The 144,179-nt window shown below is 39.7% G+C and overlaps 2 protein-coding genes across 3 annotated transcripts; both read left to right on the top strand.

The window, feature by feature from the left end:
* The first annotated feature begins 51,989 nt into the window (after positions 1 to 51,989).
* Positions 51,990 to 102,657, top strand: SEMA3F (semaphorin 3F). 2 transcript variants are annotated; one of them, XM_053468883.1, is made up of 19 exons: positions 51,990 to 52,117; positions 64,778 to 64,915; positions 82,529 to 82,689; positions 84,031 to 84,093; positions 84,601 to 84,720; positions 86,430 to 86,519; positions 88,056 to 88,149; positions 89,087 to 89,206; positions 89,329 to 89,468; positions 90,204 to 90,318; positions 90,426 to 90,495; positions 90,592 to 90,736; positions 91,004 to 91,226; positions 91,503 to 91,591; positions 95,453 to 95,494; positions 98,398 to 98,555; positions 98,648 to 98,715; positions 99,617 to 99,750; positions 100,117 to 102,657. In XM_053468883.1, the coding sequence occupies exons 2-19, from the start codon at positions 64,807 to 64,809 to the stop codon at positions 100,516 to 100,518; spliced, it is 2,343 nt and encodes a 780-aa protein (XP_053324858.1). In that variant the 5' UTR covers positions 51,990 to 52,117; positions 64,778 to 64,806; the 3' UTR covers positions 100,519 to 102,657. The 2 variants fall into 2 exon arrangements, with proteins under 2 accessions (XP_053324858.1, XP_053324859.1); XM_053468884.1 differs by lacking the exon at positions 86,430 to 86,519.
* Positions 102,658 to 126,325: 23,668 nt separating this feature from the next.
* Positions 126,326 to 141,438, top strand: GNAT1 (G protein subunit alpha transducin 1). Its single transcript, XM_053469728.1, has 9 exons — positions 126,326 to 126,813; positions 129,995 to 130,037; positions 130,308 to 130,449; positions 134,054 to 134,211; positions 135,881 to 136,009; positions 136,542 to 136,671; positions 137,047 to 137,200; positions 137,897 to 138,091; positions 140,338 to 141,438. The coding sequence occupies exons 1-8, from the start codon at positions 126,708 to 126,710 to the stop codon at positions 138,085 to 138,087; spliced, it is 1,053 nt and encodes a 350-aa protein (XP_053325703.1). The 5' UTR covers positions 126,326 to 126,707; the 3' UTR covers positions 138,088 to 138,091; positions 140,338 to 141,438.
* The last annotated feature ends 2,741 nt before the right edge of the window (positions 141,439 to 144,179 follow it).

The raw sequence follows: 144,179 nt of genomic DNA, 5'->3' as shown, positions 1-144,179 counted from the left end.
TGTCAAAAGTCCTAGGCTTTTTTTTTTTTAAGCTTTTGTGGATGAGTAAAAGATTTTTTTGAAAAAAAGTCAGAAAAGGTGGTGGGGGGTTTACATTTTTCACTATATTTATTTTTATATATACGAAATTGGATGATATGATCAAAACAATGGTATCTAAAGTAATCCCTTTAGATGTCCTGAAAAAAAGCAATATATATCTGTATAATGTGTGGGGGCAGTCCTGTCATGAACAGGTTGATATGTATGCTTTTTTGATGATGCTGCATTGGGAGCATCACTTTAATCTAAGAAAAAACGGTTCACACTTTCCCTTTACAAGGGAAAATCTGGTCAACCTTGTCTGAATGCAGAAATTGTGTATGTGACTTTTTATGTGACTGTCAACTACTTATAGCTACTTAAGCAATTGGGTAAGTCAAACAGAAAATAATGTGTTTCAGTTCTACACATCTTTGTGAACTTCAGGAGTGTAAAACACTCATACACACCAAACGGTTGTCAACATTAAGAAAGGGGGAACATGTGGGAAGTAGATCTATATAAACTACCTAAAATCCCCACTTTTGACCTGTTTCTAGCACCTTTACTCCTATGGACAGATTTTATGTTTTATAATCACTGCTTTTATGTCCTCACACTAGACCAAAACACTAGGGCAAGTATATTTTTCCTTCCTTAAGATAACTATGGAAAATATTCTGCAGGGTTGCTTCATGTCACTGCCACCTTCAATGCCACCTTAAATATAAGTTAAATTGTTTTAAGGGATGACAAATCAAAGTCTTTAGAATTCTTGTAATGCTTCACATTATCAGCCTGCTTACCCCACATCACACCATCTTATAAAAAGCACTTAGACCGACCCATTAACATAGCTCATAATAATCCTTCGTTCATCAAACTTTATACTCCATGTAATGTTTCAGAATACCTCCTGGTACAGTGAAGAGGTTAATGCATTGTCCAAGTGCAGGTCCTATTACTAGCCTGACACTTTCGAGCTCTTGACTGTATACTGCAATAATAGGAAGTATGGCTCATTAACCCCTTAATGACAAAGCCCGTACATGTACGGGCTCAAAATGCATTGTTTTCAATGGGTTTAAGGACCGCCCATTGTCCTTAAGGGGTTAAAACTTAAGCTAGGAGCGTTGTGTGGATGCATTACTTTCGGAAGACTAAAATGTGTCGCCAGTTTGCAAGCTCTCTTGGGCCTGTACAGTTTTAATTGAATTGAGTCTAATTCAATTCATTAAATGAGCAGTTGCAAAGGAAGCATGATTAATACTCCCAGGGCTCCTTGTAATAGGATAATGTGGACAGCAGAGGAATCCGCTCACCTCCTCTACTGAAACACATCTACCTGACCTACACTGCAGCCTCACGCTGTGTGTGAATTTCTCTTGCGTCAACATTAACTTCATTTCCATTTCCTATGTTTAAAGTTCATTTCCTAAAAAAAGATGATGATGTAGGTAACGGGACAGGCATATAACCCTGAAGATAAAACAGCTTCATGTGTTCTTTTTAATTGTGAAGGACTCTTGGCTGTACTATGGAGTATTCTTATAACAGACCTGCACACCATTTTGTAATTATTAATAAAAAGAATTGTAAATACAAGAATGTTTACCTTCTGATTCTTTGTTTAACCCTCTCACCATTAACAACATATGCTATATTTGTTTGGCAAAGTGGATCCAGAATGCCAATAAAGCATCTCATACGTGGTGTTAGTCTATTGCTCTCTATATTTGTGGAAATATGTACTGTATCTCTCGATGTTGCTTCTTGAGTATAATTATGGCATTTAACCCATTTTTATGTTGGCCTTCCCTTAATGTTAATGTTACCTACATGGACTTTGTGTGCAATTTCTATATGCACAACAGCATAATTTACATACATTTACTAAGGGACATTCAAGAAAAACACTTAACTTTAAAACATATCAAAAAAGGGTTTAAAATGCATAGCTGACTTTTTGATTTTAGTGATATTGTTAACAGCATCCTTACAGCTGTCCTTGGGTGGGAGGTGTGGAATGATGAGATTCTCTGATGCTCCACTGCTAATAGGTCATTTAGAACAGAGATCTATAATTTCCCCAACTGTCCCATTTAAACTACTGAGGACTGTGCCTAGCTGGCACGTCTCCACAGCATGCTGTACCTGGCACCACATGTGTTTAAGAGACAGAGCTCCAGGATATGGTGCCATGACTTGGCGCTCAACGTAAGGACGGTGGCTATAGATAGGGCACCTGGGGCAAGTCTAGAGCATCTCCCAACATGAATAAGGTTTCATGGCTTTTTAGCATTTTAACAGAAAGAGCTGCAAAAGCAGTATTGTTTCTCAATGTTTGAACACACAATGCCATGTCATGTCCAAATCCCAGGGGTCCCAAACAGGTGATACAAAATAATGTGAGATTTTCAGTTTAAATAAGTAACCTAGGCTAGAGAGGAACACTTGTCACAACTACGTTCCTATAACACAACCTTTCCCAGTATTGGTTACCAAATCTTTTGACTATTTCTTCTGTTTGTTAGGGTATATTTTTTACTTATAATCTTCACCTATTTTTACTTTTGTTCTTAGCTAAGTGATTGCTATTGTAACTCTTCAAACTGTTGCTATAATGACTTCCATATGTTCATGCTATTAATGTCCCGGTAATGGCAAGCCCACTCAGAGATTTACTGCGGCAACATGTTACAGGCCCATTGTTGTGGCAATAAAGCACTCATGAGTTAGATTATCACTATACAATGTTATAGTGTGTCTTTTTCAACAGGAGACACTCAGGCGTTGGCTACTGCTGCTGAAAGATAGTGGCATACTGAAATAATCCACTTTGCAGATGGGCATGTGACGCCTGACATACAAACATGTTGCTGTCCCCCTGGCAGTAGAGAGGTTAAGTAACTCCTTTGCTTAAAAAACATTGCTTTAATTGCGTCTCAGTTTATTTCAGAATTCTCATCTGTATGGAATAAGTTTTGTGGGAAACCTCTCTGTATAAAACTTCTATTCAAGCTTTTAAAGCCAGTCCCACTCACTGCCATTATACCCCAGCATGGGGGATTAGAACCAGCCAATGAGATCATAACGCACTCTCTGTGCTGGGGGCTCGTGGGAGCACAACTTTCTAACCCCCCTATTATCTAACATCCATTCATAAAAAGTTCCTGGCTCTGTCACTCCATCCCCCACACACAGAGCACAAGGGGTTATGCATCTTGTGCAGAGACCTTATTTCCGACCCACCTCCCCAAAACCAGAAACACAGACGAATACATTTTATTAATGGAAATGAAAGGAGGGATTTATTTTTTTTAAAGAAAAAAAGGGAAATACAAAGTGAACAAGGAAAAGCTTGCATTTTTCAGATGAATGTAACAAATATATATTGATCTTAATTATAAGAAGATAACAGGATGTCTGTAAATTTATAGGCTGAAAGGGGGCTGGGGCACTTAGTAATTGGGGGGGAAGCATTGGGCAAAACTAAAATGATGCCATATGTCACCTTGGGGCGGCTTTTTAACTGGAATACTTCTGCCAGATTTATAGAACACTGTTAAGAGAAGTGATTTAACCCTGCTGAGATTAAGAGAGTGAAATACATACATGAAAGGTAGAAGAGTAATACAACGCCGTAGCTAAAAAGGAACATGCGATGGTGAACGGCAATGCGCATTGTCAGATATAATAATGGAAGATGCTCTTGATATGAAAACAACATGAATAGGGTTGCCCAGCATGTGCCAGCTCGCTCTTGTCTCTATGAATTAGTGGAAGCAATAGAGATAGGTCACCCTAAAGGGTCAGACGTGGGTGTGCAGGGCACTCTATAAACTTGAGTGTGAGGGTACCTTGTTTTTCCTGGGAGCAGACACAGGTCATAACCCTGAGGATCAGAGGTCATATCATGATAATAGAGAGTGAGCTTGGCATTCCAAATATTCCCTGACACTGCAATGAGAACTGTGCAGGCAGGAGGAGGAAAACACACACATCAGCTATAGCCATAGAAGCTTTGACTCAGGGTCACATTGTGTCCTCTTGAATAATACGGGCAAGCAAAGTACTAAGGTGCCGCCCCATTGTTAGTGTACCAAACTTAACCTTTTCCCTTTCAAATGAAAGTTAAAAAAATGGCAGTGGTCTTCAAACCTTTCATGCTCTTAGGCATATCACGTAAGACCTCATTATTAATCACTCATTATTGGTAATAGCGATGAGATCAGTGAGCTTTGGGGTTCAAAGAAAAAGTCCTTTTTAGGCTTTTCAAGGCAAGAGAGGACGTGTGGCTATGTGTATGCCCCATTCGGGTTTTGTTCATGTCTCTGCCCCACCTCTAAAGGAGTTTGTCCTCAATCTCTCTTTGTTTTTGTTGTTTCTCTGTGTGGGGGAATAATGTTAAAGTTAAGGATGTGTTACTGCAGTTTTTTTTCCATTTTACTATATTCTGCTTGCAGGCCTAGGTTGGCTTTTCTCTGAGAAAAAACATCCTGTGGTTAACATATAACATTTTTGCTGCAATATAAGACAATGTTTTTTAAGAAATCTGAAATAGCAACCTTGCATTTAATCAGACCTCATAGAGTCTAGCTGGGAAAAACGCAGTCCAACTAGAGGGTGAGGACTACTGAAACTGGATAGAGTCTGCCACAAGGCTCTGCAAAGCCAGAGTTTCATTCTGTTGATAAAATAACTATTTGGACTGCATTTTAGTTGACTGTGAAAGTAAGCCAGTGACATAACTAAATACTCTCATAACCATTCTCTGCGATCTTTCCATAATGTGTCTCTTGTCTGCCTGCTTCAGTTCTTCCCGCTTCCATCTCAAAGAGTCTACCTGTTTGCTTCATACCCTCATCTTGCATTCTGAACAAAACCATCTGACCTTCCAAACAACCTTCACTATAATCAAATCATCATTACCCAAGCAGTCTTTCTGTCCTATACGCTCTCAACCTCCTGACAGATTGTAAGCTCACAAGGGCCATATACTCCTTTTGTATAATTATGTATTTGCTTGTGTTACTGTCAATTTTGTATATTGTCAATCTCAATAAGCTTTTTAATTTACTTTTGAAACACCACTATAGAATCTACCGGCGCTCTTTAAATAAATGTCACAGCCACATACTTACCGTAAGAGCGACAGGAGGGGAAATTAAAGTGTCTTCTACTGATAAATGCAGTCAAGGGTGATGGCAGCCAAAAGTATTGATATAGCCCAGGGGTTACAACATGTACCATGGTGTTTTAGGGGTCTTTTGATGGTTCTTGGTTGCCAGGATTTAAAAATGAGCTTCAATGATGAACTGTTGGTTATTTTGCAGTAATTTCACCCATATGGTTTAATGGTTACACCATTGTGTTTCTGCTTATTAATGCAATTCAAATTTGAATAACGGTCATACCTGGGAACTCTCCGGGTTTGCCCGGAGATTCCCGCGTGAAACACCGCTTCTCCGGTTCAAGAACCGAATCCTCGGGGCTGCTGGAGCAGGGTCTTGACACGACCCGCTCCCCGCCCACTTTTCCTTTAAATGGGGGTGTTTCCCGCAGCTGTCATGTGGGCAGTCCTGGCCACATCCCGCAAGGGAAGGCTCCGAGTAGCCAGGGCCCAGAAGTTCCCAGGTATGGTAATGGTGTCCCAAATATTTTGTTATATTACATGGTTAATGTTTAACAAAGTGCATGATTCCATTCTATATTCCATTCTATAGCTTCAAAACACAATGTTATATATGATGAATATATTTTAGCAGCTGTTTGGTAGTTTGTCACAGCAGGGAACATGATGCTATCACACACCTTTTTTTGTTTTATTTTTTAACAATATACTCCAGAACAATGAAAACACAGACGATGTAAGATGTCATATTTATACGCACATAAATATATTTTATAATATTTGAATATTTTGCAAGGAATGGTTAAAGCCTTGGCAGAGATTCAGGTATGAATTAGTTAAGGCTAGTGTAAATGTATCTTTTTCCTTATGGTTGTCTTATATTTGGGGCTTTTTTCAGTCATTAAGATGCAATGTTTAGGATGAGTTGCCTTATAATCTGGACCACCTTGTATTTCAGCAAATATGATAATCGATGCATGACATTTTTCAGGTCACCACAACTGACACTATTTAGTGAATACACGCCATGCAGAACTGAGTTGATAATTGATATATTTTTCTCTGTGGCAATTATCAACTCTTGAGTGTGAGCACAACTGTGTTTCATGAATGGACTCCATTATGTCTAGCTGACAGCTTTTCATATAGGTGTCACATGCTGTTATTTCTCTATCTCTGCACTTACCACATTCAGTCTGTTTCTCATTCTTTCATACTTGTTCATACTATGTTTTCACTCCATCTGTTTTGTTTGAACATATCCTGACCACTGTGTCACCTTTCTCATAATATCACTCCCTGTCACTTTCTATCACATTGTTCTCTTTCTTGCTCTTTTTTTCTTGGCAGCGTGTATATTCATTTGACGCAATCATATTCCCTCCCTTTCATCATTATTTCACTACTGTCAAGCTATATTAATACAATGTCTTATTAAGAGCCATTCTAATTGACCTTTCAATATTGTCTTATCCTGGCTCCTCTTCCCAATACTCTAACCCCCACCTGCCTCTTACACATTTAGCCTATATCTCTTATCCCTATATATCTTTTCATTGCAGTGTCCACTATCATGCTTCACTCCTGACCCTCAATCACTCCTCAGACTCTAAAACTGCTCTCACTCTTTTACTGCCCCATCTCCCTTTCACTCTTTCTAACTGGCTAAGGCTTCTCAAGCACTCTTTTCCCTTGTTGTAGGAAGCCCAGACTCCATTTCTTCCCCCACCCTTCCCTACACTATGATTAGGTCATATGCTGCCACCCTCCCTTTCTCCACAATAACATAAAGAACACTATTCTGCTCCAGATGTGAGGGGGATCAGCCAGCCAAAGAGGGAAAGGGAAAAATTTAGAATCAACTCTTGCCACCTTCCTTCTTCTTTACTACTTACGCATAAAGAAACATAAAATACAGCCAAAGAACCCCCTGTCTAGCATTAATGTATATACTTTTTTAGATGTGTTTCTTTGCCACTCCATTTTCCTCTTTCTCTCCCTCCTTTCCATCCCCACCCCCTCTTTTCCACTCTCTTCAGTCTTTGAGGATTCTCTGCGATACATATTGATGCAGGACACATCAAACAAACTCATGCAGCATCTGATCTGGTTTAAAGTCTCTTTCATTTCCAGCTCCCACTTACTGCGCATAATTCAGGTCAGATTGACTGAAGCAAATCTATGGTTCCTCGTTTCGAGGATTGTTACACCTTTTGATTTGTGAATCCCTGAACCTTGCTCTGGCTCCAGCTCAATGGTTTTCATCACTTGCTATCTGCCACCAATTGCACTTACTGTTCTATATGTTCATGCTTTTTGCTCTTTCCCACGATTCCCTGTACCTGTGAAAGGCAGCCTTTCCTTTAAACCTGACCCTTGAAAGCCCAATACATTAACCTATTCCAGAGTCTATTTTGGTGAATAGTTATGTTGTCAACAGTAACTTTTAATTACAAAAAAAGAGAGCACAAGGGAACGATAATTAGCCTAGGAGGGAATGGGGTAGTGACAGGGAGCAAAGTAATTAGCAATTATCTTCTTTTGAGGATAACTTTAATGATTTTCTTCCAAAGGATCAGGAACAATTAAAGGTTTCTGTCCTCAGATAAAGAAAAGTAGGGTACGGCTTTGATATAAAAGTGACGGATGTATAGCTGCACTGGAGTAGTCCAAATCCTAGTAGCCAGGGAGCCATGGCTCCTAAAAAGGTTTCAACTGGTTCTAGGTGGAATTTTATTGGTGCATCCCTTGCTGAGTATTAAAGAATGTTACTTTTAGTGCCTATCTTGATCTATCTTAAAAGAAATCATAACTACAGACCTAAATTTACCACATGATTGCAGTGTCAGTAACAATACACATGCTTTAAAGGGTTTCCTATAGTTTGAAGCCTGCTTTAAAGCAGCAGAACTATACATTCCTCTAGGTGCACATAGGACTGGTGTACACCAGTCTACATGAGCTTTCAGACTACAAGACTACATGAGCTTTCAGGAATGAGAGCCATAATACATTGAAGGCAACCATTCAAGTACACAAGTGCAAGGAAATAATCGTCTGAAAGAGAGATGAGGCCCTTATATCTGAGTGGTAATGTAAGGGTTATATATATAGTACTTTAAATGAAAAATGATTGGCTACAGTTGACATTTAGTAGTTAATAATGGAATGTTTAAGCTAGACAACGTTTTTTTAGTAAAAAGGGCTGATCCAAGTGTTTCTCATAATAATAATTTATTTATATACAGATTAATAGACAGGACATACAGGTAGTAATAAAGGTAGCTAAACAGATATATAAATAGCAAACTAATTCAATATATGTATGTCGACCCGCTGTGTAGGACAGGATAATCACAGAGACTACTAAAACATTTTCTCTCCCCAGGGGGTGTTTATACAAAATAAACCTTCTCCTGTCAGCAACCCCTTCTCTGGACCAGACACAATGCTGATTAATTAAAACAGATTGCCAGCTGATTGATTGAGGAACTGGATGTTTCACATGACAGACCAAAAACAAATCACTGCCTCCCCCTATCATTCCCCCGACAAAGACTCTTTCACAGGACTCAGGTTTCTAGGAACATGGCTCATCACAGCTCCATGCAGACTGTGCAGTGGGGAGTAGCATGCCAGTCTATCCTGGCTCTCTCCAAAGAGAAGGACAGATAATTCTCTGTATCTCAGGTGAATAGGCCAGTGACGAACAGCATATATATATGTACGTGTCCAGCAATAGCTTGACTATAACTTCCATTCAGCCAGTGAGATGTACATTATAACCCAACAACAGCACTGTTACCCACTTCTCCTTCTTTCTTGGGTCACAGAGTAATCCATACTTGCGCCCCTTATATGTCATTCATTATATGTCCATTCTCCAAACCAGCAGAAAACCAGCAGATAATGGTTGAAATTATAATTCATCCATGTTGACATACTGCTGAGTGCTTGCTACTTCATTGCACACACAACTTAGGTTCTGATATTTGTGTACATTGAAAACATAGTAACGACACATCAGGCTGATAGACAGATCACTTGCTTGGTAATACTTTGTTGATCAGAGCTGTGTTAGTCCACTGAGCAGGTATGAGAAATGTGAAAGGCACACTGACCTAATTAACTTACACTCACTGGTCACTTTATTAGGTACACCTGTTCAATTGCTTGTTAACACGAATAGCTAATCAGCCAATCACATGGCAGCAGCTCAATGCATTTAGGCATGTAGACGTAGTCAAGACAACTTGCTGAAGTTCAAACCGAGCATCAGAATGGGGAGGAAAGGGGAATATCCAGTGAGTGGCAGTTGTGTGGATGAAAATGCCTTGTTGATGTCAGAGGAGAATGGGCAGACTGGTCGAGATGACAGAAAGGCAACAGTAACTCAAAAAAACACTCGTTACAACCAAGGTATGCAGAATACCATCTCTGAACACACAACACGTCGAACCTTGAAGCAGATGGGCTACAGCAGCAGAAGACCACACCGGGTCTTTAGGATTCCTGGCTACAACTATGTAAGATTTCCTAAATGTATTAACAGCCCAGTGTCATAACATTTCTGCTGCTAAGAACAGGAACCTGAGGCTACAATTCACACAGGCTCAGCAACACTGGACAATTGAACACTGGAAGAACATTGCCTGGTCTGATGAGTCTCGAGTCCAGCTGCAACATTCAGTTGGCAGGGTTAGACTTTACCCTAAACAACATGAAAGCATGGATCCATCCTGCCTTGTATCAACGGTTCAGGCTGCTGCTGGTGGTGTAATGGTGTGGGGGACATTTTCTTGGCACACTTGAGTATTGTTGCACAGTGTACCCATCTTCTGGATAATGCACCATGTCACAAAGCTCACATCATCTCCACCTGGTTCCTTGAACATGACAAATTGTTCACTCTATTCCAATGGCCGCCAGTCACCAGATCTCAATCCAACAGAGCACCTTTGGGATGTGGTGGAACAGCAGATTCACAGCAAGGATCGGCAGCAACTGCGTGATGCCATCATATCCATATGGACCAAAAGTTCTGAGGAATATTTCCAGCACCTTGTAGAACGTATGCCACGAAGAATGAAGACAGTTCTGAAGGCAAACGCTGTATTAGCAAGGTGTACCTAATAAAGTGGACAGTGAGTGTATTTTCAGCTTACACTTTTGTCATCTATACCTTATCAGTCTGGTTTTCTTGATCCATACACTGCCATAAATACCTGAAGTTCTTTGTTTAGTAATGCTTTTGACGAGGAAGGTAGATTATCTCAAATCTGTCCTAAAAAATCAAAATGTTAGTACAAATTGTTGCTCCAATTGTGTGTGGTAGAACATAATCAAATGGGAAAATGTATAATGTATGCTTTAAAATTACCAATTTTAATTAAAATGCACGGATCATTCATTTAAAATATTTCACTGTGTACACATCTAATCATGTCATCGCAGCCAGTAGGAAGTTCTTGGTCACTGTCCTACAGAGCCAAAAAGAAATCAACCGCCTCAGCACGAGACTCCAGAGAGGTTAAAGCCTGATATACTATATGGACACAAGTATTGGAACAACTGACCATTACACCAATAGGGACTTTTATGACATTGCATTCTAAATACATAGACATTAATATGTAGTTGACCCCCCCCCTCTTGCAGCTATAACAGCTTCCACTATTCTGGGAAGGCTTTTCACAGTGTTACTGTGGGATTCTTTACCCATTCATCAAGTACAGCATTTGTAAGGTCAGACACTGATGTTGGATAAGAAGGCCTGGCTCACAATCTCCATTCCAGTTCATCCCTGGAATGCTAGGGCCAGACAAGTTCTTCCACCACTAACTCATCCAGCCACGCCTTTATGGACCTTGCTTTGCGGACTGGGGCACAGTCATGCTAGAATAGAAAACGGCCTTTCTCAAACTATTCCCTACAAAGTTGGAAGCATTGCATTGGACAATGCTATGATCATATAATGGCCAGGTGTCCCAATACTTTTGTCCATTTAGTGTATGTCTAACTAAGCATTTTCCCCCACTAGACTGCATGCTTGTATATCAGCCTGGAATATGTGTTTATTCTTTTGTTTTGAGTCCTGTACTATCCTCAGATTCTGTGAGATGTGTCGCTGCATATGCTTACTGCTCAAGCGATCTTACAACCACATTATAATTAATCATTCCAGGGTGGGCTCCTTGAACTAAAGATTGCTGCTTAAAGGTTTACATAAAGGAAGCATACCATGACAGGGAACCTGATGGTTCAATTCCCCTTGTATCCCATCAGCTGGTTTCTATTAGATGTCAAATTCTAATACCAATGTTCCTGTCATCTAGGTATGATTAGCTAAAGTGTTTTCCCTTCACTAATATACAGACGTGTGAAAAAGAAAGCACACCCTCTCAGGATATCAGGACATAATAACAATTATCTGACCCTAGCAGGTCTAAAAATTAGGTAAATACAAACTCAGATAAACAACATGACGTATTGCACTGTGTCATGATTTATTCACCCAAAATAAAGCCAAATTGGAGAAGCCCTGTGTGAAAAACTAAGTACACCTATGATTCAATAGCTTTTACAACTACCTTTAGCAGCAATACAAGTAATCATTATGTATGACTTTAAAAGTCTCTCACAACATTGAGGAATCTTAGCCCACTCTTCTTTACAACATTGCTTCAGTTCATTGAGGTTTGTGGGTATTGTTTATGCACAGCTCTTTTAAGGTGCCACCACAGCATTTCAATCAGGTTGAGCTCTGGAGGCCGACTGGGCCATTGAAACACCTTGATTCTTTTCTTTTTCGACTTGACTGAGCTTGGGATTATTGTCCTCTTGTCCACTCAATTTGACAAGCTTTAGATGTGGAATGAATGGCTTTACACTTGACTCTAGAGGTTGTATTTACCTAATTTTTAGACCTGCTAAGGAACAGATGTTTGTTATTATGCCCTGATATGCAAAACCATAGAATTTAAAGACTGTGTACTTTCTCTTTCACACGGCTATAGAAATATCCTGGGTTAATTTAGAGACTCTGTCCGTCGAATTGTGCAAAAAAACTAAACTCTAGGGTTTTAACATCATTGGGATAAAATTATTACCTAAGAATTCAAGATTTTTTTAAAACACCCACTATGTCTCCTTATAGTATATGTGATTATACAAAAATATTTAAACAAAATTATTAAAATTACAGTAAGAAAATGAAACCTATATGCGTTCCTATTTTTTATGAGAGAAATCAGTGACTGTGGTAATGGTGACATTCAGATGACAGGAAGTGAGGTTCGTCCCTCTCTTATCATTTGGCAGGAGCAAGGCCAGAGTTACTGGCACCTGGATAGAGGATTATTTTGCACCCCTCCCCCTGACAAGTAGCACACACACTTACACACAAACTAAAACATACTAACACGCAAACACACTCTAACAGAAACACACTAACACCATACATTAACACACAAACTCACTCTAACATCATAAACTTGTAATATACACAAACACAAAACCGCTCAAACTGATGCGTTATGTGAACACTCCCACACGCACACATACACTCTAACACAATATGCTAACATACACTCACTCTAGCTCACCCTATACACACTATTGACACCACACATTTACTCTTATCTTGCACACAGTTTATCACTCTCTGTGGAAGCTACAAAGCTAAACATGCAGGGTCACATAGTGTTGTGTTACATGAGGCAGCTGAGCACCTCCGTTATAAGGGTTCCTGGGTTTAGTAGGAAAATTCACACATTAGTAACAGTGTAAGCATCACTGTCTGGAAAAAAGAGACAGGTCACTGTAATGTAAGGTGGCGATACATTCATTAGGTCCATGTGAGAAGAATGTGTTGAGGAAAGAAGGCAAGGTGAGGGTGCCCAATAAATAGCTTAATCAAGAAAGCATTAAAAAAGGAAATATGTAATTTTACAAACCAAGGCAGGAGAAATGTTATGACACTGGGCTGTTAATAAATTTAGGAAATCTTATATAGTTGTAGCCAGGAATCCTAAATCAATATCTAACCTATTTTCTGTTTAAAAAAGGCTATGCTACTCAACTAACACGGCTATCCTCGGCGACACAATTATTTTCTATATACTATACATATGACCCACATCATACTCAACAGCCATGGCCTTGCAAGTAAATTAATGACCAAAAGTAATAAAAAGTCAGTACATTTTATATATGCAGGAAAAATATATACGTGTTAAATATTTTTTTAATGTACTTAGAAGCTCGAACTGGCCATCTGGCACACCGGGCACATGGATGCATAGCTCTGATCTGCGCCAACCTCCATATTATCTTTCCTTTCACCAAGTCACATGCTCCAACTATCATATAATGTCCCCTTCTACCATATAACCACCCTCTATATTATCTCTCTTCCAACAGATCACAGTAACCTCTGTATTGTCCTCACCAGCTCTGTCTTGATCGCTCAAGCATCTGTAATGTTCCCACCAGCCTCTGCCATGTCCAACCAGGCCCTGCCATGTCCCCATCAGCACATGCATTGTTCCCCCCAGCCCCTGCCATGTCCCCACTAGTCTCCTGCCATGTCGTCCCATCCACTGCCATTTTCCCCAGCCCCTCCTGGTCCACATCAACCCCTGTTTTGTCCCCCAACACACACCGACTTGTCTTCCTATTTCATAGGAGTGGTGCCGTTCCCTTGTAGTGTGGTGTAGAAGCCCCGGCAGACCCCATGTGACATTAATCAAGCGCTTCTAATACAGCTGTGCAGGACTTGCTGTTGCCTCACAGATTTCTATTTCTGCAACCTGGGCAGTGACTGGATTGTGCCCTTGGTAAGTGAGCCCCTGGGTGGTGACTATCTGCTGCACCTACCTTAGCCTAAACAAAACCTAGGACAGAACTCTGTTTGTATTTAATTTATGAAGTTTTATGTAGTTACAGTGTGCATTTACTGCATCTTGGGCATGAAGTGATTCTGAAATCAACTGGTCGACTTATGAAACCCTGCAGTGCAAAATGCTAAAAAAAAATCGAAGGCTACCTGGTAAAACTACTCATTCCCTGAGATTCACATTTTCCAAGTTAGAGATATTAAAGATTCTACTTCTTCCAAGCAAGAAATAATATCATTCGTATATCTCAAAAGTCTACAAACAAATAGGTAGCGCATTCCATGTCTCTCCCAGGAAAGAGAGATGGCAAAGCCTGGGCTTCTCTCAGGTAAGTGACAACTGTACCGCTGTGGGCTTCTGGTATTCCTGTCACACTCCTGTAACTGTCACTCAACTATCCCAAGGGGACATCACATAGCATAGCAACTATGTAACATACCTCAGTATCTCAAAATCCTGGACCAGTTGTCATGGAAACAGAAACGAGCATCGTGTTGCTATGGAAACTGGGAAAACTTTCAAGTTTTAAAGTGAAATATAGATGTATATATGTCTGCATGTATTGCTATTATATTGTATATATCATCTGAAATCGGTGCTTGTTAAATCATTTTAGTCAAATTTAGTCACTTTAAAGACCCAAGAAATGTGGTTCAGATACGCTGCTTACGTTAGGGTTAGCCAACATATGCCCTAACTGCAGCCCACATCAATGTCTGTTAGCCAGGTTATCAGCCTGAGTGTTTAAAGAAGAGAAAGACAAAATAAATGATGGGGTCATAGTAGCCACAAGACCTTTCTGGACTATTCTGAATATAACCAAAAAACCCAAGCACATTCCACAGCATTAAAACATGGACAGACAAGAGGGGCCAAATGCTGCTGTCAAATTCTGTGTTTCAAATTCAATGTTCCTATTATTAATACTTAGGTGGACACACCTAATTCAACATCAGATATTTGTACATCCATCCTATATCCAAAATACACACTGTGTACATCATGTAATAAAACATATCATCACAAAATTCACAATAAAATCAACTAAACAGAGAAAAGGTTTACTTTCTCATACATCTGATGTCATTTAATTATACGTATTTATAGGGAAGGAGCTGGAAAACCTTCATATAACTTTTTTTTTAAAGTTACAAGCTATTTTCTCTTGGAATAATCCTGAAGAAAAGTGATAGGGAATAATGTTGACAGCTTTACACACTGTTTTTTTTTTTTGCTAACTCAATCAGAGTCTAACATCTAAGCTGAACCAGTTGCAAACTGCCAGCAGGTATCTCGGCTAAAAATGAAAACACTAATACAGTTTTGATACTTTGCCTCTTTCACCTTCAGAAGAAAGCACTACCCAAGAGATAAGGAGGTCTGTTTTCTCTGGCAATGGAACTTTCACAGTCATTTCACCATGAAGTTACCCCTTACTTATCTCAATACACTAAGAAAGATGCAGACAGAAGAAGGAGTAGCACATAAGTTAGGGTACCTCTGATGGAAAGTGCTAAATATGGAACAGTCAGTAGATTATTGACTGATTTCCGTGGCAACAGCTCCACATTTTGAGATCGATATCGCATATCAAACATTGTGTCCGTGCTTTCTTTTTTTAAATATATGCCAATGAATGAATATAAAGAAAAAATCTTGCTGTTTTAGCAGACAGGTCATTACACAACTAACAATGAGAGAACATATGCAGGAGGCTGACTTACACGAGGGCCCTGGAAGCCTCAGGTGGCCGATGGGATTCCATATGAGGAGCGCTGTTCTTTTAATGCCATGTAGGAATAATATTACTCTGCATTATTTCTACAACTCTAGAAAAGGCTGTATGGATGTATGTCCTTCCTGCTCCTATATGAACCATACTTGCTCTTGGTTTCTTCAAAGGCTTACTTGGCCCATCCCAGGTAGCACAGCATGTCACACAGATACTACACACAGACCATTTTATTAAGCTGTATAGTTTAATCCTCTGCCTCAGGAGTGAACCCAAGGCATTGATTTGGGTGTAAAAACCGAAGCAGGTGCCTGGGAGTCCAGCTATTTTCATTTAGCCACAGAAACTGGCACCACATTAAAAAGTAGCCTTTAATGTTTAACGGGTGTCTAAATGTGTCCAAGTATTGGACCACAGAAGGTACTCAAACGTAGTTTAACCTTTCTTTGTGCTGTATGGTGATGTGTACACATGTATAGATACATTCACTGGTTTTCACAATACTGAGATGAAGAGGTCTGCTGTTTTCCATTAGTTTTCCTAGTGATGTGAATTTTATCTCTAAATGATAACACAGACTTTGGCAATATAAGTGTTAACTAGATATACACTGGGGCACAGACAAAGCTTTCTTTCACATGGTGACCTCACACACCAATTAGCAAGAGCAAGACGCTGGGCACTCCAAAGGCTAGAGCACAGTTCAGTGAGCACAGACAGTGGCTACCAATCACGCAGACTATCTCCATAGGAATTGCAGGTCATTAGCTTCTGCAACCACATATGTGCCTCATGTCTAAATTCCTGTAAGTGCCTACACCAAACATAACTTAATCTCAATACCCAGAAGGCATTTATGAATTTTCTTCCATACATGCATGCATTATATCTATATGCAAAGACAATAATGAGTGAAGTGTTGCACCAAGATGCATGGATAATACTTCAACCATAATTTCACAAACTGCAGATTGTTTGAAATACGTAGGCATTAAATACTGCAACCAACATACACCTGTTAAGGAATGTACCTACCATAGTGGCAGGTGCTGGCTTATCTGCCACACATTGGGTCCAGCGCTCTTGCATCTCCTGTCTGAAGTGACAAGTGTGTCCCATTCTGGCTCACTCCTCCATGAGAATGTCCTGATCAAGCATGACCGCAGTCTTCTAAAAGGCTTCATTCCTAGTGAGAATATGCTGTGATGTTTTGGACACTATTTAACCTATGAATCCTTTTTGAGAATGCTCAGTTGTTTATGTTGGTCTGAACTTACTAGGCATTATAGTATATTCCATTGTGCCCCATTGACTTGCACCAGTCGCCGCTTCTGCTCATTTCCTACCCTTCTCATCAAGACCATACTTCCTCTTCAGATTGATCCCCATTTCATGCTTGTCTTCTCCCTTGTTGGACTGGATCTCTGTATTGTACCCTGGCATGGCTAGACATCCTTTTTGCTTGCTCCTTAAGTACATTCTCCCAGAAAACCCTTACTTACTCTTTAAAGAATTCTCGACTGCCCTTTCTCAAAGTTCCAGCTCCCTCAGCTACCTTTTCTCCAACGTATCTGTCTGTACCTATCACTGGGTACTCTGGCATATCATCCTCAGCCCAAAGCTCCTCTCTGGCAGCTTGTACTTCTCCATCTAGTTTGTGAGGCAGTATGTCCTGTACTTGTCTGTCTTCTCCTATGGTCTGAGTCCTGCTTCTCCATCTTCACATGGAATCTACATTTTTCTTAAGCTCCCCATCTGCCTTCTATACTGGTTCAGTTTTAGTGTTCCTACCCAGTCTGTTGTTGCCTTGACTTCATTGAAGGCTGCATAGAGCCTCAGCCTTCATCTTATACCCCAGACTAGGTAAATCTTTAATAACACCACTCAAATCCGAACACACATATACATTATATACATATATATATTATATATGGACCACAACTACTCTACTGTTCACACTGAACACATGCAAAAATAAAATGTTTTTGCTGAGAGTCACTCTTTACTGTGAAGAATGACTGCATAAGAAAAAATGTTTCTCTGATAGACAATGTGGTTTTTCATCTCCTATTGTCATTAAAAAAAAACCAAAGAAATCTACTGTCCCGAAATCATATTAACTACAGAATGATCCTTCAGACTCACCATCGTGGTGGGGGGTTTAAAATCAGTATCTATGTATGTGGACCCGGCAAGGACTGGGTCCAGCTTTACTGATCTGTTGTGGCCTGTAACCTCCTACATAGGACTGAGGCCCCCTGGGCTTTGGGGCCCATATGGCTCTTTTTCTGGAGGCACCACTGTTAATATGGAGCAGAGTGGCAGCAATAGCATGGTGAGGCAGTGGGAGTAGGACTGGGTGGGATGGGGTAGCTCAGTGATCCTTTACTGCTCATACAGTGAAGATTGCTTGTTTCAAGTTACTAACAGCCCCTTCTGTCGAGTGACCAGATCACTGTCTGCGAGCAGTTGGTACTGATCACCTAGAGAAAAGAGCTTGTAACTTGGAAGGAACAATATGTCCTGTCATTTGTTAAAACTTTTGGCTTTTAAAGTTTGCTGGCACAGCGCCACTTGCTGTTAAATGGCCAGATGTCCCCATTATCAGAAGATTATGGTGGAAATTCACCCCCATTCCAAACCCTCTCTAGTCTAAACATAAAATATATTTCAAAAGCAACATATTTTTTGCCTTAATTATGGTCAAATTTATTTATGATAGTAAATCATAATAAATCCCCAACAGCCAAATATATTTTATTACAAATAACACTGTTGATCAGTAATGTATCCAAGCCTAGGCCAACTAGGTCTAGACCCAGGGCCACAGCACATGGATTTTATTTTAAATTCCATACATCCATGAAATCTCTTATGTAACAAAGTATTTTGACTTTTTTTTTACCAACCTTGTATGGTAAGTATATAATTAAAATGTAATAAATTATTTTAAGTGCTTTTAAAGGTGCTGTTCCACTTACTGTTTAGGTAATTGTACTCAGCACTTGTATGAATGTTTAATGAAAGTACCCTTGTTTTAAAAGACACTGTTGTTTATCTGTAATCATTTTCTATAGGGGATCTGCAGTGAAACCAATCTGCTATACTCTGCTCTGTTGAGGCCGTTATTTCTGATTTCACAGACATGTACTTGTCATTGGTTTCAGCAAAGCTCCTTCATGCTACGTACAGGGCAGGACTCCCTTTCTAAGCAATGCCGGTAAGTTAATTTACTTTCTATTGCTGCTTTTACAGGACAATGATTGTGGATTTAAAAAAGGAGATAGCATTTCTATTTATTTTCCTTCACTCTACATGATGCCACATTTACCTCGTGATGTTATCAGGCAAGTTATGTGAAAAAGCACCTTCAAATATTTTATTAAGAAAAAGAATACTCTAATATAGTACTTAATACATGGATACTCGCCTATGCATACTCATCTGGCACTCCTGCGCCTATTCCTTCATGGCGTTGCCGGCTACGTAGTATGAAATGTCTACATAAGTGCAGAGGCTGGCAAGGTGGATCTGACGTAAAAGGAGGATAAGAAAAACAGGAGCTCCCCATGAAATAATTAATCCCCAGAGTTGTAGGAAAATTATTTGTTCTATGTGTATAAAATAGTTGGTAATTTGATAAATGCACAGTGGCACGAATAGGCCATAAATACACAGATGCCATATTGTATTATCCCTAAATCCTCACACAATTAGGGATCCTTCTATTACTCTGCGGCTGAAAGAACATTTATATATTAACTATCACTGGCAAATACCATGAAATGAGCAACATAACAATAGCAGTTGGGGGCCCAGGCGAGAGTTTTCTATTAAAGAATTTGCAAGCGCGATCATTTGTTCAGACACAGATTCATGTATGGTAGACAGAGAGTTATCAACACTTGCACTTAGCATCAGGTAAAGGGGAAAAACAAACATATGAAGGAATAAGAGCAGCCTCCTGCTTGGGTCCACATACAGCTATAGGTTTGCCATTCTGTTGATGTTGATCACTGATGTGTCGTATCTGGAGCTCCTGTACTATTCTCAAATGGTTTTCATATTATCTGCACGTAAATGCTGTCTCTGAGCATGCGATAGTAAGAATGGCGCGGCCAATCCATTTTATTGCAATACTTAACAGGTGGACAGACCATAAGCAAATACATTGTATTTAGTAAAATAAGGTACAGAAAGTTTATTGCTGCTATGACAACAGCGTAATAATAAGATTACCCGTAATATACTAATCTGCATATATAAAACACGTCTGCACAGGTCTCACATTATCCTGCAAATCCCGACACACAAACCTATGATTGTTACGTCTTTTAATTTAATTTTCAGTGACATTCCAATGTTGCATTACAAATGATAAAGAGCACATTCTGCAATCAATAAATGGAGTAGAATAACCACCTTTAATAAAGAGATGTTCCATATAAAATACACTTGTGATGAACAAAAGATAAAAAAAAAATGAGGATGAGTTTTAATCCGGGAAAAATAAGAAACTTGACAGAGGGAGACACACATTATAAACAAATCAAAGCAAACGGGTGGAAGGGGACAGTAGAAGACCAGAGTTTAGGAGACAAAAAGGGATCTATTACCCTGATTAAATTATGGCTATATTGGCTACATACACATAAATGGGGCATGTCTGAACCACAGAAACCACATATGGGGATTGTTTCAGACATTTAAACACACATATAACTGGATCAGGATCTACATCCTGGATAATATGCAAGCCATTAACACAATTTAAATGAAAAGGGCCATCATACATTAAACCCACATGCCGCCGTGTAGCTGGACTATCTGTAAGACACTTTACCCGCGGTCATTATGTTGTTACTATGCATGCATTATAAATGAACATCGTAAATCCCAAAACAAATACGATGTTTTGCAGCCCTCACTAGATCAAGTTTAATTTAACATCCTCATATACGTCACATCTCTACTATGACATCGATCACGCACCGAGGCTCTTCACATGCATCTGTAGATATGCTGCAAAGTTTCACATTAACGTCCTGCACAAACACATGTCTGACCATTGCAACAAACCCCTTCAAGTTGTTGCTCACATAAAGCTACACATTCATTAGATCCAGTGATTCAAAACAAATACCAACACACATGAACCACCTGTAGGAAGGGCAGAAGTAACACACAGCCACCACAAAGAGTTTATATACGTAATACTATCATACAACTTCCAATAAAACAACCTAAAGCACAAATGTTAGTTCACACACAAAGCTGATACTGGAATATCAACATAGATGCAAAATACACTGATACTTGCCCTGCATAAAAATACTTTTAAGATGTCATTTTGCACTAGCAGGGATTTACAGAAATTGATAAAGAGCTCACAGCTCAAAGCTCTCCCAACAAATAGTTAAATCTAATGATTGATCTGAAATTCCACAGCAGCAACTCATCCATTGTTAATACAGACCTAGACCTACAGGGATTAGGCCTAGCATCCACCTTCAGGCCACATTTAAGAATATATGCTATCTCCACCACGGAACAGGCCGTTCAGTTAAATGGACAGTAAGCAAACTGTACCTAAACTAGATGACAAGTGCATATTGGTACTGTTGTACTTGAACCAACAGAATAAGTACTGGGACATCTGAGCACCATGTTTTTGGGGGAAGGCTATATGGAACAGAATAGGGAGTTTTTGTTCATGTAACATGGGTTGCCACCATCTCCAAAAAGTCTCGAGAAGGTGACAGTCAAATGTCTTTTGACCAAAAAGAAGCCTAGAGGATTCTCCACGATAATAATATTTGCAAATCTCCCCTTTGATGATAGGGAAGAATACGATTTGGATCATGAAAAGATGCCAGTCTCTTGTTTCAAGATGTCCACATATCGACACATTAATGTTTCTAGTTATCACAAGTGATGAATTTACATGAAATTACCATTTGCTCTGGACTGCAAAAAGTCTGACAGAATCACTATTTCCCCAATTGTACACGTAAGAAGATAAAGTGTACTGAAGCACTGATGGTTTGTGTTAGTTTTTCTTTATAAGCCTTATTATCTACTCTAGGCAGTTTGAACCAGAAGGACAGCTCTAAGCCAGGAAGATAACATCCAGCAAAGGAATCCTGATGCACCAGAACTTTGATGTGTGATGTTATCACAAACAATAGGAAGCCCCTGACATGATGTCATCCAGGATAATCACGTCACAAGCCTCAGGCTGCAGAGCTATACCTCTTTAATTAGATTTCTTCCAAAGGTCAGAAAAGCTTTGAGTCATTTAAAAAAAATGTTTAAAGCTTAAAGTCAGTGTTCATCTATAACATAAAACTGGACTTTGGCAATATACTAATAAAAGAACGCACAAGAAACATTTCATGTCATTCTCTTTTTAACCTGTCTCTTTGAATCCAACTGACCTGTTTTGTAATGTTCTTTTCTCCAGGATCAGTGAAGCAAATAGCTTTTATCTCACTCGCGCCCTTTACTGAATTACATGAGTGGAGTTTCACCAGGGTTGCCCATCTCCTGGCAGAGCATTACCAGCACATGTTCAAGCGTTGGTAGCCGGTGTTTGCATATAATCACTTCATTCTCTCTTAGTGGCAAGGTGTAAGACTGCTGGCACCCATATACAACAATGGCCGCCTCCCGAACAGACTTACTTACCATCAAGCAAACAGTGATGGCCAACTGTTTCTCTGTGAAGGAGGCTGAGGTTAGGCTGGACGGACAACAGCGTGAAAATGGAGCAGTCATGTACATCCTTCTTACTGTTTCATTAGGAGTGATCCTGTAATTTTAGCTTTTCTGTATTACATACGTCCTAAAATGGTATTTATCATTGTTGCAATGTCATCTAAAACTTCAAGGGGATCAATCTGATGTTATACCAAAAGCACTGATAAAACTGTTTTTATCAGTGCAGCAAATATTTGACATAAGTGCAATGCACCTGGATGTGTAGCAAGTGATAAGCAATCAGCTCAAGCATCCAGTTGTTAAAAAAATCACAAAGAAACCTATAAGCATATAATTGTTTTGGGATTATTCCCGTCAGAGAGACACTTATCTCCACATTCCCATTCACTGTAATTATTGAATATACCATTATAAGCTTCCATAAACAAACAGGAGTCAAAAGGTCATTTACGGTTGCCTAAACATTATTTAAAAAAAAAAAAAAAAAAAAGGTTTACCTGCAGAATTGAGTGTTTCTGGGCGGAGAAGTTATTGTTACAAACAACAACTGCCTGATTATATTTTAATTTGAATGCACTCACTTTAAAGGCCCTGACACCCGCAACTGAAAAGAATACATAGCATTCTACGATAACTTTAACATACATTCTTCAGAAACAGCCAATCAGTGGCAGGAAAGCGCTCCCTTTGAAATAAATGGGAACATTTAGGCAAATAGACCTCTGTCCGCAGCGCTAAAGCTCAGTAGAGGTCAAATAATCCCCTGCACAGTGGAGAAACACCCCATGTATTTTAGGGGGACTTTACATATACATTGTTTTCTTGCTATAGTCATTTAAAAAAAAAATATTATAGATAAAACGGGCCCTGCTCGCAATCTTCTAATCTATATACATTAGAGTACATTAACCCGTTTTGCAGGGGTGTGATGTGCAGCAGCTATATTTATAATTCATAAAGTATCCCTCACCTTCAACAACTTTATTATGGAAACTGTTGAGGCATTAATTTGATAGCAAACTTGCTATGCGTTTATCACAAATTAAGCGAAGCTATATATATATTTAATTATTTCATTAACTCTTATTGTTACTAATAATTCTGTTTACATGCCCCAACCAAAACTCATATACTGTATGTAATGAAGCTGAACAATAAACATTTGAACACCTATAATATATGAATTATATTCCGTCATATTATATTTGATTTATAGGGTTCCAGCAGATTTTGCAGAAAAAATACTTGCAAGTTTCAAATCTATTACACACAGATCATACCTAAATCTCAAATTTGTATTTAGTTTCCTACAGTCACCGTTATATTACACCAGAAGATTAAGTCTAATACCAAATACCAACACATGCAAATTAAACTTGCAGCCAGACATCCCCAGATTGTGTTTGAAGAGTTGTTCCAACACACAGATAAGATCTGAGACCCCAACATATAAAAGTAATTGAAATCCTTAAATACAAAGGCACTCGGACACATACAGCCACCTGTCCCTCTGTATGCGCACCTACAGCACATGTTATCAATTGCAAAAATATGAATAAGCTACGTCTGGACACTTACAAAGGCTGTTACGGAAAACATCCACATATGGATTGTGACGGTGCTCTTGTACCAGCACACATGGCTTGTATCAAAAGCTTTTTACCAAAATATAGGAATAACATGCTTGCCAAGAAACCAATATACATCTTGTAACCAGACATCCCGTAATAAAGGCCTGGTATTTGCATTGATCTCTAAGCTGGTCAAGAGATGAAAACTTTTTTTAAGAGGAAAGCCTGCTCGCTCCTTAACATGAAAGGTTGTTTACTGGAAGCAGCACAACACAAACATCTGTAATTCCTTTATTACAAATACAGCAGACTAAGGCTTTGGACCTTGCCATCACTGAGCACCCTTGCCTTTATCTTAGGATACCAGTGAGGATTGTTATGTACCAGTATCTGGTATAATGCCCAAAGCTTCTAAGACTAGACTTAGACATCAATAACATTACAGAATGTTTTCTCTGAAAAAGAAAGATAATTTACACAGCATTTTCATCTGACAGTGTGTTACCAATTGTGAGTCCTTCCTAATGAAATCCTTTAAAAACAGCCCGTTGGTTAATGTCATACGCCACAAAATTGTAATCCCCACAGCTATCATACAATCTCTCAGTATTTCTGGTAATAATTTATACATGTAATTGTCTGATGGACAATGGTTTCTCCTAGAACCCCTCTGGGATTTTCTATAGCGCCCAGCTTGTCCAAAATACCAAACTTCACAGTTCATCTGATGCTACCCTCATTTTGTAATGTAAAGCTGAGAAGTCATTACAAAATGTTGACACACAATCACTTCCTTAGAAAAAATGCACAGGGATAAAGTTTCCCATGAGTTTTGTTCTAAAGAAAATAGCTACATCTCTGCTTCCATGCCATTAATCTGCCAATGTTTGTCACAATTAGGAAGCATGACTACGGAAAAAGAGACAATAATAATGGGAGCCATTATTCTATAGAAATACTGAAATAATTAGAAAATTCACAAATTGCTGGATACACTTAACTTCCAGAGGATGGCAATTACTTTTCAGAATGTTAGGAAGAACTTCTATGCTCCTAGAAGAAATTCCTAATTGTTCCTATATTTTTCCAGACTGGTGCATGCTGTTCCTTGTGGTGGATGGTGCCAGGAAATGGGTAGAAAGCACCACAGTGGACCAAACAAACGGATTGAAGTAGTTCCTGCTTCTTATTGAAGATGGTGATTTATAAGGTTTGTGCAAGGATGAAGGAATTGTAGCTGCAGTCATAGGCCGAGGTGAATGAAGACGTCTGAAAACAATTACCTCCAATGCAACTTGTCTAGCAATCTAGTTAATTTGTGAGTCATGATGACACCGCTGTGGAAACCCAGGGAGAATTCTATACAAAGGACATTTAGAAAGCATCAAAAGAAAAACGTTTTTTTTTTTTACAGCCCTGGTATATGATCCCAAGAAGGCCATTTTGTATGGTAATGATACACACTTTAAGTATAGTGATTGAACAAGGTGGTCATGGGAAACTTTCATCGAAGTGAGTGGGATACAAAACACTTTGGCCTGCAAGCTAAAATAAAAGGTCCCCTGCTACTCAGAAGTCAATGAAGCTGGTAAAGTATAGCGTCCACACATCCACACAGGGAAATATCAGAACTAAACAGCACAAGTCTTGGCCACCACTGCATCTTACCTCCAGAAATCTGGAAGTACTCCAAGCCGTATTGCAGGTCTCCTCTTTCAAGCGTGTGTGTGCAGTGTGCACGAGAACAGGGCACGCACAAAACGCCAATAGCACTAATGGATGACACTGTAAAAGGGCATCAAGTGAACACTGACCATTCCAGTGCTCCACTAGAAGTACCTAGCCATTCACTGGGTCCCTTTACCCACCTCTAACACCTCCTTCAGTTTCCACTTGCTTGGCTACTGTTTGCTGGCTTTTAGTAAGGTTTTTGCTGCCTGTACCGACCCGTGTTTGCTGTTGATGAACCTGAAGCCTGCCTTGATCTCTGGTATGTCTAATCATTCTCTTGTCTCATGCCTGTTACAGCGCATCTGATTCCTGACAACCATTCCTCTACTGCTGCTCGACTGCACTTCAGACTACCCAGGATAGTGGTGCTCACAAAGAGAGGTAATTTCTGCTTCAGTGAGTGGACAGTCTTCCTATAACTTCCTGTTGACCATTGATCCACATAACCACTCAGGTTTATCTATGATAGCAAATAGACTGCTTGACCTTAGCTTGGCTTTGACTGTTACCACCTGGCTTGGCTCTATAACCTCCCACAGCTACACCCCCCCCCACCACCACCACCATCTAGTAGGCAATGACGTCCATGAAGTACTAGCTGAAAGGGAAAGGCTTCTGTTGTAGGTGAAAACACTAACAGTGACGGTGAAAGTGCCTACACTAGAGGTAATTTCGAGACAGTCATGTGAAATCAGCCACGATGTGTGCAGATGCTTGTGATTCAAAAAGAAAGGGTAAGAAAGCAGAGAGCTCAAGGAACCAAGGATGAAAAAGATAGTGCTACTCGGCCAGTCCCAGGACCGGTGATGAGATAAGGGAGTGCGGAAGAGGGAATGGGTAAATGAATGAGTAAGTGAGTAAGTTAATGACTGTATACGTGTTTAGGGGCAGATATAGCACAGGCAGATTGTTGAGGGGACAGAGATGGCACAAGCAGGCAGCTTAAGGGGCAAAGGTGGAACAGGCAGTTTGAGGGGCAGAGTTAGCTCTGGAAGGCTATTTCAGGGCAGAAATGGGACAGGCAGGCTGTTTAGGAGGCACATGTGGCATGGGCAGGCTGTTTAGGGTGTAGAGATAGCGGGGACATAGATGGCACAGATAGACTGCCTAAGGGGCAGTGGTGGCACACACAGGCTGGTTGGGGGCAGAGATGGCAGAAGCACAGATGGCACAGGCAGGCTGCTTGGGGCAAAGATGGCACAGACAAGCTGTTTGGTTACAAATGTGGCACTGTGGGACATGTTGCTTGGGAAGTTGGGGTGCCTGAGGCTCTGTGGTTTCTACTTATACCCCTGGTGTGGCGAATGGGCCCAGCCCAAAAAGTATATATGGGGCTGGTGCAGAAATGTTTCCAGGTCTGCTTTTTATTCCCAGCCCAGACATGATACAGGTTACATGCAGTTACAGGAAGTTTTAATTAGTGAAATAGATAATGTTAAATGTGTAGGTGGCAGATCTTATGGGGAGTTTCTGCCAATAGACTGAAGGTCATGATTTTGTTCAACATAAAGGTTTGACTCCTGGACATAACATATTCTCTCTGCCCTGCCTGAAGTGGGTATAACAAGTACAATTTATAAAAGGTTCTGCTACATGTAAAGAAAACATTAATTTTATGCTTTAGCAAAACATAACTCGTTTTACTTTTCCTCAAAGGTTTAGTTACATAAAAACAGCTCAAACCCTTGTCTGTTCCTATGGAAACCAAGTTGTTCTGACCTCCCCTTAAGTCACATATTGTAACTAGAGGCTGCAGTGAAGAACTCCCTGTGAAATATGAAAGAGGCAGAATTTCAATAAATATAGTGGGCTGTGCTGGATGAATTACATAAAGATTGCAGTTTATGAGGCAGATAAATATATATATATATATATATATATATATATATACATACACACACACACGCTAAACAGTGACATATTCTAGTTTAGGGAAACCACAGCGACAGGTCTGCGAGGTGGCAGTCCACTCCCTGTTGTGCGCCTGCTCAAAGGGCCAGTAACAAGGGAGATTGCCCCACCGGTACTATTAACAACGTGGAGGAAGTGCCAAGTCGCTCCTCACTTAAGTCACGGAGCAAAAGAATATAAAAAGCTGCAGTGTGGATGGTGGTCATGGAAGGAGCAGTTCGAGATACTGTGCAGGGTCAGTGCTAGGGGAGTCCCCATGGTAAATATGTCTCTGTAATAAAAGAGTGGTTAGGCATTAAAGTAGGCAAATGTCAGTCATTAATCACAATTCTTGTGAAAATTGATTTTCACTAACTGGCCACTTTATTAGGTACACCTAATTGAACGAATTGAACCAATTGCTTGTTAACACAAATAGCTAATCAGCCAATCACATGGAAGCAACTCAATGCATTTAGGCATGTAGACGTGGTCAAGACAACTTGCTGAAATTCAAACCGAGCCTCAGAATGGGGAAGAAAGGGGATTTAAGTGACTTTGAACGTGGCATGGTTGTTGGTGCCAGACGGGCTGGTCTGAGTATTTCAGAAACTGCTGATCTACTGGGATTTTCACGGACAACCATCTCTAGGGTTTACAGAGAATGGTCCGAAAAAGAGAAAATATCCAGTGAGCGGCAGTTGTGTGGATGAAAATGCCTTGTTGATGTCAGAGGTCAGAGGAGAATGGGCAGACTGGTTCGAGATGACCGAAAGGCAACAGTAACTCAAATAACCACTCGTTACAACCAAGGTATGCAGAATACCATCTCTGAATGCACAAAATGTCGAACCTTGAAGCAGATGGGCTACAGCAGCAGAAGACCACACCGGGTGCCACTCCTGTCAGCTAAGAACAGGAAACTGAGGCTACAATTCACACAGGTTCACCAAAATTGAGCAACGGAAGAATGGAATAACGTTGCCTGGTCTGATGAGCCTCGACTCCACCTGCGATATTCAGATGGCTGGGTCAGACTTTGGCGTAAACAACATGAAAGCATGGATCCAATCTGTCTTGTATCAACAGTTCAGGCTGGTGGTGGTGGTGTAATGATGTGGGGGATATTTTCTTGGCATACTTTGGGCCCCTTAGTATCAATTGAGCATCGTTTAAATGTGACAGCCTACCTGAGTATTGTTGCTGACCATGTCCATCCCTTTATGACCACAGTGTACCCATCTTCTGCTACTTCCAGCAGGATAATGCACCATGTCACAAAGCTCACATCATCTCCACCTGGTTTCTTGAACATGAAAATCGGTTCACTGAACTCCAATGGCCTCCACAGTCACCAGATTTCAATCCAACAGACCACCTTTGGGATGCGGTGGAATGGGAAATTCGCATCATGGATGTGCAGCCGACAAATCTGCAGCAACTGCGTGATGCCATTATGTCCATATGGACCAAAATCTCTGGGGAGATTGTAGAAAGTATTCCACAAAGAATGAAGGGGTCCAACCCGGTACTAGCAAGGTGTACCTAATAAAGGTACCTAATAAAGTAGCCAGCGAGTGTATATTTTAATTCAGATGGTCTCTTAAAACAATTTAACACCTTCTTTACAGGTTCCAAGTATTTTGTAACCAAAACCTGGGGCTTTTTTGCATTTTTATATTACATTTCCTTAAACATGATTCTCCTTTTTAATTTTTCATGCACCCACACAGATTATAGATTGGATTTTCAAGGACAGATAGACCTTCTTGGATCCCATTTTTAGACCTACAGTGCAAGATTTACTATGAATAATATATGAAAATAAGGTATTTTTTGTACTATTCTGAAAAAATGAGAGAAGACAACCCAGGGTATTTCACAAGAAGCATTTGGACAATTATCATGTGACCATTTGGTCACCAATCATTGGCAGAGGGAGCCTTACCAATAATTTTCATTGCTTTTTTTCACAAGCATTTCCATGTTTTTTTATGATTATTTTCACATATTACATGTAACTGCAGAGAAACAGATCAAACTGTATTCAGCTGCATCTACATATTAAAGAAATATCCCACATTGTTTTTTTATATTTTTTAACTCTACAGGGCACACTACATGGCACTCATTCCACTGCGCAGCAGCAAACAGAATAGGGCAAGGTAGCTGGATGATAATACACTATTCAAACTAGACCTGAAACAACGAATCGATAAAATCGATAATAATCGATAACGGGAATCATCGATAACGATTTCCGTTATCGATTAATCGATTCGTCGTTGGAGCGCTCGGCTCCTTTCACTTACCTCCGCCGGCAGAGAGAGAGAGAGAGAGAGAGAGAGAGAGAGAGAGAGAGAGAGAGAGAGAGAGAGAGAGAGAGAGAGAGAGAGAGAGAGAGAGAGAGAGAGAGAGAGAGAGAGAGAGAGAGAGAGAGAGAGAGAGAGAGAGAGAGAGAGAGAGAGACAAGGCTTGAAGGCACATAATCTCCTCTTTCAGGTTCAGTTAGATTTTTAGCAAACATATCTGGGATAACAGAGATAACTGGTTTTCTAAAAAGGTTATCAGCAGAAGGTTTGATTTGTCTGCAACCTATTATCCTAAAGAGTGGTCAGCTCCTCTTTCACTAGGTTTCCCTTGCAAAATAGGAAATGGTTGTTAAAAGGACGGTCCAGCCATCATGCAAATGGTTCCTTCAAATTTTCATGGCGTCCCCTTGCAAATGCAGGGGAGGATTCTGAAGAATTTTGCATTTGCTCTTTTCCCTTCTCCTCGAGTATTTTCTGTGCATGCGATGTGTTTAACCGAGCACATCGATACACATGTGACATACTTATTTCCAGTGAGCTCCATCGCTGACTCGGCAAACTCCACAGGAAGGGATCGGTTCAGATCCCTGTGTATGAGTGAAAAGCACTCCTGCTGATTTCCAAGGGAGAGCTTTCCTGATGATCATTGGCAACAAGTGGCAAAAATCGTCAGACCACAGAGGAGGAGAGCAACTGCGTGACTGCAGCTTCTACCTCACCTTTAACAGGCATTCTTCTTTAGTGGGTCTGTCAGGGACAGAGGGCTGCCCCTTTACATTAAACCTCATAACTATTATAACAGTTATAATTTGTGTATGTTCATTAATATTATACAGTCCAACGCTACTGATTCTGCACTTATGTGGTTAATTAAGTAGTTGCCTTTTGAGGCAGAAAGTTACCCATTTGTATGTCTTGTGCTGAAAATGAGTAACGCTAGCTGTGGGGGGATTAACAGCAATTAAATGGGATGTACAGGTTTCTCACACACAAAAGTGCATATTGTAATGTTTACCTTGGCATAAAATTGACTTTACATGTGGTGTATTTCAGGAAGTTCTGTTGCATTTACTTTCTTGAGTAGTCCCTGAGCAGGAATATAGGAGCACACAGATGGGGTCCCCAAGCAGAGGTAAAAGCGGGCATTTGCCCAAATGTGGAATTATGTCCACTGCTTCAAATTCCCCTGTTGAGAGACGCTCAAATCCACTGGAAAATAATTAAATTTCTGTGTACCCCATGCACCTAGGCATCTGTAATTCTGTTGTAAATTGTCACCTTTAACTATATTTGGGAACATTACAGCGTTATCCATGAAAGAAGTAGTATCCATTTTTTGCCAATGTCTTCATTCATAGCATAACAAGAGGTTGGTTTTTGACAAAGGTCAAATGTTGGAAATGTTGCCAACACATTTTTCATCAAAAAATCTGGTTTAATAACAAGGGGAATGTTGTAACTCCAGGAATCTGAGATCTGTGGCAAAGTTAGCACAACTAATCCATTTTTCTGTCCTGACATTTTCTCCTTACCCACCATTACAAAAGCTACCTGAGCCAATCGACAACAATCAGCAACTGCATAATACGGTAGAGATCACTTAATAGGGAAGAATAACCATGCAGCTCTTTGGTACTGGAAGTAAAGACGGCTGCTGCCATGTTATACACATAAAAAAATTTATTTTGAGATATGCTCTATAAAGTACCTCAATTCCATTCTCAAAAACCCACCTAACAAACGTTGTGCTCTGCACAGGTCAGGTAAGAGTTAAATTCTGCCACTGTGAGAAACGGAGACATACACAGTAGCCAAAATTAACAGGTGATAGCCATTACTAAGACAAATTGTCAGGTGCTGATGTGTCCCCATGATGAATGCCCTCCGCCTATGTTATGGATCACGTTGCATGAAAAGAAGCTGCAACATCTGAGTAAATACCATGTAACAGACACCCCTCCCTCTTTCAGACAGTAGTCCTCATACAATTACCATTGCCTATGTCCCTAACACAATGCCCTAGTCTTTATTTTTAATACACATATGTGTATATGTAAGACACACGCCAGATCTGCACAGCTGGACATGTGTGTGGCAAAATGGCAGGACCAGCTGTGTCCCCTTCTCCATTCTCATTACACGTCATATGCTCTGTTTTCCCTCCTATCGCCTTTGCGTTCTCGTTTCCCCTTCTCCTCTCAGTATATCCTTCTGTTCTCCTGTAATTAATATCTGTTATCTACGCCTCCCTGTGGCTCTGTAATGCTCTGTTTGTGCGCCTCTCTCGCTGCCTCCCCGTGGCCCTGTAATAGTTATCCGTTCTCACTCTCTCCGACTCCCCATTGCTCTCAAATAGTTTCTCTCTATAACGTCATTACACTGAGATATAGTACCTCAATGCAACTCTCCCTTCTGCAGCTGTGCTCCATCATATCATCCACCACAGACTGCAATATTGTAACTTTTCAGTGTTATTATTAGTAATATAACTTATGCCGTGTCTAATAGTAAAAATGCATATCTGTTTTTTTCCCCTAATCCTCTATGAAATATTTCTCCTTCGATGGACTCTACTCTGGGTTTATTCGCTAAATACTGAGTTTGTAGGTGACCTAAAACATTTCAGCTCACATACTAAGTAATGGTGAGCTTCTCATGCATAGTAAGTGCAAGTATAATGGATAGTTACAATGGTGCGATTGCTTGACTGTCATCCCACTGTACCATCTTGGCACTTCCTGCAAGAGAAGCTCACCAAGGAAGTACGTAAGACTGAAAACATGTTCCTCATCCCATCTTGTTGTGTACCTCTCCCCTCTCCACTAATCCGGTATATCTCTCGCCTAACCCTCTCCCTACTCTCCAATTCTCTGTCCTCCGTATGATTTCCATGGTTGATTAGCCAGCTGTGGGCTGCTGCCCAGCTATTCTGCTCCAGACTGTACATCTCCTCATTCCTTAAGAGGCTCACTCTGTAAAGGCCTGGCATTCCTTCATAGAAATATACACACAATACACACCATATATCTTTATGGCAAAAAAACGCACATCTGGCGGTTTGGCTTTTAATGTACAAGCCAAGAAAAACCCATTTGAATAGTGATTTGCAATGCCGATGTATTTGCATTAACACAACAGAGGATTTCCTGTAGCCAACAAACGATATAGAACCTTGACACTTGTTTCTCCTGTAACCCGATTCCAAACTGAACTATCTCTAAAATAACTTTGTAATTGATGTTTCAGAACAATCCAGTAAAATACTAGTATATATTTTAGTATTTAGTATTTAAGTATGTTGTAATCTCCAACAAAGATGTGGTGATTTTAAGAATCATGGTCCATAGTACACACATACGCACATATACAACTACAACACAATCCTCTCTGAGCATGCTCCAGTGAATTAGTGTATTATTTAACACATTTTCTTGAGGTACAAGAATTATGGTTCCCTGTCCCACTTTATATGTAAACACGGTTATACAGACACAACACAGCCTCCTCTGAGCGTGCTTCAGTGAATTAGTGTATTTATTTAAGAGATCTCTGGGGTAATAGTCAGAGGATTTACGCGTGTAACATAATGAATAATGGACAGTGTGCAATGTAAGAGGGAGAACCTAACTGTGACACCTTGACTCTTGATATTTACAAACATACACCGGTCACTTCTCCCCAAATTTGTTGTCTATAAAAGCATGACGTTCTCTGCTATGTTCTATTGGAGAAGAGTCGGTTAGCTCTTTTCACGGGCATTGTGTTCCAGTTTAAGTTGCGCACTTGTGCAGCGCAACAGGCTTATTTTAGCAACTCAATTAGGTGGAACCCGCGTCCTCATTCTGGATAATCTTTATAGTTATAAAGATAAACCGATGTGACGTACAGATGTGCAATGTAATAAGAGATTGAGAGACAGATAAAGTTTCCACCCGGTAAACTAGTTTCTATCTATTGAATTGTTTATCATTATTAAACAATTGTAAACACTTTATCATTCCCAGTGCATTAAAACTGTGCTCAGAGGGGTTTTAATTATTTAGGTGAGATTTGCAAGTAATGTGACCTGGAATTTGCAGGAGACATCAGGCTCCAATGACACTCCAGGTCTCACGAAATGAAAAAGTCCCTGCTTTAGGCTAACTTCACTCCAACACTACAGCAAGTGTGCATAAATTCCATGTTTTAGCCATGGTAGCTTAGCCTCTGGCACTCTCTATCTCCATCCTACCCTAAGGCTTTGCCTAATGGGAAACTGAGCCTATCTGATAAGGTCTTATACAATGCAGAAGGGGCAACAGAAAAAAAAACAACAACATTTTTGGTTAATATTCCCAGTGACGGTTTGGACATGCTTCTTCTGTACTGAACGATCACATTTATCAAGAGCAGATACCCGTGAGTGTGAGGCGCAGGGACAGAACTTTCAGGCCCAGTCATCATCTTGTAATCACTTCCATTTCAGAGACTGGAAGGAAGTTAATCTGTGCAGGGATCACTTATTCCAGCTTTGTGATGTAAACATGTCCCTAACCTCAGGTTTCACAGGATTACATAAGAAGAATGATTTGGAAGACCACTGACACATAACATCCAGTGTGTAGACAATATTAAGAATAATACCCGGAAAAACAAAGATCTGACAAGGCCAGGCGGCGCAGCAACCCACAACTACCTGTTAGCTGTTTATAGGATATAGGGCAGGAAATTCCCACTTGTCCATTAGCCTGGAACGAGTATGGAAATGTAGCAGGCGTACCAAAAATACACATACATACATTTTTTGAAAGAATTTGATTTTCTTACAGTAGGTTCACCTTCTTATTTTTTCAGTAAGATTTTTGCAAAGTAGTTTTTTTTCCCTTTTTTTCATCGCTAGAGACCAGAATACCACAGTCACGTTGACCTGCATGCTGCTAGTGATATTAAATCTAGGAAATCTAGGAGTGCAAAATCAGAATCCTGCAGAAAAACTCTAAGCTCTTGAAAATGGATTGATGACACTAAACAACACTGATTCCAAATAAGCAGCAAGTGTGCATCCCAAAAACAATTAAATACACAAAGGGGTACACTTTTCATATCTCCATAGGGACTGTGGTGAGCCACCACATATTCCATAGGCAATGGAGGAGCTTTCACTGTCTGAAGACTTAACAAACAAGCACAATATGCTTGGTGAATAATTTCCCAAAATATTTTTTTCATGTGAGATTTGACTTACTTTTTATTTTCATATCAACAATTTAATAGGTGTCTAATGTCCTAGCCAGGCTTATCTGGTGATGGGATATAGATCAATTCTTTACAGCAGTTGTCAAGTGCGATCAAACCTATAAAAGTCAAGAAATTGTTCACAGCACCCTTGACTTGAACAGCATTGACATGGCAAACAAGGACTTGTATTATTTGGTGTTCCCATTCACTACTTAATAAAATGTCTGGAGTATAGAGCGCACAAATGCTGACTTGAGAATTGCACCATTAAGAGAAAGCTTTTCAGTTTTGAATTACCAAGGAACTGTTTTGCGATAACAGGCTGCCCTTCACCTCAGAGGTATTTACATCTTTTATGACTCAGACAGGTATTCTTCACCCGCGTGAATTGTACCCCTATCAGCACACAGCTCGTTAATGTCTAGAGGAACGGGGTTTCCAGAACCTCAGCGCAGAACTCCACATGGAAGCTATAGTTAACTTCACCCACAGCAGCTATTCATCCTCCCATTAGAAAACATTAATACAAAACATGACAGGAGAGAGTTGGGACATATGTGAGGCTCACTGACGAAGTTGCCAAAGAAAACCCAAAAGGTTAGATTGGAATAGGATTCGACTGGTTCAACGCTTAGGGTTTTAGCCCTGTTAAGGACCTCCTTGATGTGTTGGCAGCCAATTATATAACCAACTGCAATATCCACGATCACCAACTGAGTACTGTGAGCCTTCTAATAACTTACACTCTCCTTGGCTTTTTAATCAAATTATTAGTTCTTAATTTCGAACTGAATAAAGAAGGTTCTTCATTTTCAAATCTTGATTCTGATCTCCCCAACCGACCCACTAACTCTATGGAGGACCAAGTGTCCTTAATACGAGTGGTGGGATATAAAGAAAATAGTATGATGATTCAATGATTCAATGATATGAACCCCCAAGCCCACCACACCAGAATATACAGAATATTTCTGGAGACCTTTGATTGTGAGAAAGTCTATAAATACATTTTGACAGGTTACCACAATTATTGGCAGCCGGTCTATACTGGGGATTACTAGTATGAGTAGCAGTTATTGTATGTGCACACTTATCAGACGCAAGGTACAAGTGTAAGTGGTGTGTCTGATGATGTATTACATGTAATACCTAAAGGCTGTGTTTCCTTAATTACATTTACAGGTAAGAGCACGTATTTACAGCAAGATGCTTCTCACATGTTACAAGCTGCCACCACTGGTATGTCTTCGCTCACATATTACAGGGATGTACATTGTCAGGTACGTTACGGTAACAAGGGTATCCCAAACGAGATATGGCAGGTTCAAGCAATCACAGGTGGCTTGTTTCTTGGCAGATATAGCTAGACAAATGTTCCAAGCATGAACAGCCACGGGAGGTGTTCTGCTACTCATACACTACAGGTACAAACAGAAATTAAAGGTACAGGTACCTTGCCTAAAAGGCAAGAATGGGGATAAATTGAGTAATGAAGTGTTTAGGTAAGCTGTTGAGACTAGTCTTTTTCTGTCATCATAATACTTCAATGATTCTATGTAGCTATGGTCTACTATTTAAGAAACGGAAAACTATTAATTATTTTCAGCTGTCACAAGCAGAATTAGTGTTGCGTTCGAATATTTATAGGTAAAGAGGGCTTTTAACTAGGAGTATCCTTTGTGTGCTTTATAACATGTAGTTACATGTGGGGCTACAGGTAGTTACAATCTCTACAACGGATGTTCCTTTAGCAAGTCCTTGCAGATAAACAGGCTGAATTACCAGCTCTCAGTTGACCCATTTTGATAGTCAGCAAAAAATGACCATGGTCTGCTGTGAGAATGTGGCCTTGTGAATTCCTAGCACTCTTTTTTCACACATTCTCTCTTTACTTTTTTATTTTCTCTCCTTTGAAGTTCCCATTTTGCTAATACATGCTCTATCACACCATGGTCTTCTTTTTGATGGTAATTGTCATTTGTGTTATTGTGTCTATTATAGTACCACTTTCTCCGTGATTATAACTGGATCTCTGTCTTTTTTCTATTGATTTTGCAGCTTGCTATGAACCCTACTCCTTTCCACACGTGCCATATACTTCCCTCTTGTGCTTTATTAAGCCTTCCTTTGGTCCTAATGTATTTATCGTTACCTTTTCTCCTTCGGTTTCTCATATCTTATCCTAGATAATTATTTCTTTATGTATCACTAACTTTTTCCTTATCTGTTCAAGTCTGTACTCCCTCTGTCTTGTTTTCTTTTATCTGTGCTGATCTTTTTGAAGGAATTCTCTCCATCTACTTGCCGCTGCTCCTCATTCCTGTCTGTCGTTTCTTTTTGTCTGTATCTTGCTCCCTCTCTTTGCCAACGTAGCCCTCTCTGTTTGTACATACATTAGTCTCTCTTTCTCAGTCACGTCTTTTTCTCTGCATCTCCTTCTCACTTTCCCTTCTATAAAGTCACTGTTAGTTTTGAGCTCCTGTATTCTGACCCCTTGACCTCCCCCAGCCCCATCAGTGACTGTAACAAATTTAGGGATTTATTTCCAAGAGGCTGAGACAGTAACAAGGAGTCAAAACTTAACAAACAGGAGGGGTTAGAGATCTCTGAAATATGTGAGCTGGCTCAGAACTCTCAAAACAATTTTCTCTTTAAATGTCACCAACATACTTAGTATCTACTAAGCAGATACTTAATGTAGTTACACCGTTGTGTGACTTTTTTAGAGCGTGCACAGATCAGTAATGGACAGGGCTAGAAGCTGGGGACATAGTAAGGAGAGGGAGGCTGGAGTGTGTAGTTCAGTAAAACACCTATTCTACAGAAGCTTGTTTTTAATGTGGGTGAGTAGAATCCACAGGAATTTTCACTTTCCTGCTTTTCGCTTCTTAATGAATTGAAGCTTTTATGTTTCACAAAGCTGACAACAATCCAGAAGCTGTGTGCGCTCTGGCTGCATAGCTCACAGGATATTCACATGTACAAACAGCTGTATTCCTAAAAGCCTACACGGTTCAGGGACAGGCTGAGAGATAGCAAGTGTTTGTGTGTTTATGTGTGTATGCTCTTCCTCAATCTTCTGGCCCATCAATCTTCATCGGGTATTGTCCTGCTGCACCTGTTCCCTCCTCCCCACCCCCTTCCTTCCATGCTCTTTCCTTCACTTTCCGAAAGTTTTAAAGTTTTCTTTTTGTCTGAATTTCAGCAAACACATAACCCATGGGAAAGATATACAAACCCCCCCCGCCCGTCCTTACAAAAACACACCAGCATTCCAGCCACCCTCACCCCAAAACTGTGGCTTTCACATGCCAATAATTAGGGGGATTCAGGGTAATGGATCCGCTAAGAAAGATTCGGCTAAAAAGCCCTCCCAGTGTGTCCTTCTTTACAGCATCAATTTAACAAATATTTCTCCTGTTCTAATGTTCTCCCAAATTAACTATTAGCACTCATCTAATCCTATCTGAAATATAATAGCATCAAGCTTTCTTTCATATAATCCAATGCATTTTACTGCATGCACATGCAGACATGTATCTTTTAGTTATTAGAGTAAGAAAACCAAACATCTCCTGGTTGCCTCTGCTGAATCCAAAAACCATTTGCACACATTCAGTAGTATTCCCACCGAAGTCACTGAAACAGCAGACAATCTCATGTACGCTATCAAAATATCAGACAATTCAGACAGCACATATGTAATAACATGTAATAGCTGTTTCAGACTGAAATAGGCATTCTACTGAGCATGTGCAAGAAGCATACAGCAGTATGCTCCCTGCTTTCAGTAGAGGCAGCTGGGGGAGGAGTTTAATGCGACTGAAGAACTTCAATGACTAAAGAATGCCTGCACTCATTTACATGCAGTAACTTGGACTGGAGTTTATGCACAATGGACTCCAATATGCATTTAACATAAAACAGTGCCCCTTATAGTACTTTCAAGCAGATTGAGAACTATAAATAAAACTTCACTGTGCCATAGATGAAAAATTCTCAGGACAGATCCTAGTGTACCTTTAACAGTGCAGGATTTCTGTTTCTCCTCCCATGAGTGCAGGTCTGTTGTTGGTATTTAACCCTAAATGGACTCACTAAAATCCATAACACTGTGTCTTCAACATGTTGGAAATATTATAACCAGGAGGGAACATTATTACATATTAGGCAGCAATGCCCATTATATAGGAAAAAATGTTTCGTAATGTGTTTTAAGTGACAGAAATTCAGCTACCTTTTGACCTAGAAGTGGGCTTGTTACATTTTGTTTTGCTGATGCTACACCGTCTTCTCAATGTAAGTTAATTATACATTTGTTCCTTGCTGTCAAGTTATCTACAGTGAAAAATTGGACAACCAACCACTCACATACACTCATACAACCATAGTACAAAAACATCGAGTGGAGTGCATGGTTGTGAAACATAGCTTCATTAAAACAGCAATTAGACAAGCAAGCATCGGGCTGATATTACTCTCTATTTGCTGGTCTCCATTGGAAAATAATTTGTGTAGAAACATGAGTGCATCTCAAAATCTTTAAAAAATTATTTTACATCTTATATACTGTATCTTTTAGCCTTCTGAACCTTCTTATGATGTCATATCCTAATGCCATGCACTAACCGCAGACCATTATTCTGTCAATTTCATGCATTTCTATAATTGTTTGAAATAACAAAATAACTTTCAATAAAAGCTTTGACTGTTTTAAAAAATAATACAAAAAATTACATAAAATGACAACTAACCTTGTTGTGTACAACACAGTTGTGTAGCTGTGAAGCTTTGGGTTCGTAAATCTTCCTGCATTTGCGCACAGGTTGAAGACGTGCCGTAATACATGCTTCTTACATCTAAGTGGGAAGAATTATTACAAATAATAATCCAGTTGCATCTTGCTGCTCTCTTTGTGTTTGTATTTAAAAATGTTCCCTATGGACACTTCTTGATACAGAGCCAGGCATTTTGTTGTCTATGTTAACACAGTAACATGAGGACTATTTTAACTAGTGAATATGCAACAAAACATAAAGTTATTTTAAAATAACAGTATTTCTAGATTGAAATAAGATTACAAGATGATTCTAAACTTATACAGAATACAATAAAGTTAATTGCTATATAAACTTTTGTAAGAACAAAGAACCTGAAGAGATTTTTGGCCAGTAGCTTTAAACAGCACCAGTTTTTACAGTTGTGCGAAACAGAAAGTACACACTCTTTAAATTCTATGGTTTTACGTATCAGCACATAATAACAATCATCTGTTCCTTAGCAGGTCTAAAAAATAGGTAAATACAACCTCAGATAAAGAACTAAAATTATGTCTGTTAAGTGACTGATGATTGAACAATAAAAAATTTTAATTTTGTACTGTCAACACGATATGAGCAACCACTCCAGGGATCTGGTGGCAATTTCTAACATTTCAATGTTCTCCCTGCTGTAGATAGGGATGTTTCTGCTCTCTCTGCAGCCTTCACTCCCCACCACACACATTTCTAATCACATTTTCAGGTAGAGTCTTAGCTCCTTTCCCTCAAGGGCTCCTTTGGGAAGCTACACTAAAAAGGAAAAAAAATAATCAAATAGTTGTTTTAAAGGATTTAATGAGCCATCTAGGGAGTTGTGCGAATGCTGAGCAGGAAGCATCCAACATTCTGCGCTCCATATCCTCTAAATGCCTATTATGCCAACATCGCAGGATCGAGTGACTCTCAGCTGCCATACATGGGGCTGAGAGCGACTCGTCCAGCCCCGGGCACAGTTGTATAATGAAAGAGTGACCCAACAACTGCGGTTGCCTTAACAATGAAATCCTAAAGAATAAAACAAGTTTGGCATTATCAGGAATTGTGTGCAATAATCTTATGCAAACTATACATACAATACATTTTGTAAAAGCAGCTGCTGGATCTGAGCACACTCATTGATCAAACCTAACTTGCTCCATTAAATAATGTTAAGATGCCATATACCATTTTGATGACTTTGGCTCCTCTAGATCGTAAGCTTGTTTGAGCAGGGCCCTCCTCACCTGTTGTCTCTGTAAGTCAATTATGTTATGTTATATACTACTTGTTTTGTCCTGTCTACTCATTGTACAGCGCTACGGAATTTGATGGCGCTATCTAAAACAATAAATAATATCATTACTCAGAAAGACAACTAAGTGCCCCTCATACCTTCCACTAGCTATACCATTCAGCATCTTCTGATAGCCATGCCATCATCTCCATATAAAGGTTCTAGAGAATTCCCCCATCTATGCTATATATCTATACGAGCCTCTCCCACTGATCCACATTATTGCCCCACATGGCTCCTCACACTCTGTCATATAATTACCCCTTTTTAACAACGCACTAGTCTGCTACGTATAACTCACTATACTTCATAAAACTCTCCGATACCCCGTTCCGTCGCTCCTTTTTCAGTTGAGATACCTCGCCCTTGCTCAGGATAATTCCTTCCAAATAAATCTTTAAAAAAAAATCTCATTTTGCTACCTACAACTGTTCTCTGTAACTTTTGTTTTCTATAAATGTATCTTATAACTACCAGCGATGGCCACTCCTATCACTTCACATAATCCCTTACATAAATACCCTATTGTTTTATCATGAAAATCTTTAGAAGTAATCACTTTCATATGTACCTCAAACCATTTTTGTGAATGCCTCGGTATGTCCCCAATATATCTTAGAACTGCTCCAAATAGCCAATTATATTTTTACATTACCCTCTTTTATTTGGCAAAATGCTTTCTAACAAAAATATACTTAACCCATTGGTGGCCTAAGAGGATGGTAACAGAGCGAGCAGGGGCCTGGATTTCATTACCAATGCTTGGTTACTATGGAAACCCAAAGCAGCCCCCCATAACACGCCTGTCTCCTCTCATCTGGCAGCCTGTTGTGCACATGTGTGAGTATATACTGCGTGTGAACGTCTGGGAAGTGTTACTATGCGAGTGTAAAGGAAATGGTGCAGATTTCACAAAATAAAGACATATACAATTCATACCTTTACCACACACACACATATATTATGTTTTATATAGAGCCAGTAATTTACGCAGCACCTCTTACTGTGCATACATTAAAGAGTATAACAAAGCTAGGACTGATAAAGACAAACGGATACTGAGAATGAATAAATACACGTGCTATGCTTTATCAACACTGTGGTATCCATGTGTGTTATTCAGAACTGAGAATAGCGGCACATGCAATAAAGTAATGAGGGGACACGCGTGTATGTAACACTATATGATAAATACATGTATTAGGAGTCCTCACATGCAATACCAATACAATGCATGTAATGCTTTCAAGTGATTTGGCACATTATAGAAACCTCCTCGGGATGAAGCATTAGGCCATCAGACTGCATACTGATCTGTTATCACGCAGAATGACTCCATAGCTCGTGTAAGAAATGTTCCCCCTCTAAGATCTATTATCAGTTTATAAAGGGATATACAAGCTGATTGAATTGTGAAAATTAGATTTAACACGTGTCTGACCCATTGTGTCAAGATACAAATTTACATGTAAAATGTGTTAAGAGGTCTTTAAGATAGATTTCAGCCTCTTTGCACTGATAACGGAAATATATACTAAATGCTCTGCTTGCTCATAGTAGCTGCATGTAAGCAGAGCAAAGTTATTTACGGCGATGTAGAAGCCTAATACCGAATAGAGCAACAATGGCCTTTTTTTAAGGACACATATATATTTCACATGTTGCTTCACAATACACAGAGTTCTGCCCAGCAGTACGGTGGGATGTATAAATGAGTAACTTATTTCTCCTCGGGTTTATATATCCCAAATACTGCCGGGGGACGCTTTACATGTGGTGGTCAGCAACAAGTGAAATGTATATGAATAGTGTGGTCACCCTTATACTGAACAGAGGATAATAAATAAATACTTGTTTAAACATGTACAGGAGAACTTGCTCTGCCAGCTAATCCTTTCAGATATGAATGACAGGGAAGGAAAATGCGAAGGAAATAGGTATAGTTATTTATCAGTATAAGAGGCCTATGGTCGCACATTAAGCTCATGAATGCCGCATGGCTCCATAACTCTATAGTGCCGGCAACTTGCAAGAAGTATTCTGCGTTTGGACGAAAGGACACTGTGTGATAGTGTGCACACGGGGCCAGCCTGGATCAGATATTTACGCCAAGTGGAGGAAAGTCGCAAACAGTGTTATAACATGGCCCAAAAATGTGAGCTTATCAGCAGGATGTCTTGCTGTCTGGAGCTATTGTCTCCACGAAAAACTGGCAGAGAAGAGGTTAATTGAAAGGTCATGGCTGGGGCATGAGGGGAAGCTGAGCTTCATGATCTATGGGAATTATTATCCTTTTAGGCATATCATGAGGTCCCCTCTCAGGAGAGCCATTAAAGTCTTTAGGAATTTTCGTTGGATTTTCAAGTACCCATGAGAAAGAGTGATGTGAGAACAGTGGGATGAAACTATTTCAGTTTGTGACTTCAACTGATTGCAGGTGCCTTCTAACAATACGTATTATATAGAGTTCTTTTATGCACATGTATATAGGGTATTTCCACATGCCTGGCTCTCCCCACACTCTACCTACACTTCATCTGGTGAAAAGGGGTTTTATTTTGAAGGTAGAATGTAGTGTGGGTGAAGGAGCTAATAGAGGACAATAGAAGATTCCAACACCTCCTCACACCACATGGGGTATGGGGTAAAATCCCAAACTCTTTAAAGAGGCAGTAGGGTGTGAGGACACAATAGGATGAAAGATGGTGACTTCCATTTAGACTCTCAGAAGAGGCAACACAGGAGATGCAAGATGATTAGTAGTGGGAGGGGAATATGTTTTGGGGACACAGGGGGTCTCAAAAACCTATCAAAGGATTTTTTTGTCTTTCTGCTGTTGTCAATTGGAAGAATAGGATTGGGAAAATTTGAGGGCAAATGCAGAGAGATAATTATGGGTGAGATCATATATCACAACTTGCAATGACTCAAAAGACATTAGAAGTTATATAAAAATAAGTAATATTCTCTCATATAATACCTACCTAAATTGTCATTCTCTTTTTCCCCGATTCACAGTACAGTCGATAGCATTCATCCCTATTATATGTTTAATGTACTAATGGTCAGAGCAGTGCCTGGCATAGAGAAAATCATGTAATAATACGGGTGCCAAAACCATCCACTATTAATAAAGAATCATCATCATCATCATCCGCTTGACCTTTATTTCCACATCCAGCTCTGCCTGAGGCGACTGCAGCAATGGGTGGCACAGGCAGCTCATTACTATGCACATATGTGTGAACTATCACACGTAATTCCTATTCAAATGAGCTTGTTCCTACACTTTTTAGGTCACTTGAAGTAAACTGTGTTACTTGTGAAACCTCTCTCAAAATTCCCTGTAGCGCCGACATTGCTCCAAGATCCCACGGCTTGAATATGGGCAGGCAGACTGAGTTATAGTTTATGGAAAGATGCGTACGTATGGGCCAAGTCCACAAGCCAGACAGTTGTAACCTAACTTTTTGTGTGGCTTTACATAAAAGGCATTTTTACTTTTTTGAAATTTGTGAATAAATGGAATCAGGTGACGTTTGTGCTATAGCCGTGTTTTTATGGTAATGGTAACTTGGTAAGTCATGCAACACAAATGGTGATACTGACAAGATAACACTTTCTAATAGGAAATCAAAAAGTATCATAAAAGTTTGTTCTGCGTCATCAAACCTGTTCATTAAAAAAAAAACCAACAAACTGACTTTAGATGTAAGAAGCTGGAGTAGTCTAGGATCAAATTATTTAGTAAATGCTTTTTTCAAAATTATTTAATCTAAAATACATCTAATCATCATAGCTGGGGACTAACCTACTACAGGGATTCAACATTTAGGAGCGAGACAAGCAATTTTAATTAAATGTTTCATTTTCTTAGAAGTCAAAAAGACGTATATGAAGCTATATAAAGATTGAAAGTTTTTTTTTTTACTTTCTGTATAAAGTGGAGATACTTGCAACCATATAATTACCCATCAGTTCATCAATTAACTTGGGCTGCACTTGTGAATATTTCCAAACGCCAGGAAAAATACATATACATATACATATATATATATATATATATATATATATATATCGCCTAGCAGTAATTATTTGATTGTGTGGCTGGGAGCCACACAACAACGTCACATCAGATTCATTCAAATGTTGTTGGTTCTGTTTTTAGTATGCGTTCAACAAGATTTGCATATTTCATAACAATAAAGGTATAAAATGGTTTTGGTAACTTGCCATGGAAATTGCTACTTCATTCAAACTATATTATCATTTCACATTGTCATTGTCACAAGGGGACCTGGCCTTGCTTTAGGATGAGTGTGCGGGTCTACGGAAAGCTTGGCATGGTGAGAGGTGGAGTCATTCCTGGCCGTGCAACTGACTAAACTGATGGATTTCTAAAGTACAATGAAAATGTAAACTAGCCATACTCTTCCCCTATTTTAAAGCAAATGGATATGCAAAATGTACCTATTCTTGTCATTTGCGAATGCCTACATTGTTCCCATGCTGTATGCTCTATGTGGGTTTATTTATCCAAAGCACTTTGAAGAAAACGGATACATTTTTATCTTTACATAAAATAATATGAATTTCACAATACCTATCAACAACATAACTCAAGAGTCCATGAAATGTAAAGGTTCTATGCAGGGAAAAACAAGTGTGTAAAGATTTCTGGGTTTAGGACTCAAGATTTACCATCAAAACAATAAGGAGCTGTTGTATCCCCAGAGCTAACACCTTGATCACTGAGCCAATTATGTGTAAAAATAGCCATTTTAATGGAACTCATTACCAGAGGGTTTACGTCAGGTTAACAGTACAAGGTGTTACTCCATTTCAGAGATAAGATGCATGCGCTGGGGGCTGGAAAATTCTAGGTTTTACATAATACCCATAACTATTGCATTCATGAAAGAGCTCTATGGCTTATATTGTTTTATCTTCTTTAAAGGCCAGAGAGTTAATATGTAAACTCTGTCTCGATTTAATAACTTTGTTAAATTCCTACAACTTTGACGGGTGCTATAGTTTTCCCGATGAGCAAAATGTCTATATTAATGGTATGTACCAAGCATTTTTAGAGTCATTCGGGGCTGCAGTTCCCTTCGCCTTCTGGTGGACTCAACTATCAGACCCGGGCTAGGGAAAAATCTAAACAAAATTCTGGAGACAAGCGTACAATTTTAGAAACCTTCTCAATTTCTTCATGAGTCAAGAAAGGATATATCTGTAAAAGACTATGCTAAATCGCTAGCAAGTTAAGGCTGAGTGAAACGCCAAGAGCCTTTAAGTGGTGGAAAGCAATGATTGGTACAGTTTTACCGACCCAGAGCTGTTTCTCACGATGTGTTGTTTATTTCTCTAGCATTAAGAATGTTAAAAGGTTATAGAAAATGGTTTGAGAAAGACACTTAATGTTGTATCTTAAAAGCTAATTATTGCAGAGGAGTTTATTCCCTAAACGGAAAGTCCAATCCCAGTGAGCATCTGCAATGGGAAGAGCTTGGCTGGCCCTGCATACTGCATAGTTAAACCAGCAAAAGCGTTCCGCATTATACAGGGCCAGGTTGGCTCTTCTTCCTGCAGAGACTTAGCAGTGTTGGTCCTTCATGAAGAATAGTGAGGTGTGGGAGCCGCTATATTTTAGAATAAACACTCCACTCCAACTCCAAATCCCAAGTGGGCTGTGGAATACTTGGAATGGAAAGGTAGGACCAGTGTACAAAAGCCTGTCCCGCAATGGGAAGAGGCAGGACTTGACACTAAAGCTTAGGAGAGTGTGGGCCAAACCCTACTGTACAGCTGAGCAAGATCCTGAACTACCGCATTCCTGCATTCCAGTCCCGGCATTAATAGCCCTGATCACTGTGACTCACAGAAAGTATACCAACAGGGTTCTGTGCATACAGTCACATACAGGTACAGATATTTGCTCTCTCTCTACATTGACATACAGTGCAAACATATCTTGTCCTTTACACTACGTGATAGCACGTACTTGTCCAGCTAACAGTAAAACAAAACATGAAATGATTCTCTTTTTGTAGAGGGATACTAACATAATGCACATGGGCACCGGGTCATCCAACTCCTTTCTAAATGTATGTGACACAAAATGTGGCTATTTGAGCTGATGCTCACATGGCTCACGTTCAGAAAGGTGGTAATGGCTCTCAAACAACAAGAGGACACTGACTGTCCACCTCAGTAACCGCTAAGACACTTGCTGCTTAACCTACCTTCACACAATATTTATTACGATCATCAAAACTTCCCTTTGCAAACTAAATAGTGCATCAGAAGACACACAGACGTTATTTTTAAAACGTTTGAAAACCACATGTCAACCAACAGAATGGACAAAGCAGCAGCAGCCTACAGTTGTTTGTCACAGCAAATAACGCAACTTTTCAAGCTTTGCACCGGAATCACTTTCTGAGCATACCCTCTACAATGCCCACCTAACTACAGAATGATGCAGCAAGCCTCAAGTATGTTTGCCGAAGGAGAGGAGTTAACGACCAAACGGTGCTATACCAGGCTCGTCACCACACGCAGCGTTAGGCACAGTTTGCCGTGTCAGTGACTGCCATACCCTTCCTGTCAAGCATCTCCCTCGTCGGCAGGGCCAGGGTTAAACGAACAGCAGAGGCCAGCTCAAACATTGCCGGAGATGTAAATATTGACCGAATAATTGTCACTAATTGCATTCCTTACATGAGCCAATAATGAGGGTGAAAAAGGAGGGGACCTGTTAGCTTCTATGTCAAGGATCATTACAGACAGAAAACACAGCCTGAAATAAAGATACTGTATGGGATGAGATTCTGTATACCACCTGGCTCACGGTGCCTGGAATTTCCAACTCTACAACATAGTTGCGAAAACACAGCGTGGAATTCTGCTAAGAGCTAATGTAATGAAATGTGTTAAATATGTGCCGCTCATCTTGTAGTAAATAGAGTCATACGAGTTTTACAAGAGACTTTAAATTGTGCAGATTGGTCAATATCTTAAACAGCCAACCAGACTTGTTTAGGCAACAGAAAAATGCAATTTGAACAGGTATCATGCCATATTGTATCACATCCCTACAGTGCCTACTTGATACAGAATGATCCTACAACCATGTTATTGGATATATCCATTTATATGTATTCATTCACTACACAGTATCATTTTATTTATCACAGTATATCCATAAAAGTTGTTTTTTGGACTAGTCATCCAGTGAGGCTGGAGGTAACACAGATTTAAAGTACCTCGGTTCCCAACCATCACCTTCTTCTCTACTGTATATCTGTTTTCAAACATCTCTTACGCCAGCATTCTTTCTTTATGAAATCTGCAGTCACTGCCATGTCTTCTTTTTCCCCGCACGCTCTCTTTGCATCACTCCACCCTATGCTCTGAATTGCCTCTGCCTTATTTAACACCTAATTATCTAATAACATATTTGGTTTTGCAGTACATTTCCAACACGCTCAGCAGCAATATGATAATAAACCATTAGAAATAAGGTGACAAAATCCCTAATTGCTTAAAGATAAAGCATGCTTAAGTGGCCCTGGTCAAAACCCCCTGACACAGACCCTAGGTATGACCTTGAGAGACAACCCTAAATTAGTCTGTACTTCAGACAGTGGCAAATGTCTGCTCAACGAAAGAGCTCAGACAGAAGATTACAATCAATTAACATGGTGGGATTAGGGGATCAAAATCCTGGCTGTCAGAATGCCCTACTTTGCAAAGCTCTGCAAGACTGTCTGAGAGTCAAAGGGTTAATGATGCTCTTTATATATCTTCTCTGCCTGGCTAACACAGTCCTTTAATGTAAAGGACATCTCTGGGTATGGAATGTAACAGACTGATGCTGCGAATTGTGTATAGGGTACGTATTAATTACAGATACACTGTGACACATAGGCATTCAGTGACACACACTGCTGCCTGGCCTGGTAGTTATTTGACTGCCTGCAGGAAGGTCCTGGGTTCAGCTCAGCTAATGATTCCCTAAAGGAGCCTAGATGTGTACAGTACATTGCTGCAGGGAGGACAGGAGATGCAGAGACAAGTCCCCCGCCCTCTCATGTCAATCTAATACTAACTTGGCCTTCCAGCAATTCCACCTCCTCCAAAAAAACCCAGGGGGCCAGAACTGACTCACCTTTATTCTTCCAAACTAACTTTTTATTTACTTTTACAGAACTTTTCTTTTTGGTTTATTCGAGAAGTTACTGTACTGTTGCCAGTTTCCCACAGAAGCCACTAAGGATCCAATTTATCTCACAGCTTATTGCATCATAAGCTGTGAGATAAACTTGTCTCTTTTCAATTCCCATGATCTTTCTTTCCTGTACTCTGCGCCGTTTCTCTGATGAAACTGTCTGTCTAAATGTCATCTTTCCGCTATGACTTATTTATTAATTTTACTTTCGCCCTGACACTTTGCCATTCGCCATATTCATTCCTTTGTTCTGCAATTATTTCCTTCCCTTTAGGTCTCCCATAGTGGAACTGCATTTACTCTGTTTTCCTCTTGCTTTCTGCCCTCCTCTCCAGCTTGATGGCACAGGCTTTGTGTTCAGGTCCCCCTAGTGGACACTGTAAACCTGAAGCGCTTCTTCCTGGTCACCTGAACTTTAGCTCATTCTTTGCAATCAGGTCACATAATTACTCCGGAATATCTGATGCAGGATTAAACAATTGCAGTAACTCGGTGCCATGCCATATACAGTACACTGTTTTTGTTGTTGCCATATGCAGACTTTTTTGTAAGTGGACTGTGCTCTAAACCTAATGGATTCCAGGGTTACAAAAATTGTGACGAAGCATTCCTCGATATAAGAGAGTAGTGTATTTGTGGCTTCCCAGGAAATGAAAAGGGGGTGAATGGAAATGGAGAGAAGTGAAGGCTTAAAGGTAAGGGAAGGTAAGGATGCTGGCTCCACAGGTCCGCGGTGATCGGGTAGTATACACTATTTCTGTCACTATGTAGGTCTCTGTTTTGGTTGTTTTTCACTAATAAACAGGAAGCTTTGTTCATAACCCAGCTGAAAACTGGATTTTGTTTCCAAAGTAACCTGCAATGTGATATGTGTTTAATGGCAAAAGACAGTATGAAAGTTAAACAGGAGAATCACTCATGGGGTATAATACGGTGTCATACTGTGCACCATATTAATACTGTCGACTCTTCCCTATTGGAAAAAGCAAATGCATTGTCACTGTTCAGATTACCATTGCTGGGGTTACGCAATGCAAACTTTGCTGCTATCCCGGTATTCCCAAAGCCCTCTTAGATGTGTCCAAACATGAAAGGAAGAGATGGTTTGAATTTGGTTATTGAAGGAGAGTGATGGTTTGCACTTGGTTATTAGAATGGCGTGAAATACTCCGCCATCTAGCATAAAACGGAGAGACACTCACTCTGCGTGTATTCTAAGATAACAAGCTGAGGCAGATACTCTGCAGATGTGTCTGGAAATTACGAGGAAACAGAAAAGAGTTCCATGCTTTATTAATCCCTTCTTGGTTCTCCCCTTCCCTTTTACTTCACCAGATTCATTAAAGGTACAGAAGCCCTGTCAGGCAGAAAGCAGCCAGGAAGTCTTTAGGGAGCGGATAGGGTTAAGAAAAGGATTTATAGGCTGCAAATTCAGGAGCTGATGTTGGGAGCCCTACAGGAAACTCATTAGTAGCCTGTCTGGAGGTTTGGGAGAGGTGAAAAAGAAAGCATGTAAAGCAGAGGAAAAGGTGAGGGAGAGAGGTGGAATGAGACAGCATGAAGGATGAACAGAGAGTAAATGGAGTTATGGAGATAAAAAGAGAAGAGAACACAGGAGGGGGTCAGGGATGAAGATTGTAGGAAGAGCCCAGAACGGTATAGTGGTGCAAAAAAGAAAAACATTTATTTAAGTTGGATTCTCTAATCAGAGGATTAGGTGAGAAGTGTGGAGGGAGTTAGGTGACAGACTTACAGGGAGCCGGGTACAGCAGCAAAAAGCATTCTGCATAAGGCTACAAAAAGATGGGGGTAGAATCTTACAAAGCAATATTGAAAAAATGCATTTAAAAATGTGCGATACAGGAACAAAAGAATCATTTGAAGACACAGAAAAAATATGAGATGTAATGGCAGGACTTCCTAGAAGGCAAAGAATGCCTTTTTTCAGACACCTGTACTGGCCTCCTCCAGGTGAAGGTACATCACAAAGGGGAGGGCCAGGTAAAAGGACATGAGTTGGAAGGGGAGGGCCAGGTGAGAGGATATGCATGTGGGGGGCTGGGGTGGCTCTCTCTGGAAGGCTGGAAGAGGCTGGTTTATGTAAATCTCTCAAGTTCCTGACTTTCACAGCCTGAAGCTGCTCAGTTCCAGTGAGAACGTTATCAGAGGAGGTTGTGGGATCTGAGCGTTCCTGAGCTGTATGCTCTGCTGCCCCAAGTCTAGCAGCTATGAGGACAGGTATTCCAGCGTACAAAGACGTGGTTGAACACACTTGGATTTTATGACTGCCTCCTGCACGATTCAGCATTTCACATCCAAAAATCTCTGCTGATTCCCAGAGATTCCTTCCACTCCAGGACATCAGTATATCTATATCATTGTCCCATTCAAGTTGTCCACTATTCAGATTTTTTTTATTATTATTTTTACGCTTTACTACCCTATGGTACTGGAGGACCTTGGATTTTTTTCCTGAGCCTGAAGTTCTGTTGTCTCTAATTTCATTCTCCATATCACCCCTTAATTTCTTTGGGACTGCGCAGCCGGACATCAGGGGTCGTATTAGGTAAGTGTGAAAAGGTTAAATGCAAGCTGGGGTCTGTCTAACTATGCCTTTTTTATACCCATTTTCAACCTGGTATCCTTTCAGCTTTTTACAAATGCATTGCCCTGTATTCCATGTACGTCCTGCCCTACTCTCTGTATCCCAGTGTCTCTAATCTGTCTTTACGGTGTCTTTCTGTACCACACAATCTGTATTTCATTGTCACAGACACACAGACAATCTCTTATGACAGTCTCCCTGAATGTCTCATTGCTGCCTGTTTAAGTTCAGAGAAGTCTCATGCTCACCAGCAGTCTCTACTGTCTCACTCACTTTGCCCCAAATACAATATTTATATATATATATATATATATATATATATATATATATATATATATATATATATATATATATACACACACTTTTTAACCAATTCTCAATATCTTCTCTCTTCCTGTATAATGTCTTCCTTCTTTACCATTTCTCTCCCCAGTGTTTTTTCCCATTCCTTTCTCTCTCCTTCCTAGCTGTTCTCTCAGTGCCTCTTTCTGCCTTTGTGCGGCTCTTTCGCAGGGATTTTTGTGTGAATTAGAGAGTATAGAGAGATAGAGTCAGCTTGTGTGAAGCAGAGTCAGAGAAGGGGAGATACATAATGAGATTGGGTCACAATAATCAAGGTAAATTGACAGAGGTTAAGGATAAAAAAGACAGCATTTAATGGGAACAGTGGTTAACAGGAAGGAAGACAGATTCAAAAAGAAATAGCCATAGACCAAAAAACAAAGGAGAATCATACAATAAAATCATACAATATAATACATTAAAAGAATCCAGTAGAGGAGAGAATGGCAGAGGCAGAGCTGGCAAGATGAAGAAAGAGAGAAACAGAGTTAACTGAAACAACATAATAGAAGCTGGAACACCTATGTACTGTATGTGGTTTTAAGCTGATTAACGTAGCGCGCTGCATACCTTCTGGACCCTAAAGGGGTTAAAGCCCCTCAGACAGGCCTGCAAAGCATTGCTCCACATGTTCCCCATAGACATCGCTTACTTAGCATGTTAGAGACAGAGCTAAGAAGGGGCCAAGTATCAAGCTGCATCATATTTCATGGTTCTATAGAACAGACTGTGGGATTTATTTATTTAACTCTGTATAACAAGAGGTTCCGTTTATTTAACTCTATATAACAAGTTTGGTTTATTTGTGTAACTGCGTGCAAAAAAACGAATTTATACATAACTTAAAATAACCATCTGATCAATCTAATTATGTACTGCGAACGGCTCCTTGTAATAATTTAACTCTCAATGATCCACTGCCCCATGTATACCAAGCTACACCACCTAATTCTTCCCAAGCTTCTCCAGCTATTTTTAACTCTTTATAGCATGTTGCAACACATTTATTTATCCGGCTCAATATAGCACTTGCATGTATTTATAACACTTCAATTTACTTACGAAACACTATGTTTAAACCTCTGTTAACTTACGTAATTGAATACAGAATGCCCTTCCCAAGTTACTAATCTATTCATTCCCTGAATTGCTCTGCTTGCATCACAAGAGGTTTATAGAGCAAGAATTACACTGGCTTACAATGTTTCTTTTTGTGAAACAAATGTATCAAGTTTATGTGGAATTAAGTCCAGTTCCAAACCAGTTCTATTGAGAGACAATTGTTGCAGATCAGCCTCATTGAAATTTCGCCATGTATGGTTTTTGCCCCCATAAGCACATTTCTTGATGTATAACTACTTGCATTCCAGTTAGGGGCAATAAAATAATTTTTTTGTTATTTTTTAAATCCACCTCTTTCAGAGCTGCGTTTATAAACCCTCATCCCATACCTAACATGCATTTATGTACATATTGTACATCTACTATTGGCAATGCAGAAGTTTTCACGTCCGTCTTACAATTCACACTGTGAAATAACCTGTTTAACTGCACATGGCTAAGGATAGGTTGGGGGAGGGATTGGCTGCCACAGATAATGGTCCAACACATACTGCACACAAGCAAATCACAATGTTTGCAAATGAGGCACCACTTTATCGGACAACACGGTGACAATACCAAGATTAAAAGAGGCTTTCTTACCCCACAAATCAAATTCTACATTATGCCATATTGTAACGCAAACACTTTTATTAAGTAACACTGCACAGAGTGTGCCTTCCAAGGGGAGATCCTCCCTATGGCCCCAATACCATACGATTCAACTGTCCTTCAACCCATGCCACTGTACATCAAGCAATGACAATGCCCTTCAAAGTTTAGGATTGACCTTCATTTAAGTAAGATTCATCTCTTCCACTTCACCACTGATAATGTCCCCAAAGCGTGTAATGAGAACCTGGCATCCAAACAGAGGACTGCCCGCCTTTGATTTAGAAAGATGCCTAAAATAATGAGGCTGAATTCCAGTGGGTGGCAGAGCACTCTAATGAGACGCATTGCCATGTAACGTGCGAGACTGCCCTCCTATCAGTTACAGCCGCAAAGCTTGGGACTCAGTATAACTGCTTTGATGAGTGTGCACTTCGGTAACTGTAAAATAACAAAATATCAGTCAACGTGCCAGTCCTGCTTTCCACTTAAGTTGGGGAAGTGGAAACCATTTTGCTTCCTTTACTCATACTATGGCCCTGGCTCTTTTGTATTACTGTATCCATCTTCCATTCTAAGTGTCAATCCACCTTCCCATCGACATGAAATGTAACATCTTATAAGATTCAGCAACATTCTTTTCATTCTTTTGTTCTCATTTGTAAAGATGGCATTTATGGCATATGCTTTGTGCCCAGCTTAGGGTTGTATATGATTTATAAGAATGGGCTGGGGGCCAGACATTATTATGTAATTCATTAAAAGGTATGGGTGTCAAGGGGTGCATCAGGCCCATAGCCGGCCAACTAGGCAGCAATGCTATATAGAAATAAACCTCTTCTTATCTATACACGTGTGGACAGATTTAAAGCCCCATATTGATAACAATGTACCTAGTGCCATACAGCTAACATTGTGATGCAATATAGTCAAATGTTCTTACAAGCTATCGCAGATTTGTGCATTGTTAGGACTTAGCTGGAAATGAGAGAGGAAATTAACCTCTTCTATGCCTTACTGTGAGACACAAGATGAGACATAAGACCTTGTCTTAGCAGCAGATGCATCTCAGCCTCTGAAACAGAATTAATTACTAGACTGTTACAGATATGTTTGTCCATTCAAAGGGATCATAGCCAGCAAAGTACTCACTTAGGGGCTTATATAGCTACTTAAAACAATAAAATATAATGCTGTATAATAACTAATAACATACAAAAGAGCTTTATGGCACAAAAGGGGCTGTTATATGTAGCTGTAACAAGAAGCAATGTGGAGAGTTGAACAGAGTGGTTTAATGGAGCAGTAAGAGTCATTATGGGAATGGCCTCATTGAAGGTAACTATGGACTGTGGGCATACATACGGGACAATGGGATTAATTAGCATGATGGATTACATTGCACAATAAGAAATATTATCGGGATAATCATATGACAGAACGTTATTGATACTGTGTTATTGTGATATGCTGTAGCTACACAAGAGATTTCTGAAGGTTAAATAAAAGCAGCAGGAAGACTTTGCAAATAAACGATACTCAGAGCAATTACGTATAATAAAAGGTGGACATATCAGGATATTATTAGCGCCATGAGACGATCTATGCAAAATTCACGTTTCATAAAAAATGAGAAGAGTTGGAGTGCAAAATTTGTACAGAAGTGTTGGTAGTTACAGAAAGAAGTCAAACAAAGCTGTATAAGTTACAGGGTGAAGGTGTACTGAGATGTATGTGTTACAGGGCATTTGGCTCTTGGGAAGATTATTAATTGGGGATTGCAGATAAGTTTTATATGCAGTAACATCATAGAAATCCGATAATGAAGTCCCACTTACTAGAAAGTGAGAACCATAAAGTGTTAAATAAACACCCAGGTGAGAGCCTCTCACATCATTGTGCCAATGTACATCTGTATAATAATATGCCTTAATGAGAAGTTATAAAGTTTTACGGGGCTGCAGCAGGAGATAATTTGCGTGTGGACGTAGATTTGTAATAATAGTGAGGCAGACATTACTGAGAAAGGTTGTGCATCACAGTAGAGCGGGTTTCTGTAAATGGGTACATTGCATGGTAGAACAAGTTGCTAACAAATCAATGGGCGGTGGGGGGGAGAGAGGTGGTTGTATGCTGAACATACTGTACAATAAGTATAAGTATCCTATTCCACATTTTGGCTATGTTTTCTGGCAAGAAAGGCAATCCAAACTAGGGACCTGATTTTGACACAAAACACAGGCAGCACAAAAACCCATATCCCTACATGTAATCTCTTCTGACTGGAGATAGATTATTATTTTTAACTCACGCGGGGTGCCTGCCTAAAACAATACTGCAGAGAACTTCTGATGAAGGCAAGCGCTCTGAAAATATCTAACATCCTCCTCGACCCACAGCCCATAGAAACAGCCACTTGATCCTATTAACACTACCAAGGGGATGAGGCAACCATTTATTTGTAGTTAAGAAAGCAAGTAAAAGTGTAACATGATATAAAATACACAAAGAGCATACAATATGGTCTTAAACTGACATTAACGTTTAAAGTAAAATGGAGTTGATACAAAAAAGGCACAATGTGCTATCAGTACAGTTGTAATCAGTCTTACTTAGAAGCACATACAGCTCTAACTACATCTGCATGTGCACAAAGTTCTACCCGTCGGTCTAATTCATGTTGTAGATCTAGCCCAAGGGATTATTTTTATGGGGTTAATCAATACATCAATACCTTTTTTTTAAAAAAAAAAAACAGTCAATGGTATTTGACAGATAACAGCTTTAAATGTGGTATTTCTTAGAAAAGACGGTTAAGTGCTTGGAAAATCATAGAAAATACTTCTCCAAACTACACCGAAGACAGAAATATTTTGTGTACTAAATTAGAGCGCTAATGTTCACTGGTAATATCTCACTTAGAATCATGTGTCTAGTTGATTAATAATTAAGAGGTAACTGGCAGAGAGGGATGCTAATATAGCACGCCGTTTATAAAAACTAAATATATCACAAGTAATTTATACCTTGAAGAGGCATTACAGAAAGTTTGAAATATAATGCAATTAAATGATGGGCATTTTTTTTTTACAAAAGAATTACATCAAGAAGACGTGCTTTAGAGTTGGAACGTGGCAGATACCTCGGTTATTTGTATTGCCGGGGAACTCTTTATCACAAAGGACCAATGAAAACAATTGGCAGACTAGGTGGGCCAACTGGTTTTTATCAAGGGTTATTATCTATGTTTCTTTGTTGTAACTATGTGTGCAGACAATGCACATACAAAGACCAGATTCCACCTCCAACTGGCTATGCCATTCTGTCTACCTTACCACACAGCAGATATCCCGGCTCCAGGAAAGATTATTCCCAGTCTATTCCATGAACTTGCATTAAAAAGCTTCTACTTTGCTTGTTTCTATATAGACAGACAGGCACTCTCTAGTTGCCCTTTATAATGAAATGCTCCGATGGCCAACTGCTTGCCCTACCAAAGACTGTTTCTGCAGAGCACTTCATTTATGAATCTCAAATGTATCTATGATAACTTGAACCTCTTAAATCCAAGTCATTTTCACAATGAAATATAGAGAGAGGTCGCTAAGATTGTAACAGACACTGGGCATAGACTTACTGAGAATCATGGGGTAAGTGTCTCAACAAATAGTGCCCTACCTGTTTGTAGGAAGCAATTTAAACTCAACTATGATACCACGGCCAATATACAGCATCTAGATCGCTGCTATACAGCAAATAACCCTCTTTTTAAGCCTGTGAAATGCACAGACCCCAAGCCTCAGCCCAGTTGGGATGGCAGTCTCCACTCATGTCACCACCCAGCCTTCCAAAGGTCTGATTATCCAAAATCTAAAGAGCATTACACATCTTTACTCTTAATTTATGCCTTTCCAGAAAACAGACTTTTTTCTATTGTCATTCCAGCTCCTTTAAGTCAACAAAGCACTGCCTGGATTCACCAGTGAAATATTAGCCAATGATTTCCTTCTCCTTTTCAATGTTAATTATTACCAGCTCGACTGGATGCCTTTCACAAAACACATTCTTAACTCTATTCAAATGGCAAAAACAAAGGGTTAACCATACTTCTTAGACAGTACATAACCTTGAGGTACAATGTCTTATTGCATAGTCAGAAAGCTCTCTGGTTCTGTATTTGTTGTACATTACGGCCTCCGTAATCATGCTCTCCAGGTCCACATTTAAATGCAAATTGCGCGACCTGAAGTCCTGCCCTTCGGTTTGTATTTCCAATGCATTCCAAGATAAGTAGCGTTGTTTTCATTTCAAACGTTTTCGAGGGTGTGTAATCACGCTGTCGCTGGTTCTGTTATTTGTAATGCATTATGGACCCTGTAGCCCTGGGTGTTTATACACAATGCACCCCAGCCTTTTTATGAATGTGAAGTAGTGGTATTTGAAACGGCTTCTGCTCTTTGTACTAGTCTCTCTTGTTTGTTATTTCCAATGCGCTCTGGCCCTTAAATAGTCAATTTCTAGTCTCCTTCCAGTATATCGTGCACCATTTTCAACACTCTGAATTGGATCCTGAATAGCATGAATGCTTTCAAAATGAAAATTAAAATCAAAAAATATTTGCCCATATATGTTTTTAGAACACTCATTTTTTATTTATATTTTCACACATCATTGACATATTGTCCGTTCTTAACTTGAGGGACACCTATACTATCTAGCTGCACCTCTAAAGTGTTGCCCTTTAGTATGTGGGTTGCATAAATTAATAAATGATTGCCTTCTGTTTGTTTAAAAGTGCGTATGACAACGCTATTCTAACACAACTTTTTGTATAGCATATAGGCCTCATCATGTTATAGTTACGGAGCTTAAATTATATCATTGTGTTATCCCATGACTCTGTATGTCATATATTAAATGTATCATACAGGCTATGGACTATATCCTACTTAGCTGGCAATATTTCACTCCACTATTACATGATGGTGTATATCTCATCAGACTGCATATCATAATATTACATTACTTTAAGCATGTTGGGTATTTTTACTGCATACAAGACCAACCAATCATATCTGATTATAAATGTCATAAAAATAATAATTAATAAAAAATGTATAAAACATTCCTCACAATCACGCTCAGCTCAGGTCCACGCATGTTCCCACTTTTCAGCAGGGTTGGGTTTATTCGAGTAATGGAAAAAGCTAATATATACAGATGGGGGCTTGGGTTACAAGATGGGACTGAGGTGGTTTAGCTGGCCACAGCTTCTGGTTAAGATAAAAGGATGGACTACTATGCTTTAGTAAAGTATGTTGTTTTTTTTGAAAAAGAGCGATGCACAAAGTGGATTTGGTTTTTACTATTACATTTTTTCCCTTTAGGTTTGATTATTTTATTGGCCAATTTTTTAAAAGATTAGTTAATTTGAAACTGTAAGGTAAGGAGATTTATCTATAAAAATGGCTGTAATTATGTATCTTGTATGGGGACTGTGTATAACTTCTTTATATGTTATGTATTCAAAAACGATTGGAAATAAATAGAGATTTGTAGAAAAAAAAATATACACTAATGGCCAAACTTGCTCATGTTTTAGCTCCCTTGTTAGTTGGCTCAGTCATAGTAACAGTGTTCCAGAACCTGACATACGAGTCCTGCTGAGGTTGGGATGAACATAGTACAGGGTAAAAACTATGCAACAAGCTCAGCAACTTGAGCTTTCTAATTATTTAAGAACAAGAAATACGGTCTTGTTCAACGTCTGAGCTAACTGGGCACTTCCACCCTGTGAATGGCCACATTGATAACCTTTGTTAGATTTAAGTGTCTAGCCAATGATATTCTACTGATATTTCAGGTGTTCTGAGTATAAGGCTTGGACCATTTGTAGATAAATATAAAACAAACCACTTCCGCATCGCTAACCCATGTTATTAAAACCTTCTGTGACTTGTTACTGTGCGTGTAATTAAACCACTCTGTTCTCTGTCCACACCGTCGCGTTATACTGCCTTTTGTCCAGAGAATTGTTACATGACTTTGTCGGTCTGATCAGTTGCTTTGTGTCTTTTTCTAATGATCTGTGTATAGCTGTATCACTTTGCACTTAGTTGCCGACCGCAGGTACAGGGCAGGGGGGTTAAGTGCCACATATCATGTATACTGTATCAGGACTGTTACATCTTTGTTCAATGTATGTTGCCCCCCCAGTGAAAGGTGACACTCCAAACTCAGCACTCAACCCTGCGCTGAATAATTCAAGAGGCAGCACTAAAAACAGGCCATGGAGACAAAATATAGGCTGAAATTCTAGCCCAGCTCTGCCGACATTTCATTTCCTATTCCCACAAAACTGCGCAGCTCAAAAAATCCACCTTCCACGTTCAAAAAGTCAAATTCCCAGCAAATGTATACTTCAAAATCCATGAGCTGTTACAGCATATTTAAAATGTACTAACTCCCAGCACTGAACATGCCACATATCAAATGGTCTACACTTTTTGAAAAGTAGTTAATTCATTTAGCCAATTACAATGTTCACACACATACATAATACACACTGCCAGAAAATCAAAGTCACACACACAGTTGACCAATACTCCTAAATAACAGCCATTTTTGAGACACAGGGCACCCAGCCCATCTAACTGTTGGAATTATCTGCATTCAGTTCTGGGTGTAAAAGTCACCCTCAGAACCCCCTCTGCTACTCAAGCTCTGTAATAGCCGCGCGCATGCACGCTGTCTGCTGCTTACACACACAGCTCTGTCACCGCCGCTCCCCTCTGTCAGGCTCTGGGTTTCCTGGCCTCACAGGACGCTGGAAAAGAAAACATTACGTCCGAGCCACAGGGGACTTTTCTATGCCCTATGTTCTCTCACTCTTACTCAATCACCTCGGCTCCGGGATTTAGAATTCTGCTCTAAGCTTCTCCGTCTCGGTCCTTGATTCAAACATCCTCGTCTCTGTCTTTTACTCACTTCTATCTCAGTGCTGTACTAATATTTACACGCTACCCTTTTCGAATCACCTTTGCCTTGCACCCAACACTCCTGGTTTCCTTTCCATTACTCTCCTTAATCTGCCAATCTTTCATCCCCTCACTCCTCCCCCCAACTTTCCATCTCTTCCACTCTCCTTCCCTTTCAGACTAATGTTTACTTTAGCTAAGAATTTCAATATGTTTCAAACATAATATGAAGGGGTGAAAGAGAAGGGGGGGTTCGGCTGGCGAGGAGAGAAAAAAAGTGGGGTTGAAGGGGAGAAAAGGAATAGAGAGACGGCAAGATAATGCCTGGGAGTCACTGATAAGCATGCATTCCCGGAAAGCTCTGCGTGGGCATTGCCACAATCGTTGCTGATTTCTGGTTTATTTTACACAATTTGTTTGTAAACAATAGAAGTTTGTATATGACACATCATCCAACGAAAGGGTAGCCAGGTGCAATACCCGGCCGGGCTCTAGTCCTTGAGCCTGAGGAGCTGGAATATATAATGACTTTCTTGAGGTTAAATGCAGCTTTTGTGAGAATCGACCCACCATTCCTTGCTTTTGCCTAATTGCGGCAGACACTGTTTTAACCAAACTGAGCTAATGGAAACATACACAGGAACTCTGACACCAGGAAACCGATTAACCCATCTAATCTGTCCATCTTCCTACCTACCTAAAAGAAAACATTTTTTTGTGGATAGCTTTCCCGTTATCACAGGCAATTTGTGGCTCCTTAAATAGGCAATAAGAAGGCAGCTCATCTCCAAAGACAGAAAACAGTCACCATGTTTAATAGCCCTTTGGAATAAATGTGTATACATTGCATTCAACAAGGCCTTAAAGAGTTACGCGATGAAGGTCATGATGCTCATTTCCACCGGGAGGGGGTTTATTCACATACGTGTGCTAACAGATAAGTATTGTTTTTGGCACATAAATCATTTTTACTGCAAATGACAAGAATAGAATCATCTGAAACAGAAGCTCTCCAGATTTAAAAGGACATTCTAGTCTGTGTCTACATATTTTTTGACATGCTGCTTTATAATGGGCTCCAGTGCATTTCCCATACAAACTGATGCATGTATTCTTTTTCCGTCATATTCCTCACCCCCGCTCTGATTTTAGTGCTGCAGGCACCATACTCTGCACACTGAGCTGAGGTGCACTATGGCTGCCGCTTCAATACAATCAGAGAGGGGAAATGGAAAGTGAGAGTTTTGTCGAAGAGAAAACATGATTTTTACGACGGTTGGAGTGTTCCTCTAATCCCATATACTACCCACCCATACACTTTACTCCTAATTATCCACATACAGAAAGCACAGCCTGCTATTGCTGCACTACAACTCACATCACTCAGAGATGGAAATCGGGTTCAAATAAAAATGGTAGTTTATAGTTGGTAGAAAACAATGTGATTTAAACTCCCCAGCTTTTTGCTCCTGCAGACTCTCACTGACTCTCACACTTCCCTGACTCTCTTGACAGACAGCCTTCCTAAGTTACCAGTCCCCTACTCTCTTTCTACAGTATATTTATATATATATCTATATATATATATATATAGATATATATATAAAAAATATGTATATTCCCTGTTTCTCAACACTTGTCACCTCTAGTCATATTGACAGCCATATGCAATTCTTTGTTCTTTAAGCGCTTTGTACTACCGCCTGGTAAGCCATTTTTATCCCATTACAACTCTCCATCCCAACCACTCTTTCTATCACACGATTTGTCTCCTGTTTAACATCTCCTCCTTTATAACCACTTTTCATTTCTTGGCCATTTTATCTCTCAGTGCCCCACTGTTTCCTTGCCTAATAGATATATCTATTTATTCTTCCAATTTCACGGCGCCCTTTCCCCACTCTCTTTTTCTACCTGGTATAAAAGATCCCTTTGAAAATACCGTAATTTAACCGGCAGCTAAAATAATAAAAAAAAGAAGGATCTTTTGTAAAACCAAAGAGCTCTGGGTAAAAATAACCTCTTTTCTTGAATACACGGCAGGACTTTGTCTGAAACTGCTTGCGTCCAAAAGGGACATTCAAAATATGGATACTTGTTGCATTTGCAGGGAGGAAGCCCAACTACAAGGGGTTTAAATATAAATGCACACACATATGTGCTTAATTTTGGCAATGAGCATCAGAGATAAGGGAAGGGAGGCAAGGAACGGGAATAGCGGCGGGTAGACTTTGTTTGTTTTTGTATTGGCTAATTTCTGTCACTCTTGGTAACCGCGTGGCCGGTTCTCAGGAAAACCAAAGCAAACATTAAGAGAAAAAAATGTTCGGATATTGTGCATCTACTGCACGTGCTGCTGCAAATAGGATTTCTTTATTCATGTAATCCCTGCTGTGATCTCTCTGTTGATGGGGAGCTTACTGGCTAATATGATAGAGAACGAATCCTATAAAGTGTTTTGCAGGGGGGCACGGAAACCAGGGCTCGGCTCTATCAAGTATTTCTTAACTATAAAATAACATACAAGACGGTGGTTGACGTATGTATGCATATACATTTTTATAAGTAAATGTGCATGAATAACTAGACCGACACTGAGAGAAATCATAGCTAGAAAGGAAAGAGATCTATAATTTGCGAAACAAGGTAAGGATGCTGCAGGAGGTGGATGTTAGACAGACTGCACAAGCAGCCAATGAGAGTGTGTATGTAATATAACATATAAAATCCCAGTTTATAGCATTTGTATGTCACCTTTTTGTCAAGCATGTGAGTCATTTTGCAGAATTAATGCAAACAAGTTCCCTCTCGCACTCACAGGAGTCAGGAGAAAATCCCAGTTATCAGGAGGTGATTTTGCTAAATAAAACACAGGAACCCCCGGCACCTCAGCGGGGATGCGGTTGCAGCTACGTTTCATAGGGTGCAAGCTGATTAATTTGCACAGAGTTGCTGTAAATAGTGGTGGCCTCACTAAGTGGCTTTTCAGTTATCCTTGATTGGTCTACAAAGATAACTAACTGCATTATTGTCGTGATAAAGCATTGAAATGGAAAGCAAAAGACTGCCCCAAATTCAAGGCAAGTTCCCTTTAACCACCGAAACCAGGACAGATGGCCATCCTGGTAGGGAGGCTGATGCCTGCTAACTGCACATTTTTCCTCTGGTCTTCTGCCAGCTATGTCTGCGCATTCTACATCTTCTGCAGACAACAGGTTTAGCAGTAGGGGTGTCTATAAGAATTTCTCTAATTATCACTTGCACACATTGCTTTGGAGTCAGCGTTACTGCTTTAGATGAGATCCTTTTCCAACAAAAACATATTTTAGAGGGAAAATAAATCTAGAGGAAGAGGTTATGACCTGAAGCTGGAGACTGGCAGTAAAATTAGGATTTACTGAAATGTTAGTATGTTCATAGCAGAAAGCCTGGCCAAAATTGGAAGAAGCAAACTGGTAAATATGCTGCACGCTAAAGAATGCCACAGCAGGCCAAGTGCTTATTAGCTGCCCCCCTGTTCTTCGCATATCAAACATAGCAGTTATATGTTGTGACGAGGAATAACATGACCATGTTTCTGTTTTGACAGGATCCCCGGTCCCCCCCGCTCTATACACAATGTACTTCCAGGACCCTGCATTTTGGGCCTGCTTCCTGCTAACCTTCTGCTGCACCATCGCAAGAGAAACCTCGCCACCCACTCCCCGCGTTCAGCTCTCCTTTCGAGGTAAGAATGCTTCGATTAAAAAATTAAAATAACCAAAATATGCAAAAATACTGTGACCATATCAATGATTTAAGAGAGTACTGGATTAGCTGTGTGAGTTACTGTAGGTGTCTCAGTGTGGAAAGAGTCAATCCGCCATATATTGTGATCATTTCTCGGCTGCTCTGAAGGACTTGTTCCAGGAGGATGATGAAGGAAAGTAACAGGAAGAAATGAAATGGGGGGTCAGCGCAATCAATACATGTTATGAAATCAAGAGAGGGTCCTGTGATTACACAGCTAAACCTTTTACTACCAGAAACGGCTATTTGCCTTTCTAGATATTCTATTACAAGAAGTTAACTGATATACCTCACCATTACCATAATTTAACCGCGTGCCTGTCATTCTTCTCTATTGCATCATTCTGTAGGGACTACCTGGTTTACAGCAGAGTTTCACTCTCTCCTGTTAGAGACCAAAATACGTCTAACAGATGCAGGGGTGTTTCAGTATGTTCCATAATGCTAGTGGGATGTACACATATTGACAAAATTCTATTGATGATTGCTACGAATGATAAATGCTGTGAAATGTTGATACAAGCGGCGCTTGCTCTAAAATCTGGGTGTTAGTGGTACTTGTTTATAAAGCACTGTAAGTGGTACATGCCTGTAAAGAACTAAATTAGTTATGTTTTGCTGGTATGTCCTAAAATTCGCCATACCTTACTACAGGGCTTGGCGAATACCAGCGGTCAGGAAGCTATGGCTCCTAGATTTTTAGATCTGGCTGCTAGCTCTTTATGCCATTTAATATGCATCTCTATGGGCGTACCTCTTTTTTCTGCTTAGTTCCTAGTTTAACAAATCATGAATGCAAAGAACACTTCACTCTTCATTCTAACTCACTCATTTCATTCACTCTTTCTCTACTCCCTCTCTGTTCAATTCTCATCCAAACATAATTCACCACCTCACTTCTTTGTAATAATATACTTATGTCACCATTCCTTGGTTCCTCTCCCGTCTCTGGTTGTCTTTATTTCTTTTTTTCTTGTTTCCTTTTCATATTCTCCCCAATAAAGAGTCAGTGTGCATAGTCCCCTGGCTCCCTGCCTCCAGGTTTGTTATGACGAGGTGTTAAAGAGACTGTTAATTCTTTCCATCTTTATTTTTTTTCCCTTCCTCTCTCGCCTTCCCCTGCCCCCCTCAACTGTATACTTTTAATACCCCCTCCTCTCTTTTTCTCCTACTCCTATCCACCTCTCTACCTTGCCTCCCCCTTCTCCTGTAATGACTGAGTGTAGGGGGTCCCCTGACAGCCGCAGTACAAGCAGTTATAATTATCTGCCAATCTTGGGGCTTTCTCTCTCCCACTAAGAGCTGCCTGTGGCTCACCAGCCTCCCCAACCTGATATTAGGCAAATTAAGCACTCTCCCTCCTCCCTGTCTTATTCCCTCTGCTGTCTCATACTTTCATTAGTTCTCTGACTATACCGTTCATTCTTGCTTTGCCTTCCTAGATATATGTATAGCTCTGGCCTCCCTATATATGGATGGATAGATAGATAGATAGATAGATAGATAATACCTTGCAATGTATGTACTGTAGGCTTATGTATGTACTGCAAGCTTCCATCAGTCTGTAACCATATATTTTCGGTATATAAAATCCTCTTATTTCTTACATACTACATATTTTCTTGGGTTTGCTGTTTCCTGGGAAGTTATTCCATTAGTCCTCTATTCCTCCTGTCTGTCATTGCTATGAATATTCTGTTCATAAACACTGCCCTTTCACTCTGTAACACACATCTGCCACTGTTCTTCTTCCTCAGTTTTTAGCTATAATTAATTATTCACTTTTGCTAGACATATAAGTCTACCTATGAAACGGCTACAGGTAATTCTGTGACTATGGTAATGGTAATATAACCCTAGAGGTAACATTACGAATGGTCAAATGAAAAGGCGGTACTCTATGTGCATGGTGTGATTTTCCAAGAAGTAATATTCTGCATTTTGCATGATGTTCCTAAGCGTAATGTTGAACATATGGTGTAATATTTCCAGTATTAATACCCTGTCCGCATAATATTTCCTAGAGGTAATATTCTGCACATTGCCTATGATTCCTGGCAGTAATTCTGTGCAAGCTTTAATACTCCTAGAGGTAATATGCTGCATGTTGGGTGGTAATTCTGAGCACATAGTTTAATATTCTGAGAGGTGATATGCTGCATATTGCATGAGATTCCTAGCAATAAATGTGTGCTCTTATTCCTAGAAGTAATAAGCTGCATGTTACGTAATATTCCTAGCTGTAATTCTGTGCACATGGTTTAACATTTCTAGAGACATTTCTAATACCCTGTATGTTGCATAGGATTCCTAGCAGTAATTCTGTGCATGTGGTTTGATATTCCTACAGGTAATTCACTGCATGTTGCATAGGATTCCTAGTGGTAATTCTTTGCATATGGTTTATTATTCCTAGAGGTAATATGCTGCATGTTGCGTAATACTCCTAGCTGTAATTCTGTGCATATGGTTCAATAGTCCTAGATATATACTGATTGTTGCATAATATTTCTAAAATGGAATGTTGTTTTAAAATGCCAATATACTTTGTATGTTACGTCATTGCATACAGCATAAGAACACTCTATAAGACACGTCATGATAATAGAAGTAATACTATACACTTGATGAAATAGTTCTGGAGATACCATGAAGTTTAACACACTAAAAGGTACTATTTGTTATGTGTAGTAATTTAGGGATTTGCAGTATATATCACATGTGGAGAGTAAAATAAGGCTTTATATAAAATGCCTAAGGGGTCAGAGACGAACTATAAACATTTCTAATCCAGAATATCAACTTCCAAACAGTAAAATAATAGAGGCAATCTACATTGCTTGGAGGGGGTGGGGGGTTAATAAATATAATTTACAAAAATGCAGGGAAGCCATGTTTCTGATGTCTGAAGAAAGATTATATAAATCAATATTTTCAGTTTTGATTAAGAAGTGTACAGTGTTTTTTGTAATATATATTTGCCTACATAGTCTATGTATTTGGGTAATCCACTAGGCAAAGTATGAAACAATCTAAAGATTTCACATCTATATATGTATATGTATATATGTAATATAACAGAGAATCTCTCAGGGGTAACCAAGTACACAAACACAAAAACATTAGAAGCAACCTATCCAGATAGACACAATGGCTCGATTCAATGACCTCCTCCCATCCATAATTGGTGTTAATAGTGGTTGAAAACGCAGGGTTTACAATCCAAGAGCCTGTCCTAACCCTAAACAGCAATCATAGACTGCAACTGTGGAAAAAAAGCTCATTTGAAGTCGACAGAAAACATCTTCTATTAAGAAATTTAGTTAGCACAATTTTGAAGGCAGTGAGTACCTGGTGTTAAACTGCTTGTGGTGATTCTGTACACGTGGCACCATGTTCAATGAGAACACAATGGCTATTACAAAATATTCCTAGAGCATGGACACATCGTTCACAAGCTATTACACCGTTTCTAGATGTTTTCAATAAGCTTGCCATATTTTAAGTAATATGCCACACACGCTTCCTTTCTTAATAATCCCCATCATCTCTAAACACACTCCTTCCATTCTCTTTTCTCTGCTCTTTAACTCATTTTTTTCTCAAATGCATTTGTTTAGCAACTTCTCCCCCATTTTATCAGTCCCTTGTCTTGCTTCCACTACTTTCCTATCACTCTTAAACGGCTTCCATACTCTCCGTATCAAGCTATTTCCCATTTTCAAAGCAACTGGCTTCCATTATTTTCTTTATCCTGGTGGTTTTTCCCGTTTCTTTATTGTTGCCATTCCCTTTAAAGAATATTTACCCCTTTCCTCCTAACGCCAGTCCGCCCTCCCCTCGTTTCCACACACCTCCCTGGCACTGTATACCACCCCAGACCCAGTCAGGTGTCTCACTCTGCCAGGAGATGTCCCAGTGAGAGTTTATTGACTATAAACATTGTAATGTCATTTACATGTTAATTATCTCCCGAGCATTACAAGACCATAATTAGAGGCTAATTGACGCAGACACAATGTAATGGATTTTCTTGGCACACTGATTTCCTAGGGGTACCAGAAAAACAAGGAGGAGCCCGTACCAGTCCTTGTTAACTACCTCTCTGCCAGATGGGTATATCAGTATAATTTATCCAGAGTTTAATCAAAAAGTGAAGGTGTACACCAATAGACAATGTATGAAACTGTGGCTCTTGTCCTGTCAAATGCCTTTGTGATTAATATCAGATGTCTTTCATTACTCATAATAATAATATGTATTATACAGCATGCATTCTGTAAATAACCTTAGGGTGTAATTTCACGAAAAAGTCCATGCTCTAGAGGCATGGTGTAAAAGTTGTACTTAGCTCATATATGTCTCTGTATTTCATGGAGCACTGTTTTACACTTATATACAATCATGTGAAAAGGAATTATAGCCTTGTTAAATGCTTTACCTTTTTTTTTCTCTCTAAATCATCAAAATAACTCAGATGGCTCTCCACTGTATGGGGATCTTCCCTCCTCAAGCAAGCTAATTTAAAACTATGCTGCCTCTAGAGACAAATGAATAGCTGCCAATGCAGATATCTATAAAAAAGTAATATTACCTATGAAAGTTATTAAGTCGAGTAACTGATGTGTGCTCACTTAATCAGCCAGCTCCACAAAGCTTAGATGTGTTTTATAGATAATAACAACACTGCACATGAGATAATAATAGATTACAGGAAAAAGTAAATGGCTACAACTTGCAAGGCATGTCATCAATCACTCACTAGCATTTAAATCACGATCTTAGTACTCAGATGGACCCACGTAAACATCAGCTGGTTCCTTATAGAGTAGAACTCTCAAGTTCTGTTGTGTATACAATATCGTAAACATAACATGTACCAAGCGCCACACACATTCTCGGTTACCAATCCAGCCTCTCTTACATTTTACTGCCCCTGGGAGGGTCAACACCTGGAAGAGGTCAGAGGTTACAATTTCGTCTTATCTACGTCCATCATTCACAAATTTGCTTAATCTTCTGACCATATAAATGTGGCTGTGTGGGGTGGGAGTGACAGCTGTCAGTCATTGTTCCGCAAATCACTGCCCTCACAATTGTGTGTCTTCACCCCTCTCTATTTGAAGGAGTGAGACTTGGGGGAGGGGTTAACTGAGTGGGTGTCTCCCATCTGTCAGAGTCTGACACCAACATTGTATTGTGGGGTTGGAGGCCAGTTCCTTCATTTGAGGTGGCGAGACATTAGTATCTTGGTATAAATGACTTCGTCACGGGGTGACCCCTAAGAATATTGGTATTGAAATGTAGGTAATCCTTTTTAGAATAATATTAGCATATAATTACTTTATCGCCTGTTCTAAAAAGCAATGCCAAGGGCAGGGAGATATCTTGCTGTTAATGGCATACAGTTGCCATTCTGTCACTTGCAGCTTTTGTCTGCGCTATAATAGAGGTTGTTAAAGGTCAAAAGGAGCAGCAGCGCTTAAATGCACACATGCTTGTTTGTAAAAATAGGTCAGCTAACAAAGTATTTATTCAGTTAATACTGTAGCAACAACTCCTCTTTTAGTAACCTTTTCATAACTCCCATTGCCTATTGGAACATGGCTGTGTTGCCTTGTGGTTCACCTGGTCATGCTGACGTGTTAGGTTACTGATGTACGAAAGGTCTGCTCAGCTGTATATGGAAATGGGCTAGAGGTGCACTGTGGTATATAAATGATGATGTTTATTTAAGGTTCTTGTGAAGGATCAGATCTCCTCTCCTGCTGTGTGAGGTCAGAGCGCTACAATGGTGACTCGTTTTCACCGGAAAAAGTGTTCAATCAGCCGAGACGCAGCCATAATGACTAACCCAGATCTGCCTTCATTCTTCCGCTGCCAGATCATCAGCAGGGGCCACTTTTTGGCTACCACTTTATTGCTCTTGACCAAAACAAAATTACAAATGATTGTGGAGAACATCTGAAAAAACACAATTTCCTGAGCACTGCCACTATTCCTTTAAAATAAAAGCGTCCTGCATCTCCTTAAAGCACCTTCACAAAAGCTTCTATACACATGTAATGTAGCAGAGATTGCTTTCCACCTGCATACAAACATCTCTGCTACTCCTAAACCACATCCCATGATGGTGCTTCCTTTGAGTTAACATTCACTCATCCCCTGCTAGAGACTGCATGTAAAAACACTTACCCAGATAGAGCTCCTTGGTGCAATCCATCCTCCTTTTGTATGCACAATACAGACACAACCAGCTAGTCATACGGCACGGTACACACATAACCCATCAATGCTTCTACAGCTGTTTATACACTGGCCCTGGCAGTGCCCTCTATCACCTACACACACAGCAGCAGACAGTACCCCCTTTTACACTTTAGGCATAGCCAGTGTATTGTTCCACTCTGTATTCCATTTAGTTAGTGTTTCATCTGTCCCTGCACACAATATTTGTGACTTTTGTGTATGTGAATAACAAGACGCATCGTACGACGAGTGACAAGCTCATATTTCAGTAAGAGGAGGAGGCTTGATGAAGAGACCTAGGTTGTCTTGAAAGATCAAACTTTAATTCTACTTGGTCAATAAAGACATCATCTTGACTACTCTTCTCAAGAATCTATATCAACCCCATTTTTCTATGGAGCCTATTCGTCAGCAGCGAGAGGTTTTTTGATTCATACGGATGTACAACTGACCTGAAACGGTGTCTTTCAGTGAAAATGTTCAACTCAATCTTGGCAACCTCTTTTTCAGCCAAAGTCAGCTGCTTTGTCTATTGCAGTGTGTACATTAGCCAGCAGTGCCACACTCCCTTTTGTAAACTGTACACTTGTCGGCAACACCCTGATTTACACAGGATGGTCCTGCTAGCAAGATATTGACACTAGCCATGTGCACATTTGCAACTGGAAAAAAAGGGCAAAGAGGGTAAATGACCCATTTCACCACTTCCCCTATCTCAGCAGGCTTAGGAAGCCATGAGCACAAACCCTGTGTTGCTTTTTCTCACTGTACGGTGGTGGGACCTACATAATAGACGTGCTCTATCTGTGCTACAAAAGAAAATTGGTTGTTTGATTTTTTATAACAAATAAAAAATTAGAACGCTCCGCATTCACTTATTACAGTGCAGAGTTTTTATTTGACTTCCGTTGAGCTACATTAGAGGCACCTTACTTACGCCAAGCACCCTGCAGGATCCAAACAGGCTTTGTAGTCCAATTTACCAGCACCCCCAACCAGACTGTAAGACAGATTTACCAGTTTCATTGTTTCTGGGATTCCTTCCTGTCATTAATAGCTGGTACCACTAGAAAACCTGTGTTCCAGGCTTCATTTCACTTCATATGCAACCCATGTTCGCCAATTTTCTTTTCTTTAATTTACTCTCCTAATCATTTCTCCCCTTCTTATTTCTCCTTAACGTGCTTGCCTTTTTTTTTATCTCTTTCTCCAATGCTCTGTCTCTCCCCCTCCCTCTCTGAGCTGATTATCTGCGAGTTTGTCCTGAAAAGATAATTACCTGCCAGTAGGGATTGTGTTTACGTGTGCGAGGGAGCGTGAGTGTGTTAATGTTTGTGTGCAAGGGAGCGTGAGTGTGTTAATCTGTGTGTGATTGAGCCTGTGCTTGGTGCTGGGAGCACGTGTGCATATGAATTTTGTCAATAGCCTATATTGTGCATAATGCTTTATCCTGAACACAGGAAGGCAAACACAGCTTGCAGCACAAAAAGGTGGCCAGCGGTATAGAATATGAGCCCCTGCCACCACTACCCCTGCAAAGCATGCAGATAACTATGGCTATTTACTATTGTATTCTAGTCCCAAGGATATGCCCTTTATGTCGGCACAGTATAGAAAGCATTTTTAATCATGTAATATCCATGGCATCTGACATACAGGGACACAGATTAATTTATGATTTCAGCAAAACGTTACCATTATATTCTAACCATTTGCTTCAATGCAAAGCACCAGAAAAATTCCAATTTGAAACAATCTACAGTTTACATGTTTTTATTTGAACTTCGCTCCTGTCACTTTTGTTTTATTGATGATGTTCGATCATGCCTGGCTTTTCCCAGCATTGCACTGATCATTACTCTATGCAAATTATCCACAGGATATCTAGCCTGCGGGCCAGCAGGTACTGTTATTAAATTATTAACCCCAGAACTTCAGTCATGTCTGGAGAGGAATAAAGACGTTGTAATCTGTTACTGTGTTTTGGGGGTTGTGTAGTGCTGCCCCTGTCTGGTTCTCAGAGAGAAGCATATTCTGAGCCAGATTAATACTCGCATTGGTCCTTTTCAACTAGGACAGATTTGCATTTTTACGGCCATCCTGCACTCTGATCTGCACAATATGGTCCTGCAGAGTATCTAGACATCTACTTATAGCCTTGCTTCATTTATTCTCCCAGCTTGTGACAAATGAAAAGACAAATTTTGGGGTACACTTTTAGGATTTTGTCCTATCAATACAACCAACAAGTTTTGTTTCATATTATTATGGTGATCTGGTCATCTTATTTATTGATCATAGGTCTTGATCTCTGGAGATCAGTTTTTATAAAGCATGATAGATCATAAATCATGTGATCCTGTCCTCCCAGTGACACTTTAGCTTTATTTTTTTAATACTAGTTTTGATATTGTGGAATAAAAACATTTTTTTCCAACAAAGGACACATCCCCAAAACAATAATTGCTACACAACCTTTGTGTACAGCTGGTTGCATCAATTTCACTGCCACCGAACTCAATGCATTTTTTATATGAGTGCAATATTTAAAAGGTAATCAAGTGACATAAATACTATAGGTGCACTGGGAACCTGTAATCCTATCCCTCCTAGATTCTGAAACTTTAATGCATTATGTCCACTGTCATGCTACTGCTTAATCTCAGGTTGCAACACATGATGGCATTTAATCTGTGTTCTATCTTTACATGTTCATCTCATGGTCTTTGTTCCCACCCAACAGCCTCTTTCTTCAAAGTGCTCCCCAAAGGCACTGTCATGGCATTGTAGACGAGGTGCTTGGGTGTGGAGGATACGGCTTTCCTCTAGTTACTGCCCAGTCCAGGGAAGCCTTACAGGATTTCCTCTGCCAGTGAGTTACTCCTTCTGTGCCAGATTCATCACATCTTACCGCATGAGACAAGTGGCAATGTGATCAGCAATCAGCACAGTGGAGATGAGAGATACTGATTTAATTTACTTAGTGCAGGTCAAATATAGAAAAATAAGGGTGCAGTAACAACTCTGTCTTTTTAAAGGGTGAAGGAGTGGCAGAGGACTAAATAATTCTGAGTGGAGAAGTCATAGATGAGTGGTTTCTCCCTACAATGTAGTGGCTTCCTGAAAGGTCCTAAGGGTCAGTAACCTTTTCCTCCTATTGTCCACTTACAAGGATTAAGGAGGGGATTAGCAGTTTCAGAACCTGTACCTACCTAACATGTGCCAAGTAACAACCATTCAATCCCCTTATCTCTGGAAGCCTACTTCCCACACTGGAACAGTACTGTGTTTGAAGGATCTCAGCTTCTGAAGTGATACCCCCGGGGGTTCTAAATATTGACTTAATGCCCCTAGATCAAAAAGGTCTACAGAAGAGACTGAAGCAGAGAAAGAAATGGGCCATGGGTAAAACTACTGTGTGTAACCTTTGACATGATGGAAACAATGTTCAAACTTAAGTTACATTTATATTTCAATATCTAGCTGTGAAACTGTTTCCAGAAGCTGTGTGGTGACCAGGGTCAATATCATTGAAAGGGATAAACAAACAGAAATTATGCCATGTATGTAATATTGTTATTTCCTGAGTATTTGCAGGGTAGGATACTGAAGTGTTGAAATACAGGATGCCGGCACTATATTCACATAGTTTTACTTCCCAAATGGAAGACTAAATGGGTTTTCTTCCTTCCTCACTGGCTACTAATGCTCCCATTCTGACTGTTACAATTCCTGTTGACATTTGTAGGGATTATGTGTAACAAAACCTAAAGATAGATTTTAATGCGATTAAACATTGATTTGTCATAGACATTGGGTCATTCTGGGTCACAAGTCACTACTAAAACTGCTTTCAAATGTATATGAATAGCTTCTGTTCCCATACTGTGATTTTGGACTATCACCCAACTCTACACACTGTTTTATCATCGGGTTACTGTCCTAGAGTTCACAGAGATTTGTCGCTGTACTATATCTTTCCTAGGACAGTTTTTAGAATTTGGAAATTGTATGTATATATTTGCTTAAGAACAGGTGACCTATATGGACAAAGCCACTGACTTAATCATTCTAGACTTCAGTAGGGTCATCTGATCTGATAAAAGCCTCCAAAGACTAGTGTTTAAGTAATTGATTAAGGGTAAACAGACAAATCAATAGCATCCCTTCACACTCGGGGCTTTATTCACTAGAGCAGGAGCTTGCAGAAGAGTTGTTGAGCTTTCAACACTCTGATTTCACTCTGTCCCGTCAAGGGCTGGGCATGCCATGCATAGTTAAATTAGTGACATGACTTCAAAGAAATAATACGTAATTAAATTTGTAATACACAGGGCCCACCAAGCACTTACTGCATAAGAATCTCACTGAGGTTGTAAGCTAAGTAAACTCCTACTTTAAAGACTAAGCACCTCAGTTTTTGTACATAGTGCACTGATATCCCTTGTGAACACACGGCACAATCGCCAAGTATTTTTTCTGCTGCAGATATACCGTAACCACCGTGGTAGATTTATACATGATGAACCATTATTCCACCACTTTTGGATTCATATCTTATGCAGCTTAAACACACTTTTCATGCAACAGTAGGTTTCAAACACTGTAATAACGTGCACAATCAATCTCTCTATAATAAAACCGTATGTATAGCTCTACTGTGTACATATTCCTGCAGTAGATTTGGCTCCTTTATGTTCATCGTGTTCAAATTTGCAAAAGTGTCCTAGTGAACAATTACACTTCTCTCTGACTTTATGCAGCCAACTCCTCTGTAGCATTAGCTCATTGGAATGTGCGTTTACTCCTCTCTCCGGCATGACGTTCTGACCATTTGTCTAAGGTAAACCAGGTCTGCAGCAATCCTTAGAGGATTACCGTCACCCGCGGGGTGTGCAGTCTATTACACCCATAAGTGCGGTTTGGCTTACTCACCTTTTAATGGTGCTTATTTACATACCCACATATCTATACAGTACACAACCCGCATAAACTATCTGCAAGTGATGTACCATGTGTTAGCTAAGATAAAAGAAGAAGAAAAACATTCTTTGTGGAGAAAAGACAACACCAAGTTTAATAGCATTAAGGCTGATTATTATTGTCCTGGTATTGATTATATTCTATAATCAATACCAGGAATGGCTATTCTTTCTGTTAACCTCATCTTTCATAAATAGGCTTTAACATTCAGATTTTTGTAAATTCCTGAAATATCAAAATGCCATAAATAAAGGGTTAAGCTACACTAACGCTCACACCCACCAAACCCAAAAGACCTACCCCCACCTAGTTTAAAGAACACGATCTGCCAGGCAGGGGTCCAATGCTTTTGGGATGTCCCCTTGTTATTCTTGGCTCCAGTGACGCACATGTGACGGGTCTGTAACTTTTTAAAGCCTCGTTTCCTTCTGCTACATATTAAAAATAAAATGTTTTATGAATCACTCCATTTACTGTTCATTTCCGTTTTTACATTGGCAGCATCCCCACGCGTGAGACCATCACAGCCTCCTACCAATTAAACTCACCTTCCCCTCAATCCTCATCCCCCTACTCATTACTCCAGGAATTTTCTGTCGAATTGCCAGGCTCTACATGCAGTTCGTTGTCATACTGTCCTTGTCAGTGTATGTCCAGCCATTAGTTTTTGTGTTCTGACCTTACTGACTCCTTTTCCTGTTCTGGTTCCTTACTTTCTTTACAATGTTCAAACAAATTCTTATTAAGAATAAGAAGTAGACAGAATGGCATTAGTATTCAGAATACTAACATCAGATTGGCTCTTTCAGAGCATTACCTACGAGGGACTGCCACTGTCATAGGACTTAAAGCTGTTGTCATGTGAAAACTACCAATATCATCAGACATTATTCAAACTGTTGTTGGGTTACAATCACAAAATCCAGGCAACCAGCAACAGGGGCGATATAATATTTAGCAAGCTTATGGAATGAAAGGTTTTCCTGCTTTGCAAAAAGTATTACAGGCATGTTGAACAGCCTCCCTGTTGAGGAGGTAGATAACATTGCAGTATGAGAATTCAAAAAAATGATTAAGACACAATCTAAAAGAACAAGCGGATCCAAAATACCAGTCCAGCACTCAAAGGTTAATATACATATATATGTGTGATTTGCAACAGGCTCTGATTTCTATGAATGAGCCCTGTGTGAGTGTGACCCCCAAGAGAGGTTAAGGAAACACTTGTACTGCGTGTGTGTGGTCTCCAGTGCACAATACTGACTTTGGTTTGGGAATGGGTGTGTAGATGCGGTGTGACTCTCCAGGTTTTACCTGTGCTGCCCATGTATAATAACTTGTTTTATATGGAGACTGCCATTGATACTTCCCGACCACATAAAATGGTTCTGTTACGTGAGTAAATATAGGTGAGCTGAAGCCTGCATACTATGGTAGAGCTAATTGTGTATTTAAAAAAAAAGTGTTTTAAATGCTGACTTCCCTAGGTGAGGCCTTGCTGTATGCTGAGGTTTGGTGGTGGTGTTGTTTTACATTAGTAGGTTGTCTTCACATTTCAGTGATGTTTTGAGATTGGTAAGTTTGGACCTGTTTTGGTGATTCTGTGGTGGACAGGCTGGGTTCTTCATCTGTAGTATAAAAGTTTAAAGCCAAGGGCTTAATTTTCTCCTCCAAAACAGCAAAAAAAACAGCAACCCTACAAATCAATGGTACCATGTGCCTTGACTGGAATCAATTAATTGCATCAAAAAAATACTGGGTGACAGCTGCTGTCCATAGCCAGGAAGGGCAAACATTATTTTAAGATGCTATCCTTTAAAACAGCGCTAACCATTCTACATATTCAGAATAAAGATTGAGGCCGCTCCGTACCTGTTCTGTGCATACACCACATGTTGCAGTGGTATGTGCATGGGATGGGGTAAATGCTGTTCAATACAGATTACATTCCTTGTGTTATCAGATCATAAAGGGGTAATTAAGTGACACCATATACACAGCATATCTAAAAGATGTACATTAGCATTGCCAATTAGAGAACTGCTTTTGGAAGGATGATTAGACTGAAGTGTTCTGTTTAATGTTCACTACTTAACTTCTTCCATATATCCTATACCACACTACTAAAATATTTAACCCATACAAAATAACCTTAGATTCATGTATTACCTTGAAGTTAAAACATGTACCTCTGCGTTCATTTGATCAATTTTCTAAATCAAAGGGGGCATTACTATACAGAGCTGCATGTTATGTTACACCACACATTATAAATTAACCATCATAAAATATATCAAAATACACTATTTAATAACACTGGCTATTATTCACAACATATTACTACATTTTTTATTGTAGTCAAGAATTCCACCACAAGGCAAAAGACTCCTTCCACATCTCAACCTGAAATCAATGCTAAATCTATTGTTTTTTGTCTATGGTGCAATATTGGGGTACAGTGCTAAACAGGGAGCAATCAGCAGATCAACCCGTTGGTTTTTATTGACGTCTGCTCCACTTTCAGATGTTGCATTGACTGCAAGCAGTTTTCTAACTTGGTGTTTGAACACATCCCCACTGTATATCTCTCAGCCACTCTAACTAGACCTGCAAATAACTAACTATATCGCTAAACATTAATACGGCACTGCGTGTTATTATATCAGATATATTCCAGTGAGTGTCCTTGGCATTTGTTTGATATTATGTGAGACTTGTTTCGTACTGCTGTGTGTTTTGTTTTTACATTTTTTGCTGTAGCTGTGACTAAAAGTAGTTAGCAATACTTTGAACATTTTCCTAGCACTCGATCAGGAGTGTTATATGCACTATGGGGTATACTGAAATACTGCACATTGTCCATGGGACAGTTGCTCCATTCCTGTGAAAACATCTCAGAACACCGCTCTCTTCCCAGTCAAGGGATATTCTTCCCTCTCCAATTCCTAATTAGCGACTCTAGGTCTGGGATCTGTAATTACAGTTGGACAGACAGGGGCCAGAGGCAACTTCAAAGACCAGCATCAATCCTCTAGAAGGCAGAGTATATGTCGGAACATCACCCCCTGCTTGGGGATCAGTTCTCACCCCACTGTCATTTGGAGACTCCATCATATCCAAGTAATGGGGCTCGTCCTCTTGGAGAACAAATGTTCGCTGTTATTTAGTGGGCATGGAGTTTGTTCTGAAAACAGCATGAAGCATAGAAGTCAGCTGAAATGGGGAGGGATTATATACAGATCAATCAGTCAGTTTTTCCAAAATCCACTTACAGCAAAATGGCAAGTAAACAAAACCTTTCATGTGGCTGATGTTTGCACTATTCCTGATGCTCACAGTTTTTTTTTTGTGATCCAAACTGACCAGAGTGATTCACAAATGTTCATTATAAGACACTGGGTTCAAGTCAATCCCTTGGATCACTCTTGCTGAGTAGCGATCACTCTTGCTGAGTAGCGATCACTCTTGCTGAGTAGCGATTACTCGCTCAGATATCCCATATTCTGGGTACCGCACTTAAAAGGAGTTTTCCCATCTCTTCTTGATCGGAGACAGTACAGCATCCCCCCACCAGCCCAAACATTTTTGCAACCTCTCCTCCTCATTTCAGTTTGTCTCATCTTGGAATTTGACCTGCTTTGAAGTCAACCTGGTCCTTTAACCCTTTAAGTCCTGAAAAATAGCTATGTTCATTTGTCAGCGTGTAGGAGCTCCGTGGGTTTTTTTGAACAGTTAAATGACCTGATGTTCATATGCTGATATTTTGTCTTATCGTTTAAATGTTTACCCTCCCTTTCATTCCTGTGTATTTTGCGTCTGTTTTTAATGCGGTTTGAACTTATAGAATTTCATGCTTAGATATGTAATACAAAACTCTTCAAATAGGTCTACTGGAACAAAGGTCTATGTATCCACTGGCCGCCATTCCATAGCCTTCTAGTGGAGATGGCCGGGCACTAATGATATGAGACAGTTCAAGAATGCCTGGGAAGGTCACATGGAAGTTGTGTATTCTAAAATGGAATAATGGCAGAGTAGCTGGGCCAGTAGTTTATTTTTTTAATTTACCTCCCTGCATGTATGGAAAGAAAAAGCTACAATTTACATTCAAATATAATTCTCATCCAGAGTCTGTAAAGCAGATTAAGACATTTGATAATAGACACAGCTTTATACAAGACATAAATGTGGTATCTTATGAAATGAATAGATTGTCAGATCGAAAGAGCATGGCCTCTTCTCCTTCTTTACAAGTATGTTATTTTGTGCATTATTGTTAAATTACTAGACTCTTAATTAATGTTATTGTTAATTATGCATTCTCTCCTTATTATAATAGTGCTTAAGAGACTGCTGGAGCTCTTTCATTAAAATGTATTAATAATAGCAGAGTGCACAGTTGTGAAAACTCACAAACTGCTATATAAATTCACATGTAGCAGTATGTATAAATTCAATTGCAGAACTGAACCAGGATTACAAGCAAGGGTTAAATCCAGATTTCTCTGCCGCTGCCAAATTTTGAAAGCGATATTCTCCAGTTTTGCTTTTCCAAAGAAAATCAGAAAACAGGTTCAGCTGTTTTTGATGGTGTAGCAAAAACACACTAAATTGATTATAGTAGTTCAATTTGCCAAAGACTTGAGCTCTGTATCCAGAACATATAATGAGCTCTAACACATGACAGGACAATTCCCATGATCCTATCAGGTTGGTAAGAGCACATGTAAGTCTTAGTTTATAGAAGTTGGTATGCAAGAGGTTGTCTATCATTGTTTTTAATCCCTTGATTGTCTAATTATTTGTAGACCGTTAATTTCAATACATTTCTGTTTACGAAAATATTAAGCTTCTGTTTGTGTCACTTATTTAACCATCTACTGCAATCCCGCCAACCTGTCTGTTGAAAATGTATACATGGTTTAGCATGTATAGAAACTTTTACATATTTTATTTTCCAAACGGCCACGTATGTTACGCACTGCAGGACATGGGTGGGATAATTCGGGAAGGATCAGGGCTATCAGTGCCCCCGGAATCTACATGACATCATCCTGCCGCAGCTGTCGTGGGCTCACTGCCCCTTCACACTTCTAATGAAGATGTTTTGGGATGTCTGGCGGCCCCCTGAGAGAGCTGAGGTTACACCCAGCAGAGGAAAGCAGGGGGGCTGAGCGCATAGCCCCAGAGGTGTCAAGCTTTACAGTGTTAGAACTTGTCTTGTTTGTAGCCATTTTCTCCACTGCTTAGTCCAATAGTTTCCATAACTGTTAAGTATAAGGACTTACTCAATATTCTAACTGTTAATTTGTAAACATTACACACTTCAACCTCATGGATGTAAATAATTGCTGTTCGTTGATACTCTGATCTGCCTTAAAGACAGCAGGTTCTATAAGACTCTGGGGTGCTGGTGGTATGGTATCTCGTGATTCCACACACATATAGTGAAGGATTCTGATCTTGGAGGTTCCATGCCTTATAATGTCCTCTATGCTGCACTACAACTGTGGACATATTCACCCTTTTACCCTTGTTCTGTAGCTTCTTACTCCCCACCCTGCCCTAAGCTTTCAAGCTCAACTTGAGATTTTCACTTGGAGGTCTTTAAGGTTCCAGTGTCTAATGGGTATATACTCTCTAACTGGTCTTAGAGGTTTCTTTCTCACATATGCTCAGGGTCTGATCCCAGAGAATTCTGGTTCTGTTGTGCAATGTCGGGCTCCAGACACGTATGACTCTTTCATAAGCTGTTTGATTCCACAAGCTTTGTAGTTCTTTCAGACGTTGGCTAAAGGTGGCAAGCTCGATTCCCTTCTGCTTGTTCCTAAATGGCCCATGAGCCTGCTTAGCTAATTTAATTAGACAAGTCCTGCTTTCTAAGGTCATTCTGCATCCATTAAACTTTTAATTAACCCCTGAGCGCTTCATGCACCTGTATACAGCTCTTGGCACTACGGCCCCTGGATTAACCTCTGTTAAAAATCTCCTGCACTCCTAATTACCTCCCATATCTCAGTTAAAATATTAAAAATATCAGTTTGCTCGGTTTGCTGTACCCAACAAACTAAATCACCATACTCCCTAAAATACCTGCTTCACCTTATTTCCATTTCCATCATCTTAACCTTGTTGCATACCTTCTGGTTTATCAACAATCACCTCTTTGCCATGTTTTACAACCCATTGCCTCCCCAGGTCTGTATTATTTTATGGTATCCTCGGGTAAAAGTGATATCTGCTAATATTAGCTTAACCCCTTCACACCTTTTATGATCTGTTACATCAAGTAACATTTAACCCCCTGCTCTCTTTGCAGAATTGAAAGCTTCTGGCACCGCTCACTTCTTGAGCTTCCTGCTCAATACAACAGATTATCGAATTCTGCTAAAAGACGAGGATCATGATCGAATGTATGTGGGGAGCAAAGACTTCATTCTGTCACTTGACCTACAGGATATCAACCGCGAGCCACTCATTGTAAGTACCATTGTTATCTATTGTTCTCCTTCCAGTGTTCCACTGATGCATAAATGTAGATAACTACATTATTCCTTTTAGATAAAGGCTTTTGATCATTTTCAGACATCTCCCCAAGAATGCAGGAAATATACATGCAATTAACAAATACTGCTCCTTCAATCTACTTTAAATCCGTTTCAACCTTTAAGGGATGTTTTTAAATTGAAGTCTTCATAATCCTGATATGCATGAGGGAGCGCATGAATTAGAAGCACTGTACCTGTGAGACTTTTTCTTAGTTGGCTTTGTTAATACAGATATTACTTTATTCCTAATCATTGTATTTCTATTCAAAACAATGGTGTTTTGACAACAAATAGTACAAAAAGCTAAGTGAGAAATAGAAAGCGGTTTGAGCAAAATGGAAAAGCAAGTGACTGTAGGAAGGATAGGAGTTGGGGGTAATGGCAAGGAGATGAACAGAATGGAACAGAGGAAAGAAAGGTGGGCTTTACTTGTTCCAATGGCTGCCTGCACTATGGGGGAAAAATACTGTGGAAAGTAAGAAAAATTAACTGCAGCTGCACGGTAAGTAGAAATGCTCACATCTTATAAAACAACATAGTTTACCTGATGAAGCTTTGGGGTTTAACACATTGAGCAGAGTGTTGGAGTCTAACTGGGAATTTGTAACATCCCATATTGATAGGTAGTTGACATTCATGCAGTACGTTGATTAACTTTGGGAGACTGAATATTGGGAACCTGTACTTAGGTTTTCTATCATCAATTTATTTCCTCTTCTCTGATTTATTAGATCAGTTCAGATCAGTTTAGTTCAGATTTCTTTAGGTGGTCTTAAGTTTGCTAGGCTGCCCTTTTATATCTATTTTACAATCTCACTGACTTGACAGACTATTTTTTGCCGTAATTCTACTTACGGTGTGCTTATCTGGGCCACACCGTAGGTGTGCTAGTGTGTGTCTGCTGTGTTATATATTTGAGTCTTCACAGTGGAGTTAATGGCAGAAAAAAAAAATGTTGCCTTCATCTGGAACATCTACAATAAAGCTTAAAAACCCTATGCCGATAACCTAGATTTCATTTAAAAACAAAATAAACTGGATTGTGCGGGGTTTCATAAAGTGGAGCTACTTCTGACGGAAACTGTTGGAAATCATTATTCACTGAGAAAATCTAATTCTTTGCCGGTTTTGAATCATTCCACAAGAAACATTTAAATTGACTATTTAATCCTGAAGAAGCCCAGTTGGAGTAAAGTATTGTTATATGCTGTGTCTAAGGTGTCTCTTGTAAACCGTGTATAACCATTCCCTGCCGGGTTCTCTGTATCTGCAGATTCACTGGCCAGCATCCCCGCAGAGGATAGAAGAGTGCGTGTTATCTGGGAAAGACAGCAATGTGAGTTTGGTACCTCATTCGCAGTACGGAACAGACTACACTCCAGATACAATCGCTGTGAAAATCAGCAGAACGGCAAGGAATAGAATTTCACATTCCAAAAGAGCAGCCCTTCTGAGTCTACAAGCTGCAAACATGAATACCCATCTCTACGCTGGGTGGTTACAGACCCATTTATACTCATGCAAACATTTACAGAATCACTACACACACTAATGGATACACATGGTGTCAACATAATGCCTACAAACAGCAACCAATATATCTGGTGTGTAGCCAACACAGGGCTCTATACAGGACATAGATTCAGTCCTTACATTTTAAATAACAAACCTCAAATAGATCACTGAAACAGGAGAAATAACGGCTGTTTTTTTCTTTTTTTTTTCTTTTTCATCTTGCATTCTTCTTTTCTTACTCTCACTGACCAACCTCTTAATCTGTTCTATTTCCCTTCAATGCAATTTCTTCCTACCTTCTTTCTTAACCCTTTGCTAATTTATATAGGGGGAATGTGGCAACTTTATTCGTCTGATCCAGCCATGGAATAGGACTCATCTATACGTTTGCGGCACTGGAGCATATAACCCAGTGTGCACCTATATCAACCGTGGGCGCAAAGCACAGGTATCACAACACAACAAATTATACTACCCAACCAAAGTAAAAATACCTAATACCAAAGGGTGTCCACAATATCCGCCATTGGAAAGTATTCACAGAATAATCTAGACAGAAGCATCTCTTTGCTTCACGATGCAGAGAACAGGTTTGATACTTAGCTTGGTTTGGAATTGGGTTAATTGAGCAAAGCGTTGCAGATTTTTCTTGCAGCGGCCAATATAATGAGATTATTTCGTAACACTCAAAAGGTTAGCATTTTAAAAATGACGGTGAAGGGGATGATTGTCTGTAAGTCTTTGATTGCTGCTTTAGCATTTATGTAGTGCTGGTGAAGCCCTGTAAGAGCATATGGAGAGGGAGACAGGGAGAAATAATCTAGCCCTAGAAGCTGGAAGCAATGAAACAGGATTAGATGCCATTGACAAAATCATTTCTTTTCAACATTATACTATTGAAAAGGAAAGGTTTTGATTAGGTTGATTGCCATAAAAAACATATTTTTTTTAAACATTCACAAATATATATGGTCATATATATTTCTGTTGGTTGGCTCAAAGTTTAGAAAGCACTTCTACTGAAAGCCTGTTTTACTACTACTTTCAACTTACATAAAAATGACCTTGTGTGATGTCAGAAACAGTCATACATAATGTTATGTAAATGGAGTGCCACAAACAGACTTCTGAGTTTTCAGCTTTTGATCTATCCATCATTCTAAAGCCAAGTAAAATGTACTAGTACAGGAAGGTAGACATTAAAAGCTACATGGATTTACACGCTTTAAGGGAGCAGTATAAGGCTGCTGTCTAGGCACTAAACGAGGAGCTGGAAATTCTATCTCCCCAATTTCATTATACATTATCAAGGGCAAACCCTAGTGAGCTTCTTTTGCAAGATCTAAGCTGCTCAGGTATAATGCATAGGAAATGTAAGAGATTTCTTAAAACTTTCCTCATTCCTGCAAAAGAAGCTGAGCTGGCCCTGTATAATGTATTGATACAACAGCGTGAAGGTTCAAATACAGGATTAATGCACATAAAATGTGACGAGCCTGTGGGAGGTGAACACGAGTTCTTTATGAGCTTCTGGAAATATAAAGCATAAAACAACGTTGGGTTTGTAGAACAAGGTATTGTTGTGGGCTTATGAACAGGTGCTGCGGCCTTAATGAGGCAGGTTTAGGGTAACTATCTATGTTAATGAGAGGGAGCAATGTGAGGAACGTGTCTCAGAAAGTTTTTGGAAACCAGTGTAAAATAGGTGAGTAGTTAAGAAAATAATATAGAGCCAAAGGTTCAGCTTAATTATCATTCAGAATCTGGTCACTTGCTTTGCACACATTTGTTGGCATGTTACATTCATTCTGTCTACACCAACATTACTCAATTGCTCATTCGTGTGTAACTATCACCTGTTGAAACTTGTGCTGCATGAATGTCCTGTGTCCTGTTACCAGTAGAACACTCTTCTCTGTGTGCATGTTTCTGTATAACGTGTACGTTACATGTCTATGCGCGTTATAATTAAGTTACAAAGAACTGCATCCAAACTAACACCCAGGATTAGGCACAACAAAAAAACTCCATCTGTGTCCCTGTGTGTCCATCATTTGTGTCATGTGTCACACCTATTTTTCTGGCAGTGTCCCACTCCTCGCCTCCTCATCGACCTACTTTTAGGTCTAACTTTTATTGCCATGCTCCTCTTCCCAGGCCTCAGAGCTGAATCACACAGCACCCCCCGGAGGACGAGGGAGCAGAGCTGCTGATTCCCTGCTCAGCCCAGCACCAGCAGAGCACAAGGTGGGGCCACTCCCAGGGGCTATGGAGCCCCCTTTCCCCATCCTAACAACTGGGGAATGACAGCATTAAACTCTCCCCTAACCCATATAAAACATAAGTCTATGGGTGTCTCAAAGCATTACAACAACTACATATGGAGACGCAAACTCATCATTATCATAAATAATGACCTACAGATTTAGGCTACTTGCCAACCTTACATGCAATACCATCAACCAGGCCACAGCTCCTAGATGGCAACAGGTTGCATAAACCAATTATAAATGGTCACCATTAATACACACTGTAGACTGCCATCTGCCACTCCACTTTACCTCACATTACACCATATTTTGGGTCAGCAAGTCTGTAATCTACTGTGAACCCTGGACAATGAACTGATTTCCAGTCAACCTTTCAGGAGAAGCCAACTTCTAGCTGATTTCACAGGAAGAAGTTAATTCTGAGGCAATTCACAAATCACCTGGCTCTGAACTTCCATTTTCAAAATGATCCACGTATACATGCTAGAATACCCCAAGGGTATCAAGGCACAGTCTATGTAACTGCCACTGCCTACAGAATGTTGTGAACTCCTATACTTCCAAGAAGTAATCCGTTTTTGAGTATAATGAGTATAATGTTTTGTATAGACACAGTAATCTTTTGCTGGATCGCAGTAACACTGGTCTCCAACTTGTAAACCCCATGCCTTACAATCAATTAAGACAGAGATAACTGATATCTAATCTTACATAATATACACAACCCTTTTCAACAAGCACAATGATACTACAGGGCCTTCCTACCAAAAACCCACCAGTGCTGACACAACAATCGTGGGGCATGTGGTCTCTCAACAGTAATAGGGTTTGTCAATACCTACAGTTGAATCATCCTCACCCATAATAATCTGTCATGGCTCATTGCTTAAATAGCTGCATCCTACAAGATGTTTACTGTTTCAGCTTCCAGTCCTCTGTTGCACTGGATTAAAAGCATTATAAGATGTCTAAACCCTGTCGCAACCATTACCAACATGCCCCTTTTCACGCAAGACATACTGGTTGGTCTCAAACCAACATTTGCTTTATCCAAGAGAATGAGTGAGAGTGCAGTCACCTTGGTGCAACCATGCATGAGCCTCTTCTTTAGATTGTAAGCTCTGCAGAGCAGGGGCTAATCTTATATATATGTGTGCCAAATGAGCTACTGGTTGCAGAATAGAATATTTTTTATTTGATGTACATCAGCAGTGCAAATGTCTTCAAGTGGCTTTTTTTGTCCTGGTTTACGACTACTGGTCCCAATACAGTTAACCCTCTATGACCAACTACAAGACAACTACTTTCTTAAACAATTCTTCAGAATTTATGGAACACCACTGTGCTTTTGTAATAGTTTCAGAGATATGATGTACAGTTCATGGCATACATCTCAGAATTCCTGGAAAGATGGGGATTTGCCAGTTCTGTGTGGTCATACATCCACTATGGACCTGGTAGGTCTTCTTGTTTTTTGTTACTTATGTCTTTGTCTCTCTTCTGCAATCCACAGGACTATGTATTTTACCTGGAGCCAGATCGCGTGGAGTCAGGAAAGGGAAAATGTGCTTATGATCCAAAGCTGGACAGTGTGTCTGCTCTCATCAGTAAGTGATGATCACCTTACATAACCGATTGATTGCCTACTCCATGTTTGTTTTAGCAGCTTAAGGGTTTAGTAAATTACTTCATTACTCTGCTCCTGCACTGAGTGGTAATCCTGCAATATTCATGTATTCGGTATGCGGTAGATACTTTACACTGCTTTCAGAAATGTGGGCCTGTGCTTATTAAAGGGGATAGTCTCCCTAAATGCAGAAATGTATTTGTGCCAGCATGGCATACAGTTATTTTAGAATTATTGCCCTCTTCTCTATTGAGATATTTTAGGACTGAAGGGTTAATGAACACACACTGCCCTGAAGCAGCTGCCAGACTTGGATAGGGGTATAGAAGGAAAGACTGCCAGATCTACTAATCTGCTGCCCCCCTTGATAGACCCCCATGTGACCCCCCCAATCCTGCCCCCACCTGAGGAGCTTTCCTTACAATCCGAGGTCGAGACTCTCTAATTAATCAGGAGCAGCTGCCGGGCTAAGAGCCAACAAGATAAGCGTCACTCACATTGCATACTACGGCATAACGCTGTGATGAGCATTACTCAGAGCTGGCCAAAGCATGCAAGAGAGCACAACACCAATAATTTCAGCTAATGATTTCCAGTACCTATCCATAGTCCCTTGGGCTATAGAGAGCCTCAACTATTCCTGTACTAACCCGCATTATGTCATGGTATTCCAACCTTCCGGCTGTTTCCATACTGTCCATTCTCTTCACATATGTTGCCTTACAAAATACATGAAGTTTTTTTTGTGCTAGTGGAAGTCTGTTCATAACCCTTCACTCATGGTGTCAGTGGAGGTGCTATTTGCCAAGCTTAGCAGGTTTCAGGGTATATAGTCTGTTCTTACTCCACTATATCAAGAATGTGTTTTGTGCCACCTTGCAGTTTTCCACCCGTTCTCATTATCTTATACCCCACAGATGAGGAGCTGTACTCTGGAGTGTATATAGATTTCATGGGGACAGATGCTGCCATCTTCCGAGCAATGGGCAAGCAAGCAGCTATGAGAACGGACCAATACAACTCCCGCTGGCTCAATGGTGGGTATGGCATGGACACAAAACACTTCCTGCCACGTCATCCTGATACAAATTAAGAGTTTACAGTTTTTTGATAGGTCACCAACTTGTGTGCTAACACTAAGAATACCCTTTGTCTGCAGACCCAACGTTTGTCCATGCGCAGCTGATCCCAGATAGTGCAGAACGTAATGACGACAAATTATATTTCTTCTTCCGTGAGAAATCTACAGATGCACCACATAGTCCCACTATATATTCCAGAATTGGGCGTGTTTGCTTGGTAAGTAACATACTGATTAATCCTCGGTATTCCTACACAGAATCTCTTGTTGTAGCTCTTCTTTCGTGATACTTAAAAGGCTCCTCAATACCAGGAAACACCATTAATAGTGCTACACCCCCCCCCCCACAAAAAATACATTGTCCTTTAGAAAAACAAGAGCTTAAACTCCTCTCTTGACATTCTGAGATTCTGAGAGGAAAGGCTTAAGGGTGTATACTCAAAACCGGTGAGTTTGGAGTTTAATAGCAAAAGTCTGAGAGACTTATGCATAAATTATGAAGTGCTAGCTATTTTGAGCTTGTCCTGCAAGAAGGCCTGACCTAAATCATCTAAGTCATAGCTAAATCAATGACACTTCAGGAATGCCATCTCACTGCATTAAGTGCCAAATCGCAACTGCTTGCCAGATAAACTCTCCAGAGTTGGCACCTCATGATGTCTAATAAATAATTCATATTTCTCTTCCATACCAATGCACTAACCATATGCCACACATTGATACGGCTTCACCACAACCTGAAATCTTAACAGATAACGCCTCAAACCTGCATACTGGGGCTTATTCTCTTTATTCCTTTGCGCCAATTTCCTTCCGTACAGTACACACACATACACTGTTCCCCTGTACAAAACAGCTCCTCCATTCCTAAGCGCTTTACTGCTCCAGCCAGTTGCAGTCCTTCACATACTTCTTCCACTCATTTCATGAAATACATTTACTTCTGTCTGTAGAATGATGATGGGGGTCATTGCTGCCTGGTTAATAAATGGAGCACATTCCTGAAAGCTCGGCTCATATGCTCTGTACCTGGAGAAGATGGAATTGAAACTCACTTTGATGAATTACGTAAGTTAATGGACAGAGAAAGAGGGCAGTGGAAGTGGAGTCAGCGTTGAGGAATTTTATTTCTTTCATGGTCAATGTCTCCTAATCATTGCTTGTCTGTCCCACAGAGGATGTCTTCATCCAGCAGACACAAGACAATAAAAACCCAGTAATCTACGCCGTCTTTTCTTCCTCTGGGTGAGTAGCATATCATTTTCTATCAACTATTCATCTGAGTTTCCAGCATATTGCTTCTTTCAAATCATTGCAATCTGTTCTCTCTCTTCTGTCTAGATCTGTGTTCAAGGGATCAGCAGTGTGCGTATACTCCATGGCTGACATCCGAATGGTATTTAATGGACCATTTGCCCATAAGGAGGGACCCAATTACCAATGGATGCCGTATACAGGGAAGATTCCGTATCCCCGTCCTGGCACGGTGAGAACCATTCTACTCTTTTAAGCCCCAGTATCTTCCTCTTCTACTTCTACATTATAACATTAAACTTAAACTCACAAGCAACAAAATGTAATGCCCAAGTAATTACAATAGTCTGGATGAATGACAAATAACCCATTTTAAACATGTATGGGCATGTATCTCAACTTTAAATACTCACATATCCTTTCACCCTAAGCATTGCACATGGAACAAATATTTCCTTTCTAATTACATATTGCTAATAATATTTTTATAATTCCTCAGTGTCCTGGTGGCACCTTTACTCCTTCCATGAAGTCAACCAAAGATTACCCAGATGAAGTGATAAACTTCATGCGAACACACCCAGTTATGTACAACCCTGTGTATCCAGTACACCGTCAACCACTGCTGGTGCGCACCAATGTCAACTACCGATTCACCACGATTGCCGTGGACCAGGTTGATGCCTCTGATGGTCGATACGAGGTGCTATTCTTGGGAACAGGTACTATTGAATATCCTTACATATCCTTGAACGTAAACTAGTCATTTTTTGTTGTTGTAAATAGTACACACCATCCCCTCTGGTAGCAAATGAGGTAAATTACAATGAGAGCCACACTGATGTACGTGTGTACATGCATATATATATATATATATATATATATACCAGCAAATAATATATCCTAAGCATAGATATTGGTGTTGCCATCGCGCTATGTGGCTATACACTGTGTTTTTTGCTCAACTCACATTTCTCTGCCTTCTGATAACCTTTTAGATCAAGGAACTGTGCAGAAAGTAATTGTTCTTCCCAAAGATGACTTAGAAACAGAAGAACTCATCCTTGAAGAAGTAGAGGTGTTCAAGGTAAGACCATTCAGACTCATTCCACCACAAAATGGATTTTTGCTTAGCTCTGTTAATAATAGGAAGTAGCTGTGTGTTTAAATGCAGGTCATCTTTAATGTTAAATGGACCCTGGAAACAGCTTCTGCTGGTAGAGCCCTGAGGCAGGGCCTGTCACGGCCAGTAGAGAAAGAATTGACTTTTGAAGATGACTGACAGGAAATATAGCTAAAGGGTGATTGGCTTAAAAAAACGAAGGGAAATGTAGTATATCGGAGTTATCCTTGCTTACAGATAACTGTGGCATTTAATAAATGGAGGAGACTGCAGCACAGTCCAAGATGTATTTAACATTCTATATTTGGGATCAGGTTATACATTTGCAGGGACCCTTTTAGACCGCAGTAGCTGAGTCTTAATTAAACCTTACAGAAAAAAACAGTCCTAGAAACAGGACATGGAAAAATGACAGCAATATTATCTTAAATATAACTCATTAGTGCTATACTGTCTTTAAAAAGATTAATTCATGAAAATGGTATGGGTGTCTAACCAGACCGCGTTTCCGAACGAACCGACTCTCACCAACGTCTTTTACTTACCTGCTATATCCTAATGCTTCATGCCCCACATAGCCTTTTATAACTTCAGAAAACATTATACAATTCACGCTTACATAGACGACACATCCACAATCGAAAAAGGTTTTCAAAAGCAAAGAAGCTTTATAACTAGGAATATGCATCCACATACCAATTTAAACCATCTCAGGGCTGTGCTGTTGCAAGTAACTGAGTTGTAGTTACACATTTTGTAAACCTATTTTACTGGGGCAAAATATCCCTTTAAAAATAGGTAAAGAATCTAAGTTATAAGCCCTTTCTACTATGATTTACAGCCCGAATTTACATTAATTGATACTCTTCCATTTATTACCTTTAGTTAATCAAACTGCTGTTTTATACTTACTGGTTCCACAGAGGTGACATAACACATTTAACAGTCGTATATACTTACTGCTCAAGGACAATTTTCTGCTGCATCTCTTCTTCGTCTTCTTCTCATGGATAAATTCCTTTTCTAAAGCATTCATCTATCATTAGAAAACACAACATCAGTCTGAAATCATATATATTCTCTTGGTGATTCTAGAGAGGTTTACAAGCAATTCCATCAGAAAAAAAGCTACTTTAAGTTTATCAAGGAGGGGAATCACTCCAACAAGACTCAGGAAAGACATCAAGTGATGAGAAAAGCTCTTCACTAATCTCTTCAACCTTATCTCTGGAGAAAAATCACCGCTTGAGAAATAGGCTCTATAAATAACAGATACTTTGGAGTGATTTTGGTCGAACCCTTCATGAATCAAGGTTCATGTAATTTTCTTTTGCTTGTGATAACATAACTGTGTTTGGTACGTTCGGCGCCTACAAAAAGCATTAAGGTACAGAGGAACTTGGTGGGAATACAACATTTTACAATTCGCACAATATTCATGTAGAAACGTACAAGTTGATTACACGATACACAATCTATTCCGGGGCTAGTTAGGCGGCACTTTGATGTGTCACTCAAGCCCCAGAAACTTATACAATCTTGTTCAAATGGTATGAGCATTGATGTTTCACGCCACTCACAATGCAGTCTTCCTCACCACTCATACTTCCAGTCAGGTTGTTTTCTATTCTTATCCTGGTACTCGTTGAATGTAAGTTAACCTCAGCCTTATATCAAGTCGAAACACGTCTACACAACTTCTTAATGTATATACAGGAGCGGCACATTTTGAGGTCCGTTTAGCAGATAGTGCCTGCAGAACTGTACATAGGTGATGACATATTCCATTACTGGTGGGTTTCTTAGAAGTAACACCTTATTATGGTAGCTGTTACTGAAAATGGATGAAAGCCGTCAAGAGGCTCTTTGCCTGAAGGTAATAACATCTCAATATTGTGATTAGGAACTCTCAGGGACTGACACAGAGTCTTTACATTTCAGCATGAAGGTCACAAAGTCTACATCTGACACCTACATATTTTACTTCAGGGACAGCAACAAGTAACTCCAGCTGCTCGCCCCACTCCCATGACTACATGGCACTATATCTATGGCAGTAGTCTAAGAACTGGCTGTGGGTAATGGGAGTTAATCAGAGAGAACTATTGGCTGCCCATGTTCTGCAGTATTCTGATAATATTCTTAATACATCCTTACTGTAATCCCGGAGGTCACTCAGCTAACCCTGTCTCCAATACAATAACACGTTTTTCATGACAGCTGATATTAGCCCAATTTGGCTACTTTTTTAATTATGACATTTCATTACCCTCTCAGCCGCTTTACTAATGGGGGTGACTCTGCTGACTTCTATTCCTCCAGCTATACACAGCAGGTTTAATAAGTTCTTGCGTCCCTCTACCTCCCTCACCTTCTGTGAGACATCTTTACTGCTCTTCGCGGGAGAAAATTACTGAGGGGAGGGCGCGAGGCATTATGGATCATGTAGTCTATCCGAAGCAGCCAATGTGATTCAACCGGCACACAGAACTACATTTCCCAGAATGCCTTGTCGTATTTATTCCTCAGACAGTTGCAGTTCGGCCTTATGGGCTCCGCGTGCGTTTGTAATCGTGCTGCGGAACATTTTAAGTGGTGCAACGTGGACGAGCTATAGAGTTAAAAAGTATTCTAACATAACATAATCGTTATATATCTATATATATCTTTCTGTCACTTTTCTCATATACACAGGAAAGCTGTAACTTGCATTACTAGTCCTGATCTTTAAGTCTCTGTCAAAATGTAGTTTCTGCCTATTTGTTATATTTAATTTAATGTCTGCATCATACATTTTATTCACAGTGAATACTTTTATATATTACTTTTCTAGTGTATAAGTCTATGTAGTTATATATTTTAGACTGTGCTCACCATCTGTTGCTTAAAAGGTTAAGTCTCTTTAGTGCGGATAGCTTGGTAAATACCTAAAATAATTTAGCCACTAACCCCCCAAAAAGGGGGTGCAAAGTTTGTGAGAAGTTATAAGTATTTTTTTCTATTTTCGCACCAAACATTAGTTGAGTTTATATACAGCGTTAATAGTGCGATCAACCAAGTTGATATTTTTATGATGTGTTTATAACTCCTGTTAGTGCCTCCTTTATATGTAAATTGTATGTTCACTATATGAAGGAAACGGTAACATTGCAATAAGGACAAACAAGTTGTCTCAGTTTGTCCTTTCTCATATTATTATACCCTATAACTGTAAGGACTGTAAGAAGCTCTGCGTAAACTGTCGGTGCTATACAAATAAAATATAATAATAATGCCCCCTTAACACTGGGAAAATGACGCAATGGCCAATGGGTAATGGGTCCTGATGCCAAAGTCAAGCTTAATCAACCAATGGTGGGAAAAACTACAACTGGTCTTAATAAAGAAATTTTAAGACTTTTACTTCCTGAGGCTTTTCCTGAGATTTTAGTCATTATCTTTAATAAAATAATAAAACGTTTATGTAACCAATATCTGGCCTGTAGGCATTATTAATGTAATAGTAACATGTGTAACATCAGTCATCACGAACACAAGAAAGGGCTAAATTAAATCATGCCGAGGAGAGAGGAGGTTACCAAGAGTAACTTTACTCCCAGCATTGGAGAGATTTAGTGTCTTTTATGTAAATATTGTTTTAAGTTACATTATGGTTGGGGATGGGAGATTCCCTTTTAAATCCACTTTCATATCTGGGAAGGTGACAATTTCCGTCTAGACTGAGCCTAGGCAAATAACTCTTGTTCACTCCCCAGCAGAGTTGGCCTTTGTTTTAATTCCTTGTCTCCCCTTCCAATATTATTTACAGTGTTTTCTGTCTCTCAGGTGCCGGCGCCTATCAAATCCATGAAGATTTCGTCTAAGCGAGTAAGTAACTGACTGGGAGAGGTGAAGGGTAATCTGACCTTTGTATACTGGGAGAGGTCAACTGCTCAGTGACCTCTTAGAATAGAAGAAAGGTTGACTCTAAATGACACCCAGCTATTACATTTACAAGTTGTGTAGGCTCATAAAGGCAATATATCATTATATATTAGCTAGAAAATGAGACGATGTTTAAGGGAAGCATCAGTAAAAATGTAACACTTTTAAAAAAGAGAAAAAATATAAGTAATTATTATGAGATGGCAGATACCTACATTTTCTGAGGACCCTTCAGAAAGCAATGCTGCTCTCACATGTGGAGGGTATTGAGGAGAACATAAGAGTAATTTAATAGCTTTTGCTCCAGGACTGAGTCTGACTGCCCAATGTGTCCTCAATGAGCTTCTGGGCACACTGGCATTTGCTTAAAGGATCGAGATCAATGCAGTAAGTGATATCTTGAATAGAGTGAATGCAGGTGATCTTTATGATGTCTTTTCATGATGTCACTAAGACTACGTGTTTTACAATTGGTGGAAAGTATTCTAGTTTCCTGTGTCTACATGAAAACGTGTATTTAAATACTATATTCAGAAACGATTTTGTAAAGCTACTCTCAGTGATTTTTGACTAAAGCAGTAGAAGACCTATTTCACATATGTCATGTAAATATGTTTCCCATAGATCACAATTGGAAAACCTCCCATTAGCCTCATACAAACTAGAGATGGGCTACCACTCCCATCACCCTAGATGACAGGCTAGGAATTTTGAGAAACATAGGCAAGAGTACCTTGAAACCAGCAGTTTGCCCATCCCTGCATTACAATTTGTACTAATCACTAACAAAACTCAACTTCAAAGAGAAGCCATTTAAAAGTGTCTTTCTATACAACTAACAATTTTGGCACAGATTAGCACTAGAGGTTTATAGCTGCATTGATCCCATAGAACTGCATACCTTGCATACCTGTCACGCAAGGTATTATGTTACATAGGTTTTTGATGTTACAGAGGCTCTTTATCCTCAACTATGTTAAGGAAATATCTTGATTGACTGATCATTAAGGTGTATCTGTCACGAAAAAAGACTTTACATCCACCACAGGAGCATTAAACAATGCCCAATGTGTTGTTAATCTTTTTCAATGTTGAACCTGTTTTATTATTTTTAGCAACTTTTTTCATTTTTCAAGCTAGGAAACTCTTTATAATCTTTTTCTGAGGAGCTTATCATCCTCCGCTTCCTTTTAGTGTTTTAAAAAACATTACGAACATTTAAAAAGATAATTGAGTAACCAATCAGGAAGAGCAGGCAGCTGCAAGCGTGGAAATGGCTAAAGCACAAGAGAAAAGTAGCGAAACTGCAGATTTATTATAAAAAAATATTTGGCAACAATAAAAATATGAAGACAATTGGTAGGGATGCACCGAAATGAAAATTTTGGACCGAAACCAAAAATTCAGGATTCACTGGGCCAAAACCGAAAAAAGAAAAAATATAACCACACTTTTATTAAAAGTAAGTAACACACCAAAATTGGACTTAACATGATAGGAGTGTGATTGCGGTTAACAATTTTATATATATATATATATAGTTATTTAGTTTTTCTGTCCAATGTTGATATGTTACTTACTTTTAATAAAAGTGTGGTTAACACACCAAAATGACAATATTATATATATATTTATATATATATATATAAAATTGCTAATAGCAATCACACTCCTATCATGCCCAGGCAGCAGGTACATGCTAGAACCTGAGCATGATAGGAGTGTGATTACACCATGCCATGCTACCCCCCACTTACACATCTATGCTATCACACACACACACACACATTCATTTACTCATTCACAAACATTCATTCACTCATTCATATACCGATTCATTCACAGATACTAATCATTCACAGATACTCATTCATTCTCTTAATCACGCATACTTGCTCATACACCCTCCCCCACAAAATGACCGCATTTGTAGCACCTGTTTTTAGGGAAACCTGTAAAAAGAAAAAGAAAACTCCTGTAATAAATCCAAAACAATCAGTTTTTCTGCCTCCATATGTATAGGACGTGCAAAGTTAAAATGAAATGTGCAGGGGTTAGAGAACTATTGTTATTAAGTGAAGGCAATAATATGACCCACATTTATTGCCCTATCCACAAATGCATTATACCTCTTGCTAATCTGTTTTAATGCTTACATAGACTCCTGGGCTGTCTATTTCACAACCGCTTAGATTTGAGAGCTTAGCACTTGCAGGGTCTGGCCCGCGAAATTATTGTGAGATAGAAAAGTGTTATATTGATTTGGCAATAGCAGGGTTAACAATCACTAATATTTAGGTGTAAATTTTTTATATTACTCACTCGAGATAACAGCTGCCTTTTATTACCCATGGTAGAATAGCAAATGTCTTCCTTTATTAGGCTCAGCTTGCCAATTTTCAGAAAGAAACAGACATTGTAAGCTGAACAAGACAAAGGGCGGAACATTTTGTTACAAAATGCCACACGTTTACCATTGCTTTTATTGCCACACTATTATATAGAATTAAAATTATTGACTTAAATCAAAATTTCACTTATTACAATCATCAAATAAAGCCTTCACAGCCGTAGAGAGCAGGTATTATTATTTCAGGGACTGTAAATGTTCTTCATAAAAAATACATGTTTTGTTAAAGGCAATGTTGGTGCGTATATGATGGAATGCTCATATATATGACTCACGAGTTTTAAACCTTAATGAAAACGTAGCATAACATCAGGTTGGCAATGATATTGCTAGTTAAAACTGGGAAGAGTGCTCCAGTTTAGATTTTAAACTTGGTGGCATTTTACCAATTGGAGATGTTCATCCTGTATAAATCTTTTGTCTTCTTCTTTTACAGCAACAGCTTTACGTGGCATCCATGTCTGGGGTGACGCACCTAGCCCTCCACCGTTGTGATGTTTACGGGGAAGCGTGTGCAGACTGTTGTCTTGCTCGGGACCCATACTGCGCCTGGGATGGAAAAACCTGCTCCCGTTACTCAGCTTCCTCTAAGAGGTAAGGACAGATTATATGTTGGAGTAATTGACTTACTGTTTTAAATGCCCACTCTCTTACCACTCTCTTTGTTTATAACTTGACTTTCACAGACGTAGCAGACGTCAGGATGTGAGACATGGAAACCCCATGAGACAGTGCAGAGGATACAATTCAAACGGTAAGATCTAAAGCAAAACAATCCAACTTAACATGCAATATATGGACAAAAGTATTGGGACACCTGACCGTTACACCAACAGGAACTTTTATGGCATTGCATTCTAAATACATCAACATTAATATGTAGCTGGACCCCCTTTGCATCTATAACAGCTTTCACTCTTCTGGGAAAGCATTTCACAAGATTTTTAAGTGTTTCTGTGGGAATCTTTCCCCATTCCTCCAGTAGAGCATTTGTGAGGTCAGCCACTGATGTTGGATGGGAAGGCCATCTCACAATCTCCGTTCCAGTTCTTTCCAAGCTGTTTGATGGGGTTTTGGTCAGGGCTCTGACACAGAAAAACCATCCCACCATGTCTTTATGGACCTTGCTTTCTGTGCTGGGGAGCTGTCATGCTGGAATAAAAAAGGGCCTTCCCCTGTTCCCACAAAATTGGAAGTATTACATTGTCCTAAGTGTCTTAATATGCTGAAGGGGACAAACCAAGACATTCTGTCCATATATATATATATAAATATATATATATATAAAATCGTGTAAAGAGCTTACACTTAGGGAAGCATCTGGGACAAGTTATTTATTTATTGATACATAGTTTAGGGCAAACTGTGCTTAAGATAACATGATATACCCCCTCTATTACCTTGCATAACTTTCAAACCAAACCATAAAAGTAACAAAAACAAAATCATTTTCTTACAAGGTTTCTTCCTTAATTGGTTTTAGTGATTGTGGAGAGGGGACCCTATATGGTGCATGGTTGGCATCCTAGCATTTTTTTTTACTGGCCACATACATAGTTGGCAATTAATGGAGTTCAAACCATAGAGTTGTGTGCCTCTGTAAAACTTCATCCAACCCTTTCTCAAAGAGTGGTGTCGACTTTTCCATCATGCAGTGAGCAAGAATGGGATGGACGCAGTGCAATATGGAGTGGAGGGCAGTTCAGCTTTTTTGGAATGCCAGCCACGTTCCCCACAGGCCTCTGTCAAATGGATTCTCCAGAAGGACAATAGTGACCGGAAAAAGGAGGTAAGGGTATGCGAGGGATGATCCGATAACAAGCGAGGTGACACATTAGAAGCAGTTGTATTTGTTAATGGGATGGTATAGAGGTAAGAGCTACAGTACAGGTACTGAGTACCTTTCAGGATGTAGTGTATTAAAGTGTCTAGGAAGGGAGCGGCAAGTTAGGAAAGGGAATCATTAATATGTGTGGGCAGTATGGCAGCTAGTATTCGAAGGGTCCATATTGAATAGATGTGTAGTAAGTTGGTACAAAATAATGTGTTAAACGAGAGCTTTAGAACAAAGAATTTCAGAGACTGAGCTTGTTAAATTTATTGTTGTGAATTACATACATCAGGAATGTCTATTAACTCCATTGTGCTCCTATAGATCCGCTCTGAAGGACGTTTCTTGAAAACCGATCAAGGCCTTCTACTGCGCTCTTTGCAACTTGCAGATGCTGGAGTGTACCACTGCACAGCCACAGAGAACAACTTTAAGCACACTGTGATGCGTGTGCGCCTCCATGTTCTGAGTGCTGAGGCAGTCACTGCAGCCCTTCTTCACCCTGATGCCCCTGCTGCTCTTGCCACCAATCCTGCTGGCCCCCCAGGAGCCTATGATGATTTAGTTCAGCTCCTCTCTCAGCCAGAGATGGGACTTATCAACCAGTACTGCCAGGGATACTGGCGCCCTCCAGGCTCTGCTCATAGCGATGCTAAAGACCTTCAGGACCAAAAACGTGCTAGGAACCGGAGAAATCACCCACCCACTGGGGAACTACAAACATGAAAAGGGACATCCATTCCCTTGGACTTATTCTATTCATCTCCTTTTGCCCCAAATGTTTTCTCATCTGCAGACTGATCCCTATTTTATTTTTACCCAACCCCCTTTTTTATATTAAGACAAAAAGCAGAACTATAAATATTAAATAAATATATAAATATATATATATAGACAGATGGTTGCTTGATCCTCCATGGATCTCTCAGACTTTATTTATTGGGGAGCACAAAACTTCCCCACCAACCCTGTCTGGGATGCCATTTGAAGTACAGGGACTTTGTCCTAATTCGGACATATCAGCATGGGGAACAGTTATATCTTGTCACTGGTCTGGAAGCTCAGATTGTTTTCATATTTTTCTGTGTTGGGAGTATTTTCTGAAACTGGCACTAAATATTTCCTGTAGAACTTTGCAACTTTGTCTACTGACCTCAGACGACAGGACCAATAGGATAATATGATTTGTACGTTCCATTACGCATTCTGCAGACCATTGCTCTATGACCACTGTACCATACAGTCTACAGACAGCCTTTCAGTCACCAGACAAGTTATACTGTTTCTACATTTTGCTCTCCAGATCCTCATCACGCCAGTAAATAAATAATTCACCAAGCTTTTGTCTTTGGGGATATAAAATAAACACATATGGGATTAGTCACGTATCTGTAGGAAGCCACCTTTCCCTAAACCTTTCTGTATGTGGTGCCTACATTTTTCCCTGTTTGGACTATACAAAATATTCTACAGGACTTTTCCGGGAAGGAGTGATAAAATAAATGTACTATGGACAAGAATAAGTGCTGACCAGAGGGCTGCATTTTCAGAAAGTTTTTCCTTGGTGATAAACACCACGCTTTGAAATCTTCCATTATTTTATTATGTTACAGAAGAAATATTGATGTAAAATACAATATTTTCAGTGGCCTACCTAAAATTGTCTGCCATTGTGAAAATGTACTGGACATGTAAGTGTTGCATGAGTGAGCGTTTGCACTTTATATAAAAAAATACAGTTGTGTTTTATGGGGCCCAGTGCTTCAAAGATGATGGCATTTGGATTTATATATGTTAGGCATTGGTATACGAGAGAGATGTGTGCAGACATAATAGACAACAAAAGCATTTTTTCTACAAGTCTTCCTTTTTATATGTCATAAGTTAGGATGTTTGTTTCTTTATTCAAATAACAAATAATTTCCCTGAAGTTTGTGTATTAAAAGGGGCGAGGGGCATATACAATATGTAAATAATAAGGGAATATAAAAAGTACATCTCCAGTGTTGGTGATTATGGGGGGGGGCGGAGGTATTTTTTGGTAAACCAGGAAAAAGAACAATAGACTTGCAAGAGTTATTGAAACTGAGAGGTATGTGTCCTTGTGTCCTTGTTTTTGTCAGGGCTGTAACCTCCATGGAGCAGCTGCCTGAGGTGGTGCAAGGTGAGTGGCGCACTTGAGCAATGCCCTTGCCCCTGTCTCTTATGTGACATCAACGAGGGGCTGCACCTCTGGCCTGCCCCTAGGTACGGTTCTGGAGCTAATATGAGATGTATGTGTGCTTTATGACTAGATGACGGATACCTGTTGATGTCTGTAGCTTAAGATATGATAGATACTGGGGCCGGTGACTGTGCATTAGGACATGGCCAAAGGTACCTGGGCTGGCGATTGTGTATCATGGAAAGGAAATGAGAATTATGGAGATATTTCTTCTAATGCCTATGAATTAGCAAGACATGAGAATTACATGTACAAATGTCTCTGTATTAAGAGGAGGTGAGGCGTATCAGGACATGGTGAGAGGTATTTGCACCCCTAATATCTAGATCTAAGGATGAGGAGTAATGTCATTTTCTCTGGTGTTACCCATGTATTAGGAGGGAGTGAAAGGTGTCAGGGGTATGTTTCTAGTAGGAAGATCTGAAATGTGTGTTTTGCGTAAATAGGTAGCTCTCATATTTGTTCCCCCACTCCTTTAGATATTTAGTGGGGAGAGTCTGTATTGTTCATCTGTAAATAGTTGTAAATGAATATGTAACTAAGTTTCTCTCAGAGTATAAATCTGAAATGTGCAGTGAATTCTCTCCTGTGGATGAAGCAGAATATAATAAATACAGTCCTGTTTTACACAATATGATAAATGAGATTACTTAATTACAATATTTGGTCATGTGTTAAATATACTGATTGTGGTGTGGCACATGAATTGTACACGCTGTAAAAATAATCACCCCTACAAGATTTTGCTCCATCTGTGTACCAAACACTGCTTTTAATCTTTACCTGAACAAAAGCCAGAGGCAACAAGGGTGAGGAAACCTATACTGAAGTAGAACAGATGAAAAATCTGATGATTTCCTATACCTGTGTTTATTTAGAGTGGACTGATCTCCTAAAAATAGTTTCTCCCATTGAATACAACTAATACAACGAACTCTTAAAATTATATATTAAAGCTGTGTAAATATATTGCATTGTGAATTAAAACATCTAGTTAGTGCTGAAAATATGGCTATTGTGAGATTTTACGTGTGCAGAACACAGATATTACGGGTAATTGAGGATGGGTTGAGGTGTGCATGGGACAGAACCTGGATGGCTGGATATTAGAGGTATACATGGGACAGAACCTGGATGTCTGGGGATTGGAGGTGTACATGGGGAAGAACGTGGATGTCTGGGATTAGAGATGTACATGGGGAAGACCGTGGATGTCTGGGGATTAGAAATGTACACAATGGAAGACCCTGGGTGTCTGAGGATTGGAGGTGTACATCATGGAAGACCCTGGAAGTCTGGGAATTGGAGATGTACATGGTGGAAGAACCTGGATGCCAGTTCATATTTAGAACAGACAGTATTGTATCAGTCTAATACTCCACATAATTTTCATTAATGTGGTCTGATACAAAAATGTAAAATGACATATTCTGAGGCCTAGTACTAAATGTAGTACAAAAACCATCAAAATCAATGGAATGTTCCTATGAGTTGCTTGACATTTTATTCTTTGCAGTTACAAAACATTAAAATTGTTTAAAAAGAAAGCAGTGACATTGTGCTGTTTTCAATTAAATAAACGTAACCTTTAACAAAACAGGGTCATTAAAGCGTACATTAAAAACAAGGAAAAAACAGCAAGGCAAAGCACGGGACAAGATTGTTAGTTAAGATATGCTGAGTGGAACAGCATCTTTAACCATGCCTGAAGAGTTACATATTGGTTACCTATCTAAACCTGGTGCATTGGGTCAACAGCTTAAATCTAGGGCTGGGGAATGTGGCAAAGATCAGGATATGGACAGGCTCTATTTCTTTGGTGGTCATGCCTTTCACCAGAAGAGAAATCCAACTCACATCACCGGACACTCATTTATATCACTTCCAAAATGATAGAATTTTGCAGCCAATGAGATCTTAATAGCTTACTCAGGCTGCAAATTTGAAACTATCCAGTTCTCACAAACTGTTACCAAGCTACCTCCACTAGCCGTTTATTCAATGCATTACTTTCCTGAGAAAAAAAACTGTATATTTTTAAAATGTTAACATTTTCCAAACTGTACCCCATGGTCTAATTTGACATGGAGATAATATACAGCATATTTACAAATGCTTAAAAAACAGTCAAAACATAATGCTAAATACCGGCAAGTGTACAACTTACCGACCATTTAAAATGTAACACATATTGGGAGCAACCCACATAAACACAATGGATGCAGTATAGATTTAATCCGTGTTTTTAATGAGTTGAGTTTTGTAACCAATTCCCATAGTTCTAGCCCTTAAACCAGAAATGCATATTTTCTCTCATAGAGCACAAAGCATGAAGCACTGCTGGGTTAATTCACTAATGCCCCATGGGAGGTAACTTGTGCTTAATTAAAACAAAGGTCAACAGCAGTTAATTGAATATCTGGCACCACCACAAACCTTAGTACATTTGAGGCAGCAGCCTTGAGATTACAAGGAGCTCTGGAGTCATGGTTTTCTGTACTATAAGCACAAGAATTTGTATAACTTCTGTATCAATGAGTAGAAGAGAAGAGGGATACAGCCTTCGTCATAAAAAAGGGCGCCAAAAAGACCGAAGAACTGTAATATATCAGGCTTGGAGGCAAGATGAGGGACATGGGGTCACAATAATGAGAAAGCTAAGGCGCACATTAGTGGTGATGATCTTTTTGTGAGCATGTAAAAGTGATGTAATAACATAACATCACGTCTGGCTCCATATATCTCTTCTATAAATGGTGTCTGCATTCAAGCTCTGAGGAAGTTTAGGATTCTGAAGAAGGGGCATGAATTTATTAACATTTTACTCAGTTTTCAGAAGATACAGTGGCAAGAAAAATTAAATGAACCCTTTGGAAATACCTGGTTTTCTGCATTAAGTGTTCATACAAATGTGATCTGATCTACATCTAAGTTTAGACAAACCCAATGATGCTCTTTCATCTCTTTATTAATCATACCCATTAAACATTCACAGTGCTGGTGAAAAAAGTAAGTTAACCCTTGGATTTAATAACAGGTCAAACCTCTTTGGGCACCAATAACCTCAGGGAATTTCTTTTGGTAGCTGCGGCTCAGACCTGCACAACGTTCAGGAGACCATTCTTTCTTACAGAACCGCTTAAGCTCAGTCATATTCCTAGGATGTGTGGTGTTGAACGGCTCTCTTGAGGTCATTCCACAGCATCTCTAATAGGTTAAGGTCTAGGCTGTGACTGGGCTGTCACGGTGACCCACAGAGGCTGTGGCTACATGGGGGTAGGTTTGAGTTTGGGAGGGGGCCATGACGGATTCATGGGGAGACTCTTCGCCTGCCTGCCCAGTCCCCACTTATGTCTAAGTCACCCTGTGCTCACATGGCCTGAAACACTCCATGCGCCTGACCAGGACCTAGCCGCAAATCCATGGAACTGTGTGGTTGCTAAGAACCATGGCGATGCCCACTGAGACGACATGGATGTCTGTTGCCCTACCACATTGCTCTTTTGGAGTAATACTGTGCTCGTGTCCGGTCAGAATTAGAGGCCACTCCAAAAGGCAGATTTTCTTTTTTTGAAACCATTCAGTAGTAGATTTACTTAGATGTTTAGGGTCATTGTCCTTGATACACTTGGGAATTCATTGTACCCTCAATGATGACAAGCTGTCCAGGCCCTCATGATTCTTCCTTCACCGTACTCTTTTGGGATCATGTTTTCATGTAGGTATGTGGTGCCCTTTTTACACCATATGTAATGCTGTGTGTTCTTCCAGAACAATTCAACTTGAGCTTCATCAGCCCACAAAACATTTTGTCAGTCGTGCTGGAGTGTCACTGGGCTCTTTGGCAAACTTATGGCGAACAGAGATGTTACGTTGGAGAGCAATGGCTTCCTCTGTGGTGTCCTGCCATCGACTCCATTTATGCAGTCCTTTTTTCCTGATATATGTTGAGCTGAACTGATAATAATTGCTAGGGGGTGCTGCCGGGTACTGGCCCACCAGACCTTTACTTGGTGTGTCTGATGGCTAGTCCGGGCCTTATGCCAGCCTTCTCCTGACAGGCACAGTAGGAAATCTGGCTGATGGAAAATACTTCACAGAAAAAAAGAAGTTATTTCACAGAACAGTATCCCATCTTAGGTGGTAGGATTTTACTCGGTAAGCATTATTGTTCCATATTAATTTAGAATGTGGTACTTATGAAGAATTAATATTAGAGGATTTAATTGCAATCAGTGAAAGCCATGACAAGTATTTTCTTCAGTCTCCCACATTAAAAAGCTCATTTGGTAGCATTAATTAAGTGAATGAATGCAGGCTTCTGGCAGGCGTTACGCAATCTTCATTAGAGAAGGTCAAGGCTCGAATAGGGTCTGGATTTAGCGCAGGTAGGAGAATGGCAGGGTGGGTGGGCCAAACGGTTATCTGCTGTCAAACTAAATAAATCCCTGAAGGGGTTAAGTTTCTCAACCACTCAATGTCATTGTGATTAATGTCGCTGGAGAATTCTCAGGCTCTAATGGCTTATAAACCTGCCAAGTATGATCTGCCCTGGAGAATTATATATAAGGTAAAGAGGTAATGTCTAGTAAGGGGGGTATTTAGCTACTTTTTACCTGTGATAGGTTTGAAAATCCCCTCAAACCCCACCAAGTACTGTTTAGACAACGTGTCCATAAAAACTTTCCAAACGCAGTTCGCATTTCAAACCTGGTAAGAAGGATTTTTTTTTTGTTTAATAAAAAAATAGCATCATCTTTCTTTTATTAGCAGGAATTAAAAGAAAAAAAAAGGTTTCACGCTTTGATTTTTTTAATAGTGCATACATCTAAATTTGCATGAAACACAAACATCTGGTTTATATCAAAAACCAAAATATGCAGAGAGGAAAGCACGTACATGTGTATTCAATCCACGCTACAAACATATATACAACTCAAATGCAAACATGTTAACGATAAATTAGGGTACAATACAATGCTGGTAAGGGTAGAAAGCAGGCCCTGTAGGCGCACTAACACATGGTTGTCACGAACAGGACATATTTACAATTCGCATATATGGGAAAAATGTTGATGAATGATATTACCACATCTAACAAAGTGATTGGGGTATGTTTGCTGACTTACTTGCTATAGCCTTTTTAGGATTTAACCCGGAATTTAAGATCGGAATAGTAAACATTTCACAAGTTTATTCCTATAGCTTTAACATATACAAAACCCATGTTGCGTGATCTGTTCTATAAATAATGACATGGTACATATGCTTGTTTTTCCTCTTTTATTGTTTTTTTGTGTGTTTCTGATGGGTTGGGGGTTAGTCATAAGAATTTCATCACAACCTTTTGTCTCTTTCCCAGAATCACTCTTTTACCCCCCAACGTCGACAATTTTTACAGCATCTGTAAATTCCCTGCTTTATTGGAAAGAAAATAAAGTCAATTATTTACAGAGGCAGAAACCGCGTCATGTTACAGGCAAGTAAGAGGGCAGATCATTATATCTTGTGGACTATTTAGGGGCTTGTGACATGGACGGAATACCCTGTGACTTTAGTGGGTTCAGTTAGGATAATTTGAGAATGTAACAACATTACCTTCTGAAACACAGAATTCTCCTAATAAATCAAAAGTAATAGGAGTTATACCTGGTCCGGTTCCCGTGGGTTATTTGTAAGGCGAGGAATACATCTGGTTGAATCTCACATGGATAGAACACTTTGTGCTGGAAACCAATGGGGAGAGAAATAAATTGGAATTACTTCTTTGGTGTAATGTGTCCCCCCATCCACTGAAAGGGTTAACTAGTCATAAGCAATGCAGTACAAGAGAGCATGGCATACAGGCATGGAAAGAGTTAAAAAAAAGTGATTCAAAGAAAAGAACGCCTGGCAAGAACAGGGCGAAGCAGCTGCAGCCACACAACAGATGGTTGGGAAAGAAGAGGTCAAAAAATAATTTCTCATTATTTATAAAATGCAAAGATTCAACCCAAATAATAGCACAAATGCTAAACAAAGAATGATTTATATGCGCCTCGGCCAAACAAACACAGAAACATGCAGAATTTGGTACATACATCTGAGACCTGACCTCTCACCTCAGTCAGTCATCTGTCTTAATTCATTTTATTCAAAGTTGCCAATTTTTGAAATTCCCTTTCACTGAACTTCTCATCCCTCCCCCCAAAATCTCACACAATGTATAGTACAGGGAGGGCTGGGCATGCTTATTACGCCTGTGTAAAGGGCAGCAGGGGGTGCATGACAGTGATTATTTGTTAGAATGCAGGATAACGCAAGACTTGCTTGAATTACTGGGAACTTCCCATGTGGCAGGCGACAGGAGATATCACCCCTCTGGGGGAGTGGTTTTGTGAGGGGCAGGGCTAGCCATGTGTGAGGGTGGGGCTTGTATTCTTTGGGGGCAGGGACAGCCTCAAACAGCCTTCAATGGGCAGGTAGTAGGAGGGCTAGTGGGTGGGCGTAGGCGTGGCCAAATACAGCTCCTCTACCCACATAAATAGGATACCCAGAGATCCAGGGAAGCAGCACGTCACCCGAAGACTCTGACTCAAACCAGGTCTGCCTAGTCAGAGAAGTCATGGAAACATATGGAAAATCCAGTCATCTTGGGTGAACTGGTTTTGTCTATGTATGGAAACAGCGTAAATGCAGCCAAAAACCCTGCATTGACACGCTATTGCTATGCCAGCTTCCACCTTTCACCACAGATTATACTGAGTTCAAATAGTTTATAACTATAAACCAATACAGAATCATATGGAAAGAGCACAAGTCAATAAATTAATGTTTTTATCCTAAAATAAACTGTTAGTAGATGGGAAGTTGAATATTCTTCCTTTTGACCTGACTGGTAGGTCCAGGGACGGTAGCACTTTACTAGGGGGATAGTGCCTTTTTAGGCTATACTATGCTGTAGCTCTTCATGTGACGGTTGAGAAGATCAAACCCTCAATCCCTCCGTCCCTTCCTGTTATCTCAAAATGTTGGCTGGGTATGAGAGCATCACAGTGTTCTGTAGCCCTAAAAATTTACAACGATGTGTATAGAAACAGCAGGGAATGTGTTTATACATTATTATTATATTACAATCAATTAAATAATTTTTATATTAGAATTATTTTATTATATATTCTGTAAAAAAAAATACATTCTTCTTTAAATGCTGTTCATGTTGCATAAAAAGGTATTTCGGGGTCAGAAAGCCACTTACAAAGAAATCAGGCACACCTCTAACTATACCCTCCAAAACAAAGGTGTGTATTTTTGGCTATTTGAACTGTTGGGAGTTATGAAACTATGTTTATAAAATACAGGATTCTGACTATTCTGATTCTAAATGCCATCAATGTGATTGGTCATCACAGCGCTTACATGACTCTACTGGCTGCTGATTGGTTCTCCCTGGACTGTGAAGCAGTCCACTGAAGAGAGAACCTGCCGCATTGGAGGTCACCGCTGTATTTTCTATTGGACGTACCAATACGTCCACACGAGCGTCTTGCAATCTCTTTTATGGATGTACCAGTATATCTATATGGCATTTGTGGTTTGACATTGACTCTCAAATTCCGTAGCGCTGTACAATGGGTAGACAGGACATAACAAGTAGTATATAATTTAAAAATTTGACTTACAGAAACAACAGGTAAGGAGGGCTCCGCTCAAATGATTTTACAATCCAGAGGGAGTTAGGGTATAATACACAAAAGGTAAAAGTGACACTGTTAGGGATGGACCATGCCTCAAAGGCATACGTGAGGAAGGGCTTTAACATCCTTCATTATTTTTTTGAAGGACCGATGGCAAGGGAAAAGATGGATAGGCGGGGGAGGGCACTCCAGAGGATAGGGGCAGCCATTGAGAAATCTTGCAATCCTGCACGAGAACCAGAGGAATCAGAAGAGAATTTTGTGTTAGAAAGGCACGAATGCCGGCAATGTTTTCAAGATGGAGACTGAATGTGGGGGGTGAACAAGAGGTCAGAGTCAAGCGTGAGGGGATGGGGAGATGATTACACCATTGATTAGCAGCGAGTAGGGCATTAGTAACTTTAGTAAGCGTGGTCTCAGTAGAATGTTGAGAGCAAAATCCAGATTGACGGGGGTCAAGTAAGGAGAAGGGTTTAAGAAATTTACTAAGTTGGACGTGAACAACTCTTTCAAGAAGCTTGGATGTGATAGGAAGTACAGAGATGGGACAGTAGCTGGACAGATTAGTCGAGTCCAAGAAGGGCTTTTCCAAGATAGGAATAATGATAGCATGCATGAAGGAGGATGGGACAGATCCTCAGAGACTGAGTAAGGTGAGAAGGGATTGGATTAAGGGACAAGTGTTAGGACAAGAGCAAAGTAGAGTCCAAACCTCATCTTCAGTGACATGAGAGAATTGGTTTAATGTAGAAGAAGGGTTCAGTGTATAATAGGGTGTGGAGTCAGAGAGGGGGCAAGGGCAGGAGGGGGACTGAGCAGATATTTCACATATGATTGTTTCAATTGTATTATTGAAGTATGTGGCAAAGTCAGAAGCAGTAAGCTCAGTGTAAGGGGTTAAGGCGAATAAGGGAATCGGAGGTACTAAAGAGACATTTAGGGTCATGAGAAAAGGAGGAGATAAGGGAGGTGAAGTAGAAATAAATAATAATAAGATAATAAATAAAACACTGTATTAAACAAGAACATGGAGAGGGATGACAATCACCTGCATTGCCTGGGGTGGCCTTGAGAGGTTATTGCCCCCAACTCATCCATTGACTTTGATAAAATAATCAAATCCACCTTTTCAGTGTATCCATCCCTGTTTTGGTCTAGAATAATCAGAGCTAAATTAGTTAATAGGTAATCAAGGATATTGCCTCAGGCTCTTGGCCCATGTGTCTTCCAGTAAAAACACACAGACACACTGTTTCCAACTAACCCTCAATGATGAAAAAATATATATTATTTGACTCCAAAGACAATCTGATTTTCCCTTTGATCAATATGGCACCTCTGTTTGTTTTATTATTTTTTTAATTAAAAGAGAATCTGCTAACACAACATAATTTCTTCCAAACACACACTTTTGGAAAGAGCATATGCCGAGGATCCTTTTGTTTAAGGTGAAATCTCTGTTTTAATTCTGCAGCATGGTATATATAGAGAAATTAATTTACTTTACCCATACCCTTAGTTGCAGGGTGTTTGCTTCTTCAAACATTTAAATTATTCTCAAATTTTGCAGGTAATATCTGCAATAGCTAAACCATATAAACATTCACATGTGGGAGTGTAGTTGTGGTAAACACAAGTAAAGAACTGGAGACTATATGTGAAGAACAACCCAAATCCATGGTTGTACCAGTAGTGTAACTCTCTACAGCAGGGACCGGTGTATAGAACAGACATTGGTTTCTTGCGTACCTGGGTAATGACAGTGAGGTTAAATGTCTTAATGATTAGCTAGAGTTCGGTTGCCCCAGGCCAATTTTCTTTCAAGTTAAACAGGGTGGGTTGGGCAGCATACTTGAAAGGTTGACAAATATGTAGTTGTTCTGCTAATCGTGTACATTTGATGCAGGGTTCCACTTTGATTGAAAAGCCTTGACAAGCATTTGTTCGTCCAGGGCCGCAACTTGTCTTTCAATCATTTATGTGCCTTCTATGAATATTAGAACCTATGCTAATTCCATTGGGGTGATTTGTTCCAATTTAGTATTTATATGTAGAGCTATACATTTTAATACATTTTTTATTTCATACTTAAACCATTTCATTTTTGCTTGAAATTCTTTTGACGTTCCTCCAAACTCGAATACCCAATAAACTCCTTGAAAATTGCTAATTTAATTTTCGGATACAAATAGACAACCAAGCGGTAAGGGCTTCTCACCCGCTTGCTGTAAGTTAGCAGAGTCGACAGTCTTGGTGCAGCTTCTTGAATGTTCCATAGGGAAGGAGAACATGTTTTTTGCCTTTATAAACTATAAACTATAAACTAATTTCAGTCATGAATCATGACTGACAAATGGGTAAAATGAGTCTATTAAAAAATTGAATGTTTTTTACATTATTAAACATCTATACTATATATCTTCTTAATAAAAGGAGAGAGAAGTGTCTCTTGGCCACTGTATTTGTTAACTGGATCACTAAGTACGTTAAATAACCCATGAACAAGTATTCATTTTTACAATCAGGTTTGTTGATGAACATGTCTATCAGGACCGGGCTGAGACCAGTGTTTTCATTGTGATTTATTCATGGCCAGAGTATATTGCCAAATAAACATCTGTCAACGCATTTGTGGTTTTATGGATCAGTTTGAAAGCAAACAGATAATCTGGAGAAGAGCTAAGCACTTTTCCAGATACACTTTTACTCAGATCATTGATCTACTGAATGTAAAAGTTTGCTAAAGTTACTTTTTGACATTTATATGTATATGTGACAACATTCTGAAATAAGAAAAAGGCGGTGAGAATGAAGGGGTAGTAAGGAGCATCATAGAAAAAATCTGTTCATCAGGAAATTCCATTGGTGCATTGCACTCTCAGCGAACTCTAGAATATCAGTGTGAAGCTTACTTACCGTTGGTCACGCACTGCAACCGGGATGACGCCGCGGCTCCCATGTCCGTTAACTATTCATCAACAATACATCTTCAGACGGAGCCGAGCTCCGTAGAACAGGAGGCACATTTTCCCTCGGCTGACCCAACATTGTCTGTGGGGGAGTCGTGGTTGGCTGCCTCTCTGCCTCTCTGGACGACATCACTACTGCTACCAAAATGTTAAATAAAGACTCCAGCAGCTCTCTATGGAGTTGCTTAGTTGTTAGCTGGTTTTCCTCCTTATACTTGGCGTTCTGTTAGTCCATATTCTCATTTATTTCATTTACTGATTCTGTGGCCCTCTGGTTCCCCTGACCTCCGGCTATTGTGACCTGACTTTTTCCTCACTCTCTGTCCCAGATACTGTGATTTTCCCTTGGGCTTTCCCTCTGGTTCAAGCAATTGGGGACCAATCTTACTCTACTCTAGAGAGAGGCCGGAAACTGTATGAATATTAGTCATGGTACTGTTCACCTTGGGCCAAGACATAGATGAATCATTGAACATTACATTTTATGCGTTAGCATACACTAAACAAAAAGACATCCGCTAATTTCAGTCATAAAACCCTCTAATATTATTATACATGAATGCACAACTAAATTAAAATCTCATAACCCACAGCTATTGGCATAGGTCAGCTGAAATATTGACCATTTTGCATCCAAATCAAGTTCTTTGTGGTGCTGGATCTGTTGACTGGGAGGCACAGCTAAAACATTGGCTCTTAGTGCTGGCAGCTTTATCTGCCCATAGTGATGTCAATGCACAAAGCTTGTGCATGCATGCAGATATCATTGAAGTCTCCACATGCTACTTTAAGTGGGATAACTGACTGGAGGCTTCATCCTTCACTACAAATAAACGTGAAAAACTTCATGAAACGAGAGGTTCTTTACTATGGGTCACCTGCCGACTGCTACCACTTCCAGATGGCCCCGTAGAGAAAAATAGCCTATTTTCCTAAATTTCTCACATTTAACTGAAAGCTTGGAGACCTTAGGATAATAAATAAGTTGTTTTTAGTTATCTCCTTCATATTGTTAAGTTTCTGATTTTTGTAGCCTTTGTAATCATGGGTAGGACACTGGAGAGAACTTCATGCCATGAAACTGATGCCAATCTCAGCTTTTTCAAGGTAAATCAAATTTATATTTACATTTTTTCACAGTAATAAAGAGATTAATATGATGCAGAAGAAAGAACAGAGGAGGGGTTATACAAATTGACATAGAATACCTAAACATACGGGCAACATGCCTGAATACCATCGGGCACACCTGGTAACCAGCTCTCATGAACAATGCAATGGACTCTGTATTATCAACCTGCGTGCATGCCTAATTTCCTCTCATGGGAGAAGAGGAGAAAGTAAAAAGAAAAAATAGAGGTTATTGGGAGTTGGCGTATAAGTATCTGATCAGGGAAAGTGAGCTGTGACTACCATTCTAGAAATCTTTGCTCAAACAGACATTTTATTCGGACTACACTCAGGTACCTTCTGATAGGTAGTCTGCCTCAAAGTCGAGGTAAGATTAAAAAACTACATACTGTACCTCCAAACCATGGATTGACAAATAAAAAGTTCATGCTATAAGTAGCTCTACAAATTAACTTAGTTATGGTAAAAGTTGTGATAGCAATTGTTTCCTTTTATGTTTATGCTAATATTGCCCAAAAGGAGAGTCACATGAATTCTTATCTGAACCACTATATAAATAGTAAAAATACATCAACTAAAGTAAGCAAAAGTTACTTTAGTACAAAAATGTCATCCAATAACATCAGATCTGGAATAAAAGCTCTTAAACTTGTTATATCTAAATGTAGGGGTACCAAACTCAAGTCACAAGGAACTTAGAAAGACCACTGAATAGAACACACCACAAAATATAAAAGTGTCACTCTTAGAATGGACTAGCAACACTACTATACCTATTGTCCGAAAGCAGTAGAGGGACTAGGAATGGTGAGCTAAAGAAAGACAGGATGAAGGGCGTTAACACAGAAGTTTGTAGGCATCACTAAAGAAGTACAAGATTTTCCAGAAGGACTGAAGGCAGGAGGAAAGATGTATAGCACATGGATTGGCATTGTAAAGGATAGGGGCAGCCCCTGAGAAATCTCGCAAGCGTTTCTAAGACCTAGAAATCAGGGGAGAGGACAGACGGAGATCATTGGATGAGCAGAGATAGTGGTTAGCAGTGTATTCTGAAAGGAGCGAGGAGATGTAAGTAGGGCATCCGCTATGAAGCACTTTGAAAGTAGGGAGACAGAGGGGAGAGGTGTTGGTAAACCAATGGGTGAGGAAGATAAGTCTGGCAGCAGCGTTCATGGATGATTAAGGGAGGGAGACGGGTAGGAGGGAGACCTCTTAAGATAGAATTACAATAGTCAAGATGGGAGATAACAAAAGCATGAACAAGAGCCTTAATAGTATCTTGTGTTAGCAAGTGACAAATGCGGGCAATGTTTTTAAAATTGAGGTGGGGGTGAATGAAAGGTCAGAGTCAAGGGTGACACCAAGACAGCGAGCTTGAGGGGACGGGGAGATGATTGCACTATTGACACTGAGGAAAACATTCACATTAGAGGGATATAAGAAGTTTTTGGAGAGATTAGGTTTTAGGAAACATTTAGGAAACATGCAGACATCCAGTTAGAAACAGAGGCAAGGCAGTTAGCTTCACGATCATGAATATGAACAGAGGGAGAGAGAACAGGGGAGCATAAGTAGATCTGGGCATCATTGGTTGTATATTGAAAGCCAAATGCTGAGATTAGTTTGCCAAATGAGGTAGTGTAAAGAGAAAACAGAAGGGGTCCTAGAACTAAGCCTATGGGTACCCCGACTGAGAAGGGAACTGGAAAGGGAAAAGCTGATGGTACAATCAGAAAGGTAGGAGGTGAACCGGGAGAGTGCTGTATGAAGGTGGCCAAAATTGTAAATATTTTGAAGGAGAAGATGGTGGTCCACAGTGTCAAAGGCAAAGGTCCAGTAGTATTAGCATGGAGTAGTAGCCCATAGATTTTGCATTGAGGAGGTCATTAGTAACTTTAGTAAGGGCGACCTCAGTATAATGTCGAAAGTGGAATCCATATTGGAGAAGGTCAAGTAAAGAGTTGACACCAAGCAACATAGCTTGGAGGTGAGAGGAATGGGAGAGATGGGACGGTAGTTGGACAGATCGTTATTTTCCAGGGAGGGCTTTTTCAAGGTAGGAGTTTTGATAGCATGCTTGAAGGAGGATGGCACAGATCCAGTAGAGAGGAGCTAGTGTGGGGACAAGAGCAGATGAGAGAAACTGGGTAAGGTGGGAATGGTTAGGATGGAGGGGATATGTGGTTTGACAAGAGGAAAGACCAAGAGCACAAATCTAATCTCTTTACTGCTTGTTCATTGCTGTTCCATGCACACAAAGGTCTGATGCATGCACAATCTCTAGCTGGGTTGCACAAAAAGCCACTGATACCAGTCAACCACTAAGGTTGAGTCAGATGTTCATTTTTGTATAGTTAGGGCATTTCATATCACAAAATGAGGAGTGCAAAACACAAAGCTAGTGTATGCTGTTTTCTAATAATAAAAAAACCAAAACATATAGGAGGACTATACTGAAAAGGTCCCTAGATGGTATGGAGATCACAGATTGCAGGCTGTCTTGTTTTCAAGCCACGAATAATCATCTGTGCAGCAGATCATTAGCCGTTAAAAGTCTTAAGATCTTTCTTATGTACAATACAATGAGATAAATATCCTGCATTTAATAATGGAGTAAAAACATTACCTCAAGAGCAGCAGTTTACCGGTTCTCAGATTAATGGCTCAAGATGACTGGCTGAAGAAGGATGAATAATAACGTGTCCTGTTAAAGATAAAATGCAGCCAAAAGAACATAGGCTAGATAAAATCAGTGTTAGAGGAACCTAGTAGGAGTAGAAGTCAGCAATGAAAAGACATCAAACAGCTTGTCTCACAAGGGGTGAACCTTGGGTTAGTAGAACCTAGGTGCAGCATTTTTTCGCTCCCACTCCTGTAATTTACTATTATTTACATACTATTTATACTTTCCGGCATTGGCTCTAACTGAACGTTAACTAGTGAACAGAATAGGATGCATAGGGTACTAAAACCCAAAATCTAAATAGATTGAAATCCAAAAAGGAAAGAGAGTCCTATTTTTATATTATAAATATAACCTCTATTTAGATATTTTCAAATTCACAGAACACAAATTAACTCTACACATATCCCTAGCTTTGCTGGCTGATAAGGGGTGAGTGCAGTAGCATACTCACACATATAGTACCTTACTGACACAAACATACTCACACATACAGTAACATATTTATAGACATGCATATAGCAACATACATACTCACAAACTGACACATACAGTAACATAGTTACACACACACACTCAAACACCCACACACTGTAACATATTTCCGCACACACACAGTAACACACTGGTAAGTTACTTACAGATATACAAACGGTAACATACTTAAAAAATACTCACACATACGCACAATAACATACTCACATACACATGCTCACACACAGACTTACTACCCACTACCTGAATTCTCTATCGCCATTAACAATACGACCATCTCTTCTACTAACCAGGCCCGATGCCTTGGGGTCATCTTTGACTCAAACCTCTCCTTCATCCCTCACATTCAGTCCCTATAAAACATCTCTCGCATTCGCCCATTCCTCAGCCAAGAATCCACAAAAACTCTGGTTCATTCACTTATCATTTCCTGCCTTAACTACTACAACACTCTTCTGGTTGGCATCTTGACTCTCTCCTCCGCAGTCTATCCTAAATGCTGCGGCTAGGTTTATCTTCCTTGCACGCCGCTCCTCTTCTGCTTCCCCACTCTGTGAAACCCTCCACTGGCTCTCAATTACCTTTAGAATTAAATTTAAAATCCGGGTACTAACATATAAGGCCCTCCATAACACTGCCTCCCCCCTCCATAACACTGCTCCTCCATACATTTCTGCCTTCATAAGCAAATACTTCCCTACTTGATCTTTACGTTCTTCCCATGGGCTGAGGCTCTCCTCCTCACTTATCACCTCTTCCTTTTCCCGTCTACAAGATTTCACTCAGGCCACCCCATATCTCTGGAATCTACTTCCACCAAACCTTCAGTATTCACCCTCCCAACATTCAAGAAACATCTCAAAACCCACTTCTTCAGAGAAGCCGCACCATCTTAGCTGCTAGAACTTCCTTGTCATTGATACGACCACCACACTACCTCTCACCCTTTCTCTGTGCCTTATGTTTGTCACCCCATTCCCTCAAGATTGTAAGCTTGCAAGCCGGGCTCTCGCTCCACCTAATGTATCGGTTTGTCTTAGTCTGTCAATTCTCGTCTTGTCATATCCCTTGAATATATGTATTGTATTAAGCGCTGCGTAAACTTTTGGCGCTATATAAATAAAAGATAATAATAATAAAATACACACACCTACATACCTGATGCCATATTCTGGTGCTGCCCACCCACGGCACTGCCTTAACACTACTGTTTTTCCACTCTATATGAAGATACACAATGTTGCCAATATTTTAGACATTTTACAAATAAGAAACATCTTTAAGAGTGGCTGCCCGCATTTGGCTTAACCCCCCAGTGTTTTTTTCCTCCCCTAATGTCTCTCTTTTTAGGACCTCATGAAGTTTAGTGGGTACGAGTAAGTCAATGTATACAGCCGTCAAATAATGTATATAGCAAAGCATGTGTCTATAAATGAAGCTGTGTGAATAAAACTCCTGCCTTCTGGCCATGCCTCTAACGACACCCTATAAAACTAAAGCGTGTCTATTTAGTCAATTGAAATGTTTAGGAGATTTTTGTAACCATTTGTTCATTTAAGAAAGAGGCTGCAATAAAAATAGAATATACTGGCATTGAATGTATCATCAATTTTCCATAGGACAAAATGAATACACTTTATTTTGTGTTGACTAAACAGCACTAGATGTTGTATAAACGGCATTTCTTGCTGTATTATGGGAAATAGCATTTTTGGATTACTGGTTTCCTCAGGGCACCAAAGCACTAAAAGAGAATTACGGGAAGGTGGAATATCTACTGAGACGCACCTCATTTTCTGTAGCTGCCTGACGGCTGACGGGCTGCAGACATGTGCAGATGATGCCAACAGTGCGCCGTTATCTCAGTAAGGATTGCTCATTTCAGCATAGAACCTCTATCGATCTAGGATAAAAGTAAGCCTCTCAGTGCAGGATTAGGAAACAGCTCCAAGCAGACAGATCTTGTCACCATGAGAAAGTATATTGGAAATACAAGCTGCTTTCTCAAAATGTTGAGTATACTAAAAATAACTTTTCCAAATCATAAATATACATTTTTGAGGAGGATTGGGTGGAGAAGCTAATATGTTTTCTAGAAAGTATGTTTATACATGAGGATCTGCACATTGAGAAGGGATTACCCAGATTACCAACGTGCCAAAAGGCAGTCCTGAAGATAAGAATTATTCTCTGCAGACTCCCTCCTTATAGTTTACCAGCGATATTGAGTATAAAGAGGACTTTGGTTATAATGGTTCTGTCTCCATGTGTATTTTTAATGTACTTTCAGTTTAGCAAAACATTTGTAGCAATGCTTGTGGAGAGGGAGAAGCTTCAATGAGGAAGGATCTGGCATAGATGCAATACCATAGCTGCCGATATTGAGCAATTTGGGTTGGGCACAAAGGAAACCCAACTAATGAGGTGGTAGCAAACACATACTTTATACTTTGTGTAGTTAATAAAGTTGTGTTATTCTCTGGGTGTTTAGCCTAGGGGACAATCTCCCTTTTTTATGAGACCCACTGAGAGATTTAGGGAGATTGGTTGGGTATAATGAGGCTGGGTCATTATTAATGACATAGGGGCACGTTCTGGTGGAGTTGCGAGTGTTGCCTGGGATACTTAGCCCCAGATGTTTAATGCGCACGCAGGGGGCAATGACCTTGCTTCAGACAGGTTCATGGAGCTCTTTCATGCCATGCAGTGTAATTTACTATACTTGTCTTGTTCACTTAAGAGGGTATTAATGATGTGATCCAATATTGCTGTTAGGCTGTGTACATAGCAATTGGAAAGATATAAATAACAATCATGTCAAATTTAAAGAAGTTCTATGGGAAAATATATGTTTTCTTTGAACACTAAAGGGATGCACATGTGAGCTAGATGGTCCCTTTAAATTTATGTGGTGTCTCCCTTGAATGATTCATGTGGGATTCTGTAGAACCTCTTCATATGCCCCCCCCCTCAACACACACAGTATTTTCCATGCAGGAGATGTGTTCAGACGCACATTCATAGAAATGTACTTACAAAGTACTTTGATATGCATTTTACGGTAATTTGGTGAGGCAGCTTGGGTCATTCTACTGTATATCTACTGAGAGATACAATAATGTAGTTTGGTTATACATCAAAAGGGGTTTTATTTAATTTTGTTCCAATGCATTTCCTTTATCTACATTTCTGAGTGCTGCCATTGTTATCAGTCTTGTAATATTTTGGGTGACCTTTCCTGCTCAAACACCACACAGGGATGGCTTTTTATGGCAATGAGATGAAGTCCTGTTTAACTAATGAAGTTCTCTCCCCCCTGTGTGATTAAGACAGAGGCATTCTATGGTATAGGGTCAGTCGGGTCTAGTAACTATAAAATTATAGGTCCCCTTTTTGTGCAGAATAATATAATAATGTACAACAGGCTGGTCAAAACTAGATTGACAGACTAGATGTGCCTAATGGTCCTTATCTGTGGTCAGATTCTATGTAGACAATTTCTGAGGAACCGCCAGTGGGCTTTAGTTAGTTTGGTAGTTCCCTTTAGCTGCCCCTTGGAAAGACTCACCATTGCATGTGTGTATGTTGTCAGGATGCACCAATACCGCCCCTGCTTGCCCTATGCTATGTGTTAGGGTAAAGGGCTCATAATTTTATAGTTACTAGACCCGACTGACCATAGAATGCCTCTGTCTTAATCACACATGGGCAAAGAACTTCATTAGACAAACAGAAATTGGCCAAAGTGCTTTCATTAAAACAGTTGTCCATTGGTATTGTATTTTCCCACCAGTGCTTTGGGTCATACAAGAAGATAGTTATTGTTATTATTGGCTAGGTAGAGATCACATTGACCATGTTATACTAATAATGAGAGTTTATACAGCATCCCAGAAGGGTTATTGTTTCCATCCATTTAATTTACGGCAATCTTAGCAGAGGCTGAGATAATTTTTATTTTATTGTACTCTTGGAGGAAGGTGGCACTTAATGATTAATGTACCTGTAACATTTCTGGTGACAGTAATTATTTTCTGCTAGAGGAAATGTGCTGGAAATGGGGTCTCAACATGGGATAACTTTGAGCTGCTATGCTAATAATTCCACAAGAAGACCTGACATATACACACTTGCAATTCTGATTAGTGGCATCCATGGACTGGGGAAGATAATGGAAAATCTATTATATCATTGTTTTTATGAATAACAAATAATGAGATGCTGAATTGCAAGAAATGTATTTAGGAACAAGAATAAAAATTGAATGCATTTTATTGTTAGATATTTTGTTAATAAACAACACTACTGCCACCTAGTGTCTTATTGGAGTGTTACAGTGTTTACCTTTACCTAAACAATTTTAGGCCAGTATTACCTGATTAGCTAATAAATTTACACTCAATTTAAGTCAACGAGGCTTGGTTCCAATTAATTTGGCTATAGACTTATGATGAATACTGACACTTTACAAAGAAATAGCATGCTTAGCCAGATACAAGCCGAGCATATTCTGCATTTCACAAACAGTAAGTCAACAATGTCCTATGCTACTGACAAAAGTCCCAACTATTGTATTTGGCCACCTAAGAGTAACAGGCCCACAAGCTGTGTGATGTGCCCACTTTTAAGCCCACTCTTAAATGTGTAAAACATGCATACCCCACTTTAAGGACACTCGCGAGTAAGAACATAGTTGCAGCACAACCCTTTCGCCTATTTATGTATGCTTTTATAAGGATGGGCACATAACATGATGCCAGCCTGTCAGTTCATCTTTTGAACATCTTTTGCCATTCGTTTGAGCATTTCGTGTTTTGTGTTGGAAATTACCTGACTATTGCAGCACATGCATTGATAAGTGGAAAAAGGTAGTGCTTTAAGTAATTTTTGGTTTTACATACATGCTCTGAACCACATGGTGTACGATAGCGTGGGGTACGTCTGTAGGTGTTTGATTGCCTTTGATCATTTATCAGACGTAAGCCAGAAACAGCTATACATCAACATCTGGTGTCATCATACGCTGATCTTTGTAGTCCCAAGAAAGAACTAAAGAGACCTAGAATTTATTGAGATGGGCAGGGATTAGGAAGAAATGTGAAATATCATCTTTAAGGTGTCTTTGTGTATTTCTCACATATAACAAGGATACAAGATTACTTTGGGTACACACTATGCTCCTCTGTATCTATCATCTAGTTACACTATATGGAAAAAAGTATTTGGAAACACCTCTTAATTATTCAATTCAGATTATTCAATCACACCCATTGCCGCAAGTGCATAAATTCAAGCACCTAGCCATGCAGTCTGCATTTACAAACATGTGAAAAAAATGGGTTGTTCTGAAGAGCTCGGTGAATTCCAGAGTGGTTCTGTGATAGGATACCATCTTTGCAATAAATATTTTGTGAAATTTCATCCCTGCTAGATATCCTACGGTCAACTGTAACAGGAATTATTGGTAAGTGGAAGCGTTTAGGAACAGCAGCGAGTCAACCACAAAACAGAAGAGATACTCCAAAATCTCGTGGAAAGTCTTCCCAGTAGAGTGGAAGCTGTTACAGCTGCAAAAGGGGGGGCCAGCTACATATTAATGTCTATGTAGTTAGAATCCAATGTTATAAAAGTCCCTTTTGGTGTAACGGTCAGGTGTCCCAATACTTTTGTCTGTATAGTATATGCTTGTTGGAAGGTAATGTGTTAACAAGGACTCATGCCCTCCTGGTGGTTTTGTCCTAATGTGTAGTCATACAACATTTATTGAATTAATACTAGGTTAACCTGTTCCTAATGACTCATGGCTTTAACTATTAAGTCAATAAGTATCCTCCCCAATAGTTTTAATTGTCATCAGCTAGTTAATATACAGCTTGCATGTATATTATTTTTAATAAACACGATTTTGAAAACTGAGCAGTGTCCAATACCTGCTTCCAATGCCAATTCCAATATTACCAATATTGTATATCCCTGTCTTCTGTCTTTAACCAGTTTTGTACCAGGACCTGAGTGTTTAATTTATACATTGTGTGAAAAAATGAAATATTATAGCACAACACAACAGAAAAGGATGAAAGAATTGTGGAGATAAGTAAATACTTTTTGTAGCAAGTGTGGTAGGTACAAGGAAGTGCCTTAAAGCAAAGGTTGCAGAGGGCGAATACTGTAGGAACATCAAAGAATCCTTGGCATAGAAGTAAGTCTGTCCCTAGTAGAAAATTTTAAATTAATTCTGAACTTTTTAGTTTAGACTGCCAAGATGAGCCAACATGCTTTGATCTGGTGTCAAATTTTCATCTCTATAAAATAAATAATACATCAAATACACATTAAAGTTAAATGAAATATTTTTACTGGTCACAAGTCGTAGCTGAGAAATCAATGGATACACAGAAATATCTGATGCATCTCATGCTTTTTACAGTGCAAAATAAAGTATTCTGTTCCACGCATATGAGTTACCAAGTGCTGACGAAGAAAGCATGGTATGTGTGAATACAAGAAAGCAAATCTCTTTTTTTACAAGGGAGATCTTTGATCTCTTCAAATGATGTATTCACACTTTGTAGCACTGTGCCAAGCCGTTACAGCCTCCATAGTATGAAGCAAATGGGGCTGCAAGGCTTTAAGATGCAGAGAGGTGGAATATGACATCATATCCCAGTGCTTAGCAGTGCTTAGCAGTGAAATGACATCAGCAGAGGAGGCAGCCCCTATTCATTTCACCATAGAAGACTGCATATTTTGAAGTACTTTGCAATATGAATTATTGCCTATGAGGGGTATACCGACCCTTCTGTTGCAGCTCGAGAGAGAGAGAGAGAGAGAGAGAGAGAGAGAGAGAGAGAGAGAGAGAGAGAGAGAGAGAGAGATGGAATAGAGGGGGGGAGAAGGAGGGAAAGAAAAAGAAGTAGGGGAGGGGAGAAAAGAAGGAGATAGAGGGAGATAGAAGGTGGTTAGAGAGATTGAGAAAAAGAGGGAAAGAAGGTAGGGAAGGAGAGAGAGAGAAAAGGAAGCGAGAGAGAGAAGAAGAAAATGGGGTGATAGATGAAAGAGAAAGAAGAAAGAGATAAAGGGGAAAAGAGCTTTTTCCCTACATCATTTTAATGATGGTCACATCCGCTAGTATGTTAAAATGAATCATAAGAATCAGGTAAATAGGAACTCAAGATGGGTGCTCTCTGTCACACATAAGCTAGGTTTCTAGTAAATGTACTTCTTCAACACTATGATGTAAGTTTATTTAGTGTATTGAACTGAAACATGTAGTATATGGAAAATGTGTCATACTGGCTTTAATGGAAGAACATGTGACTAATCAACAAACATCTTACCTCACCGTCATCCTTCCCACGCTGTGATATTGGGTAGGCAAGTGTATACTTGAAAAAAGTTAATTTAGGTAAAACTGAAAACTCTCAATGGCGGGCCAAGAATTGTCGTTGTTCAAACCATCAATTAGTCACTGTAATGTAGCACTACCCTGGCTAGCGTTGAAGACATTAAGTGCTGACAGGACCCAGGAGCTTTAGTGGTCAAATTGTAATTTAGCGGATTTGGGTCCTAGAGGTTATCAACACAATTATTAATTTGACATTCAAAGGGTTAAATAGCTGCATAGTTACTGAGGTTGCAAAAGGTTCACCAAATTCTGCAAGTGTGCATTTTTTTCATAAACTGATTCTCCAACTCCTATGCCTTATTTTATTTGAGTGTCTGGCTGCCATCTGGATACGCATGTACATCAGCAGCAGCTACAGATGGACCTAAAGTGCCAAGGCTGCCTTTTCCTCCCCAGCCAAGTCCTGATTACTGCTACCTTATATTTTATTTGATTTATCATCCCTTTGATGTCCCTCTACATTCCTCTCTAGCCACATATCTGTGCTGTCCCAAACGTAAACCGTGTACAGTAAAAGATGTATGTCAGTACAGCTCCCCCTTGTGGTCACAACCAGAAACTACTGTGCAGCACAAGAGGTTACCAGAATAGCAGATAAAATACTAGACAGGGAGGATATCATCTTTTCAGATAGAAAACCATAGTTGGCAACTGTCCCATTTCAGCTGCAGCAGTTACGCCAAAACCATCTAAATCCTGCTCGACAGCCGTCCTCCCCTACTTCAAATAGGACAGACCACTGGTATTTAGTGGAATAAAAACTGCCCAAAGTGAATTCATAGCTTAAAAAATGGTTAAAAACTAATCTTTAGCACACACACAGTCCATGATAGATCTATGATTATTCAACCATGTTAATGAATATAGATGTGACTAAATAGATGCCATTAAAGCCATCTTTGCACACTGCTCTAGTTATTTCATGTAAACTATAGAAAATAATAATAAAATGAAGAACATGGCATTCAAGCTAGTCTAGGGTATAGAAGTGCAAAGGTATTCTAAGTGTCTGCGGCTGGTAATGGACAGAAACAGATGGATAGTTCCTTTCATTAGCTTCAATGGAACATTACCCATCACAGCTTTTACCATACATTACAAAATGACTTATTTGTGAGACCTACTTTTTTTAATCAATGTAATTGTTTGCAGATATTTAGTTAGGGAGTATTAGACTTGTGGAAAAAAGTGGAAAACAATAATCAATTTTCCAGGGACATTGCAGCTTGTAGTCAATAAAAGTTTTGATACTTAGAATTCCTTTGTATACATAACCCTTACAGACTGTTGCTTGCAGTGGGATAGCAATCAGGGGTCTAACACGTAGCCCAGGAGTACAAGTGGCCATTGGTCTTGGGGGGCCTCTGGGCACCTTGATTCACACAGGGGCCTTGCAGTGCCCGCATTGCTCTTAATTACTTTTGGATTAGGTATTTCCCATCATTTGCCTGTTACAAATTGCATATTAGTATAATTGCTTTTGAGATAGTTTGTTTAAATCGTAACCTCATAGAAACAGACATCAGTGGCAGTCAGTGGCAATGCCAGCATTATCTAATCAATTTCATTTTCTCAAGTTATCTTCCTTCTTCTCATCCCACCCTCACAAAGGCTACTGGAATCAATCAACAATAATTAGTAACTATATAGTATATACAGTACAAATAGAGAGTTCCCTGAATAAATATATGTCTTATTCCAGGGACTGTCCCCTAAGGCAAGGGCTATCTAGTTACCCTACCTTTGTCAGCTTTAGAAATACAACATTCACATAAAAGAGACGTGTCTCTTCAAACTATATATATGTATTAATTGCAGAAGCCTCAGCCTATAATAATTTATTTTTCAATTGTAAACAACAAATCGGTAAAGCAACATGCATGGACTAAGAATGTCGGTGGAAATGTGTCAGTTCTGTTTGCAGGATGCAGATGGCTCACTATAAATCTCTCCTCTCTGGACTCAGCGTATACAGAGATTTAAGATAAACCTCTTCTGTGGATAAGGATACCTATGTGTCCGGGATATACACTTCAGCTGAGCTCAGCATCTCCCACACCTGCTCAGCCCCTATACCTGTCCTTGGCCAGCATAGGCTACAGACAGTCACCTGACTACTTGGGGCTGTAAAATCCAGTTGGGAATTAGAACAGATCGGATTTGGGAGAGGGCAGGGTGAGAGGACTCATTCCACCATTAGTCCAAGTGGTGGTAACACAGGCGGTTTGACTCACCAACTCCCTGTCCCCCTGTAAAAAAGGAAACCCAATTTTCAAAGTAGCCAAGAGGAGCAGTCTAGGGACATACGTCTCCCCCCTAGGGAAACGGGAAGATGGGAGCTGGAGCTAGTGCAGAAGAAAAGCATTCTCGAGAATTGGAGAAGAAGCTGAAGGAAGATGCTGAGAAAGATGCCAGAACAGTCAAACTGCTCCTCCTGGGTGAGTATCTCACTGGCAATATCTGTACCTGTTAGCACCTGCACACAGATAGCAAGGGAAACCATATTCACTCAAAAGAGTCAACGGCAGACAAATCGCAAGTTAATTGCTGTTAGTGAGAAATATTTAATCTCCACTTACAAACTAAGCATTGTGGAGAGCAAACACCAGTGATTTTCCTGCTGGGGTTAAAAGGTGAGAGGAAATTGGAATCATAAAAAGGGAGAAATTGACCAAAGAAGAATGGTCCTGTCACTGGGTGAACTCAGTTCTGTTTTCAATGCTGGATGTTGAACCTTCCCCTCATCCAGTCCTGATAAAAGATGAATTTCACATTTTGGTGTAACAATGTAACACTGTCATTTAACATATATGGAACTTGTATAAATCTTTACATTTTTACTAAAATACATTTAAATGCCCAAGTTTTTCCCCAAGAACACAGAGAGTACATGGAAGACACATCAAGAATTTAAGAAAACGTAAAGTGGCTGAGCATTATCTTTATTTGCGCTGTATCTCTATTATGCATATTTATAGATCCAAAATGCTGATACTGGATTTTTTTAATATTTAATCATCGGGAGATAAGGAGAAACATGTCTTACGCGTATACAGTTATGATATCAATGAGCTGATACTATAGGTGGTAGTGAACGATATAGATGAATAAAGTATTGTATTTTAATGTATTTTATGTTAATTTCATATAGGGCTCGGAAAATTGATTTTATAAATAATAGAAATAAGGGATTAACAAGAAATAGGGTGTGCTGTCCAACAATATCTGAAGCGTATATTATTTTTTCCCATACACTTTTATAGTTCCAGTAGAGCCTCTGCCTGCATTTCTCATGTTTGAAACTCTTTGCTCTGTTCATAACATGCTTTTACTGGGTGGTTATTCTACAAGTAGGGCAATATACAAAAACCCAAGACTTAAATAAACAGAATAAGCAAGTTGGAATAGGGGAGAAAAATACCTACCAGCTGATCCCAGATCTGCATCTTATCCCATTAAAGCTGCCATGCTTCAGTAAGCAGAGCCTTAATCCTAGCAGCCTAGACAGGTAGAAGGTCGGCTGGGTAATCTCTGTAGGACAAGAATAAACGGAAGAAAGAAGGCTCTGTATAATAAACAAAGAGGCATCACACCTGTAAATATACCATGGCTTGGCAGTGTAGGTCACTGAACAGTGAAAACAATGTCACAGGTCTAACACATATCCCTTCAAGACAACCAATGCTTTTGTGACTGACAGATCTTGTTGGACTATGGTGTCAATCATTGAGACCACTGATTGGCTATTGCTATGTCACTTCTCCACAATAAGTACAGTAGGAAATCTCATCCACCAGCCAGGAAGGTGTGAGGCTAAGATGGGGGTAACTTTATAAAATTAATTTTTTTTTCCCCAAGATTCTGTTCAGAAAATTATATTTTTTAAAATACCTCTTGTAATTTTAACAGTCCTTCCACCTTTAAGATCCTTTAGCAGATAAGGTTAAAATAAACAATTATATAACACATTTCAAACTCTGTAAATGAGTTATTAGTAGACAGTTAATATCAGTGATACCAGTGATCTAATTTTACTGTATGCGTTCTATTTAACAATCTAAAGCACAACTGGCCATTAACTCTGTGGAATAAACTGCAATTTAGGAAATATATCTGACAAGTGTCCTAAATAATTGTGATATAGCTTGCTATTTAATAGATATTACCTGGACTGGATAAAATCACTGTGAAAAATAATGATACCATCACTGTGGCATGAGTACTACATTGATGTGGTTGTTGTCAGATTCCTGGGAGGTCACATTATCGTGGTGGTGGTGGTGGCAGCAGTGGACCATTCAAACATTTGATTTACTATCAATCGAGCAGCTGCATATGTGGCTAGAAGCCCACATGCTTTTCCCAATCCTCTCTGCTCTGCTGGAGGGACCAGGATAACATTTCTTTTATCGGCAATCTCATGAAAGGAAAATACAGTTTTCTATTTGTAGTTTGCCATGTAGTAGGAGTCAATTTCGAGCTCAATTATAGCCTAAAGTCAGTTCTGGAGTTGAGATACAATTTTTAAAATAAAAAATGCTCTTTTTAATAAACAGAAGTACCGTAATGTCATTATATGACATTATATGGTATATTGTTGCAAAATGTTACGATGCGACAGAGTTGTGTTACTTTAACTACTTACCTGGACCTCCCTGTTACATAGTACCATGTCCTGTTCCTACATAATGTACTAATCGTTTTCCCTATACCTCCAAACCAATTGTACCACATTTGTTTATAAGAAAACCCAGTTAAAAGAGCCATCTACTTTTGTCAGCAGGGTTTACACCAGACCTTAAAGCCATCAGAATGCCATGTCAAAATAAACAAAAAGAAAAAATACATACTCCCCGTACTATTGGAGTTGGATTCACTGGTAGATAAATGTATAATACCTCACTGAATAAATATAAGACTTAACTTTTATGAATTCCCGTAAAAGCAGAGAAAGAAGAAGAATAAATAAGGTGTAGGACACTGGCCTAATAATCTAGACTGAGTCTCTAATAGGAGCAGTGTTGGGACTGATAGGATAGGGTATATATCAAATTTAACTTTACGCTCTACCTAATTTTTTATGTTTATGGTTTAAACAGTCCATCTCTCGTATTAGAGGTTCACTCATAGAGACTATTAGACCCGTGTGATACATGTTATTTATTCTTCCTCTCATGTTTCTTTCCCCTAATTACATAAAATCAACGAAGCAGATAGCAAAACAAAAGTATTAAGCGGTTGCTCCGAAAATCACATACTATTAAACCAGGCAGCTACACAGTGTGATTAATCTGACTGGCTATATATTTAGGGTATAGGACCGGAATCACAATGTAAACCCTGTGATGACATCAGGAGCTCAAACTATTATTGCAATTCTGGGTGAATGCATTGCATATGTTTGTACAACATATTTCGTCCTGTTATCATAACAGGCATTATAGCATCTAGAATGAAGTATGTGCTTACTATAGTAATAAAATAAAATAACTAATTTTATGCAAATCTGTATATTTACGAAACTGTTGCTGCACGATGTGAACAGTACCTCATCCCATACATATCATGTTAACCAATTCTAAATGCTCTACAGCCTTTCTCACTCTGTTTGGGTTACAGGAGCTGGTGAGTCTGGGAAAAGCACCATTGTAAAACAGATGAAGTGAGTATAGCATACATCTTCTAATAATCACAATTACAAAAGTCTGCTCTGTCTAACCAAAGTTCCACAATGTCTGTTTCTTATGTAGATGTACTTCATGTCCCTTCTTCTCCAGAGTGTCTCAATCCCCCCCCCAGCTTCCCTTTTCTATGAAAACTAATGCAAATGTTTACCATTTTTTTTAAACATTTCCATCACTCCTATTATTTATTACCCCACTCATGCTACTTCTCTACACAAAACTTTTTCTCTTCTCTCTCTTACTCTTAGAATTATACATCAGGATGGTTACTCCCTTGAGGAATGCATGGAGTTTATCACCATTATCAATGGGAACACTCTCCAGTCCATGCTTGCTATTGTGAGAGCCATGAACACACTGAATATCCAATATGGAGATCCTGCTCGACAGGTAAGATATCCGTATGTATGTATGTATATATACTTCTTTCTTGCCTTCACTGGGCAGGGCCAAGCCTAGGGTCAGTGATGCCTGAGTGCAAAAAATGTTTTAGGCCCCCAGGTGGATGTGACAATATTGCCTTAACAAACATAACCCCTCTAACCACATGCATTTTCTATGGCAACCACTCCATCTCTTTGGGCCCTCGACCCAGCTCTGCCCCCATCCATCACTCTGACTTTAAAGCTATCAGAACTGTAGAGAGTTAAAAAAATAATAGTAAATCAAATTTCCCCAAACCCAGTGATTTATTCAGATTTTGACACTGGTGGCGATACAACATAACTCCCATCTATATATATACTGAGCCTGACAGTGGTATACCATAACTTCCATCATCACAACCACATCCGTATAACTCCTATCAATATATAGTGATCAAGACACTGGGGGTTGTGTATCTCTTATTATAGCAAGATAGACACAGACAGTGGTAAGCCATATATTGAGCCAGACATTGAAGGTAGTATAGCATAACTCCCAATATCACATCAGTATATTAATATCACTTTTTCATTGTATGTGATGGGCCATTGGTGAAAGCATTCCTAGTTTTCACACCAAGTAGTTGTAGGTAAAACATGCGTGCAATAATGAATGCAGAACAAACTATAAAAGGTTGGCCCATCAGAATGCACAATTAAGAATACATCACAGATCAACACATTCAATTTTTATGGTATAAACAAGGTTAGAATAAAACCCAAATAGAAAACTACCCAAGTGCGATCAACTTAAAAATGCACATTTGTATTCACTGACCCACATAGCTTGCATAGTTCATAGGACACTCACCCTAAAGACCAGCTCCAGCACCTGGATTGCGCACATATGACATATGACAGCACACAGATTGAGCACCACTGCACTCATGCAGCACCAAGGAGGGTTACGGCAGGAAGTGGAGGAGAGAGGGGAGAGCAGTTGCTGAAAACGTTTTCATGAGAGACTGCTCGGTGCCCCTCTCTCTCCTTTGCTCTCCGCTATCTAGGTGCTGTGCGCCCTGTGCACCTGCCTTGGTGCTGCCCTGCCACTGGGACACCTATATGGCAAATACATCAAACAATAAGAAGTAGCCATATAAGTAAGCACTGTTGAGCAGTTTCCATTTACATTTTATTGTCATTTTATTTAGTGCCATGTACAATTAATGCAATTTTTGGAGGGAGAAAGGGAGGGAGGGAGAAAAAAAGGGAGGGAGGTGATAGAAAGGGAGGGGAGATAAAGGGAGAAAGGGAGGGAGAGAGAGTGAAAGGGATGGAGGGAGGTAGAAAGGGAGGGAGAGATAAAGGGAGGGAGGGAGAAAGAGAGAAAGGGAGGGAGAGAGGGAGGGAGAAAGGGAGAAAGAGAAAGGGAGGAAGAGTGAGTGAATGAGAAAGGATTAGTAAGTGTGAGAGTGATGGGACTTTTACTGTACTATTGCCAATGTCTTGTTCAGTGGTGGGAGTTATGCTGTACTGCCATCAGTGCCTGACTCAGTATGTAGTGATGGGAGCTTTGCTAAAAGTAGATCATAACTTCCATCACTTTATACTGAGCCAGACATTGCATTACATGAATGTATATGGTGCCAGCAGATTCCGTAGCGATGTTACATTCAGTCATTAAAATTAAAAATCACATAACAAACCAACACAAAAGGAGAAGAGGGCCCTGCTCTTGAGAGTTTATATCTAGTTGACGGTGGTACAGCATAAATCCTATCACTATATATCACCGTCAACAGGACATGTATACGTTTTTCATATTGATGACACAGGTATAGTGCTGCCTTGCAGTATGTGGGATGTATAGACTCATGGAAGGGAAACAATTAGTCAGTTATACATCATCCATACTGCAGGGCAGCACTTTATCTGGTCTGGTCAGCAATATATAAAAATTATGTCACCCTAGTCTCAGTATATAATGATAGCAGTTATCATGTACCACCGTCAATGTCTGGCTCAGTGTATAGTGATAGTAGTTATGCTGTTCCACTGTAATATCTGGCTCAGTTTATAATGATAGCTGTTATCCTGTACCACCATCAAAGTCTGCGTCAGTATATATAATGATAGCAGTTATGCTGTACCACCGTCAATGTCTGGCTCAGCGTATAGTGATAAGATTTATGCTGTACCACCGTCAATGTCTGCCTCAGTATATAATGATAGCAGTTATGCAGTTTTAAAGTGTGTGTGTAGGGGGGGTACCACATAGAGGATCCACGCCAGGTGCCAAATACTCTAGTTACGCCCGTGGTTTCGGGTACCCTGTGGAAGGCCACTGTCAGGTACCTACCTCTTGCAGCCGCCGCCCCTCTGTGGCACGCACTAGGAGAGGACGGCATGGTCACATGGTCCTCCTCATGGCGGCGGTTGTCTTCCTCCTCCCCCAGTTCTTCACTCCCTGCGTCCTCGCAGTGCTTCCTCCTTAACCCCTTCAGCTATTGAACAAGCAGGGGGCAGAGCTGCAGGGAAGGTGTCCTAAAAAAACACCCCTGAAACCATAATGGCCGTGCTCAGGTATCCAGAGTTGCTTCAGTGCACTCTGTGTCTCCCTGCTGCTGTTTTCCTGTCCCTTTTGTACCTTGCTTTTTGACCCAGTTTGACCTGGATTACTCTTGTTTGCCACCTGCACCTGACTCTTTGGACCGTGACCCGGATTTCTCTTTTTTGCTGCCTGACTCTGACCCTTGGGCCGCTGACCCATTATCATTTGGACTGTTTTTTCGTTATCATTTACCATTATTTGGTACTTCCCTAATTGCCTCCAGTCTTCTCTTGCATAACGGGTTCCTACACCTGATACCTACCCAGAGTGTTACAGCCACACAATACTGGTAGACTTCCTAATGAAATAAACAGTGATAATTTGGAAGAGGATAACAAATGTATGTATACATAGAGATTTCAGAAAGCACATCATGTCAAATGAGCAGATAGATGAAGTATGTTTGACCCTAATAGGCCCCCGATTCTGGTCCTCAAAAACTGTATGCTTCAGGCATTTTGTATCTTCTCAAGTCAGCACATAGTGTTTGTTTAATCGGTTCCTTAGTTTTACGCCGATCCACTTGTCATAATAAGGCCATGCTGGGAATTTGTCAGGATATTCTTCACTGTTGGGGTCCTTTAGGAACAAAGTTTGGGAATAATGCTCTAGACACTTAATCTTACATATCATAACAAGTGAAAATGCATTTCACACCGGGGGCTTGGTCACAGATATGCTGACATAAGATCAGCAGAAGCTCACTTTTATAGAATGTATACAGTTGCATTTATGACTGTTCTAGATTAGTGCCTAGGTCTCACTATGTAATGTACATAATTATAAGTATCGATATTGGTTCATTGTTTACACTAATCCACAAATCCCAGCCTTTTTCGACAGCTTCCCATGTGTCCTCAATTGCAAAAACTATATTCTATGGATCTTCTAAAAATCTGCTAACTAAAATGGTTAGACTAAGTCCTGTGGAGGCAGCTGAGTACTTGACGGCTGACTGGGCCAAGAGACCACAACATGTGTTTCTGATAACGTGTGATAACGTGTTTCTTATATTCAGGATGATGCCCGTAAACTCATGCACCTGGCAGACACCATTGATGAAGGTTCCATGCCTAAGGAGATGGCTGATATCATTGGGCGCCTATGGAAGGACTCAGGCATCCAAGCTTGCTTTGATCGTGCTTCTGAATATCAGCTCAACGATTCAGCTGGATAGTAAGGCATTATTATAGTTGCTGATTTGCTTTTTTGCAATGCCACCCTATTCAAAGCGTCAAAGAAAGCAAAGCCAGTAAAAAGCTTCCATTGCTTGTTCAATTAACACACAAAATCACTGGAGAGCAGGCAACTTTCAGCCAGCAGGGCAAGTCCAGTCAAACAGCAAGCAGCCTAGCCATTTGGAGCTCATTCAGTGACCCATCTAAAACTTAATCGGTGGAAAATGGGTTAGCTATTCAGCTACCTGTCTATACTACCTGTCATCCTAATTAATTATGCTGTCGCGTGTAATATTCTGCGACAGCTAATGCATTGCTACATTGAAAGCAACAGGAAATCAGTACTCCTAAATAATTCAACGGTGAGTGAGGATCTGAGCCGATCTGAAATCACTTGCATTCTGGACCATCACATAATTTGTCTAATAATTTGGTTAACAAGGCACACAACACACATTATCTATACTGTCTATGCCTAGAAAATTCATAAGATTGAGCACAGCTAAGATCCAGCCAGGAACGGAAAAACAATCTACACCTACATGTTGCTACAGTGTGTACCCTCTCAAAAGTGGGAAAAAAGAGAAAAATCTACCCGTACTGGCCCAAAATATAAAAAAAATATTATGGTGGAAATTGCCTTCTTGATCTAATGCCATCCTTCATCTGCTCAGACCCTTCGAATAAATACATGTCCTCACAGTGACGTTAGGGGCACATCAAATACTCTTACTAGGATAAACATTGCATGTTATTAGAGGAATTATTCAATATCTAGCTCTCACATATATATCGTTTTATATTGAAATATATTTAAATTTATTTAAATATAGCCATGGATGAAAAACTAAGTACACCTTATGATTCAATAGCTTGTTGAACCACCTTTAGCAGCAATTATGAAAGCAGTAAGTGTGTGCTTAGTTTTTCACACATGGCTTCTCCATTTTGGATTTATTTTCATGGATTAAATCATGACTCTGTGTAATAAGTAATGTGTTGTGGTTCATCTGAGGTTGTATTTACCAGTTTTAGACCTGCTAAGGAACAGATGATTGTTATTATGTCCTGATATATAAAACCATAGAATTCACAGACGGGGTACTTCCTTTTCATACAACTGTATTTGTGATATCTAGATTTATATCATTTTATATTAAAAGTACATATTTCATTTATTATTTACTTTCAATATGCTCCCCGTAATAGTTTTTCCCCAGAATCAGACTTTTGTTATGTGGGCACTACCGTTTGTGCTATGTCACTCAATGTTTGAATAGCCAGAACCCTTCATTCCAGCCTCTGTAGGGAGCCGCTTTACAGAACATGAGAGCAGCAAGGGGCAGTTTAAACATGCCAAAGAAAATCCCTTTGAGATCAGATGTAACCTTTATACAGACTAAAATACTGATTATTTCTAAATGAACTGAAGACATAAAGCAACCAATTATTTGCAAAGACTGTCTTTGGGTAATTGAAAACCTGGTATTTATTTAAGGTTACCCAATAAAGCCACTTGTGCACAGTAAACCAACAAGCAAACAATAAAAAATATTGGATATTGACGTAAGGGATAAAATTTGAATAAGACCCACACCTTGATGTTCTCTTCTCTCATTAATGTATGTACAGATTGTTTGGATATTCAGTTTTTCTCTCTTCTTCAGTTACCTGAATGATCTAGACAGGCTGGTGGCCCCTGGCTATGTCCCCACTGAGCAGGATGTACTGAGGTCCAGAGTCAAGACCACCGGTATCATTGAGACCAATTTTGGCCTCAAAGATCTCAACTTTAGGTAACAGCAATAATCTGTCAATCCTTTGTATGTAATACTTTGATACCCCTGTACAGTAATATTGTTTTCTAATCCTGCATTGCATTGTAATACTGTGCTAACACAAGATGGACTATTTAACCTTCTCTTTTAAATCCTGTCATGACACATAGATAATCTCTCCCAGACACGAAGTACCTTATTCTAAGCCTGCCCTGCAAATCCTGTCCTGCGACTCTAAGAAACAAAAAACTCTACAATGCCAGGCTGTGTTTCAAAAAGCTTGACATCTTTGATCTCTGGGTCAAAACATTGCCTGTTTGCAGTTGATGGAACAGTCAATGGTCATGGTACTACAACAGAATGTAGAACAACAGACTTTTTTGTTCTGTTTTCACATTATTTTTTCAGTTGAAACTGAGTATTCCTCTTTACACCCTTCTTCACATTCACAATTTTATGCCGAACACAAGCTATATCTGCACATCATGCCAATCCTTTCCTGAAATGTTTCTCTTATGTTAATTGTCATTGAATCGGTCAATTTTAACAGAATGTTTGATGTGGGTGGACAGCGCTCTGAACGTAAGAAGTGGATTCATTGCTTTGAAGGGGTGACCTGTATCATCTTCATCGCTGCACTGAGTGCATATGACATGGTCCTTGTGGAGGACGATGAAGTGGTAAGTATGTGGACGATAAGGAAGAAAACTACAATCATCAACAAATAGTTACTTGGAAGGAAAATATGAAAAAAAAATAAAAAAAAATATATACACCATATTCAGAAAGTACAATGTACAGAGAGAGGGTAATAGCAGAAGGGTTTAGGAATAAATAGCTCAGTGTTTGAGCTAAGAGAACAAGGGAAATGGAAAATGATGTGTTCTGCATAAGGGTGGCATGCAGAAGGAACAGTGAATGTCAATATCAACAAAAAAGAAAGGGCTGCAAACCGCATAACTGCCCTATAAACAAACATAAAACCGCTTAGTTAACAATGAGAATCTAAGCATACAGAGTAGATCTTAACTACTGCCTCACTCATATTCCAACAGAACCGCATGCATGAAAGTCTGCATCTCTTCAACAGTATCTGTAACCATCGTTACTTCGCAACAACCTCCATTGTACTCTTCCTTAACAAGAAAGATGTCTTCACAGAGAAGATCAAGAAAGCCCATCTGAGTATTTGCTTCCCAGATTATGATGGTGAGTCTAGGGTTTATTGTCAACACTTATTATCCATACCCTCCAGAATAAATGTAATTCTTCTTACCCTGACCTACAGAGCCCTTAAGAACTCTTCACCGTCCTATATCTCTACACTCCTATACAAATACTCCCATATTCAGGATTTCACCCGTGCTGTCCCACTTCTCTGGATTTCCCTTCCCTGTTCCGTCAGACTTTCTCCCTCGTATACGACTTTCAAAAGCTCTCAACCGTGCAACCTTTCTTCCTAACACTCTCAGCCAGCATCCTATCCAAGCCATCTGAATACCAACAGTCTCTACCAACTCATCCTCATTTAAGCTGTCCTCTCGTACTGTTTCACTTCCCCCTCAACCACCAACTAGATTGTAAGCCACCAATAGCAGGGCCCTCTCCTCCTTTTGTACCGGTTTTTATTGTGTGTTATTTTTAATTATTTTTAACAGCACTACGGAATCTGCTTGCGCTAAATAAATATATGTCATATAATGTAATGTAATTTACTCTCTTATTTGCTTTCTCTCTTTACATAGCATAGCAAAATAACTGGAATATATTTCAGGAATATGGGGGGATTCCAAGGAATTTGGGGTTTGCTTTACCTATATTAGTAAATTCTTCATAACATGTTTTAATAGTTATTTATTATGACTTATTCATTATTTATTATTATTATTATTCATGTTTACATAGGGCCAAACACATATGAGGATGCAGGGAATTATATCAAGACACAGTTCCTGGAATTGAATATGCGACGAGATGTGAAGGAGATTTACAGTCACATGACCTGCGCCACAGACACAGAGAACGTCAAGTTTGTGTTTGATGCGGTCACAGACATTATCATCAAAGAAAACCTGAAGGACTGCGGCCTGTTCTAAGGAGGTACAAAATAACCCAAAAACTGTTTTCTAGTTACCCAGACCAAAAAATATAACTGCCAATACAGACAGGCACTACAAAATCTAAGAGCAATGCTATGACTAGGTTCACCAGTACAATATCCATATTCTGGAGGTTTCAGGGGTTCAGCTGCTACTAGTCAAGAAGTCCAAAAGGCATGAAAGCTCAGCACCCCTCTTTCTTCTTTACTGGTTGAACGTTCCTTATCTCTTCCTCTAATGCTAACATTCCTTCAACAGCTTCCCTCAATGTTAATGGTGCAATCATCTCTTGTCTCCAACATTACTTTCACCCTCAACATCTATTCTGTTTAAACAATTGCGGTTTTCATCTTAAAAAAATTGTCTGCATTTGCCCCTAAAACAAGATGCTACTAAGGCTCTTGTTCATGCCTTTGTTATCTCCTGTCTTGACTTTTGTAACTCTGTCTTAGCTTGTCCCCCTTGTACCCGTCTCGCCCTTCTACAATCCACCATTAAAAACTACTGCCTTAACACCCATCGCTTTACTAACATCTCTCCCCTCTGTCAGTCTCTTCACTGGCTGCCTGTCCTGACTTTAAATTCTTCATAGCGGTTCCCCTACTTACATCTCCTCACTCATCTCTAAATACACTCCCCAGTTTCTCTGCTTATCTGATGATCTCCATTTGTCCTGTGCTCCAATTACTAGTTCTCATTAACGCTTCAAAGATTTCTCAAGCGCTGCCCCTATCCTCTGAAATGAGTAAGAATTCCATGTGCAAGTAATAGCCAGGGTAGTATGTAAGAAGTCCAAAATAGGAAGTGCAAGAAAGAGGCAATCCAAAATCAGAAAAGTAAGCAAAATGACAGGGTCGCAGGCAGAACTAGCAGAGTCTCACTATTTCCCTATAGTAGTCCAAAATAAATCACGCTCCTATTCTACTTCCTCTTCCAACCAGTGCACCTGTGATAACAGAGTGATAGGGAATAAAAAAAAGTAGAAGAGAACCTCAGGTTCAAACATGGGGCCCCTTCCAACTTAGTCAATTTATATGGCCTCACTAAGGCAAAGGGTGAACCTTTATTTATTTATGTAGCTCCATCATAGTTTGCAGCACTGTACAATGGACAAACAGGAAAAAATAGTGCATTACATAACAATTAACAGAAACAATGGGTAATGGGTTGCATGGGTTGCAACTGCACCTGTGACCACCTGTTCCTGTCTCCTCATGTTGGTTCAAAATTGTTTGGAAAGGTCCATTCTAACCCAAATAAGCAGTTTAGTGTTTCCATGCATTATTTATTTGATCTATACCTTCAATGTTGAGTTTTCATGTGATTTTCAGTTGATCTATACCTGCAAGGCCGGTTATTTGTGTTACTCAGTAGCTCTATACAGCAATGCTATGTTTCCTTGTGTTATTTATTTAGTTATTTATTTACTCTATACCTGTAAATATGGGGTTTGTATGTCATATTCTGTTGCTCTATACCTGCAATGCTGTATTTCCATGTGTTGTTTATTTGACAAAGGGATGATAACAGGGCTGGCACCTTGGACACCTAATGCCAGCCCTGATCACGTTTTGCACGTCTGTTTCGGATTCTCCCCATTAATTTGCTAGGGTCAGAAGGAGGGAAGACCACACTGACCCTAACAGCTCCCTCCTAATTTACAGAGTACATGTCAAATGCTTACCCAAGGTCCAATCAATATCACAGGAGGCCCTGGGTGGCTGCTAACACAACATCCCCATCCGGAGACGTTAGGGAGGGAAGCAAGTGGTCATATACTGTATATCCCTTTGGGAGTGCAGCCCCAAGAGATTTGTGACCTTGTAGTCCACTGTGGCCCTATTGCCGCTATTATATTCACTTGATGATTGCAGCACTACTGTATAAAAGTAGAAATATTACCCAGCCACATACTGTGGATCTCTACCAAGCTCTACCACTTCTATTGTTCGTTTATAAACCCTATTTGGGCAGCTTCTTAAGGGTCAGTATAACCTGATCCTTAGTCCTAACCCATCCTCCTCAGTAGCCCTGGTGGTGTGGGAAAAACAATACATTCCCTCTCTCTGTCTGCCTTTAATCACTATTAGAAACTGGATCCAAGAAAGGAAGGAGTATTAATGCATGTTCTCTCTAAGTATGAACTTGGAGGCATTCTACTGATGCAAATGATTAGATACCTGAATTGCTTGTCTCCTATCCCATTAACACTGGCATTTTCTTGCCTTCTTCTATTTCTTTTTACAGATGTCCGCAGAAGTTACCCTGGTGAATTTGCCCTAATCCCTACTGCCTCCCCAACAAACCAAACAAGCCCCTAATGGAGCGTTACACCGTGCACATCCTACAAGGGGACCCCTTGGACATGAGACAAAGGAGTCAAAGTGATAACTGTAACATCGGTCCTCCCCTCACACCACCCTCTGCAAAAGAGGGGTGCAGACAATGAACCTTCAGTAGACATCCCCTACGCTTTGTTGTAAATTCACCATTCCCATGATTGGCTTCTCAACTCTGTAACAGCCAATGGGAATGTAACATTTTATAATAGTTGGTTAAAAAAATGAGAGGCATTTAAACATGGCAGCCCAGTTGTTGGGTGCTAATTAACCTATATATTCTGAATTATAATGCTTTTTCGATCCACATAAAAAAAATACATTGGTAGAGCAATCTCTGATGAACAGACAGAGAGTAAATTAAGCACAACAGATGCTGGCCTCTTAAGAAGCTGATCCATGTGTTTACTTATAGGGGACACATCATTGTTAGAGAGGCCACATTATAGTGAGGGCTGCCAGCCTGTTTATGAGGAATCTACCTCTTTATCAGATTGGAGAATACCCCCATATGTGACTCGATTAACATCTTAAGCTGGTAGAAGAAATTCTATGCCTAAGAGATATCAAAGTTGACATTTCAAGAAATTCTGGCTGATATGTATATTTTTATAATCCCAAATGTCCTCTACTTTTATACATAATTTTTTTTATAACTCCCTTAATGCTCTTTAGTTTAAGGGTTTCTTCTCCATCATTATGTCACTAATTTAAAAAAAAAAGCACTTTAAACATTCTAAATTTCCTGTTTCAGTTCCTTTGCTGCAAATGGGGGCCTATAACAGCAAAGTGTTAAGACTTATTTTCCAAATCACTATTTCCCAAATCATTCTACACTTATTTATTAGCTGGAAAGGAATATTGTCAATCCGGTCCTATGCACCATTTTTTGTAAGGAAAATTGCATGTTTTCCCACTCACCTATGGCTCACAGTCAGTTGTACAGGTAGAGTATAGATGCAAATGAATCTGCTTCTCATAAATTAAATGCCATTATTAGGCAGAATGATTTCATGTGATGCATGTTCTCTCATTGGTGTCAGCTACTTAAATGAATTCTTTAGAAGATCAATGAGTTGTTAAATGGGAGTATAAAAACTTTGGTTGGGCATCCATAGGTGTGATACCATGGTACGTTGGGTCACATGGTGCAAAAAATTGTGAAGTTGCCGTAAGAATCAATGGAACGTTCAGTGTTATTGTCGCATATTTTTTTTTTAATCAAATATATCTTTTTGATCATTTAGCTACAAAGCACTGGTTGATGGTGGCTTTTGGAAAATTATATTTCAACAAAAAGTTTGCAGCAAAAGGTTGCCTACCAAGTACATATTATAAACGCTTAAGGCCTGTCCATTCCTACGTATGCAGAGTACAGACAATATGTGACCATTGCAGTCCACCATGTACAACAGAATGTATCAAAACTACCATCTGTAAGGGTTAAATTTGATGACTATATTGGCTGCGCAGCTCACCATTTTTCTACTAGGCAGTTCCACTAGATGGCAGAGGACACCAAAGCCAATGTCTGTTGGTTCTGTAACCTGTGCCCATACGGAAGACATTATACATTCACAGAACACCTACTATGTATGCATCAACTGTCATTTAGGGCTGTCAAAAATGTGCAGTTCTATTTAGCTTATTTAAAAAAAAAAAAAGATACTGCACAGCCCACATATTCAGCACTTGGAAGAGGACAAATCACATGCACACAGTAATGAATCCGTCTCACACACTATGGCAAAATATAGTGTAGGTTGAGTATTTCTAGGCTTTGATAAATATGTTTCAGTGTGTGTACAGATTGCCTTACAAAGTACATGCTACAAACATATAATTGTGTTACATGCATTGCTATGGGAGACAGAGCTGTACAAAACACATCCGTGTTACAGTACGAGCGATACATACTAAGCACAGGAGTCCTGCATAGGAGTCAATATGATCTGTGCAAATAATTAAACCAAAAATAAGCAAAGTATTTCATTTTATTGTACTCTGTGCTGTATTCAGCATGCTATATGCACAACTCCCGCTTAATTACATTTTCTACCAACACTTGCTTGAAAAACATGTTTCAGAAAGCACACGGTACAGAGATTGTGCACAATGCAGTACAGAAACCATACACAGTGCAGTAGTGACCCAAATGTAAAGCTGTGCCTGCGCAGGATGCATCATATATGCTCAGTAACCCTCTGCACCCTGGAGTCACCTACACCTGTCAATGTATGCAATAAGGGTTCCACTCATTCAGTGCGTATCATGCTGCTAGGTGACTCCACAGGCTGTCCCAGGTCAGGGACACCTTCCTGCCAGCCAATAGCTGAGTACTTTTGAGGGGTGTGCAGGAGGCAGGACTCCGGGGGAGGCCTGTCTGTTCTAACCCTGTGACTTTGTCTGCATGTGATGATGTAGGGGGTGGTGTGTCAGGGGTTTGAGGCATAATATATATCAACACAGTGTGTATTTATAGAGAAGGATCCTTTTGTATTTCTCTACATATATATATACGATCGCATGTAAACAAGCGGATAGATTTACAAACTCTTGTTACAGTTTATGACAAGGTCACGGTGTATCCATAATATCACAATATTTCTCACCACAAAGGATTTTTAGAGGCAGGTTTATGTGGCAGAAAGCTGGGCTACATCATTCCTTACGTAACTCTAGAGAATTTATATGTACACAGTCCTATAATGATTTGCAAACCCTTGCAGAAGAAATATACATCCAATGTATATATATATATATATATATATATATACTTATATTGGTCTGTAGATATACTACAGGTCTATCTGGAGATGAATGACATGAATTTAATCGCATTCCTCTGGTTTGAACACTGTAGTCTCCTCTCTCTCCTTTGAAACATTCGTTGCTACATCAAACAGATGCAAAAACCTGACCTTTTCTAATAGAAATGACACCAGATGTTGCTTGGCAAGAAGGGGCATCTGCAGTAGTTTGCTTGATGTCATTTTGCACAGTAATAATCATTTGCCCACAGGATGAATGGCAGATGGCCAAACTCTGACTCCTTTACAAAGTATAGAGGCAGTCAAATCTGGTTGACTTCAATGCTAAGAGAGACCAGCAGGTGTACACAGACTGACTCCTCTGGGAACAAACAGCTGCAACTGCGTGGTACCTGAAAACATCATGGATTAAACTATACTCTACTCCTTGAGAACAAAAGCAGAAGTCTAAGGGTGCTGTATGTAGCAGCAGAGGAATCAGGAGTAGGGATATGACAGGTAACGGCCCAGGGACATACCTGCCATTGTCATTTCTGTCTGGTCACATCAATGGGGAAAAGCAGTCAGCCAGATACAATGTAAAACCACCATAGGATGCAGGGATAACAACACATCTTAGATACATAAACTGGAGGTGAACAGCAGCAGTTTAATACACATATAAAATAATCTAATCTAATCAGGCAAAAAGAGCATAGTGCTATTCAGGGTCTGGTCAGGCTGAACAAAAGAGTTGACAGGATGATTAGACAATAGGGAGACCAGTTATGTCAGCTCCCTGCTGGGGTTACAGACACCTGTGATTACTATCTCAAGATCTGATACAATTAAAAACAATACTGCCTGCCATGTTGTGTGCCTTCTGGACAGTGACACACGCTAGACCTAACACATGACAGAACAGAGGCATGTTCCTCTATGACAGGAATGTAGGCTTGTGATATTGTATCACCATTGGGTTATGGCCCTTTTAAATCAA

Source organism: Spea bombifrons, chromosome 6, assembly GCF_027358695.1.
Source record: "Spea bombifrons isolate aSpeBom1 chromosome 6, aSpeBom1.2.pri, whole genome shotgun sequence".
Lineage (NCBI taxonomy): Eukaryota > Metazoa > Chordata > Amphibia > Anura > Pelobatidae > Spea > Spea bombifrons.
The sequence above is the reverse complement of the archived record's forward strand: the minus strand, read 5'-3'. Positions and strand labels throughout refer to the sequence as shown.

Excerpts from the sequence above, each read along its gene's own strand:
- GNAT1 (XM_053469728.1), top strand. The coding sequence starts at position 126,708 with ATGGGAGCTGGAGCTAGTGCAGAAGAAAAGCATTCTCGAGAATTGGAG. Across the intron at positions 134,212-135,880 it reads CTCAACGATTCAGCTGGATA|TTACCTGAATGATCTAGACA; the intron begins GTAAGGCATTAT and ends TCTCTTCTTCAG. Across the intron at positions 136,010-136,541 it reads CTCAAAGATCTCAACTTTAG|AATGTTTGATGTGGGTGGAC; the intron begins GTAACAGCAATA and ends CAATTTTAACAG.
- SEMA3F (XM_053468883.1), top strand. The coding sequence starts at position 64,807 with ATGTACTTCCAGGACCCTGCATTTTGGGCCTGCTTCCTGCTAACCTTC. Across the intron at positions 89,469-90,203 it reads GAATTGGGCGTGTTTGCTTG|AATGATGATGGGGGTCATTG; the intron begins GTAAGTAACATA and ends TTCTGTCTGTAG. Across the intron at positions 98,716-99,616 it reads CAGAGGATACAATTCAAACG|TGAGCAAGAATGGGATGGAC; the intron begins GTAAGATCTAAA and ends TCCATCATGCAG.